The following is a 144,179-nucleotide window of genomic DNA, read 5'->3' on the forward strand; positions in this document are numbered from 1 at the left end:
TTGTCTTGCTGGTGTTCCCTTAACATCCGGACCCAGTGAATCAGACCGCCCACTGGCGTGAATGTTGCGCTGGCTGGATTTCCTAAGCTGAAGACCAACAAAATAACAGTTTTGAGAGCAGTTCTGCCTGGAAGATAGGCAAACTAGTCTATTTGTCATTCCACAGCTATGTATGTCATGGGTACCATTCATAATCCAACTTGGGATAAATTATTTTACAGCCCTCTAACCCTGTCTATAAATTAATTGATTTGAGATCAATTTGTTTTTTAAAATGATACAATTTTCATTTTCTTTAAAATCATTTGAATCAGCTTTTAATCCAATTTGATTATAAGGATAACCAAAAGCACAGAATAATTTTTTTAACCTGGTGTCTGTCTTTCAAGTCAAATTAACGAATATTTATTGAAAACTCACTGTGTATAAGGCACTGTGCTTTCATCAGAGTCACTACTTAAGACTCAGGATCACTGAGATAGGCCACATATAAGAAGGATGAAAACTGGGTAAAATATTAAAATCCTGATTTTCAAAGACATTGTCTATTGTCATCATCAACAAGATTGCTCTTCCTCTGAATTTTCATAAAACACTGCACATTTACCATTTATTATATGCTTTCTGAGATTGATATTCAATATATGGTACACTAGAAGAGCATCATAATAGCCTAGCATGGTGAATAAGATGCCAAACTTGGAATCAGAAAGACTTGGGTTCAAATTCTACCCCTGACACTTAAGAGTTACATGACTGAGCAAGTCACTCAAACTCTGTGAATTTGAGGCAGATGTACCAAGCCTATAGGCTATCTTAGGGGGAAATGATGTTTTGTCATCATTTGCAGATTCAATTTTTCCATGCTTTTCTTGTCCCACATTGACATGAATTCACAAGAATTGACTATACATGAATTCAAGGGCTTGTTTTTAATATAGTGAGGCAGAGCCCAGAAGGGAAAATGGATTATATATGAGAAGCAACATGAAATAGGTCTTAATCTTGCTTTATTGTCAAGGAAACAGCCATAGCTAAGACTGATGGGACATAGAACAGACCGCTTTATCCTTAGTTGAAATGATTCCCAATGACCTAAGGGTGATTTTGCTTAAGAGTAAATAATAGTACAAGTGGATGCTTGAATCCTTGTGCCTCTTTTTGCTTTCCTGTTAAGGTTCTTACATTAAGAGATGCAGGACTTGGGCCAGTCAGTGTGACTTGATAAAACATTCTATTTCTCTACATCATAGAATTATATCTCTAATTTTTACTTAGTAAGAGAGAAGAAATCTTTGCAGTTTTAGTTATTTGAACATATATAGAATTATTTTTAAAATTATGTTTTATTTTCCCTCAATTATATGTAAAAAAACAATTTTAACTTTTTTAAAAAAAATTTTGACTTCCAAATTCTCTTCCTGCCTCCTAGAGAAGGCAAGCAGTTTGATATAGGTTATACATATACAGTCATGCAAAACATCTTTCCAGAATTTTAAGAAACAATATGGGAATCCTGAAAAGTATACTGAATTTGAAATCAGGAAAGATCTGAGGGCTAAAATGTCCTGACTGTGACATTTACTGGAAAATTAAAAGAACAAAGGATAGTCTACCTCTCAGATCTGTGCAAAAGGAAGGAATTTGTGGCCAAAGAAGAACTAAAGTACATTATGGAATTCAAAATAGATAATTTTAATTATATTTTGAAAAGTTTATACAAACAAAACAAATGCAGAGAAGATTAGAAGGGAAGCAATAAACTGGGAGAAAAGTTTTATATCCAGGAGTTCTAATAAAGGGCTCATTTCTAAAATATATAGAGAATTGACTCAAATTTATAGGAATTAAAGTCATTCTCCAATTGATAGTCAAAGGATTTGAACAGATAATTTTCAGTCTATTTCTTTCTCAGAAAAAAATAGCAAATTTACAGCTAAAAGTAAGACTAGACCTTCATGTTTAGTGAAACACTCTATTAAATTCAGTATCTGCTCCAGGCTTCTCCATCCTAACATCTTCCATCTTCAGTAAGAGTTAGTCATCTAGATCTTTAATTCTTTATTTTCCATAATCTATCTCTGTTGTGTCTCAATGATGTGAGGCATAGTATTGCACTGGACCTCTTCCCACCTCACACGTCAGCACCTCCCCACCTCCCCACAAACCCAGAATAAATGAATTTGCCCCAGGTGCTGGAATTCCTCTTTACAGTTCTGGCATACTCATCCACAAGAATTTCTGGAGAAAAGAACCAGAAACTAGGGGATTTTCATGATACTTCCATTGCACCCACACTGTCTTTCTTTGGCACTTGTATTTTTGGCACTTGGTACAGTAAAGTTGCAAAGTAATAACAGTTTAATTAGGGTTAATTAACTGTTTTAGCCTTTGGCAATTGGTGCTAACCAATTCTTAAGTGTTCCCATAGTAGAGACCAAAATAATTGGTCTATCATTATCACCCTAAGATTATTCATCTCCCTGAGCCTAATATTGTTATAGTTTATGCTGGTTTTAAACAAATATTAAGTTCACATTTACTTCAAGAAATCATCATTTTCCATTAAGGGATTGGTCATAGAATGAAAAAAAGAGATGTATTTCCTTTGGAGTCAATATTACTTTAATCTCCTTTGGTTTGAGTCTCTCAGTCTCTTTGGCTGGCATTTTAAAAAATGAGTACTTAATAGTATTTTGAAAATTATATTATATTCTTAAATGATGATGTAGAGAACATAATCATTAAATTTTCCTGAGTCACCAACTTTGATTGGTAACTATTACTTTAGAAAATTAAATTAAGATACAAAATGACCCAACCAAATTGGAAAATTAGATAAGACATATACAAGATGAAATATAATGCATCATTGTTACTAATACAACATGATTCACTTAGAGGGGAAGAAAAACTTGCACTAATACGAGATAGATGCTTTTTATAAGCATCCTCACCCCACCCAAGACACATATGTCTTAAGAGTAGTGCTGTGGGTCAAAGGCAAGCAAACCCCTAAGTAACAGCAGATTCTCATAGCATACACATCAGAGGAACCACAAGGTAACTATTTTCTACTCACTGGTCAAGTTTCCACAAGAGAACTATATTCAAACACACAGTTGAAGCATGATAGAGAAAACCTAAACATAATCCAGAAGAGAAGAAAAAAAAAATGAATGGTTACAAAATCCAATAAACAAAAACTAAAGAACAGGGATTATTTACTGGAAAGGAATAAAACTAAAGTAGGATTTATTAACTCTCCTCAAGTATATGGTGCTCACCATTCATTTATTCATCAATTATTTATTAAGAGGTTATTATATGCAAGACATATTGTAGAAAGGCAGTTAGGTGGTCCAGAGAATAGAGCACACATAACCCTGTTTATCTCAGTTTCCTCATCTGCTAAATGAACTAGAGAAGGAAATGGCAAACCCTATCCATATTTTTGCCAAGAAAACCCCAAGTGGGGTCATGAAGAATCAGAAACATCTAAAATGACTAAACAACAACATATGTAGAAAATACCACGATAACGAATAGCTATCTGATTTCAGTCTCAGCTGGGCAGAAAAAGAATAAAATATGACGAAATCACTGGGAGGTACTTAGGTGATGAATTAACTGCCTAACCATATGGTTCAAGAGACACTGAAATTCATTACTGTTAGAAGTAGTAGAGAGTTAAGTGACTCTAAGAAGACTAGATTCATATTTTCTGGATTGGTTTGAATATTACACTGAATGGAAGGACTTTTGTTCTGATTTTGGGATTCTCTATTGACTATTAGTGGAAGCAACATCAGAAATGATCCATTCTCAAAGCAAAGACGGTCTTTCTCTAGAATGCAATCTCTACACTTAGTTGAACACAAACACTGTGCTCTTGACTTTGTGCTCCTGTTGATTGCATATACAGAATACACACCATTACTGGCCCTGCTCCTGACCAAAAGCATGGTAGGAATAGCATTGGAATGTGTAAAAGATTCTTATATCTGACTTACTCACCTGCCCTGGCAGGTTCCACAGTTTGCTTATATCAGATGCATTTCCATGTCTAAAAGCCATTTTGTAATATCGTTTGCTAATCCCTCTTGCTGTGGCAGGTCACTATCAAGGAAAGAGCATTGGTTTGGGAGTCAAAAGATATAAGTATGATCCTAACTGGGGATACCTGGGGCAGGTAGGTAGGGGTGACACAGTAGTCAGGAAGTTGTTAGTTCAAATCCAGCCTCAGATATTAAGTGACTCTAGGCAAACCCTTTAATCTCTCCTGGACTCAGTTTCCTCATCTGCAAAATAAGGATATTAATAACTCCCACCTCACAAGGTTGTTGTGAGAATCAAATGAAATAGTAATAAAGCATTTAGCACAGTGTCTGATACCTATATAAGCTATCACCATTCATTGTCATCATCATTATATTTATATTATTATACATAGTTTATATTATATATATGTAACAAATATATAATATAAACAAATATGTAATATATCATATGTTATATTAATAATTGATGTATCGATTATATTATATTTAATTTTTTTCTGATGTTGCCTTAGCTCTAGAAGTTCCACTGAAATTTGATGAGGAGGTTATTTGGTGCATGGCACCTCTGAGGAAAAATAAACTTGCTGGAATTATGAAGTCTTCCACCTGTTCTGCTGGCTGGCCACAAATGCAGCTAAGCACTGAGCTCTCTCTCACTCAAGACAAACACAACCCTTGCAGCACCTGTTCCACTTCATATTCTTGATTGCTAGAGTTTATCCCCTAACCACAGCGGGAGCTCCAGTGGAATTCATGAGTATTCCAGATGTGTGTCCCATTGTCAGCCAGCCTAGTAACACCAGTGTTTATTGATAGGTTCCCAGGAGTCAGATAGCTCTCAGTCTGCCAAGAAGGACATGCTGGCTGCATTGAAATCTAGGCAGGAAGCCCTGGAGGAAACCCTCCGCCAGCGACTGGAGGAGCTGAAGAAACTGTGTCTTCGAGAAGCGGTAGGCAACGGGAACCTTGCAGCCTTGGAAAAGTGATTTGTGCATGAACATGTATTCTGAAGCACATTCGGAGGGGAAAAGGGTGGGAGTGGTGGGAAGGATGTAAGCAAGAGTGAAAATCCTCCAGAGACACTCATATAGCCTTTATTGAAAAATTGCCGGAAGTTAATGAACCGCACTGAAACTCATGCTTGTTGCCTACTAAATCTTGACTAGTACCATACTCAAGAGTCCAGTGAATGGATGGCTTCTGCCAAGGGTTTGTGAATGCCTGATTATGATATTGTTATGATTTGTTTTGGTCTTAGAACAGGATAAATTTCAAAGTTGCCTTAATAAATCATTTCCTATTGAAAGGGTGGGTTGGGGGTGAAAGGGGGAAATCAGTGTTTTCACTTGATGCATAAATCCCCTTAGACTCCTAGGCTTTAGTTTTGTTAATTCTCTTTCTTTCTTTCTTTCTCTTTCTTTCTTTCTTTCTCTTTCTTTCTTTCTTTCTCTTTCTTTCTTTCTTTCTCTTTCTTTCTTTCTTCCTTTCTTTCTTTCTTTTCTTTCTTTTCTTTTTCTTTCTTTCTTTCTCTTCCTTCCTTCCTTTCTTTTCCTCCCTCTTTTCCTTTTCTCTTCCATCCCTCCCTTCTTTTCTTCCTTCCTTCCTTTCTTTGTCTTTCTTTGTCTTTCTTCTCCTTACTCTTTTTCATTCCTTCTTTACCCTTTCTTTCTTACCTTCCTTTCTTTCTTTTCTTCCATAGTTCTTCATTTCTTCCTTCCTTTCTTCTTTCTGTCCTTCCTTCTTTCCTTTTTTCTGGAAAGAACACCGGACTTGGATTCAGAAGACTTGGGTTGGAATCCCAGCTTTGCCACTTACTAGCTGTGTGACCTTGGGCTAGTCACTTAAGTTCCCCGAGCCCCAGCCTCCTAAAATGGCGGTGCTAACACTTGCACTACCTACCTCACAGGGTTGTTGTGAAGAAAGCATTTTGTAAATCCTAAAGCCCATACATGTGAAGTATTGTCTTTCTTCCTTCCTTCTTTCCTTTCTTTCTTTCCTTCTTTCAGTGAAGTTTGCCCACTGCTATTTTTTTTTTTAATTAACAAAGCAGTATTTATCCAAGTCAATTGTGCCCACTCATCATTTCACAGCTCATTGGGATTTGGAGCCTGCCAAAGTCCTTCACCAGCGCTTCTGCATGCCCACCTCTGCCTCATCTCCCATCCCTGAGCATTTCTGTAGATGCCATTCTGAAACACAAAGAATATGGGGAGGGGGAGAGGAAGGGTGTATGTGAATGTTCTGTGTGTGAGCATGTGTTTTAGGGGTGTGTAGTCTTCGGAGACCATCCCACATTACAAGCAATAAACAATCCAAACTAGGCAAGCACATATGGGATTTCAACTTTTGTTGAAAGAGACATGTTTCCCTGCCCCCCCAAATAATAATGTCTTACCCTAAGAAAAATGAGATGAGGGGCCATAGACTGAGATCATATTACATTTTTCCTTCACTTAATTATTGTCTGGATTGATTTAAACTGGAGTCTGCACAAAGCAGGACCATATTAACACAAATCCATTTCAAATCTTAGGAAAGCCTAGGATCCAGCCACAGACATATTGTGTGATATTGTAAATATCAGGAAACATTTTTATAAAATATGTGCTTAAAAAAGTATTTTTTTAAGCTCATAGGGTTTCTCTGTGTCTTTAATGAGTGGATTTTAAACCCTTGTTTTGTATTGGAAACTTTCTAACACAGCAGTGCCTTCCACCTTGGCAAAAATCAGGAACTCTTTTAGGATTGGTTCACTACTCATGTCGTGATGACAATACTGTGACTGCATATTTGTATAGCATTTCAGCATACAAAATACTTCCACTTATATCTCATGTAATATAAAGACACAGATCTTTGCTCTTTCTAAATACAAAGCAATGTGTTTGATTCAATAGAAGATACACATTTTAATTTTTTGTGAGTTTTTTAATGTATTTTTTCAAATCACAAGTAAAAACAATTTTTAACATTTGTTTTTTAAAAAAACATTTTGAGTTCCAGAATCTCTCCCATAATATTCTTTAAGAAGCCAAAGAAAAAGTGCAGTATGCTGTAATCAAGGTAGCCTGGGAAAACCATCCACGACAGTGACATCAAATCATTCTTTATTTATTCAGATTTAATTTGTGAACATTATAGACCTTGATTCTAAAAAATAGTTTTAAGCCAAATAGTAATTTACTTTTTAAAAATTTGTATTTTCTTTTGATACCATATGTGTTTTCAAGTCATAAAATAGTGACAGTTTTAATACTTATTTTTCTCTTTGGATGTTTTAAGCCAAAATGGAAAAAAAAAAGAAAAAAAAAAGAAAATCTACATCTAAATACATCTCAAGATATTATGTTATTCATAGGCAGGATCTCAAAGTAATAGTAAAATGTCCTGTGAAATAAACATATGATATATGTAACAGTGACTTTAAAAATATTGGAATTATTCCTTCCTTTAAAAAGGGGAAACAGAGAAGGGGCACACAGTGCTTTTTTTTTTGTAGAAAAAAGCTATTGTAATCAACAGCTCAGGGCAGCTAGGGTAGATAGAGTATCTGGCCTGGAGTTAGGAAGACTCATCTTCCTAAATTCAAATCTGACTTCAGACACATGCTAGCTGCATAACCTTGGACAAATCACTTTATTTCTCAGTGCTAAAAAACTCTCTGAACCTAGTAATAGCTCTGCATAGAGGAAGTTTCAGCTCTCCAGCTTTGAGTCATTTTTCATGTCATACTCTTTGTGACCCTATTTGGGGTTTTCTTTTCTTATCCCCTCTCCTTTTTTTTTTTTTTTTTTTTTTTTTTTGAGGCAACTGGGGTTTAAATGATTGGTGCAGGGGCACACAGCTGGTAAATGTCCACGGTTGGATTTGAATTCAGGTCCTCCTGACTCCAGTATTTGAGAATTTCTTAGAAAACATGTTGTAATAGTTTGCCATTTCCTTATCTAATTCATTTTACAGAAGCAAACCAGATGACTTTCCCAGAGTTACAAAGCTTCTAAGTGTGTGAGGTCACCTTTGAACTCAGATCTTTTTGACTAAAGACCCAGTTCTCTATCCACTGCTTCATTTATCTACCCCCATTCAAATTCTTAGTTATATGCATACTAATTTCTTTTAAACTCAGCTGATTTCTTTAGTGCTTTGACCAGCCTCCTAGGCACACCTAAGTTATCTATTAATTTACTGATTCAGAGATACATTCCAACATATAACTATTACTTATTATAAATGGACTTTTATGAAATTTTAAGCCTATAGGACTGGGAAAACAAGATCATTTTAGAGAACCTGAAGTCATCACCTATACAGATGCTTCATGCAGCAAATAATGTTATGTTGTAGATAGCACCTACTTAACAAAGTCTTTTAAAGCAGTTAAACTGTACTAGACATTGAATAAACTCAGATCAAGGCAGGAGAACTAAATTCTAGAATCTGTGACTCAAAGAATGATAGAAATTGAGAAGGTTGAGGTGGGAAGAAGTTAAAAGAAACTCTGATTTTGGGAGAAGTTACATTGCGCTCTACAAAGGCTTGGAAAATTCTGCCACTGTTATCAGATTTATGAATCTTGATACTCACCCATACTCAAATTTCCAGTTCAATCCATTAGGAATTTTTTTTTTCATGTGGGAACAGCTACATTTTGATTTCGTTATAGAAGTCATTGGAAAAATTATTAACCTTATGGAGATTTATTTTGGAACTTAAGGTTCTGAAATGCATCTTTCTTATAGGGCTATATATATATTCATATTTATATTTATATCTTAAAATACAACTGCCACATTAGGCATATCCATCAATTTTAATCATTCTAAGATTGTGTATTTAAAAGGGTGAGTGAACGTGTGCCTGTGTTTGCCTCAGAACATATGTATATGTGTGTATACATATATATCTATATGTAAGCATATAGATATATATGTCTTTAAAACCTGTACTTCTTACCTTTACTAATGTTTTTTCATGTATACAGGAACTTACAGGAAAATTGCCAAGAGAATATCCCTTGGATCCAGGGGAGGAACCACCCATTGTTCGGAGGAGAATAGGTACTGCCTTCAAACTGGATGAACAGAAAATATTGCCCAAAGGAGAGGTGAGCCCTTTACTTTTAGTTCTTGGATTCACTAAAATTATCTGTATTTCTTTTGAACTTTCCTACTTTAGGCCAGAATTTCTTGGCAAGTCTCTTATCTCTGTTTGCCTCATCTGTAAAATGACAAATTTTTCTCTGTGAAGAAAACCCCAAATAGGGTTACAGAAAGTCAGTCATGACTGAAATGACTCAACAACATTTCTTTTATACTATTTGCTGCTTTAGTAAGCATTTTAATTTCCTTTAAAATTATTTATTTAACATTATGGGTAAATGACAAGTAAATGAACACTTGAGGATAAACTAATAGCGTATATGATTTTTCTAAGGTCTCTCTGCCAGATCTGCTGCAGAAGAGACCCAGAAAAAGAAAGTGAAATAAAACCTAGTCCACCAATGATAGGCAATTAGGTGATACAATGAAGAGAGCAGCACACTTGAAGTCAGGAAGAGCTAAGTTCAAATAAGACCTAAGATTCTAGGCATGTTACTCAACTCCGTCTCAGTGTCCTCATTTGTTAAGTGAACTGGAGAAAGAAACAGTAAACTACTTCAGTATCTTTGTACAAAAACAGCCCAAACAGAGCCCCCATAAGTTAAATATAATTAAAATAACTGAACAACAATAAGCTAAAACCTGGAAAAATATGTTTGTTTTTAAATCTTTAAGGAAGTATTTTTTTTCTCTTAATAGTATTTTATTTTTTCAAAAACATGCAAAGATAATTTTCAACATTCACCTTTGCAAAATCTTATGTTCCAAATTTTTCTTCCTCTCTTCCCTCTCCTCCCTCTAAGCAGTCTGATATAGGTTAAACATGTGTAATTTTTTTAAACATATTTCCACATTTGTCATACTATGCCAAAAAAAAAAAAAAAAGGGAAAAAAGAAAATCAGATCAAAAGCGGGAAAAAAAAACAAAACCGCAAGCAAACAATAGCAAAAGGTGAAAATACTATGCTTTGATCCATATTTAGTCTCCATAAATCTCCCTCTGGATGCAGATGGCTCTCTCCAACACAAGTCTATCAAAATTGCTTTGAACCACTACATTTTTTAAAAGAGCCAGGTCCATCACAATTGATTATCACATAATCTTATTGCTATGTACAATGTTCTCTTGGTTCTGCTCATTTCACTTATCATTAGTTCATGTAAATCTTTTAAGGCTTTTCTGAAATCAGTCTGCTCATCATTTCTTATAAAATAATATTCCATTACCTTCATATACCATAACTTATTCAGCCAATCTCCAATGGATGGGCATCCACTCAATTTCCAGTTTCTTGCCACTACAAAAAGGGCTGCTACAAACATTTTTGAACATGTGGGCTAAGGAAATATTAAAAAAATAATTTTTCATCTCTTCCAAATTTGTATTGTGCCAAAGTTTATTTGTAGGCGATAAATATACAGCTGGCTATAAATTCAACTTTAGTGAGTCCATTATGAAATTGATTGCTGACTTCCATTTAGATTAGCACCTAATTTAGATTAGAAACACAATTTCCTGCAAAAAATGTGAAAAAGTCTCACACCTCCAAAATCACTAGCCAGGTAGGAATGATCAGGCCAGGTTGGGACTGCTAGAGGTTCTGCCCTGAAAGAATTTGATCTTGATTTTGAAGTTTGGGGGGTTGCCATCCTAGAGTACATCCTGAATCCTCACCTGATGGCAGTTCTTCAAACATCTGTGTAAGAAACTGGTTCTCAGCATTTCCTCTGCTTTACAGAAGATTTTTTTCCCTTCCTCCCCCAACCCCCTCCTCCAGATGGCAGGCAGTCTTATACATGTTAAATATATTACAATATTAAGAATAAATATTTAATAAGATGGTCGTGTGTCTTTTTGTTCAGATATCAATGATTCACTTCAAGGCACTTTTAATATGTCTTCAGCTCTTAAAATAGGAAAGAAGGTAGACCATGTCTAAGTGACCATAATGGTTGGGGAATTTAAATACACACACACACACACACACACACACACACACACACACATTTTACAAAGATCATTGAAGAGATTAACTTCAGTATTTAAACTAGAGTAATTATTTGTGAGGAAGGAGTCAGGAGAGGAGACTTGATTGCTGCTTTCAAATATTGAAGGATCATTATTAGGGGGAAAGGTGGTTTAAACTTGTATCATTTTGTTCCAGTGGTAAGAACTTGGATGAAATAGGTAGAAATTGCAGAAAGACAAATTCTGGATTTTTATATGGCAGGAAAAGGGAAGTATCATTAATAAGAATTGTCCTGACATGAAATAGTCTGTTTTATGAGGTTGAGAATTCTCCATGACAGAACATTTTTAAGTAGGTGACTTGTCTGGCTATTTTTCAATATATTGTAGAGAGAACGCTAGGTCAGATAATAGTTAAATTAGAGGACCTTACGACTCTGTGACTTCTAAATACTAGGATTTATACTGAGATTTCGTGGAAGACTTTGGTTTGGGGTTAACTAAGAAATATAGTTCATTGATTCTTTTTCCCTGAGGCAATTGGGGTTAAGTGACTTGCCCAGTGTCACACAGCCAGGAAGTGTTACGTGTCTGAGGCCACATTTGAACTCAGGTCTTCCTGACTTCAGGGCTGGGCTGGTCCTCTATCCACTGCACCATCTAGCTGCCCCATGCTCATACAAGTTTAAAGTGAAAAGGGACATTAAACATAGATTAAACCCTCATTTTAGTCTAACATATATAATTAATTAGCATCTGATTATTCATTGGCCACATTGACTGAGCAACAGAGTTCTTAAAAAGGAAGTTGTTCCTTAATAAGCCCCCTTTCCTCTCAGCATCTTGTCCCCATTCTATTTCTCATTTGTCAGCAAAGATGGCCTCTTCTTTTTTCCCTAGAACAATAGTTTTATTGATATTTGAGTCTCCTGGCCTTTATTCACTATCCATGCTGCCTCTCCTAATTCTTGTACTTCTCATAAATTAAAAAGAGCTTTTTTGTTTGTTAGTTTAATGCTGACTGGCATTCTTTAAAATTCTTACACTCTAGCACAGGAAGAATTTCCTCCCCCACCTCGCTCCCACACTACCTTTCCAGTCTGACTCCTTCAGATCTCTAAGTCAAATGTAGTTTTCCTCCTATTCCTTTCTACACACTGTCCACTGACCGTTCAGGGAGTTCAGCCTTGGTTTGTTTTGTTTTGTTTTGTTTTGTTACTCTAATAGGGAGTGTTGAGCCTTATGTTTTTCTTACTTTAATAGGGAGTGTTTGTTCTGGGTGCTCTCTCCCACAAATCCCTGGGTCAGTGTCCTGAACCATGGCTATCATAACAGCCCCGAAGCAGCTGTAAGGTGGAGTCAAAATTCACAGAGCAGTCATTGTCTCTGGTGACTTGTTTGTTTCGAGATATCAGAATGTGTCGGTTTTCATTTTCTTCTCCCCTGGATGGAGCAAATCTGGCAAGCGGCTGCATCCATTGGAGAGAGCTTTAACAACTAGCCGTCTCCGAAGAAGTTTAATTTCCCTCTTCCTTTCCTCTCCTGCTCTCTCACTTCCAGTTTCCCTCCTACTCCAGTTCAGTGCAGTTTAAAGTAAATAAAACCATTGACCTTGATGGAGGCCACAGGCGTCTGGCCAGGTGGATCATACCAGGAAGCAAGCATATTGGATTCAGCTGTCGAACATTGCTCGTTGCAGCAAATGCTAACATATATTTTCTGCACTGCTGCTGTTCACAGTTACTTCACACTATGGAGTCTTGGATAGAGCAGGGTCTCCTCAGAGTTGGGTTGACTGAGTCTTGGAGTTTTCCTGAGGAAGGGGAAGAAAGATGGGTGAAGGGATTCTGTTTGCTCTGTGTGAGCACACACGTATTTGTGAAGTGCCTATATAGCAATTTAAGGATTGCACGTGGGATTTAGCCCCCATTATTTCCTCTAGAGGATTCCACATGTGCCTGCACAAAAGGAAACAATGATGGCATAGAACAGCGATTTCCAGAAGAGCTTACAGTGGTAAGGTCACCAGACAATCTCTGTGAAATTAAAGTCTAGCCTTACCCTGTCTAGAAAAAGGTGAAAAAAATAAATAAATAAATAAAAAGCATAAATGTGATTGGAAAGTGTCCTAAATCTCTAATCCACCTACTTTCTCTGACCAAAAGTGGGGGTAGGAAGAATTTCACTAGGACCATGATAAAATCTGCTAGTTACCTTCAAACAAAAGAATTATTTCAATGAGGAGGCAGATGGAACCTTTTTTTTTATATATGTGCCCAATACAAAAATTGTTTTTGCTCAACTTTGAATATTTATTACAAGTTTTCTTTTTCTCATTGAAGAGGTGGAAGAGATAAAACAATGGTAATTGAAAAAAAAGATAAAATACATTTTTAAAGAAAAATAAGTAAAGGGTATGAAGCAGTATTTAGAATAAGAACTCAGAGATATACAAAAAGGAAAAAGAAATCAGAGTGAAAATTGTGTCTGCTCTCCCTCCAATAAAGCAGAATGGAAGCCCTAGGGTAAGATAGAATGGAGACAGTAAGGGCAATTGGAAGATCTAAAAACTTGAACTGCTCCTATTCCTTTGCATAATGAAATGGCTTTGGAATGCTGGGAGAAACTGGAGTTAGGGAAATCACATACAAAGATTGGGTTTTTTGTTTTGTTTTTGCCTTGGACAAGTTTAATAAGGCAGGAAAGATGAAGATTTAGTGATATTAAATCGAGTGCATAAATACTCTGAGCGTGATAAATACAAAACCTATTAACCAAAATATATTAGGAAGCATAGATTGAAGAAACTAGGAATATTTAGCCTGAAAATGAGGCCATTTAGAAGAATATGAGAGCAGCTAAGTAAGTAGCCAGAAGCTCTAGGTTCAAATCCCAAGGCTGTAACTTTGAAAGAAAAGCTGTGTTTTAGGATTTAGAATTTTATCCACTTACTTGCTCTACCTGCCTAGGCTTTCTAGTTCTGGACATATAAACTGGGATCCAGAAGAACTAAATGACTTCCCCAGTGCCATGCTCTCAGCTCAGGTTTCCCACCAAAAACACAGCATTGTTGATACTGTCCCTCACGCTCCAGGGGACCCTCCAGCAAAGCAGGCCATGTTGAGTTGGAATAAAGGCAAGAGTGAGAATATTCATGTGGACACTACAATCAATGGCTTTGATCTGGCTGTGAATGCTAGCATTTAAAAGCACACAACCTTCATCTGCAAATCTGAAAGTTGGATTGTTTCATCCTTGGACAGTAAAAGGCAGACACAGATAGAAATAAATGAGAGATTCAGGAGATAGGGCTTGTCTGAGGGTGGAACCAAGAAAGTAAGAGCTTGGGGAGAGAAACTCCTAAAGGATACGTGAGAGAGGGACTCTAAATGAGGGACAGAAAGTGTGTGTGACAAGCAGGGAGGGAGAGAAGTCTGACATGACTGACAGGGCGGCATGTGTAATGTGAGTCGTGTCTGGACAGCCCCTTTTAGTGAGCGGTTAATGAGAGTGACAGTGTACCTGAATCCCTTGTTGGCAAACTGACAGAAAGCATTTTAATTGTGCACGCTAGTAGGGCTCTATGAATAGAAAGGAAATCACAATGGAGTGGGCAGTTACCACTCAGGCTTTGTTGTTCTAGATCATAAGAGAGATGATTGCAAAATTTAAGAGTATTTTCATCTTCTTTCTAATGTTGTTTTTTTTTTTTTTTTTTTTTCAATTTGAGGCTGATCAGAGTTAAGTAATGTAGTCAGTCACACTGCTAGTGAGTAACTGAGATTGGATTTGAACTCAGATCCCCTTGGACTGATGCTTTCCACTAAATCACCTATTTAAATAATGCAGAGCATTATTGCATGTGCATAAGCCCATGTTTTCCCTTCCCACAGGAAGCTGAGTTGGAACGCCTGGAACGGGAGTTTGCCATTCAATCCCAGATTACAGAAGCTGCTCGCCGCCTGGCCAGTGACCCCAATGTCAGCAAGAAGCTGAAGAAACAAAGGAAAACCTCTTACCTTAATGCACTGAAAAAGCTGCAAGAAATTGAAAATGCAATCAATGACAACCGCATCAAGTCTGGGAAGAAACCCACTCAGAGGGCTTCACTGATAATAGATGGTCAGTACCCAGGCCCTCTTCATTGCCCGAGTTTCGGTCAGCCTGAACCGCAGAAACTAGGAACTCAAGCTCTGCTAGGGGTTCTTACCCACATGCCTGCGTGGCCTGAGGCTTTTAAATTAACCACTCGGTGCTTTCATTTATCCCCTAATAAAATGGAGTTATTAATGCTTGCAACCAGATCAGAGTAGCAAAGTACTCTCAGATCCACAGATGAAAGAAAACTATATAAATCAAATTATTATTTCTACTAACTAACCTGGGAGAAATTATAATGAAGAAGGCTTGCCGGTTTTCCCTATTTTATGATGTGAAGGCAGAGGCAAGCTGATGTAAAAAACCACATATTGATGTGAGGGATGAGGATATTTTCCATGTCCTTTAGTCTCCCATTTTTGAACAGAGGCCCAGGCACTTTGGGGGTCAATAGGTGGGCACCAGGGCAAACCATGACAACCGCCTCCCCTCGTTACCATGATCTTTACTTTTCTCACTGCCCTGGAGACAGGGGCCCACCCTGCCAATATTAGCTGTTGCCCCCATGAGTGTAGTACCCCTTCATCTCTCCAATGGCCTGATCTTCCTGCTGCCCTTTACTCCAGCCCTCCAAGGACTGGGTGGCCAGAATGTTGAGTACCGCCATGACAACAGTGCTGAGCAGCAACTTACAGTGTGACCCAAGGCCTAGGAATATTGAGGATGATTATGTTTATTTAGCTAAACAAAGCACAAAAAGCTCCCTGAGTTTAGGGAAAAGTCCCTCCTACTATTATTGTTTTTACCAAGTCAGGGAATTCTTCCAGAGACACTCTTGAGTGTTCTTTCATAGTTTATACATTTTTTAAATACTCACCCTTTAGAAGTGCCTTTCCCTAGTTTGCTCTATTAACAGTCTCCACCAGGCTTCTTTCCCTTATTGCCTTCCCCCCATTCTCTTTAAAGGAGGTACATGGAAACAAACACTACTTTGCTTATTTAATTCTTTTATTTGCGTATCTCTTTATGCCCCATTGAAAACATTTATGGCTCATGGGCCCAGTTCTGAGATGAAACATCCATCAGGGCCAACAGACCAGAAAGAGGAGAAATTCAGGGATGGAATGGAATGTCTCTGGTGATTTGCCCCAGTGGAAGCTCCCCCTTTATAGAGATTTCCAATGAAAAGCTAATCTGACATAACTTGAGTGGAGAGGCTGCTTTAAAGGAATCCATCTGTACTATCCTTTGGATTCTTCCCTCTTGTGCAAAAATGGGAGCCTTGTTTTCTCGAGAATGTTATTTCAAGTTTGCTGCCTCATTGAAGTCATGCTTATATCTCAAGGGCCCACTTGAGATGGAGAGGTAAATGGGGCCTTCCTTGAGTCCCACATGTATGATTTTACATTTCTAGAGATAAGGCCCTTGACTGGGAATCAGGAGATCTGGGACCATTTTCTAACTTGGTCACTGTCTAGCAGGACAGCTCGGAGCAAGCCTCCTTCTTTACCTTAGTTTCTCCAGCTGTAAAAGTGAGATCATTTTTACTATCTGCCCCTTCAGCATGTTTACTGGGTTAACTGAACACTATAAAATAAGCTTCTAGAAAAAGGACGCTGTATTAATCTGACTTGCATGTGCTCTGATAAAGACTTGGAAATTTTATTAGGAAGCCACTTAATGGCCAATAACAAAAGTAAAACATGATGATGAAGCTTTTCACCCAAATAGTAAATGTATAAATTATAAAATATATTATTTCAGTTCAGTCTGCATATATCCTTGTGCTGTGCTAGCAAAGGGGACTAAAAACTTTTTAAATCATTCCATGTCCCAATTTTTTCTTCTTTGAAGTAATGCTATCCTATTTTGCCACATCACAGCAGTAGGATTAAGAAGATTTGCAAGTAACTGGTTATGGAGATAATTTAAAAGACGTGATGAGCAGAATTTTAATTACTTCTAATATTTCTGTATTGGTTGGGTGTTGAGAGAATGCAGAATGAAATGATAGCGATACAATTTCTTGTAGGTGAAGAAATTTTTGATTCAGAACAACAACAAAAAATGTGCTCTAACTGCCGGTTTTTGTTTTGTTTCTTGCCAGATGGAAATATCGCCAGTGAAGACAGCTCCCTCTCTGATGCTCTTGTTCTTGAGGATGGTAGGTAGTTAATTTACAGCTTGAAAATTTGGAACTCATACCAGGTTTAGAATTGCCTTAGATTATTTTAGGTTGTGTTCTTTTGGGGACACAAGGATTTTTCCAATTCTGTGATTCCATTATTCCAGTTTATGAAAGCAAATTGTAATAACTATTATTATAAGAATTAACCATTTACATTAGTGAAAGGAAGCAGAGTTAATTGGAGAGCCAGCCATTGAAGGCTAAAAGATGTGGATTCAAGTCCTATTTTGTATATATATCAAAACTTTCTTAAGACCAGAAATTATGGTTGAATTGTCAAGTTAGTATATAGGAAAGGAGTTTCCACATCAGAAGTTCCCCACACCAGTGAAATCTGTGTTTAATCTAAAACAGTGTTTAAATCAAAACTAGTATTTACACCAAATCCTGATACTAGATTTTTTTCAAAAAACATTTTTCTCCCAATAATTTTGTGAGGTTCAGCAGCTATAGGAGAAAAGAAATCAGGTTATGTAGAGGTAAATGTAAAGTATTGTTCTGGAGTCCAAAAAACCAACTTCAAAGGTATAAAATGGCAGCAGTATGACTAGAGAGTAATTTAGCTAAAGAAGATCTGAATGGACTTAATGGACTTTGAAAGTCAGTAATGTGATGTAATGGCCAAAATGGAATATGATCGCAGATTGCATTCATTAAGAGGGTCAACGCTTCTAGAAATGAACAGTTTAGGCTTCATCTAAAATAATACATTTGGTTCTGGCTGCCACAGTTTAGAAAGGAGATTGCTAAACCAGACAGCTTTAGGAAGAGGACAACCAGAAGGGTAAAAGGCCTTGAGTGTGGACACAAAGCTAGTTCAAGGAACTTTGGAAGAGTAGATAGAGGCAGGAATTGCTATGTTCAAGTATGTGAAGGGCTGTCATGTGAAAAAAGTTACTATAAACTTTCTTGGCTTGAAAGTGCAAAACCAGGATTAGTATGTGGAATTGTAAGGAGACAAACTGGGCTTGTCAAGGAAGTTTTCCTAAGAAGTAGAGCTGTCCCCAAAACAGACCAGGCTGCCTCAAGACTTAGTGAATTCCCAGTCGTTGGAGCTCTTTTAGCAAAAGCTAGCTGATCATTGGTGATATGGGTAAGAATGGGAATTCCTTTCTGCCACAGGTTGGTTTAAATAGCGTTGTAACTTTAAAAAAAAAAATTCTGTAAGGATAAAAATGAAGACCAGTTAAAATAAATGTCCATTGGTTTCATAGTCCCTCCATTGAGCCAATCAGAGGAGGTTAGATGATGTGGTAGAAGAATCAACTCTTGGTCAGTATACGTCTAGATGCAATGAACTTAGACAAAGTCTCTTTAAGCCCTGGGTTTGGCCTTTGGAATTATGTTGAAATTGGATTCTGGAAAAATAACAATTAATAGAGTTTACATTTTAAAAACTACTAAAAAAACAGCTTTTAAAATAACCTGTTTAGATATATGTGTATGTATGTGTGGGTGGGTGTGTATTTTTTTAAAGCAAGCTACCCATAATATTCATGGTTTCATATATGGCCCTCTTTTTCTGTTTTACTTTGTGTATAGCAATTTTTGCTCATTTTGATGATCCTTAAATTTGGAATAATTTTTAAAATGAAAAACTAAAGTATGCCGAGAATTTTAAAATAAAAATTCTTTTTAAAAAAAATGGAATTGAATTCTAAGAATTACCAACATGGAGCCCTTCCTAAGAAGGTTCTTCTGGATCTTAATTCTAATTTTGCAGGTAGAGACATTAATTACATGAAAACATAATGAGTAGCAGTTGATTTTTTTCTTTTTTTGAGAAAACCTGAGGTTGGTAGTGTAAGTGGCTATTGAGATGGGAAAACCTAAAATGTTACATAAGATAATAATAATGATAATTACAGTAATAATAATTACTACTGATGTGGGCAATATTTGGCAGGTGATTTTACTAGTCATCTTCGTCTTGCTATTAGAAAACCAAATTATAATCGTTTTATTACTTATTTTACTACATGCAAGATGAGGAAAGGAGTATTGGGGAGAGCCGGCAGATTTGTGGATAGAGCATTGCCTTGAATATCTAAAATCCTAGTTATACCAATTGAAGGAATAATTCCTTTGGCCCCCATAAGTGTCAGTTTCTTTAGTTGTGCAAAAAATACGGTTTTAGAATTCTTTTATGGCACTGGTATCAGGGAACAGGATTAATACCTCTATTATATATTAAATCTAGAATTATAGGATCATAGACCTTGTGCTTGAAAGGACCGTATATGCTATCCTTTCATTTTATATATAAGGAAACTGAGCATAATAAGTCTAGGGACTTAGCCAATGTAACACTAGAAGTAAGGGAAAGGGCAAGGATTTGAATCTAGGGCCTTGAAATACAGAGTCTGCTCTTCCCACCACTGCATGCATGCTGCCTTCCAAGTTTTTCTCACTATAATCATCATTTATTTTATTAGTGACAGTGTCTCAAAGTCAATGGTTTGACTCACATTTAGCCTAATATCTGTAACAGCGATCTGTGTGGTATAATCTCTGTGTGTGTGTGGGTGGGTGTGTGTCTTTCTCTGCCCCTTCCCTCCACTGTAGTTCTTTTTAAAAGAATAGAGTACCTCCTCCATCTCATTCCTGTTTTAGGGTCATCCAGCCAGTATCAAAAAGAGTTTCCTCCAGTTAAGTAATACATTTCTCCAAGATAAAGTGGACCTCCAGTCCACAGAGCAAAGAAAACATTCCAAAATGATATTTTTCATGACCTTCATGAAACATGGATCTTCTATATCATTGGTTCTCATAGAAACTTACCCCACTGTTACAAATTTTTTAATCTCCCTTCAAGTCCCTTACTCTATTTCAACCATCTTAGTCACCCTTACCAAAAGCTAAGGGCCTGGAATACCATCTCAGAGAAGATTGAGATCATCAAACCCCACCTCATTCATCTGAGAATAGAGCTTTTTTATACCTATCTTCTCATCCTCTAATATAGTTTTTGAAGAAATCACATCTTATTTTCTTTCAGAAATTGATTCTTCTGTCTGTACTGTGTATTTTAGTTCTTATTTTTGAGGAACTTGTTTCATGTTTCTTCCTTCTTCCAATATGTTGTTTCCCTTCTCCATTATTTTTGTAATGCCTTCCAACATGTCTTTCTTCATCTTGAAAAAAATCATCCAGTCCTTTCAGTTATCTTTTCCCTTATCATGTTCATTTCTTCCTTCATACCTTTTCCTTTGCTATTCTCCTTGCCAATCCAAATTCTATATTTCTTTCAAAGTTAAGTTTAAGATTCAATTCTCAGCAAATTGGGGCCTACTGCCAAAAGCAGGGTTTGGGAGATTTCCATAGTTTTCTAAATGGAAAACAGAAATAGTATCTTCAAGATGTGATATGCAATGGGAATTACTAACTAAATTAAGATGTGGGGAATCTTACCAACTGTAGTTCTAAGCATCTTTATATTCATAAATTTTGTTAAATGAAGTAACTGGGCAGTCAGTTGAATTTCACAAATCAAATCAAGGAATGGCAGGATGAAGTAGGAGGAAACTTGATATTTGTCAAATGAAATTTGAAAATTAGCCTGAAAAACTACATAAATAATTCAATATTATTTTGTTCTCTTAAGATTTTTCCTGGTTTTTGTTTTTTGATAAATTTTTTCTCTTTTAAATTTGAGTATATTTTTAAATTTTTAAAAATAAACTTTTCACATTAAAAAAAAACTTCCAACTCTTCTTCCATCCTATGCTATAAATAATTTTTGGATAAAACATACATTTTCTTGGACTGAATTCTCTTAATCTAAAATTTCAACAGCACAGATGTCATTTACAAATCTTACATTTAGAGTATGCAGGATTTATTTCAGATTTGTGTTCTGAATACTTGTGAAATTTGAGATAAAATAGGGAGGGATAAAGACTAAATTCATTGTGGGTAGAGTTCCTGCTGCTCTGTGACTCCTAGTCTTATGTAGATGATCAGAACACTGGTGAAGTGATCTGCCCATGGCGATACAATCAGCATTTGTCAGGGGTAATACTTGAACCCAAGTCTTTGTGCTGCAAGGCCAGTGCTCCATCCACTAGGACACATTGCCTCTCAAAATGAACTCATTTATTACAATGCAAGGATGCTGACTCAAGTGAATAATCTGAGCAGATTAGAAATAGATCCTGTAATTCCTGGATGTCTCCATAGTACATAGCTTATTATTATTAAGAACATAGCCTACTATAGCCTACTAGTCCTGAATAATTGTACTTGAATGAATGTCTGCAATGTGACAAGAGTCTCAGGCATAAAATAATGGTTTATGGTGTTAACATTAGCTGGATCTGATTTGGAGATTCTCATCAAAAGCAATCCTCTTCCCATTTCATTAGCAGCAACAGCAGCAGTGAGTTGGGTCAGGGGGCAGAAGATGGGAAGGACAAAATTTGAGAACCTAGTACTAGCTTAGTGATCTGTGAGGGAATACAGTGTATACTGATGTTTTAATGGGATGACTCTTGATCCTTCTCTGTCTCTCTCTCACTTTTTGTAGAAGATTCTCAGGTTACCAGCACAATTTCCCCTTTACAGTCCCCTCACAAAGGGCTCCCCCCTCGACCGCCATCGCACAACCGACCCCCTCCTCCCCAGTCCCTGGAAGGACTCAGGCAGATGCACTATCACCGGAATGACTACGACAAGTCACCCATAAAGCCCAAAATGTGGAGCGAGTCTTCCCTGGATGAACCTTACGAAAAGGTGAAGAAGCGCTCCTCCCACAGTCATTCCAGGTAAGCCATGAGTATGAAGATCTAATTAATAAATTGATATATATATATTAGTTTATTCCTTTTTTTTTATTAATTGGTAAGATATAGTGATAAAGTCAACTCAAAAGTTATGTGTATGGATCTGTTATCCTACAGATAGGAGAAGAGAATCCACAAATAATAAATTACTTTCTTCTTCCTCTGTTGGAGACTTGCACCTTTCTACACCCTAAGCTAATAGCACCCTCTGCTGCAGAAGCATTGTTTTGCAACACGACCAAAGGCCTGAGCCAGTAAGTTGAAGGTAGTCAGGTATCCCACACAAAGGTATATTGATCTGAGCTGTTGTTTCATAATTTGTTTGTCCAAAGATGACTTTAGCAGTCTTGGATTTCGTGGGAATGAAGCAGGAAATCTTAAGTAGCAATTTTCTAAAATGACATGACCACAGTTCACCCACATGAATCCCATATTTATTCAGGACAGTAAACCACCATGCAACAGAATAGTCGTGCCCAACAGCTGTGATCTCAGCTGCAAATTACCAGTTTGCCATTCAGATGATGTTTTATAGCAGTTTTTTTTTTTTTTTAAGATAAAACAACTTTTTCATCCATCATTTTTCTCATTACTTTTAATCATTCCCTGTATGACTCCAGAAGTTTCTTGTCAGGTGCACATCTGTGTTTTGGAAAGTAGAAACTGAGGTAAGAGGCTAAGATTAGACAGGAATTAAGAGCTTTGGAAAGCCATGTTTCCTCCCATATCCTCATATATACCTCATCCTGATTACTCCAAGAGCATCACATTAGCAGCCAGACTCTTTGGCAAGATGTACTCAGAGGTGATGATGATAGGTGTGACCTTCTTTGCTTTGCAGTAGCCACAAGCGGTTCCCCAGCACAGGTAGCTGTGCAGAAGCTGGAGGAAGCAACTCTCTGCAAAACAGTCCCATCCGAGGTCTCCCTCACTGGAACTCCCAGTCCAGCATGCCTTCCACACCAGATCTACGAGTTCGAAGTCCTCACTATGTCCATTCCACTAGGTAACTCTTCTGATGTTCATTTTTTTTTTTTTGCAGGTTTCTTTATGGTTAAGAAAAAAAATATTTTTATAAGCCTTTATTATCTATCTCTCTTTCCCACTACCCTGCCTCTCTCATCAACAATTTTTAAAAGGCATCTTAATATAGTCTTTACAAAGAAATTCCCAATGTTAGGCATGTGTTGATCAGAATTCTAAAGTCTTTCAAAGTTATTTTTTTTTTTTTGTGATGACCACATTAGCACCCTGAATACCTTAGAATCAGCTGGAGTCAAGATAAGCAAAAGTCTTTATTCTTGGTCCTTAGTGGTAGAAGTCAAGGGGATGGACGCAGGATCTCTGCGACCTCACCTCTTCGTCTCCTGCCCAGAAGTGACCCTGGCTAGTCTCACTCCGCTCCCTAGTCCCTCCCACAATTCTCTGTATACACTAAATGATTGGGCCAGAACAAGATAGTGGAAAGGGCCATTTTCCAAGCATATTCTTATAGCGTATTGTCCAATCAGTAATTAGCCTTTAGTGCTCCATTGTTCCTACCTCAGTGCATTAACTCAAGAGTTTCAGCCCTTTACATTTTTTTCACTCTGCATCAGTTCATTGTCTTTCTGTTTTATCATTTCTTATGGTGAAATAGTATTTCTATACTATTCATATACATAATTTGTTTAGCCATTTCTCAGTACTTGGCAAGTCTTCGTTTTTAGGCTGAAGTTACTATGAAAAGAGATGCTATAAATATTTTTTGTAATGTATATTTGGCTCTTTTTCTTCCTGATCTCTTTGGCATATTGACCTGGTAATCATGCTTTTGCTGGACAATAATTACTTTTTGGAGCATAGTTCTAAATTGCTTTCCAGAATGGCTGTACCAATGCACAATCCCACTACAACAGAATTTTCTATTATAATAGAACCTTGGTTTACCTCATCTCCCTAATATTTGCCATTTTCTTCATTTCCCATCTTTGCCAACATGATAGATTTGATGTGGAAACTAGGAGGTACTTTATTTTGCAGTTCTCTTATTAGAAATTGGAACATTTTTACATTGATAGCTTCAATTTTTTCCTTTGAAGATTGCTAGTTCATATCCTTTAGCCGTTGTTATCTTTTAGGGAACATTTCTTACTATACATTTGGATCAGTTCCTTAATTTTTGATAGTTTTGATATGAAACTTTTATTAGAGAAATTCATATCACTTTGCAAAGTTATTGACATCATAGGCGGGGTGGCTACTGTTCTCAAATTATTCTGGCTAGCTGATTAAGCCTTGACTCAGTAACTGTCAGAGATCATTCTTATATCTGCTCCAGAATGCAAATGAGACCCCAAATGTGAGCATTTTTTAACCACAGTTCTCAGATGACACACTGCCCTGCTTTCTAGAAAGTGTCAGTCTAGAAAGAGCTTCCTTGGTCAAAATGGAAACATGGAATAGTACAGGTAAATAGAGGTACTAGTTCTTTAATTAGGATGACATTTTGCTGATGGGAAAGACTAATGGATGTCAGCTGTCAATCTCAGTTCTGTGAATGCCAGAAATTGTACAGACCCGTCTCCCTTCTGTGCTTTAAGATAATCATTCCTCAAACACTAAAATGAATGCTAAGAGATTTCTTGGTAAGATGGGAAACACCTGACAAGGACTAAAAGTTCTTAGCCCTGTGCAGTGACCTATTCTCTACTGCATCTTATATGCCTTGAAGACAATGTTCCTTTCCAAGTTGGAGCTAATTGTTATCTAAAAGGTAGGTAGGTATCTTAAGAGATTGGGAGATGAAGCAATTTCTGCATATGTTATCTTCCTTTTCCTCTAACTCTCTTAAAAAAAAAAAAAAAAGATTCCCATAAAGTTAATACAGGTTTAAAATGGACAGCAATGATACTAGTCTATAACCCGGCTTCTTAAACTGTGGTCTGTGACTCCATATGGGGTCTTGTAACTAAATGTGGGAGATCAGGAAATTATGATTTATTATCATTTAGTGTTTGATCTGTACCCATTTTATATGCCTTATATGCCCAGGGTCATGTAAAAATATTTCAGGCAAAAAGGAGTCACGGGTAGAAAAGTTTAAGAAGCCCTGTCTATAGCTACTTTGTTCACCTTGACTGGCTTCATAGAGAAAGGCAAAGTTAATTAACAACAAAAAAAGCTAACATTTATATAGCACTTATGTCTTAGGAACTGAGCTAAGCACTTTATAATTATTATTCCATTTGATCCTCACTTGTGAGATAGGCGCCGTTATCCCTATTTTACAGGCAAACAGGGGCACTATTACTAGCCCAGGGTCACGCAGCTGGTACATGTCTGAGGCCAGACTTTACCTCAGATCTTTCTGATAGCAGGCCGGGGACTCTGCCATTGCACCGCAAGCGGTTATGTTAAACTTCTAACCTGGGAGGCTTGTTTTAACTCAACAGGCCAAGCACAGGCAAGGAAAGCAGGGCCTCTGCTCTGGTTTTTTCCTCCTACTGGCCCAGCGATGGGTTTCAGGTAGGTCAGTCAACCTGTGAAGAATACGACTGCAGAATACTTGGTTTTCTCTCTTAGAAAACTGGGCAATGACACTAAAGGATAAATTACTATCCAAGCAACTGAAAGCACAAAATGCCCAATAGAGCATAACGGGACCCAAATTAATAATTTGAGGGAAGCCTAATCAGAATTTACTATTCAATAACAAATGCAATCTAAGAGGAGGCTAACAAAACATTGTCTAACACGTGCTTGGGAGAACTATTTTAAAGAGCATATGAGTTACTTTATGAGCAGTTGTTTTTGGAGAAAAAAGTGCTTCTACTTTAGAGATATCTTATTGGACTATTCTTCTCCGTAATCCTATTAATTTAATAGAACCCTAGAATATTGTGCCTGGGGGTTACCTCAGATGTCTTCATTTTTGAAGGAGAAGCCTGAGGCCAAAAGAAGAATGGCCTTCCCGGGGTCTCACAGTGAATAAGGGGGGGGGGGGGGAGTGGAGATTTGAGTCCTGATCTTCCTGCGAAATCGATGCCACACTGGAGGTTTACTTTATTTAAGTTGGCCCGCGCACACGTTTGAATTATCACTAAATTCAAATTATAAGCATACATATCAGTGAGTATTCAAAAGTTTAGACACAGAAGGAAAGGAATTAGGCACATTAGAGTTCAGTCAATAGTTAAGAGTCTAGTTTCCTGCTAATTTTTTGGGCATAAACTTCAAGGCTAAGAAGGAACTGATTATAAGCTGCCCGAGGGCAGACTCAGTCTTACATTTTTAAAATTACCTCCCTACCCAGAACTTAGCGGAGTTTAGTGAATTGGTTCAGTGCAGGGGATGCGAGGGAGTGGTGATGCACTAAGTATTTTTGGCAGCAGATTAATTTTTTCACGTTAATATTTAGAGATTGGTATTTTCTGATTTGGGGGGCACAGGGAGTACCCCTTCAAAAACTCACAAAAATACCGGTGAGGACTTTTTTCTTTTAGCATGAATTACAACAAACTAGCTAGTATGCTCCGTGCACCATCTCATTTCTGTGTCCCTCACAGAATCCAAGCCCTGCGTGAACCTTGAGGAACGAACCGATTCGTTCCTTCTGCTTTCCAAAAGAACGTAACGTTGTTAAACGGCTCTCGCCACTTTGCATTTTAAGATCTCTTTCTGACGTCCGGCCTACAAGCCGAGGCCCAGTTTTGTTCATTCGTGCAGCAACCCCAGGGAAACCAGGGCCCCGTGGGTTCGATGCCCCCTCCCCTCCCCCTCCCTTCCTCCCGCCCCCCTCCCCCCCCTTTGCCGCCCCTCCCCCCCACAGACACCCACGGTTACCATGCTTTTCCGCAGGTCGGTTGACATCAGCCCCACCAGACTGCACAGCTTAGCACTGCACTTTAGGCACCGGAGTTCCAGCTTGGAATCACAGGGCAAGCTCCTGGGGTCAGAGAACGACACCGGGAGCCCCGACTTCTACACCCCAAGGACTCGTAGCAGCAACGGCTCCGATCCCATGGACGACTGCTCCTCTTGTACCAGTCACTCGAGCTCCGAACACTACTACCCGGCCCAGATGAACCCCAACTACTCCACCCTCGCCGAAGACTCGCCGTCCAAGGCCAGGGAGCGGCAGCGGCAGCGGCACAAATCGGCCGGGAACCTGGTCTCCTCCAACTCGGGGAGCATGCCCAACCTGGCGGCCCGCAACGGCGCCGGCCACCACGGGGTCTACCTCCACAGCCAGAGCCAGCCTTCCTCGCAGTACCGCATCAAGGAGTACCCGCTCTACATCGAGGGCAGCTCCACCCCCGTGGTAGTGCGCAGCCTGGAGAACGACCAGGAGGGACACTACAGCGTCAAAGCACAATTTAAAACCTCCAACTCCTACACCGCCGGAGGCATGTTCAAAGAGAGCTGGCACGGGGACGAGGGCGACGCGGTGCGGCTGACGCCCTCGCGCTCGCAGATCATTCGGACTCCGTCCCTGGGCCGGGAGGGCCACCACGACAAGGGCTCGGGCCGGACGGTGGTGTCGGACGAGCTCCGGCTGTGGTACCAGCGCTCCACGGCCTCCCACAAGGAGCACAGCCGCCTGTCGCACACCAGCTCCACCTCCTCGGACAGCGGCTCCCAGTACAGTACTTCATCTCAGAGTACCTTCGTGGCTCACAGCAGGGTAACGAGAATGCCTCAGATGTGCAAAGCCACATCAGGTGAGGAAGCGGAGGGAAGGGCGGGAGGCCTTCTGGGGCGGGATTTAATGGCTCGGAAAAGCGAGCCGGGACTCGATTCTGTAACCCCAGTGTGGAAAATGGAAATTAACTCTGAGGATCACTTGTTAAGTTTTCCAATCCAAACTATTCCGAACTCTCCGGTTCTTCACCTTGTTTTATGTCATAGTTCTCCGGGATAGTCTGGCAAAGCCTAAGGACTCCTTTTCGCAAGAAAAGTAAATTTTATGCATAAAAAACAAACAAGAAATGGATCCTCTGGAGACCAAATCAGACAATATTTGTAAAGCGCTAACACAGGGTCTGGCAAATAGCTGGTGCTTAACAAATACCTATTTGGGGGACAGCTAGGGGGCGCAGTGCATAGAGCAGCCCTGAATTCAGGAGGACCCGAGTTCAAATTTGACCACAGACACTTAAACACTTCCTAGCTGAGTGACCCTGGGAAAGTCACTTAACTCCAATTGTCTCAGTAAAAAAGAAATATACATATACATACACACACAACACACACACACACACACACACACCAAATACCTATTCTCTTCCCTGCACAGGAAACGATTTATATTGGAATAGTTACCAAATTGTCAAAAACAAAATAAAACAAATATTCTAGATCCAAGGTTAAGAAACCTTCCCTAAACTCTCCCCATTTTTCCTCAATCCAGCTCCTGGCTTCTGAGCTTACCTAGAACATAACTAAAGAACAACATAAAAATGTGCTGGCATGTATTGATGCTGCCGTGGGGGGAAGGGGAGAAAGGGGGAAAGAACCACCCTGAGGTTTTCAACTAACTCCGCGTGAGCTGGAGAAGCCTAGAATTGAGTTTAATCTATCATTACACCCTTTTTCTCCTACAGTATCTTTTTGGATATGGAGTTAAAATCTGAGCTCAAATCTTGGCTCTGCTATGCAAGTCATTTAACCTTTCTGGGTCTCAGTTTCCTCATCTATAAGATGAAAGAGTGGAATTAGATGAATTCCTTCCAGCACAATGTCGTCTGATACTTTTATTCCTGTTCTAAAGAAGTATACTGCACAAATATACTCCTCATAAGAGCAAAAGAGTTCCAGGATGTGGAACTGAGTGGAAAATCCAGTTCTTGGAATTGAAGCTAGGTTTTGAAGGACAGAGGGTAGGGATGCATGAAATGAGACAAGAAACTGATCTCTTGAAGAGTGAGGAAAGTGTCATTGGGAATGGGGCAGAAAAAAGAAAATGTATTTGTCTGGTGGGCGGGGTGTGACTCTTTGGAGTTAGGAATGAGCAGTTTAGATTTAATGCAGTGCCAGATGGGACTTTAACCTTCACTTGAAATTCAAATGATATATTGAGATAGAGTACTCCATGCCCGCAGAAGGCTATTAAAGTGAGCCCTGAGGAGGAAGCAGCAGAGCCAGGAGTAATCATCTGAGCTGACTCATGAGTCTGTGCAGTGACTCAGTTAATGAACAGTTAGGACAGGGTTGGGTTCCCCTAGAGAGACAGAGAATAATCCCAAAGGCCTGGCAGACTGAACCACCCAAAGAGGCCATAGTCCTTAAACCTACTCTTGAAATTAATATTTAAAGCCTTTAAAGTGCAGCAGGTCACTTCCCATGGAGTGGCCCATTAGTGGTCTGGAATAAAGACAATTTCCCAGCTCACCACTTGAAAAAAGGGTCGGCTCTGGTGTTGGAATTCAAAGGATTAGAAATTCCAAATCAAAGCTAGAAACTGGAAAGGTTGATTCTGGAGTCACAAAATTAAGGATCTGGATGAAAAAGCAATTTCTTTAAATAATTGGCACTGATATGTCAGAATGTTGGGAAGAATACCATTTTACCAACTAGAGTGTCTCCAGGTTCCTAAAGTTCCATTTGTTGGCTTTTCATACTAGCCAACAATAATGATATAATGTAGTAGAATCTATACATTAGTTACAAAACTCTTTCTTCACAATAACTCTGAGGAAAATGTAATTATCTTTCCCATTTTACAGATAAAAAATTGAGGCTCAAAGAATTTAAATAACTTGCCAAGAGGTCAATTGGATTTTCTGCCTCCAAGACCAGTGTTCTATCACATTATTACACTGTTACATTGATAAGTAATTTACAACATTTTAATTAATTGCATTATGTAAAGCTTCAGATTTTCTGGGAGTATTACTTCTACACTCATTCTCCACTTGTTCCACATTTGAAACAGGCTTGATGATTGTTAGGTTCTTACTAAGTGCTAAGTTGGTACTTGACAATTCTCTAGTTCCGGCCTTTCCTGGGGAAGAGCTTGCATGCTTAGGAGGAGCAAGTTCATTGGTTGAAGTAATTCTTCCCAGAAGCCCTTGCATTATCCCACACCCATTCTCTGGGAGGATAAAGAGGGCAGCTCTGGAGGAAAAAGGAAGTCTCTGCTCTAGACCAGACTTGAGGCAGCTCCCTGCAGGAAGGAAATCACTTCTCTGGACGAGAGTTAACGGCAACTGTCTGGAGACAACGGTTCTTTACAGGAAGAAGAATCTGTCCGAGTTTGTCGCCAGAAGCTGCCGATCGCTCTCTGGGAGGAGATCTGCTGTGTCAACTCAAATCTCTCGGACAGAGCTGCCCTCTTTATCCTCCCAAAGAATGGGTGTAGGATAATGCAAGGGCTTCTGGGAAGAATTACTCCAACCAATGAACTTGCTCCTCCTAAGCATGCAAGCTCTTCCCCAGGAAAGGCTGGAACTAGAGAATTGTCAAGTACCAACTTAGCACTTGGTAAGAACCTAATATCTCATTATCTCATTAGCACTTAGTAAGAACCTAACAGATGATACTTGCCATTGGTCTCTTAAAGAGACCATAAGAGACAAAGAATGAAAACTTTTCAGTTCCCTTAGGTCCACTTAAGAGTATCCTGCCATTCAAAAAACATAATCCTTATGTAATGTCTCCCTCAGCAGAAAGGAGGTTTGTAAACATCGAAGATGAATGAATGCAATTGTTTATATTCTCTTTAGATAGTAAAAACCTGTCCAGTAACCTATCTTGGAAGAGCACCAGCTAAGACAATGTTTTTGTGGTTTTTAGATATAAATCAAGAAGCCCTATCTGAAAGACCACAGATCTTCATTTATTTATTTATTTTTGGCCTATCTTTGGGACAGCTAGAGATATCTTACAGGAGGCATGGAACATGAGCATAAATTCAGCAATGGTTTGAAAATCCCTTGTAAGTAGTCCTTTTATCTCAGGAATGCCCACAAGAAAGAGGGGCCCCCTTTAGCTAAAAAAAAAAACTAAGTGTGTTAGGGTCATATTTAACCAAAGGTAAGAAGAACCATTCTAAAATTTTTACTTGGGGGACCAAAATTTTCATCTGTACTCACAAACGTATGGTTTTTATAAGTTATACTCATCTAAATGAAACCAAATACAATTTTAAAAACACCCACACCTCTTGATATAGCCCCCTGCTGCAACTACAAGGATTTTCTTTGTTCTTTTCAAAGATCTTCTGTTTCTTCTACGTGATGACAGAGCAATATTTTAGCTTCCATATAAGTAAATTTTATGTAATATAGTAAAGGTGAATGTGAACTTTTCTATGCTATTCTCTCCATCCTGCCAGTCAGAAAATATAGGGTTCTTAATCTTTTTTTTACCATAGACCGTATCTCAGAAAAAAATTTTAAATATATACAAACACATAAGATTGCAAAGAAAACCCATTTTATTGAAATAATCATCAAAATATTTTTTAAAAATAAATTCACTGACTTCTGGCTAAGAACCTCTGGCAATAAAGTGATAGCAAGCCCTATCAAGCCAAATTCTTTATAAGATTTAGAACCATCTTTGCACCCACCAGAACGGACTTAGTTGTCAGTGTACTGAAGGGACCTTATTTTTAAGATGATTTTACTTATAAAATACTCACATATATAATATTTTTTTATTTAGAATTTTTTTCCACAGTATATATGCATGAGTAATTTTTTTAATAACATTATCCCTTGTATTCATTTTTCCAAATTATCCCCTCCCTCCCTCTACTCCCTTCCCTTGATGACAGGCAATCCCATATATTTTACATATGTTACAATATAACCCAGATACAATATATGTGTGTAAATACCATTTTCTTGTTGCACATTAAGTATTAGATTCCGAAGGTATAAGTAACCTGGGTAGATAGACAGTAGTGCTAACAATTTACATTCACTTCCCAGTGTTCCTTCTCTGGGTGTAGTTATTTCTGTCCATCATTGATCAACTGGAAGTGAGTTGGATCTGCTTTATGTTGAAGATATCCACTTCCATCAGAATACATCCTCATACAACATTGAAGTGTACAGAGATCTTCTGGTTCTATTCATTTCACTCAGCTTCAGTTGATCACATATATACTATTATAATGAGTTCCCAGGTCATAAGATATATATTTTTTAATTTTTAACAATTTTTAACAATTTTAACAATTACCACTTTTCTGAGGGGCTCAATGGGTCACAGGATTTCAAACTGTTACAGAGTTGGAAGGGCCTGTCGAGGTCATCTGGCCTGGATTGCTTGCTAATCCAAGAATTTCCTCTATTAACACCACGAATGGTCTTTCAGTCTATGTTTTAGTGCCTCCAGTAACAGAGATATCACTCTTCTTGGAGGCAACCCTTTCTAAGTTGAACAGCCAGTCAATTTGCCTCTCCCTGAATCAGAAGCACATCTGGATTCAGGACCTGTCTAGAAAGCCTGTAATATTCATTTTGGGTTGGATCTGTCTCCTTCAAGCCATGCTTGAATCAACCCATTTCTTACTTGCTGCCAAAGCAAAGCTAGGCTGGTTTAATTATATATGCTTGACAAAGGATGTGGGGCAAGGAGAGAAGTTACCCTTTCCGTCAAGCTCTGTTCTGGCTTTCCATACTGCTCATGGCTCCAATTGAGTTCATCATTGAGACTTAAATAGGCCAAATTTAAAATTCTATCACTTTTGCAGTGTGGCAAACAGCAATGAATAAGCCCAAATCTGTGAAGAGGACAAGGCCTGAAAGCCTCGGTTTCCTGAGGCCTCTCTTCACAGAAGTAATGCAGACTATTTTTAACCCCTACACTGGGTACAGAAGGGGCTGTTGTTGTGTTGTGTTATAAGGGGCTTCTCTGGGGATATGACAACAGGAGAATGTGGAAACTCCTCACTTGTAGCCCCTCTTGACTTGTAAGTCCTCCAGAGCAACAAGGCTAAAGAAAGGGACGGAAGCTGGATGAGCTCATGGTACCTCAACCTCAGTGGAGGTGGCCAGCAACATTCCACTGTTTAAATCCTTTAACTCTCCAGTACCTGGCTCTGACTCATTTTCTTTCCTCTCTTTTCTGTATCCCTGTGTAGCTGCCTTACCTCACAGCCAGAGAAGCTCAACACCTTCCAGTGAAATTGGAGCTACTCCCCCAAGCAGTCCACACCACATCTTAACCTGGCAATCTGGGTGAGTGCCTTTTGGGCTCCTTCTCCTGTGTTCAGTGTCTGTCCTGCAGAGGGGTAACCAAGAAGTGGTTAATAGCATCCTTTCAAAGTAGGGAGAGGTAACAAGACAATGGGTAGACTAATACTGAGGGGAGGGGTACTGGGCAAAAGGTATTCTGTAGCATTAAAAAAGAGAAGAGGATAATTTGTATGTTACACACAACACTTCTTGCTATGAATGGAAACACCATAAGGTACCATTACCTGCCACCACATTCGTATTGGTCATCTCCAAGCCCTCTCTTGTTTAGTCTCATGAATTCCCCTCAGTTCCTGTTCAGCAAATGTTTTTGTGCCAAACTTCTAAAGACCTATCCCAGCTTGGCTGCCCTGAGCACCTCATCTAACTTTTTGATGACATGATTGGATTTCTTTGGGTTTTTCCCACCTACTTCCCTCACACTGAAGAAAATGAAATTAGGACCCTGTGATAATGGCAGCCCCTTGAACAAATGTAAATTTAAGTATCTGATCTTTATCTAATAGCCACTGAAGGTTTAGGGCTGAACTATATCCCAAAGGGGGTGTGCACAGTTCTATCAATCCCTGTTGATAACAGGTTTAAAGAGCTCTGCTATCTTCTTACAGTTACAAAAAGGAAAAATGTCTAATAATCTTCAGTTATTCTTTTGTTGAATTAATAGAACCAATAAGATTCTCATGCATGTTTGTTGTTTATTATTTGGCCTGCTAAATTATACTTAAGTCCAATTATTATTAAGTCCATATTATTATATGTGCATTCAGTTATAAGGAAGTTTAGAAGTCTATAATTGTATATCCCCATCTTATCTACCTTTCAGAAACTGTATGAAGCCTCAGTTATTTAGGACTTGTTTATGGTTTTGTTTTAAAATATGCGATTTAAAAGACGTGTGTTTTCACATGTGCAGGGAACTCTGGGTAAGGAAATTTGCTTTAATAATATAGATTACAGAATAACAATTGTTCTTCTGTATAGTCTCAGAAAATTGCATGGAACTCTGAAAAGTAAAGTGATTTGACCACCCTCCGTGTATCAGAGACATCTTGAATTGGGTCTCCTGGATTTTGAGTTTGGCTCTCTGTTGACTATTTCAGAGCCCCTTTTCTAGCTCTGAGTAGTCCTTAATAAAGTTTCAGTTGAATTGAATTAAGAAAACCAAAGATTTGACCTGTCATATGACCATGGCCATTATGATGTCTTCATCAGGCTCTTAAAGGCTCTATCACAAACCATGAAGGCTGGCTGTATAAAGTACTGGACTCAGCAACTCCTCCTTTATGAGAAAGTTTAGGGTCCATACAGATTAACCAGAAATTCAGAGGATCAATTAGATATTGGTTCCATTAGATTAAAATGGGATAACTGCATATAATTTTATCAGACATTGATGCAAACTCATTTCAGCTATCCCTTAATTTCTAGGATTTTGATGTAAGGATTCATATTCTAAAACATTTCTCTGAACTACCTAGAAATGAAATCCAATACCAAAGATAAAAAGATACGTATGTGTATATAAATAGTGAATACATATGCATGTACACACACACATGATTATCCTGCTTGAGAAATTCTTGGGTATCCCTCATATTCCCTGAGACACTTCCACCTACATTTGGTTTTGAAGGATTCTCTAACTATTTCTAGCCATTGAGAAATCTAAGTGAATCCAGAAACAAAAGTTGAATACTTTAGTCCTAAAAACCAATTTTGTTAGTCTGATGCCTTATTTAGGGTGATAAGTAACCAGAAGTCATATAGCATGTTGTGATATGGTGATGATTTAGTTTAAAATAAGAGAACTGCAAATAAATACTGGAAGTCAGCTTGTTATACTAAAAAGGTGCTTATTTTAAATTAGGTGATAAGAAAATTTATATAAATCATTGATTGTATGTCACTAACATTCTGAAATGCAAATATGACCACCAATTATTCTTCCTACTGTATTAATGAACTCTTAACAATGTCTATGTCACTTCTTTTCTTTAACATTACTTCTTTGCTCTTCCTTTCTTTGCTTTCCTTTGTTCAGAGAAGCAACAGAAAACTCACCCACTATGGATGAGTCTGAGTCTCCAATTCACCAAAGTACTGATGAATAGAGGTATAGTAAGGGAATCTTTTGTTCTTACAATCCTTTTCTCTTGACAATTCCCTTTAGTTTATGCTCTCAGATATGATACAGATGTGTTTGTCTTTATCATACCGTAATAGCTAAAAGAAAACATTTGAATGGTATGGAAGCTATTATAACTGTGTACTGTTTCTAGATACATGTATAGTATAGGTGTTGATGTGCATCAGATATAATTATCCACCCAATTCTATAGTCTTCAGTTATTTTTTGCTATAACATAGGACAAAAGGATAGTTTGTGCTATTTTGACATAAGATATAGCTGCCCTCTGATTTAAAGGATGGTTTTTTTAATTTATCAAAAATTAATTTAATCAACAAAGCAATTAGAGCCCAGAATTCAGTGGGGGGAAGAGGGAATGGGTAAGGATGGGGTGGAGCAGAAAAAAATTCCCATATAAAAAGTCAAATAATGCAAAAGTCAAATTTATAACACAATAAGAATTATCAAAAGATACCATTCATTCATTAAAATTATTTACTTGACATTTTATATAGAATATTTTGTGCCATATGCCAAGATTTTATGATCTTATGCTCCCTATTCTGATGGGGCTTAAAAATCTAATAGGAAGCATGGCAGGTACAGAAATAACTGTACAAATTAAATTACTGATTAAGAAAACAACATATGTTAAGTACTATAAGAAGAGTTCAAAATACCATTTGAGTTCAGTAGAAATGAGAATCTCTTCTCACCAGAGCATTAGGAAAGATTTCACGGAGTAGCTGGTATTTGAGACTGTTTGTATTTCAACAGGCTAAGAGAGAAGATGGCTTTCTAGTCAAAGGGAAGCTGAAGTATCAAAGAGAAACTTATGATAAGATTAGAAATAGGGACCTGACCTATGATTTTTCACTGGAATAGGAAAAGGGAGGTAAGGTATCTTTCAGAGTAAGGAAACTCCCTCTACCAATGAAAGTCAAATCTTTCTCTACAATTTACACTCAAAATTTCTTAACCATTCAGTGTTCTAAGTCATTTGGTCATGCAGATAATATGTGCTGCAGGCTGGATTTTTTGGCTTCATAGATCTCTATGCCCTACACTGCATTGAATATTTTGTGTGCGTGATATGTGAGTCCCATCAAATAGTGTATTCTGACTGGTGCAGCAAGGGAATAGAAAAGGCTGGGAGCTCAGACTTTATTCGTGAAGCAGTGGGAACCACTGAGTAGATGAATAGAAGGATGACTTGTACATTTGGAAATTTAATCTGACACTAGTATAGAAAACAGACTGTAAATACATGAGATGGTATCAGAGTGAGGAAAAGAAATACTAGTGACTAGGCTATTAAAAAAACTTTAGAGTAAGAAAGTAAGGATTTGAACTAAGATGAAGATAGAAATGGAAAGGATTATGTGAGAAACATTTAGAAAGAGGAATAAACTGTTAATTTAGATAGAAATGGAAAGGATTATGTGAGAAACATTTAGAAAGAGGAATAAACTGTTAATTTAGTTTACTAATTAGCTGTAAAAAAAAGCAAAGAGGAGGGAAGAATTAAAAGCTTTAATTCTCTGATAATTCTTAACAGCAAGGAAGACATTAAAAAAGAAAAGCTACCTATAGCTTAGGGGAAAAGAGAAGTTTAGTTCTGGATATGCTAAATTTGAAGCACCAGTTTGACATCCAAATAAAATTGTTTAGTATCTAGTTGTGAGTTTGAAATTGGAGTTCAGGAACTAAAAAAAAATAAATTTGGAAGTTATTTTCCAAAAGGAAGTAATAGTTGAAGCCACTAGAGATTAAATGGAAGCACAGAAGGAAAGAGTATACAAAAAGGAGATGAGCACAATCCTCTTGAGACACAAAGTATGCAGTTAAAAAATGTTTCTCAATTATAGAACTCCTGGAACCTTGAGAAATACTTTAGGGGGTTAGAACAGAAAGAAAACTGAATAAAATAGGTAGTAGTCATGCACCAATTTTTTTGTAGTCAATGCACCACTTCTTTCTTTGTTCATTCCAAAAATAGCCCCTTAGTTTTGATTATAATCTAAATTTTAAGTATAAAATAAACACCTTTTAATACTTTTTCCCCAAAGTACAGTTCCAGAAATTTTTTTTTAACTATTTACTATAAAATGTTGGTACCCATTTAAAGTAGATTCCATATACAAAATTGGCAAATTTTTTTGATAGCAAGGATTCCCTATACTTAAATTCTTTTTTTTTTTTTTTTTAATAGCTTTTTATTTACAAGATATATGCATGGGCAATTTTTCAGCATTGACAATTGCAAAGCTTTTGTTCCAACTTTTTCCCTCCTTCTCCCCACCCCCTCCCCAGATGGCAGGTTGACCAATACATGTTAAAAATGTTAAAGTATAAATTAAATACATATATGTATACATGTCCATACAGTTATTTTGCTGTACAAAAAGAATCAGACTTTGAAATGGTGTACAATTAGCCTGTGAAGGAAATAAAAACTGCAGGCAGACAAAAATAGAGGGATTGGGAATTCTATGTAGTGGTTCATAGTCATCTCCCAGAGTTCTTTCGCTGGGTGTAGCTGGTTCAGTTCATTACTGCTCTATTGGAACTGATTTCATCTCATTGTTGAAAATGGCCACATCCATCAGAATTGATCATCATATAGTATTGTTGTTGAAGTATACGATGATCTCCTGGTCCTGCTCATTTCACTCAGCATCAGTTCATTATACTTAAATTCTTTAAAGAGAACCCTGTCTAAATCCTTTGTAAAGTGAATAATTATCCTAATTTAAAATTCTTATTATATGTTCAATGCACAAAGCACCACACATTTATACACCTCTATAGATTTGGTATCTTGGTCCACATGTACCATGTTTGTCCAAACAGTGTATTCATTCATGCAGAATATGATTCTAAGGACTCTGTCTTGCTTCCAGTATATCTCTATCCTAATGATTCTACCAACTTACAAGATGCATACATGGTTTAAGCCACAAGTCTTTGTAATACATGGCTTTAAATGTCATATATTATAGTAATGAGTAGAAAATACTCTTTGTTCACCTTCTGAGAAGGGATGGATGAATCAAATTGTTTTTGAAGCTCCATTTTTCACTATTTTCTCCAAAAATTTAATGAAAAGGAATTGAAAATTAAACTAATCACAATTGATACTCTCTGATATACTTCAGGTTGATATTTCAGGGTTTACTACCATTCATGGGGATTCTTGATTCCCAATCTAGTCAAAGAATAATTAATTGCTCATCCACAAGGAGGCAGTGTGATCTACAAAAGGGACTATATCTACAGCTACAGTAAATTAAATATAAGAATTGTTGGAGTCGAATTTAAACACAACACTGATAAAACTTAATGCAATTAAGCTTCATATTTTAGAGTGTGCTTTGCATTCTAATGAAGCCTTAGGGAAATTTTTTTTGACTTAATATTGTCAAGAATACTTTGAGTTTTCCTTAAACCAGAATCCACTATAAATGAAAATTACCAAAATTCTAATAAAAAATATATTGAATGTTTTCAAAGAACTGTATACAGCATAAGGAAAGCTAGGTAGGTATTAGATATACTCCCTGCCCTCAATGAGCTTAAAATTTAGTAGGAAATATGACAGCAATATAAAGTAATATTGTTCCAGATAAGACATTGTAAATAATAAATTACTGCAACACAAAGTTCAAAAAATATGCAGAGGAAGAAGTGATCCATTATCAATACTTCTCCTAAAACACTAAGAAACATATAGAACTTAGATTAGACATGAGGTAAAAAAGAAAATACATTTCTAACATTTAGGTTGTTAGAGGGTTTTTCTGTAGCCTAAAATTCCCCTACTAAGATTAAGATTCATCCTGCTCTTACCCAAAGTGAGGATATGTCAAAACCAAAATACCCAAGATGAAGTTAAAGGAAATCTTAAAAGTACCTAGCTTTCTTTTCCTTTAATAATGTTTCAGACACCCCAAACCCCAGTGAAAAGGTCATTTAAGCTAGAATAGAGAATGCTGGATGGGTATAACAGTGTCCATTGTTTACTCCCTAAAGATAACAACATCTACGACCAGTTTCATAATGAAAAGCCTTTATTGTATCTTGCTTCAGAAGCCACATTTAAGTAGTACTAGCTAACTCTTAAATATTTCAAGTAAGCCACATGACTTCCATTTGAATCCCTGGGTATTCTGACTAAAGCCTTTGAATTTTCCGACTTGCATGGATTTTTATGTAAAAGCCCAGACAGGAAACATTTACAAAACCCAGAGCTCCTTCACTCACCAGCTAGTTACCAGAGAGGTCAGGCAAATCAAATAGGAAAATATTACTTCTAGTTGTTCTTGGCCTTCAATGAATTCATGAAGACTGTTCATCACTAAGATGCTCTTTGGTCTCATTTCTCTTTGAACTTCCTTAATGATGGATGAGAGGGATATAATCCAAAGGGGTAGGCAAGGAAACATACTGATGAATTAATAGCCTCTTTAAGTTTATAATAAGTACTACTATTGATCATCACTAAAAATGTGATAGTCTACCACAAGGAAACAAAATTTAAAACCCCGACCTTTAGTCAGTGAAGGCATACAGATGTATGTGAGGAAAAGTTGTTCATCAGCAATTTTGAATTCACAGATTACATAAATCTAATACAAGAAATGAATACTAAGATTAAAAGCCAACACTTCACCTAATTAACAATCACCATATGCCAAAGTTGAAAGAAAGGGAAACAATAGGACCTATGTAACTCTCTGATCTAGTTCTATCCTGCAATTTATTTACTACAGGGGTTCAGGAAAAGAAAGGATTAGAGTAGAAGCTCTGTGAGCTCTTTATAGTTCTAAATCTGATGATTCTCAGGGTATGAGGGAGGAGGGAGTTCTAATTGTATTGACAGCCTGAGTGATCTCTTCCTATTCTGGAGTAGTTGAATCTCAGACCATCTTTATATCTAACAAAATGGAAAAAGAAGTGATTGCCTTATCTCATCTGCAAAAATCCAGGTTAGAAGTTAGAGATACTACCAATGGACTAACTAGGTTGTCTGGTAATGCTCTAGGGAAGCTGGTTCTTTCATACAGGAGTTGAATCCTTCCTCTAGAATAGTATGTAATAATTTAATTATCTTACTATCTTATTGGGGGCCTCCAACTGAAAAGTAAGGCTACAGTGACCTTTTAAAATGTCAATCTCCATAGACACAACCCAAAATCTACACACACATTTTCACCATATAACAAAATGTATACATTTTGAAGGCTTCTGCTTAACCAGAGTAAGAGTTGAAACCTTTTAATGATTCGTTGGAGAAAATCAATCTTAAGAATTCCTATAAATAAATATATAACCTATAACTTCTGCTTCTCTAAGATTTTATCTTAAAAATAATTATATTTATGACTTTTTTTGATAAGAAAGTTAAATTTTTAAAAAATTTAAATTATTCCATAGTATCTATCAGATAACCATCTATATGCCCATTAATGTGTCATAGCATCATGGATTTAGAGCTAGAAGTGGCGTGAAATGAGAAAACTGAGACCCAGAGGGTTTGAGTCACTTGAGTCACACAGCAAAAACCAAAATGACTTTAAGACAGTGCCCAAGTGCTCAATGTTATCTTCTGGTTCAAATATGCCTAGAGATCCCAAGGCCAATCACTAGAGATCTCTGTTTCTAATAGCTTTTCTTCTGGGCTTTTTTTTGCAGGAGTCATAATGACAGCTGTTTCCTGGATTCTCCCCTCTATCCAGAACTAGCTGATGTCCAGTGGTATGGACAGGACAAAGCCAAGCCCGGGACTCTGGTGTGAATGAGCTGGGCCGCAATCTCTCAATGCCATTCTGAGATCACCTCACTGCCTCTCATTTGCCTTACCCAGACGCACGGTCACCCTGCACCAGCTTCAGCTCTTAGCACTTTTTTCCTCCCCTCTCCTCATCCCCTCACCCTTAAAACCTGACTGAGGAGACATTTTGGAAGGTTCCGGTCCCACTGTGTGTCCTACGGCTCTCTAGCCCACAGAGAGCCAAATGCAAATCCTTAGAAGCATCCCTGATGGCTGCCTCCAGCCCTCCAGCCACGGATTCCCCCAGGTCAGGGACAATCAAGAGTTGGCATTGAGGTCCACGTCACAAAAGGATATTGGGGGGGGGGGGGACAAAGGGACAACCCTGGAGATAGAAATAAGGGCAGTGTGACTCTTCTGGGACCCAGAAAGAATGTGCCCAAATTGCCATCTCTAGGCCAACCAAGCACTTCCAGAAGAGGATGTCTGATGTGGGATTTTCAGAGTTTACACCCGAAGAATTGTTTGTTTTTTTAACATAAGAGTTTGGGGGGAATGAAAAAGGAAGCCTGCCACTTCAGAGCTGCATCAGAGGATCACAATCAGTTCTATGCTGCCAAAGATTAAAATAAAAATAACCAACAAAAAAGAAAGGCCACGAGATGGAGGGCATTATGCTTTCATAAGCTTTCACCTGCTCAGTCACTCCCAGAAATGAGAGTCCCTCCTCCTCGGCCCCCCCTTAACCTCTGTTTCCCCTTCAGCAAAAAGCCTAGAAGACCAAGCCAGTGTAATGGATGGTCTTGGAGAGCACCACTGCCCCAGAGTCCTAAGTAATCTGGACAGATGGAAAATTATGTGGGGAGGGGGGGAGCAGAGGAGGCTCAAGTACTGTTTATCCTGGCTGAACAAGCAGGGTACGAGACAGGTAGTCACTTTCTGTTCATGGTTGTGGTCAAGCAGTGTATCATGGAAACAACCCATAAAATCATATCCTCTTTTATGCAGGAGGCGTTTCATTTTTTTTGTGGGAAACCAAGGGTTAAAAGCACATTGTGATCCATCCAAGTGGTAAAGCTACATTAGCATTTCATTGTTGTAGGTCTTTCCATGTTCATTTAGCACTTGTGTAGCAAAGAGTTCAGATCTCAGCACCCAGTTACTTAATGTGTTGCTTATTTAAAGAATACAACTATGCTCTTAAGATGTGAGATTTCCAGTAGGCTGTCTACTAGCCAGCAGGCATGGCACAGTTTTTTTGAAAAAACCTCCCCATGGGACAATAACACCAAAAACATTACCACTGACCTTGACGCATAAATTTGTCTGTAGATGCCCAAAATGGGTGAAGGGAAAAAAAAAAGGGTGATTTAAAGGGGCTGCAAGTTTACATGTATTATGAGCAATGCTTTTTACCTGTCTAGAAAGCCATCAATCTTCAAAGGCCTCAAAAGTACTTTTATATTACTGAACAAGTGCACAATCTCCACTGAGTTATTTACGCCGGCACAAACAAGGTTTCCACAGAGGTGCTGGGCTGGGTTTATTGCCACAAGTGGGGTTGAGAAGGTGAGGGAGCAGGAGACATTTTTTCCACTTGTTCTGTGCAGATAATGAGTTTCTATTGGAAAGGCATTCAACAGCCAGGGGGGCGGGCCAGAGGGAGGGGGTATGGTATTGGGAGTATTTTGTGGAAAAGCAAAACTGAAGTTAGCTTTAGAATAAAACTTTAAAAAAAAAAAAAAAAAAGAAAAAGAAAAAATGGATAATCCTTTGTTTATATGTGTGTGTGTGTGATCCAAGAATAACAATAGACTCTACCAGACCAGGAGGATAAGAACCAAAATACTAAAACCAGAAAGTAAACAATTTATTGTGGAACATTTATTACAGCTCAGGCAGTAAGTCTAGTGGAGCAGTGGGGAGAAGTCAGAACCCAGGTCTGGGAGGAAAGATGAGAATCTGGGCAAATCATCAAATACCAGTGTAGTAAGTACTGTGTGTCATTTCCTTCTCATCTTGATGATGAGATCAGGAAAATCAGTTGGCAGAAAAGCATTCTTATTTATAGATTGTTTGGAGATATGCAGTTCAGTATAAATGCTGGTCAGTTTTTAATCTTACCAAATATTTTTATCTACCTGTTAAGTTTAATTACTTTTATGAACATTTTAATTTTTCTTCCTAGTCCTGATTTATTAAATATTACTAGACTTTTTAGATCTCCCCTCCCCCCTTTAAAATTAATGCAGGGCTAAAATCAAGCTGAACGATAATTTTGTAGGGAGCTGGTTGGGAATGAGGCTCTAAGGGACAGAAGACTCATAAGGAGACAAGGGGAATAAGGAGACAACTCCATATATAGTACTTTTATACAACTGTTAAGTCTAAATTGTAGACTCTAAAGTGAATATTGTCAAGAATCAAAAATTAAGACAGATTTTAATCCAGTTGTGTTGCCACAAAAGGGATACAAGGAAAAGAATTTTCCTAAAAACCTATTTGAGATTTTTTTTGGAGGAAAGAAGAGAAGAGAGACAAGGATGGGGATTACCAGACAAATTTCATTGCCAGTCTGGTATTAGAGACAGGAAATTAAGTAAAACAGGTTTTACTGTTTAGCTGCATTCAATTAATACAAATGTATATAAAATGTTAGTAATTTGAGATTAACATGCTAAACATCTTATGATGGGAAACATCACTATTGTATACAAGCACTTGCAGACTTCTTATATGACCATATTTGTTTTTAAAAAATAAAATGAAATATTAAGCCCCTGGTCTGATCTAAAGCCACTATTGCATTCTTTGGATACATGTATGAAATTTCCTGTTTAGCCAGAAAACTGGTGTTAACAAATACACCAGACTATTGTGAGGCAGGTTGATTTTTTAAAAAGTCTATTATATGCAGTTGAGTGTTGAAAATGTTAAAGAAAAAAAAATTCAATTTGTTTTCATTCAGTATTAGTTTAGTTCAAAACATAGCAAACTCCATCCAGGTGCTATAAGATGACCAGTTACTGCTTAGTTAACTAGGTGTAAAGTTTTACATATACATTAATGTCAATAGTTTTATTACAAGTTGTGTAAAATGGATTCTAGTTTAAAAAATGGGGGGGAAGATTAGATTGCTCCTGAAACTGATTGTAGAGCATGTAAAATGATTTTGCTGGATTCTGTTTGACTGTAATCAATTTAAAAAGATGTATGTTGTAGAAAAAGGTTGCAGAATCTAAAAAGAAAAATCTGCTTTTAATTTATTCTTTTTGTATTAAGAATTTGTATAGTACCTTTACATTTTGCAAAACAGTGTTGTCAACACTTATTAAAAGCATTTTCAAAGTGAAATGATCCACGGTGGCTTTTCAAGGTTTTGTATGTTTCTTCCCTTAATGCCAGATACTTTGACACATTTGCATAGTTCACTGCAATCTGACAACTGACAGTGGTCACCTCTGAACATTAGCCTAACATTCTAACATCCTTAGGCTCATTTTCAGCATCATATCTACAGATAAGATACTTTGGATTTCTCTTTGGGAGAGACACATGAGATATTGATGGAATTTGTGATTTCATTTGCATAGGGAAATCTCAAATAAGGATATTCCCCCGTTAATGGGAGTTGGCACTTTTTGTGCTTTAGAGGTCAGCTATTAGTCAGCTAATAAACATTTATTAAACATTTGCTATATAACTCTATTTGCTTAAAAAAAAAAAAAAATAGTGCCAGGCAGTATACTAAGCACTTGGGATATAAAGAAAGACAAAAATATTCCATTCTCCAATTGAGAAGCATACTTTCTATTAAAAGAGAAAACATGCAATTAATTATATATCTATATGAACTATATAATGTAAACTGAGCAATGTCATAGGGACAGGACTAACAGGTAAGAGATAAGGCTGGAGGAAATGCCCTCTGCAGAAGACCCTATGAGCTGAGTCTTGAAGGAAGCCAGAGAAACAGAGATGGAAAGAGTAGAATGGAGCATTCCAGGTATGAGGAGCCAATGTACAGTCTGGAAAGGGAGAGTCACATATAAAAAACAGAAAGAAGGCCGGTTATAACTGGACTATAGATTACTTAAAGGCTACCTATAGGATCAAATATAAAATATTCTGTTAGGCATGTAAAGGCCTTTACAAGTGGCCACTTCCTATCTTTTCAATCTTCAAAGTCTTTACTTCCCTTTAAGCAAGTCAAAGAACAAATCATGTCAAAAAAAAGTAAAGAGAACAACAATCATTTAACATAGCAAAATTTGTGAGATGCAGCCAAAGATGTACTTAAAGAGAAAATTGTTTTTATCTCTAAATAAGATTTATATCTCTAAATAAAATTGAAAAAGAATAGATCAATAAATTGTGCATGCAATTTTTTAAAGCTGGGAGAAAAAAACAAAACAAACCTATTTTAAATTCCCAGTAAAATACCCAAATGGAAATCCTGAAAATCAATGGTAAGGTAAATAAAAATTAAAAGCAAGAAAACCATTGAATTAATAAGTAAAACTAGGAGCTGATTGGGGGGAGGGTAAAAGTCAGGAAAAACAATTAAATAAAGTATTATTTGATTAAAAAAAAATTACCAATATGAATAATGAAAGAGGTGGATGTACCACCAATAAAGATGAAATTGAAACAATTATTAGGAGTTATTTTATGCAATTATATGCCTATAAAACTGAAGATGTAAGGGAAATGAATATTTACAAAAATATAAACTGCCCACATTATAAAACAGGAAACAATACTTAAATAATGTTATATTAGAAAAAAAAAAATTGAACAAGCCATCAATGAGTTCCCTATGGAAAAATTCCAGGACCTGCTGATTTTACAAGTGAAATCTGCCAAGCATTTAAGGAACAATTAATCACAAAACCATATAAACTATTTGAAAAAAAATGAAGGAATCCTATTGAATTCTTTTTATGACACAAACATGGTTTTCATCCCTAAATCAGGGAGAGCAAAAATAGAGAAAGAAAACTATAAGTGAAGTTCTCTAAGGAATATAGATTCAAAAAGTAGTGATATATTGCAAAGATCATGCCTTATGACCAGATGGAATTTATATCAAGAATGCAGAGCCGGTTCACTATTAGGAAAACTATAAGCATAATCCACCATATCAATAACAAAAAACAACAAAAATGACATGATTATGTCGATACATTCCAAAAAAGCCTCTGATATAATATAATACTTATTCCTATTAAAAAAAACCAAAACTCTAAAAAAAGCACAGGAATAAATGGAACCTATCTTAAAATAAGTAGTATTTATCTAAAATCATGAGCAAGCATCTTCTGTAATGGAGATAAATGAAAATACTTCCCAATAAGGTCAGGAATGAAGCAAGAATGTCTATGATCACTACTATTCAATATTGTATTAGGAATGCTATTTTCTCAGAATGAAGCAAGAATGTCTATGATCACTACTATTCAATATTGTATTAGGAATGCTATTTTCTCAGAATGAAGCAAGAATGTCTATGATCACTACTATTCAATATTGTATTAGGAATGCTATTTTCTCCTTTATAATCTCCCCGTAACTGAATTTCTTTATTTCTAGGAGATTTTGCTTTGTTTTACTGATTATTTTTACTTTTTACATTCTTATTTGAGTTCAAATTTCTTTCTTCAGCCTTTCTCCCTTCCTATTTAAAAGATAAGCAATATTTTATCAATTATATGTGTAGAGAAGAGAAAAGAAAAGAAAACAAAAAGAAATAAAAATTGGTTAAGAGGAAAAAACTATCTGACTTTACACACAATATGTTGGTATATTTAGAGAACTCTAGAAACCCTACTAAAAATTAGTTAAGACAATTGACATCTTTAGCAAAATTGAAAGATTATAAACAACATTTTTATGTTGCTTTAAGAAAAGCAGCAGGAAAATATAGACAGAGAAATTCAATTTAAAACAACTGCTGGCAACATAATTTCTACTACCAAGACAAATCCAAGGACAACATGAACACCTTCACAAAATACTTTTCACACAAATAGAACCAGATCTAAATAAACAATTGGCAAAATATTAAATTGCTCATAGATAGAGCCAATGTAACAAAAATGTCAATTCTACTTTATTTATTTATTCTGTACTAATCAACTACCAAAGAGTTGTTTTATGAAGATAAGAAAAATGATTTTTAAATTCATCTAAAAGAACAGAAGGTAAAGAATATCAAGGGAATTAATGAATAAAAAAAATGTGAAGGAAAGCCCTAGCAGTACTATATTTTAAACTGCCTTACAAACCAGGAATTATCAAATATCTGATATTGGCTAAAAAAGTAGAGTAGTAGAATTGATTGGGTACATAAAACACAGTAGTAAGTGATCACAGTAATCAAACCAAAAATCTAAGCTTTGGGGATAAAAACTTGCCATGTGACAAAAATTTCTGGGAAAACTGAAAAATAGTTTGGCAGAAACTCACATTATATACCAAATTAAGATCAAAATGGGTAAATGATTTAGATATAAAGGGTAATATAAGTAAATTGTTAGATATAGAAAACTATATCCATCAGATCTATAGATAAGGAAAGAGTTAAGAAACAAGAAATCAGATCTTGGGAAGAAATATGAATAATTTTAATTATATGAAGTTTTATACCCAAGATTATAAGAAAAGGAGGAAATCGGGGGAGAAATTTTAGAGCAAGTTTGTTTTTTTTTTTTGTTGTTTTGGGTTGTTTTTTTTTTTTTTTTTTTGGTAAAGGCTTTATTTCTCAAACATATAGAGAACTGGGTCAAATTTATTAAAATAAAAACCACTGCCCTATTGATAAATGGTTAAAGGATATGAATAGGAAGTTTTCAGAAGAAGAAATCAGAGTTATATGAAAAAAATTCTCTAAATCAATACTGATTGGAGAAATGTAAATTAAAAGAATTTATTTATTCTGGAACTACACCCAGTAATACCACTAATAGGTCTATATCTCTTTTTTTTTTTTTTTTTTGAGGCTGGGGTTAAGTGACTTGCCCAGGGTCACCCAGCTAGGAAGTGTTAAGTATCTGAGACCAGATTTGAACTTGGGTCCTCCTAAATTCAAGGCTGGTGCTCTAGCCACTGCGCCACCTAGCTACCCCTAGGTCTATATCTCAAAGAGATCAAAGAAAGGGAAAACTTACTTGTAGCATCTCTGTCCATGATGGCAAAGAATCAGACATTGAAGGATACACCATCAATTTGGAGAATAGCTGAACAAGTTGTGTTGTATGACTACAATGGGATACTACTGTGCTATAAGAAATGATGAGCGAGATGGTTTCAGAAAAATCTGGGGAAAATTATATGAATCCAGGCAAAGTAAAGTGAGCAGAACCAGAAGCACTATGAAAACAGTAATAATATTTTAATGATCAACTGTGAAAGATTTAGCTATTCTGAACAGGACAATGATCCAAGATAATTCCCAAGGATACACAATGAAAAAGACTATCCAACTCCAGAGAGAGAATTGATGAAATTTGAGTTCAGATTGTTGTTCTTTCTATGTTTGTTTATTGAGTTTGGTTTGGGGTTTTGGTGTTTTGTTTTGTTCCCACAACTAATGGACATATATTACATAAGACCTCACACATATAATTGATAAAATATTGCTTTTCTTTTAAATGGGGAGGGAGAAAGGCTAGAGAGAGAAAATCAAACTCAAATAAGAATGTAAAAAGTAAAAATAAATAAATAAAACAAAACAAAACAAAATCTCTTAGAAAGAGGGAAATTCAGATATGGGGAGATTATAAGGGAGAAAATAATGAGTTCAATTTTGGGCATGATGAGTTTCATGAGTTTATGAGGCAACCACTTCAAGATATACAAAAGACAAGTAGCATACAGATTATAATTAAGGTTATAGCTAAATGAAATCATCAAATAAAAAAGTATAGGAAAAAAGGAGGTCCAAAACAGAGCCTTAACAAAGTCCATGGATATTAGGTATAATTTGAGTAAAGATCAGATTTTCTTTTCTGAATTATCATACTGGCACATCTTCTTTAGTGATTACAGACCTCTATACTGTAGAGTAATATGAGCTAAAGCAAAAGCAGACATGGTGAGAAGATGCTTATCTGCATGGAAAAGGAGGAGAAAGATGTTTCTTGGAAGGGTATGGATGGTTTCTCTGGTCTGGAAGAAGCAATTAGCGCAGCTCACAGACCTAAATGGGAATAAGAGGGAGCTCTCAAAGAATGGTCTCAATTTTTTTAGAGAAATGAGAAAGTTCTCAATAGAGTAGATAGTGGGAGAATAACCATTTGAGATTTGAGAAAGGATGAAAAGGTTTGGAAAAGGAAAAAATGCTAAATGACATAGTGAGGCAAGTAGGGAGGTATGAAAAATTGTCTTGCTGCAGTAAGGGCCCAACTGAGATTATTATAGAAATTTGTAATTGTCAGCACAGTTTTTTGTTTTTTTGTGGTTGTTTTTTTTTTTTTTTTAATTTTTCTCTAACTTAGTTCAAGATTATGTGTGAATAGCAGTGAAGGAAGAAGATGAAAGTAATCCAATGCTAAATCTTGGTGGAGCAAGGTCAGTGAGAGGATAAAAGGGCAAGGATTTTGAGAGAAGAAGAGGATAGAACTAAACTGGTTCACCAAGACACAAAGATGAGAAAGGAAGGAAAATTTAGACAGTCCAGAGGTGATGATCAGGGAAAGAACTGAAAAGATTCAGGATTGGAGGTCTTAGTGAGCACATTCTCTTAGTGAGAATGGAGTCTGGGGTAAAGCAAAAGGAGAGATGGAATGACAATTGACTTATCAGAAAAGGGAATTTCATAGAATTTTCATGTACATGAAAATAATACATTTATGGGTGACAGCAAGATCAAGGGTCCCGACTACCTCTGTGTTTAAATGAGGTGGAGTGGAGAGATTATAGAAAATGAATAAACTGAGAAACTAGGAGATTAGTGTGTTTGAGGGAAGCTCTGTATGTATGTTGAATCACCTGGTATGAGGGCAGGCCTTGAGGAGGAGAAATAGGTAGTTAGCCAGGACCTGAACTCACTGAGTAAAGAATTGATCTGCAGATGAGAAAACCATATCTAACAGAATTGTTTGGGGGTAGATATGGATTGAGTGACTTCAAAAGAGAAGACGCTACTGAAGGTAGAAGGATTCCATTACTACAGAAAGGAGTATTAAGGAATAAGGGGTATTCCAACTACTCCATCTCAAGCATTGAGGAGTAAAAAAAGTGCAAGTGCGGGATAGAAAGGTGGTGGGGCTTGGGAGGGAGGGGGCTGTGTCACCAAGAGAGAACCCAGTTTTATTCCTTAAATAGGCAAGTAGGAGGAAAGAAGATTATTTTAGATTAAATCAAATTTGATACTTATGGAGCAGACATTCCAGACAGGTTAGTACAAAGCATTGGGACATTGAAGGGAATAAACCTATATTGAAAGTCACTTCTGAATCTCAGATTCCTCATCAAAAGAACTGGATTAAGTTATCTCTAAAACCATTTCTAGTTATGACTGTTTCTTCACCTCAAAATGTAGTCACCAACTACAACTAACTAAAAAGAGATTTCCAGATCTAAGTATCTTTGCCATGGGAATAAAGTAACACCATACTAAAATGCTTTGGTATGCTCCTATATGGAATTCAAAGGATGAACTAAAAAAAAAAACTGAGGTCCCTTCTTGCCACAGGACCTCTGGCCTTAAAAGAGAAGAAAAAGTGAATCATCCCTTTGAAATTTAAAAAAAAAATATATATATATATATCCCTAGGATAGTTAACTATACTTAGATTCAGGTATATACTTTTAGTCGGCCTAAGTTGTCACAACATTCTCCCTTTGGGAGGGAATCCAGAAACTTTAAAATATATGTGAAACACAAGGCAAATCAATACCTGCCTTTATGTAAAGCTAGATTATTCTTGTTTATCTGAGTCTTTCTGCATATGGAAGGCAATGCCTACAAATGTAGTTGTTTGATCCCCATATCTTATCAACAGGAATCTCATTATCTCCTCCAAAAGAATTTCCAGGAGATGGGGCATTTGAGGGCATATCTTTTTGTTTCTCTCATTTCCCAATGGAATTTCAAGAAGAAGCAAAATAAATCTTTACAAACTGCAGACTCTACTAATGCAAAATACTTTCTTTAATACAAATAGCTAATTTTAAAAAATAAACCTCTTAAATTAGATACCCCCAAAAGGACATTTCCATACCCACAGCAGTACACAAAAAGATGATTCTAGGTAGAATTAGGGATCTCCATTCATATGGCATGCTCTTTATAACAATATATAACAAATGCAATGGCAGCTAGGTATTACAGTGGATAGAGTGCCTGCCCTGGAATCAAGAAGACACATCTACATAAGTTCAAATCCAGCCTCAGATGTGTACTAGTTGTGCAATCTTGGACAAATCCCTTAACCACATTTGCTTCAGTTCCTCATATGTAAAATGACCTGGCAAAGGAAATGGCAAACCACTATAGTATTTTTGCCAAGAAAATTTCAAGTGAGTTCATAAAGAGTACAAGATAACTGAACAAAAGCAATAAATTCTATATACTACTTTCAAAACTGTCCTTGGTGTGTGTGTGTGTGTGTGTGTGTGTGTGTGTGTATATATATATATTCCCCCCCCCCCCCGAATTCATTTCTGTGAAGTAACAATGCTCAAAAAATCTATGTCATCACCTGTCAGTATGTGGGGAACATGATATATCACCATTGATCCTCTAGAAACACGATTACTAGCTAATGTTTTGATAAGTTAAGTGTTTTAGATTTTGTTTTGAAAAATGTTGCTACTCCTGTATAAATTGTTCTCCTGAGCTTATGTTGCCTGGACATCTCTAAAAACCTCTCTTTCATAATTTCTTATGGTTCAATAATATTCATTCATTTATATTCATATAACATGGTTTGTTCAGCTATTCCCAAATCGTCTAAGAGGCCATCTAAGGCAGTGGTGTCAAACTCAAATAAAAACAAGAGTTAATAAACTGTATATAAGGATTCCCACGGGCCATATATTGGTTTAGAAAACCACATGTTAATTATATTTTTATTCATTTTGTTAAATATTTTTCCAATTACATTTCATCTCATTCAGCAGCACAAGAGTATTGTGGTACATGAGTATGTATGATCTAAAACATCTAATTTGATTTAATTTTTTGCTTTTCTTTTTACTCTCCTTTCAATGTCCCTTTCAAGATCTGGAAGTTTGTTATCTTGATTTTCTTGTTAAATCTGATGTATTCTAATACTAAAACATCTGTATGTTCAACTTTAATTTGTCCATTTCCAATAAAAGCAAGATTAATCTGATACCCATTCTTCCTACTCTTTTCTTCATGTTTTATTCTCTTTTTTCACACATATTCAAATTATAACAAATAGCAAATTGCAACCTTTTTGTCTTTTCTAATACTAGTATATTCCCTTTACTTTCCCCTTTTTCTTTTCCCTTTTAAAATCCTCAGAACAGAAGCAATTCATATTTGAAGTCCCTATTTTTCTTATTTAAATTTTCTCAATACTCTCCAATCCTATTAAAGGTTGTAGAGATATTTGTTTCTTCTCCTCCTAGAATATCAGTACAATTTTACATCATCATCTTAAAGCTCTTTTCAATTGCTCAAATAAATGTACCTTTCTAGATTTCTCTGGGTTCATTTCTATATTTCAAAATTCCTATTTAGTTCAAATCTTTTCATTAGAAATTCACAAAAGTGCTCTATTGCATTAAAGCCACATCTTTTTCTCTGTGATTATGTTCAGTTTTGCTAGGTTTGTTATTTTTTACTATAAAGCTGTACGTTTTGCATTTTGGAATGTGATATTCTAAGATTTTTCTTTCATTTATTATAAAATGTGCTAGGTCTTGTGTGATTCTGACTGTGATTTTTTGTTAATTGAAGTGATTTTCCCTGGTTGTTTGAAGTAATTTTTCCTTTGATTTAAGAGCTCTAGATATTAGTTGACTATGATATTCCTAGGACTTTTCCCTTTGTAGTTCCTTTCAGAAAAGATTAGTGGGATTTTTTCGTTTTGTTTTGTCCCTTGGTTCACTTACATTTTCTTAAAATACAGAATCTAAGCTTTAAAAAAAGAAATCATGGTTTTCAGAAAGCCTACTGATTGTTAAAATAGCTATCTGCTTTCCAAGGCAGTTGGTTTTATTTTTTAATCAGATATAACTTTCTATTTTTATAACTATTTGATTTTGTTGCAACATTTCTTGAAGTATTATGGAGTCATTGCTTTCTGTTTATTTTATTCTAGTTTTCAGGAAGTCCATAAAAAGTGCAAAGTTGACCACTTTCCCCTCTGAGTTACTCTTTTTTTCTTTCAATTCCTTTATCTATGGCTTTTATTTCATTTTTAAACTCTTGCTTTAACTTCTTATAGTCATACACTTATGTAGTCTCTGTGAAATAGCTATTTTTTCTCCCTTGAGCCTCTCCTTTCAGTTGTTTTAGAGTTAGACTTTTGATCCTGGCCAATTTTCTTTAATTTATTCATTAATTCCTGAATTGGAGCTTTATGCCATGTCCAAACCCCACCTCTTATTGTGTTTTTGGGTGGAATGCTCAGATCCACTTGATGCCAATCCTGAGTCTTCTGAGTCCTTGTACTGAACTATACCTCCTAGATTAGACACCTCTGTCCCCAGATCCTTAGGATTCAGTTGGCAAGATCTTCATTTTTATCTCTGTTATCTCAAGACAGAACATTAGGATCCCCAAACTTCTGAGTTGTCCTGCTCTCAGAGTTGTAGTGCTGTCAGTTACTGGTTTCTGCTTGCGGGGTGGGGGTGCTCTCCAGGATCTCTAAGGTGCCCTCTCTGAGACTTTCTCAGGGGAGCCTTCTACTCTTGCTGCTTCCTTACACAGGGTTGCATATTACATATGCTCTTTCACTGCTGTGTCAGGGCTCTCTTTGGTTGAGGGGCCTGCTTTCCTATTGCTGAGGTTTTCTGAATTTCTATGCAGGTTTATGATAGAAGGGGTAACTTACAATAGTTTTTTACAGGGTTTTTTGAACATTATTTGGCACAATTTTAGCATGAAATTTTTTGATGACTAAGACAAAGATTATCTTTGTGTATTATAATAATAGGCATGATCCAAATATTATTATTAGTGAACCCACAACCATCAGCATTTCTATATATTTTGATAAAAAAATCATCATAAAAAATAAAAAAGATGATCATGTAAAAGTAATTATTGAATATATCTAGGAATCTAACCATCAAAACATAGGAATAAAGGGAATACAGAAAAGACAGAGCCAAATGGTGGATCCTCATGGATAAGCTGAATAAATACAAACAGCAGTACTAATTTATTCAGTGTCATACCAATCCAACAACCAAAAGATTATTTTATAGAGCTAGAAAAAAAATAATAAAATTCATCTGGAAAAACAAAAAGATTAAAAATCTTACAAGAAATAATGAAAGAAGTGGGAAATGATTTGGTAAAAATCATTAAAAAACAGACATGTCTATCAGTGGAACACAGATAAATAACAGAGTTATATGGACATAGTAGTCTAGAGTTGAAATTTTTAAAAATCCATATACTTATGTGAGGACTCATTCTTTGTCAAAAACTGCTGAAAAAACTGGAAAGTAATCCTGTAGAAATTAGGTATAGACCAATATCTCACATCATATGATAAGATGAATTAGAAATTGAAATAGGCATTAAGACAAAAAAAATGATATCACAAATTAGAGGAGCATGATACAAATTACCTTTCAGATCTTTGGTTGATTAAAGAGTTCATGTCCAAATACAGGCTACATCAGAGAAGGAGGAGTCAAGATGGTGGAATAATAAGAAGCACTGCACTGGGCTCTCCTCCACATACTCTTAAATTAACACTTCTAAAAAATGCACCCAGCAAAATCCTAATGGGGAAATACAGAAAAAGTCACAATGAACTATTTGTCGAACCCTGCTGAAGACAGAAACCTGTGACAGAGGGAGACTAATAGATACTGGGGATGGGGTTGGACAGGCCAAGAGCATCCCTTAGGACAGCACTTTAGTACCCAGAAAGATGTACACTGGGACCTGGAGAATTCCCATTCACATCAGGGCACTGAAATATAGAGAGCTGTAACTAGCCACTTTGTTGCCCACAACCCATTTTAATTTGTATTAATGTATATATGTGCACATATACATATTTAAAACTAGGACAATTTACTTTTGGATCCTGTACCATTTTCACTTAAGATTTCTTGAAATATAGCCTTTTATTTTACAGGAAAAGGTTTGTTTTTGGTTTTTTTTTTAAAGCCTATTGTGTTTCAAATGGAGCTACTAGACAATCACTCTGGTTTTCACAGGAACAATTAATAATTGCATCCAAACCAACGTTTTATAACTCTCACTGTTTAGGTTTTGATGGTTTAGAATGAGTGAAAAAGGCAAATGTTTCCTTATCTAGCCCTTAGTCATAGAATGGGCCTTACCTCAGACAAACTGAGACCTGTGAAAAACTTCCCACATGGCTCCAGAGGCAAGAGTGAGGCTGGTGACTCTTCATAGCCCTGCCTCACTTAAATCCAATTCACTCTTAAACCAGGACATCTTCCTGATGTCAAGGTCTTCTCTGAGAAAGTGAACCATCCTCAAGGTCATTCACTGCAGCATGGGCCACACTATCTTGTAGACTTTTGTCTTGCCTCTATTTCGACGCCTCTAGAAGAATGAGACTTTGTGTAACTCTGCTGTACTTAAATCCAATTCATGTACAAGTCAAGATATCACTCTTGTAGTGCCATTGATCCCCTTCAAGAAGAACAAAGGGGTCTGCATGAGGTCTTCATACAGAAAGCAGAGGACTTCTCAAGCAGGTGTTGAATTGTAAATCTGTCATTAAAGGGATTGGCCTTAGCATGAAAGGTCATTTTAGGGGACAGACTCAAGGGGTTGTGAAATGAGAAAAGAGGCAGGCAAATGGGATTTGTGGAAAGCTGCCCTTCACATGCTCTTCATTCAAATATTGGATTATGAATTCGGAGCTGGAAGGGTCCTTAGAAATCATTAAGTTCAATTTCATTTTACAGATGAAGAAACTGATAATCAGTTTAAGTGATTAAGTGATTAGTTTAAGATCCAGTATGTGAGCCAGGATCTAAATTCATGTCTTTCTGACTCCAAATTTAGTCCCCTGCTGGCTAAACTAGACTACTAGCAGCAATTCCTCTTCCAATTACTACTTCTCAGATTCCTCATTTTTTTCCTCCAAGACCAGAGATCAGCAACTAAAGCCCAAGAGTCAATCAGATAACTGTTTCGGTATAGTCCAGTATATCCAGTATAGTTTTTATACTGTTAGGTAAATTTAAAAGATTTTTAAAATTTTGATTTTTAAATAAATTTGATTTTAAAATTTAAAGAATCATTCTTAGCCATTCCTCAATAGACAAATCAGAAAGGAACAGGCAGTTTTCAGATACAGTAATCAAAGATATTGATAATAATATGAACAAATGCTCTAAAATCAATATTGATTAAAGAAATGCAAATGAAAACAATTCTGAGCTATCAATTCACACCTATCAAAATGGCTTACATGACAGAAAAAGAATATGATAAATGTTGGAGGGAATGTGGAAAAATTGAGACTCTAATACACTATTGGTGAAGTTTATACACTAATTCAACCATTCTGTAGAATAAGTTGGAACTACATTCAAAGGGAAATTAAATCATACACACCTTTTGACCAAACAATACTACTACTAGATTTGTATCTCAAAGAAATTAAAAAAAAAAAAAAAAAAAGAGTTGGAAATTGAGGGGATACTCATAAATTTGGGAATGATTGAACAAATTGTTGGATATGAATGTGATGGAATATTAAATGATGAGTATTGTTCTCAGAAAAACTTGGAAAGACTTAGTGATAATACAAAGTGAAATAAGAACCAGAATCTTGTACACAGCAATACTATAAGATGGACCAATTGTGAATGACTAAGCTATTCTCTGTAATACAATGGCCTAAAACAATTCTGATGATGAAATGATACTGTCCATCTCAGAGAAGAATTAAAGTTTGAATGTAGATTGAAAAATACTTTTTTTTATTTTTGTTAGGGGGATTGGAAAGTCTATGTTTTCTTTTACTTCAGGACTAAAAGGGAAATAAGTTTTGCATGATTGCCCACATTAAAAAAAAAAAAATCAATTTTAGCCCATGGGTCAGTCAAAAATAGTTAATGGCTATATGAGACCATAAGGCCACAGTTTGAAAACAATTGTTCATACCCCATATTGAATGTTACTTATGAAATTTTCCCTATCTCTCTCCACGTTACACTATTACCACTCCTTTTCATACACAATTGATAATGTTTTCTTCCCTCTCCAAATTACATAGTATCCAGTTATCTGTAAGTACAATATATATCCCCCCTTAGAAGAAATTAAGTTCCTCAGAGCAGGAGTTGGTTTTCTTTCTGCCTTTGTTATCAGCCCCTAATACATTGCCTAGCACACTGTAAGCACTTAATAAATTTCATTAATTGAACCAAAGCTTCACAAAATTATTTTATTCAAAAATATCTTGTAAGGTAGAGAGTTTGTAATATTTTCCCTATTTTTAGGTAAGAAAACTGAGATTTAGAAAATCTGACCAAGGTTACAGAGCAAATAATTATCAGCAAAAAAAGAACTGTGAACCCAGATGTTGAGTTCTAATCAAACACTCTTCAGTATACTGTTATAAAACATGAGGATTTGACTAGAACTCTAAAGCTGCTTCCAGTTCTAGACTAATTCTAAAGAACAAATGTTGCCCCTCCTCCTCCCCCCATCCCAACAGAATAAAATCCTATAAAACCTCAACCTCAGAGCAAAAAGACAATTCCTTTGGATCCCTACCTACTCTTTGGTTAAGTACTAGACAACTTGCCAACCATCAAGCTAGTGATTTTTCTGCTGTTGTAATCACAATGCACCATTTTTAACAGGAAGGTAGGAAACGCTAGATTATATTTTAAGAAAAATCTATCAGCACATCCATCACAATACTTTACCAATTCTTCTATATTTAAATAGATGCATAATATTACATCAAAATATTTCCTCCAAAAATGCAAATTACAATCCAAATGTGTTTTTTCCATCTCTTCACACACACACTCTTACTTATAAGCTTGGAAAGTATCAAAGTAAATGAGATAAAAATTTTTATTAAAACTGAATTTTAATGAAAATTTAAAATGCAATTTTTTTCTAGTCTTATCTCTCAAATTTGGGGTCATTCAACTATGTCATGACCATGATGCTAGTTTAAAAAAAAAAAAAAAAAAGCAGAGTCAGGGGGAAGAAGATCCAAGGGAAAAATGAATTTTAAAAGTTCTAAACCACTTGGTTTTTATTTAAACCTACTAGGAAAAAAATAAGCATTTAATAAATGCTTAATGAGTAATTATTATGTACCAATTTATTAGGCTCTTGAAGGAAAAAGACAAATCCCTCATCCACTAGAAGCTTCTAATTTATGGACCAGAAATAAACATATCTAATCAGATACAAAATTTATGATACAAAGAAATGGATAGGTAGCCAATAGTAATTGTGAGGATCAGAAAAGGCCTCATTTTAAAAGTGGGCTCTTAGACTAAGTTTTGAAAGAATCCTGTATTCTGAGAGGCTCAGGTGGAGAAGGGTAGTTTTCTAAATATGGGAGACTGTGCAAAGGGAAGATGGAAAATGGAATCTCATGTAATACAGAGTTTGGCTTGAATGTGGAAGCCAGGGAGAAAAATTCTGTGTAATAAGCCAGAAAAAGTAGTCTGGAGCTGGGTTAGGAAGGGCTATACAAGAAAAAAAGAGGAGTGTGTATTTATTACTACGAGCAAGAAGAAGGCCCTTTTTGAACAGGGGAGTACAGAAATGTCATTTTAGAAGAACACTGAGGATGGAAAGAGAGAGGAGGGAGATTTGATTCAAGAAGTCCAATAATTAGAACAGTCTAGATGAGAGATGATGAAGGTTTGATCTAGGATTCTAATAATGGAAGTGAAATAAAGATATGAAAGGTAGTGAGATGGGAGAGGAAGAGATTTAGAACTAACCAGACTTGGCAAATAACTCAATACAGAGGATGAAAATGTGCTACGGGCAAATGATCTCACAACTGATCCATAAAAAAACCTTAAGCACTCACTATATGCCAAAGCAGTGCTGGTTGATTGCTAGGCAAAGACCAAAGTGAGGCTCATCTTGCTCTTAAGGGGCTTTCACTGAGTGTGACTCCAAGACTGTAAGCCTGCTACCTGGACAGGCAGGAGATCTCTCCACAGAAGTGAAAAAGATGGGGCCATGTTTTGGACATGCTCAGTCTGTGATGCTTACGTGACTACAGTGGGAAATATCTTAATCGACAGCTGGTGATGTGAGATTGGAGCTCAGGAGAGAGACTGAGGCAATCATCTGTGTGAAGATATTAATTAAACCTCTGAAATCTGATGAGATCATTGAGAGAAAGATGAGAGTCCAGGGGTGAGCCTTGAAATCTTGGGGACAAGATGAAAACAAAAAAGAAAAGTTGACATGCATAACCCTCTCTCCCTCCCCTGACTCCACAAACACATAAGATCAATCTAAAAGATTATTTACCAGATCAATTTCTTCCTTTACTTGGCTTATAGTAATTATATTTATCTTAATGTCTATTGGTTCAAATGCAAAAATAATAAACATTAGCTACTGTTAGTTTTCCTGAGCTGCAAATATAGAAACCTATACAAATAAAAATAGGCATTAAAAAAATAAAAAACGTTCTTGATTCATATTGCCCTCTTCTCTGTTTTAAATCTCAAAAGGATCTTTGCTAAGGCAAGACAATCCTAAATGAACCATGGAACCATGTAATAGACCTTAGCCTTCTGAGACCCACTCTTGGCAAGTTAACAGGCTGGGGGACCACAAAGGGCAAGGAGTCAGGAGACCCAGCCATGTGTAGTTGATTTTGAGCTTCTTTGCAGGAAGTGCAATGAATGAATTTTAGATTAGCAACAACATTCAAGAAAAGACAACCTTCTCTGTTGTTACATATGGCTATGTGTATGTGCTAACTAAAGCATGCATACTTGAAGGCAGCTAAGAAAAATTAGACAATTGTTCTAAAACTGGTGCCTAAGGACAAAGAGAACAAACTAAACAAAAAGAAATGGAACAGTTAAGCAAACATTACAAGCAACAAAATGATTAGCTTAAGTACATCCTATAACGTGTCACAAAATCTTTGGTAAGAAAACAAACCAAAAGAAATCGGCAGCCTTCCAATAATCTGATATTTTAGTGAAATTTTAAAAACAAAACAAATTATAAAATGCACAATTGGTTTGGCTCACCCTACAGCTGTTATTGTTAAGTTAGCCATGCTTGTGTTCACCCTCATCACCCCACACCACCAAAATTTATTTTACTTTTCAAAAAAGATGTTAAAGGTACTATTAACCATTAAAATGCTAACTTGTGGTTGTAATCTAGCAAATCTTGTAACAGAGAGTTTGTGATGAAAAACAGTTGCCATAACAATGTTCCCATAAGAGACCCTCAAGAGACTAGTGCTGGCTCTCACACTCTAGACAGCTGGAAATTCTTATAGAAATATTCCGTGAGAAAGTATTTTTCAGTTTCAAGACTCCCAATATGGTGCCATTCCACAAATTTCTATGGGATAAAGTTATTCTGACATGAGATTCACTCAACTGGGACAACTATGTTGGGGGTGGTGCAGAAAGTGAGAAGGAAAGAGTCTCTCAGGTATAAGGTACTTAAAGATTATCCTACAGATCACAGCACCCCCGTTAATAGGCTTCTTTCACAGAACCAGCCCCCCTTTTTTTTTATTATCACCAAAAAGCTTGTGTAGGAGTAAAATTATGGTTATAAGAATCCAAGAACTCAAATCTACTCATTAAAGGCACTGAAGAACTATTCTAATCATTCTCAGGATGTTTACATTTAGTGTAAATTATCACTTTCTTCTACAATAAATAATAGTATGCTTAAATCATTCATTCAATTCAAAACCAAAGAGTTAAAAGTAGATCAGAAAGCCACTAGGAAGGAAAGGCTTACAAATAAAATTAAGTTGTGCTGTTATAAATTACATTTCCTCTTCTACCAACTCTTTCTAGTTCACAGTGCACAGCAAATCATCAAGATTTATTATTAATGACAGATGCCTTCCTCAGTTTGTTTTCTCAAGACTCTCTTCTACTTCCTGAAAAATCTAGACTGTCCTTTGTCACCAATATTCTTCTTCTTCTTCTTTTCTTTTTTTTTTTTTTTTTTTGGCTAAAACTTAGTTTTCTTAAATTTCCCCCAAAGACTGAGATCATTAACATTATTTCTAGACTGCCTCCTGTTTAGTATTTTCCATTTCAGTTCCAATACAGAAATATTGTGCCCCACCACTGAGCCTAATAGAGATACTTTTAGGAAGTCCTATAGATTACTTTTAAAACAGCATAACTTCTCCCTAATTTGAATAAAAAAGGACAACTAGTATATTTCTCTAAATAAAAAAAAAGAGAGAGAGAAAAAAAGTACATATCTGCCATTTATGACTAATACTTTCCTGTCCTTATGCATTGGCTCATCTAGGTCCTTATCTAGAATGTTCTCTTCCTTTACCTAAATTCCTATATCCTTGAAAGCTCAACTCAAATGATATATTCTTTAAGAAATCTCACTTTATTCCTCCTATTAAAAACTACCCTTTCCTGGGCAAATAATTACTTTGCTTTTCTCTTTGAATATAATATATTTTGTATCATGGGTACCTATTTTTGTGTTTTATCCCACTAAAACACTACACAAAGGCTAGGGACAGATCTTTTCTAAACTTGCTATCTTCCACCAATGTGATAAACAATTTTTTAATCTGTGTAAATGTACTAAATAACTGTTCATTGATTTATAAGTTAAAGTTACTGACAGTTCTCTTCAAGGGGTTAGAACAGGGGTCCTTAACCTATGGTGAGCGATTTTAAAAAACATATCTTTGGTAATTATATCACAATATAATTGGTTTCCTTTGTAATCTTATGTATTTTATTTTATACATTTAAAAACAATCTTTGAGAGGATTTGGGTTTCCTCTTCTACCACAAGATTTTTAAAGGAGTCCATTACACCAAAAAAGTTACGAACTCTGGGCCAGAAGTACTTGTATACCTGTATTCAAGGCTTCTCCAATTCCTGCTAAACCCTCTTTTTATCCTGACTTCAGAGCTAAGTGAATGCAGAGTCAATTACATCCAAGAGTCCTTCATACTATTACAACTAGTACGGAGCCAGCAAGTGGGTCATGTAAGTATCTTGATTATCACCACCTAGTTAAATAATGACATCCTATTCATATAATCCATCAAACTAACCAATTCTTCTCTTTCTTCTACATTCAATGAGATGTTAAATTCAATACAACAATTAGACAGCACTGCAACCTAGTGAGGATGGGACATCCTATGCACAGAAAGAAATTAGAGCAAGTACTTATCTGATGATATGGAACTAGGAAATACTGTCATCAAGTGAACACTCATGGTAGAAAAACACCATCTGCTTTGCCCTCTGTTACTTGGTAGAATATGACAGAAAGTCACAAGTATTTGACTAATTCACAGTTATGTAGCAAGATACTGGACAATCCTGGCCTACGAAGAATTTTTGAACTTCATCATTTTCTTGGCTATGATATTCCATTTCCCACATGAAACTTTTTCTATTCATAATCTTATAGGTAGATTAAGTAATCTAAGAAATTAAGTAATTTCTTTAGAAATTCACAGAGTAACACATGTCTTAATTTTTAAAGCATCCTTTTCCTGATCATTTCAGCTTCTCTTAAGATATTAGCCCCAGGAAAATCTCAGAAACAAAATCAGAAACCACAGAAAAACAAATGAGTCACACAATTAATAGTCAAATACCTACTGGAAGCCAGAAAAAAAAAATCAGACACATTTAAGAAATTCAAATGTAAACAACAGTTGCTGTATTTTTAGGGTAGCTATTGAAGAAGAAAAAAAGCTTTTCTCTATAAAACCAATATAATTATAATATAAACATTATAATATTTTACAGAAATAATAACAAGTCAACCTCAAATATTTCCTTTAATCCTTTACCAACAACTTTCACATATGATGGTAAAATGTTGCAAAGGAATTCCTTGATGATTGCTGTCTGTGTATGTAAAATATAGGGATATAAGGCTTGGTGCTTGAATTTGAGACTATTAAGAATCAAAAACATGATACAACAATCAAGAGTCTGCTGTCATATTTGATGAAAGAACCAGAGTCCTCTAAATAAGGAAATGAATTAGATAGAAAATGGATGCTTCCAAAACTTGATTCTTTTTCTCCCCTTCTTTCATGGTAGCAGTTCCTCCTAAAGGCCACAGGTCTTAAGTTTCTTATTGGTCTATAGCACCACAGAGTTGTCATAGTGCATTATACTCCACACATTTTGATGGGTCTGTTGAGAAGTGCTTCTGACAAATGGTCATTAATCTTTTCAAACCCTAAGAGAATAAAAAGAAAATGGTTAAAATAAAACTGCTTTTTAAAAAATTTACATACTCATATAATAACATGATATTGTGAAGAAAAATCATTTCTACAATTTAATCCTCTCTTCAAGCTCTACTTATTGCGTCATGAAATGATGTTGACTGGGCTATCAAAAGACTGTGCTAACAAAGCAAAACTCTGCAGTCCTACCACACAGGCTTCAAACAAGGGCCCAGCAATGGACTGATTAATATATTTTTTTAAATAACAGCAGCTTTTCATTTTTCAAAATACATGTAAAAATAGTTTTCAACATTCACTCTTGTAAAACCATGTGCTATATTTTTTCTCCCTCTCCTCCTCTAGATACTAAGCAATCTAATATAGGTAAAGTATGTGCAATTCTTCTACTTTTATCATGCTGCATTAGAAAAATCAGATCAAAAAGAGAAAAAAAAATGAGAAAGAAAAAAAACCAATTAAATAACAATAAAACAGGTGAAAATATTGTACTATGGATACACATTTAATCCTCTCTCTGGATGAAAATTGGATTGATTTTTGTGTATTGTCCAAAGACAACAAGCCTAGTTCCTTCTTAGAAATTTATCATGTAAGAATGAATTTTTTTCTGCCAAAGCAAATTTCTACTAAGTTATACATAGCAGGTTTGTAATGTGCTTTGAATGGTACTCATACAGATTCATGAAGAATTAAGATATTAATAAAATGTCCTATTTCAGGTATTCCTGATTTCATGTTACTAACACCTAAATGAGCTTCATAGCTTTGATTATGACAAAACACAGTATTTGCTGGTTACACCTGAAAATTTCACGGATTATAGATAGTGAATCGTGGTTGTTCGATAATTTTTTTGGTTATGACTCTATTTGGGGTTTTCTTGCCAAAGGTACTGGTGGGATTTGCCATTTTCTACTCCAGTTCATTTTACAGATGAGGAAATTGAGGCAAAAAAGGTTAAGTGGCTTGTTCAGAGTCACTTAGCTAATATGTTATCTGGAGCCAGATTTGAACTCAAGAAGATGTATCATCCTGACTCCAAGCCCAAAATTCTACCTCTTGCCCCACTTAGCTAGGTACTTACTGAATACAAACTAAATCCTAGGAGGAAGAATAGAAAGAACTTCTAAAAACGCATACATTCATCATACAGATTCCATTTAAAATAGACCCAAAACATCACCACTAAGGACAGGCATTTTTGTTCTTAATTATTTAAACTCTTATGCTTAGTGAAAAACATACCCACTATCAACTGGAGAATAGCTGAACAAGTTGTAGTATATGAAGTAATGAAATATTATTGCTCTATAAAAAATGGTAAGCTGATTTTAGAAAAGCCTGGAAAGATTTACATGAACTGATGCTGAGTAAAGCAAGCAGAATCAGGAAAACATCGTACACAACAACAGCAAGATTGTGCAATGATCAACTATTGTTGATCTTCTCAGGGGTTCAGTGATCCAAGGCAATCCCAATAAATTTTGGGTAGAAAATGCCATCCGCATCCAGAGAGAGAACTATGGAGATTGAATTGTAAATCAAATTGTGTTATATGTTCACTTTTTTTTTTCCCTTCTGGCTTTTTTTCTCTCTCATGGTTTTTCCCTTTTGTTCTGATTTTTCTCTCCAAATATGATTCATTTATTCATGAAATAAGTTTTAAAAAATGAATGTACATAAATAAAAAATGTACATAAATTTAAAAATTATTTTTAAAAAGTTGTTTTGACATTTAACTGGGAGACATTAAAATTTTAAAAAAAGAAAAAGAAAAAACCAGGCACACATCTACCCAAAGTAATTTACATTTTTCCCTATATCACAAGCAAACAGTTAAAAATAAGAAGCTTTTGTTACTGCTACATCAATCATTAAACTCCAACTAGGATCTAGCAGGTTCAGAAAATCTAACAAACAAAATTGTCTCATCATTGCCCTGTGATTTCTAAGCCAATTTAAAACATCTAGAAGTTTGGTTTAATTATCTTTCAATTGATCTTTAAAGTGATTTTTTCCCAACTAAAAAGAAAGATTATTTAAACATGAAACATGCGGTTTATCCCCATTTTCTCTTTTCCTTTTGTTGCTCAGGTACTTGCTTTAAGATAAATATCATTCTCTTCTCAAAGCCCAGCTTGCCCTGAAGTGAAACTCTAATCCCATGTTTGCAGAATTGTAATCTGTAGCCATGGAAATGAATGTGATAGTATTAATTTGGCATCTTATATCCCCTGAAGGATAGGTAAGAAGAAAGACATAGAGTTAAGAAATAGAACACTGGCAATGAAAAATAAATAGCTTTAGTCAGCAGCAAAACATGGCAAAAATAATTATGAGCAAATGAAAAGTAAATTGATGTAATTCTGGTGAATGTAATTTTCATCCCACTTTAACAGTAGATTTCTAAGCTAACTAAATAGGCAATGATTTAGAAATATATACTCATATTTAGCCTTAAATTATCCTTCTTCCTCAGAAATTATAAAACTTTGACAATTTATGGTATAAATAACTGCAAAACAAAACGTCATTATACCATTTTCAATATAGTTACTTAGTACAGAATAGATTTTCAAAGGCTCATAATTGAAGCACACAACAGACTTATTAACAACCAAATGTACGCCAATATCTTAAATTGGACCACTCTATACTCAGGACTTGATTGCCAAGTGATTTGAGAGCATCTCTTATCAGTAAAACAATGAGGTATGAGTTGACTAGGATATATTTCCTTTCAAACTTTTCATAAAAAAGCTAAATAATTAGAACTTTATAATAAATACAAAAATTGCTGCCATCACTCTAAAATACTAAACAATTTTAAAATTCTAAATCGCTATCATTCTCAAACAATTTTTTGCTTGCTGGAAGCAGTACCAAAAGAATGGCACTGCTTCTATTAACTATAATAACCTAAAATCTACAAGCATACCAAATAAGATTTCACTTATCATGAATGGTAGTAATTAAAAGTTACATATTATACTAGTTAATGGAAAATTAGGGTTCATCTTTCATCAAGTTATCTATGCCCTGAAAAATAATCTTAAATATGTTCTGAAAACTACTTACAGAAATTCAACTCCAATTTTCTTTTTGAATTGTAAAACAATAAGCTTTTACTGAAACCCGGCTACAACCCCAGTGGATTAATGTGCCTTACATTTCTTTTATCAAACTAACTTTAGAGAATGTAGCTTAAGGAAAATATATTTTCCTGGAATCTAGAAAATGAAAGAGCTTTCAGAATACAGTCCAAACCATAACAAATCCCCTGACACATAACTTATAAGTGCTCATTCAGCTTATCTGCCTAAAGTACTCTATAGAGAATTCACTACTTCCTAATGCAGACTTTTTCATGTGGAGTTAGCGCTATTATTTAAGAAATGAATCTTTATATTAATCTAAAATCTGTCTTCTTGCAATTTCCATCTCCTATTCTTATATCTACCTCCAGGATCAACTCAAATTAACCTAATCATGCTCGTCCATAGGACTCATGAAGCAAGATTTAAAGAGCAATATTTCTAGAGAGGTCTTAATTCATGTATGCCTTCTAATTTCCAATTCTTTCATATGGTCCTCATCACAAGGGGCCTAGCCCTCTCATGACCTGATCACTCTTCTCTTGACCTATTTCAATTTAACAATTATCCTCATAAAGCATATCCTTTCATAAATGAACAAAATGCTCCAAATATGGTTTGACCACAGCTATTCTCTCCCACATTCTGGTACCTGGCTTTAACTAAGGCCTATGATTATACTAACCTTTGGAGATGACCTGCCATATCAAATCAACTGACTCATTCTGAGCTTGCAATCCACAAATACCATGATATAGTTTTGTTTTTTTGTTTTTTGTTTTTTGTTTTTACAAATTATCATCTAGCCATGCTTGGCCCTATCTTGTATCTGGACAGTTTATATCTAAAAAACCAAAAATAAGTTTTTACATTTATCTTTATTCCAAATTTCTAACTAGTTGATATTTTTAAATATTTGCTGTCATTCAACAATTTTAATTTATTCCTCCTTCCAAGATTTGTGTCACCTTCCAATTTAATTATGCCTTTATCCACATCACTGATTTTTTTTTAAAAGTGAAAAGAATGGAACTAAGGACAGAGTCCTGGGGCACTCCACCAGAAACATTCTTCTGTGTCATAAGTTTTTAACCTTTTTTATGTTATTGCCCCTTTAGCAGTTTGTTGAAGGTCACGGGGCCTTTATCAGAATATTGTGTTTAACTTTATAAAATATATGGAATTGTTACAAAGGAAACTTTTAGTAGTAAAAAAAAAAAAAAAAAAGTAATTTTTTTTTTCTATCCCAAATTCAAAAACTTCCTGAAACATATCCACATATCCATAGACTCTCTGGTAGCACATAACTTCAGGTTAATAACCCCTAATCCTAGGTTGATACTAATATTTTCATCACTACTATTCCTCCATCCATTCAATGATATATACTGTTATCCAGTCCACATCTTAAATAGAATCCACAAGGACATTATAAAAGTATATAAAATCCATCAAGTATCTTGCTGAATTCTAAGTATACTTATGGCTATGGAATTCCTGAGAACTATCAGTACAGTTAGCCCGTCAAGAAGAAAAAGAAAAATAGGTGGTAACTGGTTCTTCAATGAAACCATTCTGGCTCTTGGTGATCATTTGCTTCCTTTTCAAAATGCTCACAAACCATTTCAGGAATCAGACTCACAAAAATAAAGTTGGAAGAATCTTCTTTTATCAAGTCATTTTTGCTTCTCTCTGATCCTGCAACACCTCTCCTCTTCTCCAAGGTTTCTAAGATAACTGCTTATCAATCACTCTAACAACTTTTTAAATTAATAAACTATTTCTTTTTAGAAATAAATGCATCCCAAAATAAATATAATATATTACTGAAAATGAAAAATCAGAACCACTTAATAATGTATCTTAACAATAAGAAAAAGTCTTTAGATAAATCACATTCTAATAAAAATTTAAAACAATCTCAATAATAATAGCAACTTTAGGTCATGATACAGTTTACAACACTTTGCAACAATCTTGTGAGATATTCTTATTTTACATATTGAAAAAAACTTATGTCTTGCCCATGTTGATAAAGCTAATATTAATGTTAGCTTTCTACTTAGTTGTGATGTCTCTAAGACTAATAGATTGAGATGTAACTACTGATTCTCCCTCCACATTTCTACCTTAAGAAAATGAACCTACGATGTGACATTCCCATATAAGTAATTTAATACAATACAGGGTTATCTTCTGGGACACAAAAATAATTAAACTTACACTATACTTGCTGAGTACTTAAAAAAATTTTTTGACACTAAAACTCAAACATTCACATTTTTAATCCCAACATTAATTAGCCTAACATCATCCACACAATCAATCAATCAGCAAGTATTTATTAAGTCAGTGATTTGTGCCAAGCACTGCGGTAGGTGTGACAGAAGAGCCATGGATGCTCTATATATTAGATTCAGAAAGTCTTTTAGCAAAATATATCACTAAAATCAAATTCTTCTGAGTAAAATCCATACTAGCATTAATTGACAAAATAACCATTCATGTAACTGCTTAGGATATAAAAATCTCCTGGGGAGCCAGCAGATGCAGGTATTTCCACACAGCTGCTAGTGAACAGGTCCCACTACAAAAATTATATGCTTAAAAAACACTCTGCACATGTGGAAAGCATACTGGAAAATTTTATTCCATAAGATGAAAACTGATAGCTTGGAACAGACTAAAACAGTTCCCACAGTTTCTAGAATAAAACAAGAAGGTGTGTTAAGTTTTTTGTTTTTGTAATTGATTTTTACAGTTAAACATACTTTCATTTCCAGAATTAATCATTCAAGATAGCAGAATAAGAACAGGATGTCACCTCAATGCTTCCAAATTTCCCTCCAAATAACTTTATAATAATGCCTAAAATTGAATTCTTAAGTAGCAAAAGCAACAAAAAATAAAGTGAAACAATTTGCCAGACCAAGACAACTTAGAAGGTCAGCAAGATTGGTCTGTCTCACCAGAGTAATGGTTGGTCTGGAGTGTCACAGGGTAAGCAGCAGGCTTTTAAGGCAACTGCAGCAGCAACAATTATTTCAGGAACTCTAGTCCAAAGATAGAAAAGTGGTTTAGCAACTGATCCAAAAGAGATTACAGGGGACTCTTTGCTGGTGCTGGGTTCAAGACCTGTTGTATTACTTAGTTTATGCAAAAACCAATAAAACATAATAATCCATTGGTTAATTTGATTAAAGAAAAAAGACAACCAAATTATCTGTATCAAAAATAAAATTTAAGTAATTATTAGTAGCTATTTTCCCCAATCATATGCCAGTAAATTGTATAACTTAAGTAAAATGAATATATATTTACAAAAACAAAATTATCCAGGTTAACAAACAAGAGAATCAAACATTTAAATAACTGCATTATAAAATAAAGTATCAATGAGCTCCCTAAGAAAAGTCTCAAGAACATGGTAAATTCACAAGTGAATTCTACCAAACAAGTAAGGAACAATTAATCTCAATACTACATATACTATTTAGAAAAAAAAGGGGGTGGGGGAAGAGGGCATCCTACCAATTTCTTTTCATGACACAAATATGGTGCTGATACCTAACAAGGAAGAAGAGAAACAGAGCGAGAAAAAAATTACAGGTGAATTTCCTTAATGAACATTTATGAACAAAAATTAAATAAAATACTAGCAAGGAGATTATAGCAATTTATCATAAAGACCAATAGGAATTTATGCCAGGAATGCAAGACTGGTAACAGTATTAGGTAAACTATGTAAACTATCAACATAGTTTAATCATATGAGTAACAAAAAAAAAAAAAAAAAAAAAAAGCAAAAAACAAATAATTATATCTATGCCGATACAAAAAAAGCTTCTGACAAAATAGAGTACTCATTCTTATTAAAGACACTACAAATCATAGGAATAAATGAAGTCTTTCAAAAAGTCTTTTTTAAAAGTGCTAAGTAATCTATCTAAAACCAAGAGCAAATATTATCTATAATTGAGATAAATGAGCTTTCCCAATAAGACCAGGGTGAAATGAGGATGCCCATACCATTATTAGTTAATACTGAACTAGAAATGCTATAGCAGTAAGAGAAGCAAACAAAATTGAATTCAAATAGGCAATGAGGAAACAAAATTATCACTCTTTGCAGACATATGATAGTATTACTAACACTAAAATAACTGATTATAATAATTAACAATTTCAGCAAGGTGCAGGACATAAAATAAACCTATATGAATCAACAGCATATACTATGGAACAGATAGAAAAATTCAATTTAAAATAACTGAATACAACATAAAATACTCGGGAGACTACCTGGCAAGACAAATACAGAAAGTATATATAAACACAATTACTTTTCACTTAAGTTTTTTTATACAGATCCAAACAATGGGAGAATTATTAATTGTTCATGAGCAGGCCAAGCCAATATAATAAAAATGACAATTCTACCTAAATTTACTTATTGCCATACCAAACAAATAATAACAAAATTCATCTACAAAGTCAAGAATATCAAGGGAATCATTGAAAAACAACTGTGAAAGATAATGACCTAGCAGTATCAAATTTCAACTATATTACAAAACAATAATCATAAAAAACAATCTAGTATTGGCTAAGAAATAGAGTGGTGGAGCAATATGATAGATTAGATATACAAAACCCAAACATTCAAGCTTTGGGGACAAGGATTCAATGTTTGACAAAAATTGCTGAGAAAACTGGAAAACAATTTGGCATAAATTAAGTCAGAAAAATTTATTTTCGCATCACTTTAAGTATTTGCATATTCACAAAATTTGAAGTCAATTTTAATCTCTCTCCTTTTTCCTGCTTGCCTTCTCTCTGGGTCTAATGAACAGTCTAACAAGCTAAATTTGGGTCAAAAGAGAAAAAAAGAAAAAAAAAATCCCAAATAATTGAAAAAACGTGAACCTAATTGATAGTTTCTGAATACACAAAAGTTGAATATAAGGCATGTAAAGTATTTTTTCAACAGAATTCTGAAAAATAAAGGAAATCTAGGAAGTAAGTTAAAGGAAAGTGTTTTGTTTAGCAAAATAAACAAAGTGTCTGGAACTACCATTGAAAAATTTTATTTGAAACTACAAAATTCTAACTAGAATCATTGTAAATACAGTTCTAAGCTTATGAATAATTAATAATTATCTATATCTTATTTATATGCTCTAAATGTTTGTAAAATAAATCTGTCTTATTTAATTTTTTTTGAGAAAAGGAAGAAGTAGAATATCTTTTGCAGTTAAGTTGTATAGAGGCTTGAAAAGACTTCTCTATTGTGGTCCAATAGTCCTATTAGATATTTTACACTACAATTCATAAAGCAGAAAGTTTTTTATTCTCATTTCTTAATCAAATGCTAATGCTTCAAATATATGCCATTCAAGATTATTTTCTAATGTAGTGCAGGACCAGTACATAATTCTGCCTTACATATTAAGCATTTAAATTGGTCCTTTAAGGCTACTATAGCTAATAAGTTGTGAACATTTTATATATGGAAATTAATTTCAATATAAATAACTTCAATGTATATTTAATATGCTCTTGGATGTTTAAAGGTAGTAATAAAACATTAGGATGAATGACTTGATAAAATTAATCAATTATTATTAGGAATAGATTTATGGTTATACAAAATAATGTATATAAACAAAATAAAGTGACATTTGAAAAGATTAGAAAAATCACAGTATCCTAGAGTTAGAAAGGTACTCAGAGGTCATCTAATTTTAATTTGTATCTAAGCAAAAATCTTCTCTAAAATAAAGCCAACTGTAGTTCCCTACCCTTTATTTAAAGACCACCAGAAAGACAGGAATCCACTCCCATGAGGGGTCATCCATTCCACATCTGGACAGCTCTGATTATTAGAAAGATTTCTTAAACATCACATCTGCAACCTCTATCTCCTACTCCTATGTTGACCTTCTGTATCCAAGATAAAAGCACAACATTGAGCAAGAAGTTTTAGCATTTAAATTACATTAAACTTAATGAAACATCTGCAAAATTCTACCTGAAATTTTATCTTGCTCTGAGTTGCAATTATAATTTTAAGTAAAATATTTTTGTAGACACTGTTCCCTTGCTCTAAATATGTGCCTTTCCAAAGATAGGTTTAAATTCTTTAAGTCCTATGATTCATGCTCAGAGAGTTAAGAATTATCCTTACTTTGAAATACAGAGAAGATCAAGGCATAAAATATGGCAAGCAAACTAACATTCAGCATCTAAATTGAATTCTAAACAGAAGAATAATTCATAAAGCTGTCAACTGTTCTTCCCCATTTTAGGCATCACCTAGCCTACATTTAGTCATTAGCAATAATGTACAGTAAAGCATCATTAAATTCAAACCTAATTTGGAATTTGAAAAGAAGCTGTAATTTATTTTTTTCAATGAGAAAGTTCTGTTAAGTAAATTAAAAGCATAAATAAGATTACAGAGGAATATGCTCACATTTAAGGAAACAAATCTTTTCAAACAGCTGTGTAATCATGACAATAATTCTGAATTTAAAGTCAGATGACTTGGACTCAACCCAGCTCCATTATTGTAAGGTCTCAGGCAAGTTTCACTTTATTATTCTGGACCTCAGTTTCTCCATCTTTATTAAGACTATATAGTTTCCAAAAGACTTTTATAAATCCTGTACTGTAAAATCAACTTTAAGACTCCCCTTTTTGCAATTAAACAAATATGGCATGCTTATCAACCTCCCTAAAAAAGAATTCATGGACACTGAGGTCAAGAATAAAACAGTTCTTTTCTGGATCTGAAGAATATTGGAAATTGTTTTGCTTAACTACACGTTTTTGTTACAAAGGATTGGCTTTTATTTTTTCTCTTTTTTTCCAATGAAAGGAGTAGTGCAAAAGAAACTAGATTTTTTTCTATGTTCTGCAGTTAAGAATGGACAAAGTAAAGCAGGAGTCAAGAAAATTTGAATTTCTATCTGAATTCATTCACTTACTAGTTGTGTGACCCTGGGGGAAGTGATTTAATTTCTGAATTGCTGTGTTTCCTCATCTGTAAAATGGGGATGATGATAATAGAAGCACCTACCTCCCCAAATTGTTGTAAAGATAAAATGTTACATTTGTAAAGTGTTTCTGCAAAGCTTGAAGTGCTAATTAGATGCTAATTGAAAAATTAAATTTAAATTTTAAAATAAAAAACCTATAACTATATATTGCTTACTAATAATTCCTATATTTTTAGGATCTCTATTATATACTATTTTAGTCCTATTTTAAATTATAACAATTTGAATACAATTACATTTTTTGTCAAATATTCTAATTTAGACTACTAATTTAGTCTGGTCTCCCCTCTATTTGATTTGAATTAACAAGGTTCTACTCATTAATGTGTATTTTTACATTTAACAAACATATTATACATGCACACATACATATACATTTTACACACACACATACACACGAATGAAATAAAATGCATTTATTAAGAGTTACTATTTGTGAAACACTATGTCATACATTAAACATACAAATAGAAAAGGAACAAAATCCTTGCTTTCAAGAAATTCACATTCTCAACAGGGAAATGGCACAATATATATTCCAATACTCAATAATTCAAACTTAGTAGACAGCATACCTAAACAAACTAAAATAATTTCAATGTTAATGTAACTAAAATATAGCACGTGAAATTTTAAACAATTGATAGAAAATGAGTTCCTAATTCCTGTTTGCCATTAATTCAACTGCAATATATTAATTATCACAATTTGCCACTTGTTATATAAACATTTTTTTGAAAAAAGATTTTTTTAAAGAGTATCTCAACATTAAAACAAAGCTTTTGCAATTTCTTCCTCACAAATTGCTTACCTGAATATATTTTCTTTGTGTTTCATCATTAAGAACGTGTGCAACATGCTTGGAAAAAATTTTTTCACGACCAGTTCTGGCATGGATACCAACCATAGTTACTCCAATAGGCCAAGGAGCATTTCCAATGGCCATCTGAAGATAAGCATCATTGGCCTACAAAAGAGTTGAGTTTTTAATGAGAAAAAAAAAAGCAAAATAATTTTGTATAGGTATTAATTTTTCAAAAATTTAATGATACTTTAAATGTAATTACTTAATTTTTTTATCCCATTCTGTGTGTATAAATAAAATATTGTTGATCATATTATTTATGCTTTAGTTTCTGGTTTATAATGATTACAGAATTTGCTCAAGGCCACATCAATGGCAAAAATGTTAATTGGACCAGTATTTATGTATATAAGAGGAATACTTCTTTGTACTGTTTGTTTTTTTTTTTTATGAATTTTAATGTCCTTTTAAAATCTGGAATGAAAGAGGCAATTTAATGCATTGCTAGACATTCTAATATAGGTCTCTTCAAGAACTATCTCATTTACAAGTGGTTATAAGGGATACAGCATCTCATTAGTTTTTCCTAATCTACTTGAAGATGTAGATGTTCCCTGCATGGAATTCCCAATGAAAGCTGTGGGTGTTCTATGCATAGGATTAAGTCCTTAACAGGTGAGTAAAAACAGAATTCTGCAAGTAAAATTTCTAAATACTGAATAAACTTCATTTTGGTCTCTCAAAAGCCCTAAACTTCAAAAATCCTAAAACCAATTCTGTATCTAAACTGAAGAAAATGATCAATTAATATGATTTCCCCTTTGGGGCAAGGGGTAAGTATGAGGATATCAGAGGTAGGGAGGTTTTCCTAAACCAGTTCTAGCCATTTATGGGGGGAAAACACAAACCAGAAAGCAAAAAATCTGACCTCAACAGTTACAGAAAAAGTTTATCTGATTAAACCTCAAGAAAGTTTTAATCATAACATGTGAAAGGCAGTATAGCATGAAAGACAAGAGGCAGGCTTGGGACCAAGAAGAACTGGGTTAAAATGACCCTAGGAAAGCCCTAGACACTTGGTTGTAAAGGAACTGCCAATTCCTATTACCAGAGGAAGGTTCTTCATGATTCTATATCAATAAGGTCCAATCAGTCAGAAACATCCAATTCAAAATTTTTAAAGGCTCCAAATCTGCTAGATTTTAAATGCATGAAAGACTGATAACTACACACACACATTATGTGTCCATGTTAAATATATAAAATTATACACAACAAAAGTTCAGATTTTTTTATACAAGCTTGCTTCTTGCTTTTGTTTCTTAGTGATTATTAACTTCACAAGAAAAAAAGGGTTTTTTTCTTTTAATTTATCAAATATATATAAAATCAGTTGCTACACACAGAGTAAAACTCAGAGCTCATTTACAAAAAATGATGGTGCCAGAAAAAAAAAATTAAAATTGCTCTAGGCAGACAGGACTTTTAATGAGGTTTTTTAAAAAGGGGGCAGCTAGGTGGCGCAGTGGATAGAGCACCAGCCCTGAAATCAGGAGGACTGAGTTCAAATCTGATTTCACACACTTAACACTTCCTATCTGTGTGACCCTGGGCAAGTCACTTAACCCCAATTGCCTCAGCAAAATAAATAAATAAAAAGATGTTTTCTTCTTAAATTACTCAGCATTTTATCACAAGTACTCATATGTATAATTTCAACAATGGAGGTCAACTGATGGAAATTTCAACACTTATGTTTCAGTAGACGACTAAACAAGCTAGTTTAAATGTTTAAATTAAGTTCTCTTTGTTTTATGAAGTAAATATAAAGTTAGCCAAATAATCAGATACCAGATTCTGGTTATTTAATATAGGCCGAAGACTACAAGATGGAAGATAACATATTGTTTAACAGGTAATTAAAAATAATATGCCTTAAAAAAAACTATAAACAGTTTAAGTTAGTAATGCACTGCAGTTTTGGAGGAAAGGTTAGTAGGTAGTGGGTAGTCTTACATATACAGAATTGAGAAAGTAAGTGTTCTGGTCTGTGGGACTTACAGAATGGAAACTGTGGTCCTAGAATGCTCATATAGAATCTGGAAATTATTTCACATAGAAACAATGTTATAAATAATGCTTAGGTACTATAGTATAATTATGCTAATGATCCAGATATTAAATAGATTTGTGTACTGCTCTGGAAATAATTAACATTATAGCATTGCTGTTTTGTGAAAAATGTTCCCAATTTCAAATTACTAACTTAAGGCCAAACTTTTGAAATGTAACTTGTTTACTGTATGCTTGTATACAGTTCATACTCAAAAATCCTCAGAAAAGCTGTTTACATTTTTTTTTTCAAAGGTAGAGCACCATAGCTAAGATTTCAAAATTATAGTTTATAACAAGTTTTATCAATTAATTTCCCCCATCTTTATATCATATATAAATCCAATTCAACAAACACTTATTAAAAACCTATTGCATGAAAGGCACTGCAGTGCAGTGCACTGAACTCTGAGGAAACAAAAACCAAACAAAATAGCTCCTATCCCTGAAAATCTTTCCTTTTTATGAGGGTAAAGGTATGGGACATGCACATTTAAATTTTAAAAAGAAAAAAAAAAAAAAAAAAAAAAGGAACAGTTTAAGCACAAAAAAATTGCTAACAGTTGAGATATACCTCTAGCATCCAAGCTGAGAACTGAAGGAGTGTGGCATGCAGGATGGCTTGTGCAAGTGCACACTAGTGGGAAATGATATCCCAAGTCTGAGAAATGGTCAATGGGACAGCTAAGCCAAAAGATCATTATTCAGCAAAGTTGGAGAGCCGAGTTTTAAATGTGACTGGCTGATTTTCATATCCATGTCAATATCTCATAAAGATTCCCAGAGTCATAAGTGATATGATGCTGCTAATCAATTTCTATCCCCAGCATGTAGTATCTATCTTTCATACCTTTACGTATTCTCTCTGTAACATGAATTTAATAATGTCTGTTATTGATTCTTTAATATCAGCAGGAAGAGTCTGAAAAGAAAAAAATGAAATAATTAATTTGGGATGCCATTCAGTGCCCTAAGAAAAAACATTTATTCTGAAAAGAAAATCTGGGTTCTAGCAAACATCGGCAAACAGAAACACTGTTAATAGATGTCTCACCCTTTTTCGCAGTTTCCTGAAAAGCGGTCTCAAATATGATTCTGTCTGCTTTTGAGTGGCACTGTTCAGTTTGCCCTGCACACTACGTTTTACATAATCTTCTCTGGCATTGAGTTCTTTAGCCCAAACTCCAAGGAGAAACTGTAAAGAAAATGGGTAGATTTATACCACATTGCCACCTACTGGTCAAAGATATGAAACACACAAGGTGCAAGAAATTGAGAGCACCGATTTTCATTAACTGCATTTTATTAATATTTTTGTCACACACTCTACTACCTGTAATGCTACTATAATGACATGTGCTTTGGTGACCTGTGAGGTTATCTGTGTGGGCACCTCTCCATTGATGATGACTGCCAACCTCCTATGATTTAAGAGGAGCTCTGTGGAAAAAGATAATGCTCTAAAGCTGGGATCCTGCATCTCTGACACTAGCAAGGAAGGACATCTGAGGTCCCTCAACAAGCACTAATTAAGAGTCTCTGATGAACCAGGCATCGTGCTCAATGCTGGGGGCACAAAGAAAAGCAAACACTAGTCCTACCTTTAAGGAGCTAGAGGAAACAACATGCAAATAGCTACTCCTTACGTACAAGTAAGCTGTGTGTGGGAATAACCAGAAGAAATCCTGAAAGGAATGTTTTAGCTTTGAAACAGAATGAGATAGCTAAAATCTTAGCATCTTCCAGGAGCCTAAGATCTAAAGGAAGCTAGAGGAATGGAGGAAGGAGGTAGAGGTGAGCCCAATGTCACTGGACCATAGAGTAAGTAGAAGGGATTAAGTTAGAAGAAACCTGGAATGGTGGGAAGGAACCAAATTATATGAAGGACTGAATAAACTCAAACAGCATTATAGGTGGAGAATGGGAGACATGACCATAACAGGTAGCTTCCTTTGAAAGTCGAGTGGAGAATGGAGGTGTTAAGGAGAAACCTGGGTATGAGGTGAGGGGGTGAATAACAAAAATAATCCTTTGAGTTTTGCATAACAAGTGAGACTCAAATGAGATAGTACAGATAAACTACTGTTTATTAACTGTTATTTAGAAGACAGAATTCAAAGAGAGGTGATGGCAAAAAATATTCATTTTCATGATATCACCACTCTGGTGATAACATAGTCTAAATTTAACCAAGTGAGTTCTCAAATAATAAACATCCAATTTCTTCCTAGGTGAGTACTCAAACCCTGGCAGAAGAGTTCACTGTCACTTCCATGCTACAACATGAAAAAATTTTGCTGAATGATCATCAAAAGCATTATTTTTCAAACACATTATTCTTTTTTCCCTTATATATTTTATATTACTGAGCAAATTTATTAACTTCTTAAAGTTATATTTCCTTACTCCTTAAATTTTTTTTATTTTTCTACAATACTTCAATTAAGAATGTTATGGATTTACAAAATGTTTTACATGGTATCAAGATCATGACTGATGCTTGTAATATTTAATGCTTATGAAAACATGCACATTTGAGCAGTAGATGATTATGGAATAAAGGTGTAACCATATATCAACTATAGAAGAAAAAGGGCAAAAGGAGAAAAAAAATCAGAGATCATACAATTATAACCTTTCTTCTCCATTCCTTTTCCCAACATTTTCAACTAACCCTTCTCAGCAACTCAGCACCAACAATAGCAGAAAAATCCCATGTTAGTGATACAACAAGAACAAGAACTAATGTGACCAAATCCTTATAGTATCACTGCCAAAAATGTCACCAACTCCTAGAGTAAATTCTATTAGGTTAGAGCAAAAGTTGAACAAATGAAAGACATTGATTTTTGGGAAATATTTACACATATCTATCTTTAGTTGCATTTAAAATAATGCTAAGATATTTCATTTAAATCTTAACACAAGAGAGCATCCAGAATGCTTCCAAATTCCTTGGGGATACTAAGGATAAAAATACAAGGCCTGAAAGTTTATTAATATGTGTATGTATTTGGTATGAAAATATACATTTATATATATGTGTGTGTGTGTGTGTGTGTGTGTGTGTGTGTGTGTGTGTGTGTATGTATATGCTTACACACACAATACTCCCATTATCTTTGCCAAGAAAACCACATACATTCTGTTCACAGAGTCACAAAGACAAGTGAAGGACTGAACAACAAACTACATGCTTACTTAAGTGAATTCTCAGTCAAAATTCTTTCTCCTATATTCTTTCCAATAAGAGGAAAAAGAGAATCCCTCTACAAAAAGAAAATATTAAAAACTTAGGGGGGAAAAATAGCTATGTATACTGTTGTGTGAAAATAGCATTCTACATCCTTGTTTCTTGCTCATACTCTTGCTATTTTATTTAATATGTAGTTACATTAATGTACCCATCTTTGAATAAAAACTCATGAAAGTAAGCAGTATGGGTTTTCCTTAAGTAAGCTTTCTATTCAAGTATTTCTTCACATGATGCACTTAGGAACAATCTCACAGTGTGACCAGGGAACAAGTCATTTAATCTCTTTCAACATTAATTTCCTCATCTTTGAAGGGAAACAATCATAGTATCTACCTAACAAGGTTGATTCAAAAACAATTAATCACTTTGTGAACCTGAAATTAATATATAAAAGTCAGGTATTCTTTTTGTAGACAATGATTTTCTTTCCAAATCTTAAAAAACCCGATTATCCAAAAACACAAGGAGAGTTTTCAGCTCACCAAAGTATTATCAAGTCTGGAAGCACAAAAGGGATATTACCTTAAGAAATTTGGTGATGATGTCCATGTCTTTATGATCATCCCCCTTTCCTAAGGATTCTCCCAATGCCTAAAGAAAATAAAAAGGGCCCCTAATTTTTAGTTGAGAAAAGGCAATGTGCAGAGTTTACATATATATATATATATATATATATATATATATATATATATATATAGCCTAAAACATGAAGTTTGTTTTACATTCATGTCTCTTAAATATCATTTCAGTTTTCAAATCTGATGGAATTTCAAAGTAAATAGAAAAAAACTTTTCTACTAAAAATTTAAAAAATATGAAGCTGGCTTTTGGACACACCATTTCAAATTTTGATACGATATATAGTTTCACAAGAAAAATGCTTGCTGAAAAAAATCATTTCAACACTTCAACAACTAGACCTCCTTGGTAACACAATAGTTAATAAAGATTAACAAGAACTCTTTAAATTTTACTCTTCTGGTACATCAAAATAACTGTGTTCTATTCACAAGACACACGTTTTATGACTAAATAAATAATGGCACACACTACAGATTACCTCTAATTCTTCAATGGTGGTGTTTTCTTCATGGACTTTCAGGTCATTCTGTGTGTCCTCCTCTCCTGGTTCTTGACCACCAACAATTTCATTAAGGTATTGTTGATCAATCTTATCCAAAGCTGCCTTCAAGTCGTTCCTCAAACCCTAGGAATAGTACAAAAATGTCATTAACACTAAATTTGACAGAGGAAGTTTCACCTTTTATTTTTAATTATATCAGGTCAGATTTTAATTAGGTTAAATCATGCTAGAGAATACAAATTCTGTGTATTTTTTAAAAAACAAATATAAAGAAACAGGATTCAAAAGTCTGAATAAACTGAAAGTGATTAAAATGAGAATCAAATTTGTTAAAAACAATTATTTTCTTCAGGATTAATTTTTCTACACATATCTGGACTTAAAGGAATAGCAATATAGAAGCATATTTTTTGGTAGGAGTTTATGTCAACTTTATAAGAGGATGAGAGCTAAAATCTAAACAATCATCCATCTTCAAGATCATCTTCATGATTCATGCTAGTAATTTTTTAAAGAATAGAGAACCAAAATCATTACTGATTGAGATTTCTCATACATTTTCTACTTTAAAGTTTATATATCTTATGTCTTATGTTTTAATACCAGTCATTTTTCAGGCCATTATCTTGACCTATAGATGCCAGGACACAGAATTAACTGTGAAGTATAAACATGTCCAAACTAAGTCAGCTGAAACAGCAAGTGGAAACCCTTGGGGCTAGCTGGATTATCAGGTAACTTCTGCCTCAACCACAGGAACTTTCATCTCCCAGACAGTGTGGGAAGTGGGAGTATTAGTCCAAAAAAATGTGGGGAACCCTGGCTGATAAGGAACATCAGGCCCAGCTATGGAGTTGAGACACTGAACTGGATAAAAAGGAACCAGCAGAGCCAGTGAGTACAGAAGCAATGGGTCAGGATCACTTGTAGAAGAAAAGAGCTTTTGGTTTGGGGTTCTAAGGTTAGATGGGATAGTTAAAGGAAGACTTGAAGCCAGAGAGATCAAAGGTGATTACACTATTCTTTTTTTTTTTTTTTTTTTTTTTTTTTTTTAATGGACAGGCAAAAGAGAAAGAACCCAAGTTTGGAAAGTTATTGTGGGAAGAGGGAAAATGGAGGGAGAGGAGAAAGGTTCGTTTTCAGAGAAAGATGCTGAAGTACAAAAAAAAAACCAAAAAAGCCTTCCTAAACCCAGAATTATATTAAATAGTTACCTGCCCAGAAAGAACTCAATTATAGAATAATAATATAGAATTATAGAAGAACTCAAAAAAGGCTTTAAAAATCAAATCAGAGATTGAGGGAAAATTTTTAAAAAATTTTAAAAACAAGAACAACCCAAGAAAAACGATATTATGAAAAGAAAGCCAAACAATTAGAAAAGGAGATTCAGAATTGAAAGAAGAAAATTATTCTTTGAAAATTAAAATTGGGCAAAGGGAAGACAGTGAAGGTACAAGAGACCAAGAAATAATAAAACAAAATATAAAGAATGAAAAAAATAGAAGAGAATGTGAAATATCTTAATGGAAAAACATCAATCAGATATAGAGAACAGATCAACAAAATACAAGAATAGTTAATTGGATTACCTGAAAGGTATGAGCAAAAGAAGAATCCTGACACAATAATATAAGAAATAATCAAAGAAAATTTGTTCTGAAGTGATAGAACAAGAAGGGAGAAAATAAAAATAGAAAAATTGTACCGATCAGCACTTCCAAATGATCCTACAAGGAATACATACAGAAATAACATTGCTAAATTTCAAAACCCACAGATCAAAGAGAAAATTTTAACCAAAAAAAATTTAAAAATCAAATCAAATATAAAAAAAATTAAATAGGTAAGAATTGCAAAAGGGGGGAAAGGAAGTTAGATGACACAGTAGATAGATTGCCCGCCCTGAAGTGAAAAGGATCTGAGGTTCTAATCCAGACTCAGATCTAGCTGTGTGACCCTGGGCAAGTCACTTAATATCAATTGCCTCAAAATTTAAAAAAATTAAAAAAAAAAAAAGAATTGAAAAGGATTTATCAATGGGCTACAATAAAAGGCCACAGATCCTGAAATACTATATATTAAATCAAAAGCACTAGAATTATGGCCAAAAATATCATATCTAGCAAAATTAAAATAATACTGAATTTTTAAAAACAGACATTCAACAAACTATCAGATTTCTAGTACTTTTTCCTCAAACCTGAACTCAACAGAAAATTTAACATATAAGAACCAATATCAAAGACTAATTTCAAAGGATTCAATAAGGACAGATTGTTTGTTTTATATGTGGAAAAATAAGCCATATATCTAAAAATGATTTTAGTAATTGGGTAATACAAAAGAAAGATTGGGGTAGATTTGACATAATCTTTAAAAGCACAACTATTTTGAAAAAGGTAAAAATAATAATAATGCCATACACATGAGCTGCAATAGCAAGAATCAACACTGAGGAAAGCCTGGGAAGGAAATATAAGGGAAAGATGGGGGTACTGGCAGGAAGTTAAGTGACAGCAAGTTAACAAATAGAAGTAAAGTAGAAGAGTTAGGTGGTACAGGAAATAAAGAGATATATACAAACATAATAACAATGACCAGGAGTAGAATTTATTAGAAAAAAAGCAGGGATAGTAATTATTGATCTTAGACAAAGTCAAACTTAAAAAAGATTCAATCAAAAGAGAAATCTACATTATGTCAACTATAATAATACTGTTTTAGATGTAAGTGTATATGCATTATGTAGTTATGTGTCTGTGTGTTATCTCATTATGATGCTTTAGAGCTGCCTATGAAGCAGAACCAAGGCCAGGGAAATAAGCTGATTACAGTCCCCCACCCCTATGCCAATCCAGGTTAAGTGACTTATCCAAGGTCACACAGCCACTGTCAAGTGTCTTGAGATTGCATTTGAACTCAGGTCCTTGTGACGCCAGAGCCAGTACTCTATTTACTTCACCACCTAGCTACCCCTTCATTATATTCTAAGAGCCATTGCCACATCCCATGGCCAAAAGTGAATTTGCCAGTAATGACCCAGCAATATGTCCAACATATACGTGAAAATGTAGTTTTATACACTCTGTGCATTGTTGTGCTCTATTCACAGAACCCATTATTTACATATGGAACACTAGCATTTATTTGGTTCTCATCTGTCAACTTACCTTGTTAACTTCTGGTGTGAGAATCTCAATCTTTCTTAAACGCTGAAATGCATCATAATCAGTTTCTCCAAACAATCTAACAGGTTCTCCTCTTTCTCTCAAACGCCTGATGACCTAAAAAAAAAAAGACAAACAAGAAAAACTCCACTTAGTACTGGTTGCTTTGCCTTATTTCAACTCCATGGAACAAGATGTTCCTGCCATATAAAAGCTCCTTCCTTCCAGAGTCACCATCATGCTGCTTCTCATGCCTAGACTAACTCTACTTAATTCTGCCTCTTCTTCCCTCAGACTGGAGGGCACAGTACCAAACTCCTACTCTACAAAGAGCAGAAACTAGACTCAGCTCATTCCATTTTTCCCCTGTCATCCTGCCTGGTTTCAACTCCATTAAACAAGCTAAGAAGCCCCAACTGGGCATCCTCTCCCTTATCTCTCTGCTTTCCTGCCTCCTCTGGTGTTCTGTTTCAGAGATTATAAGCTCCTTATGGGCAAGGAGTGTATTCCTTTTATTAGTTATATCCCTCTAGTTTAGCATAGTGCTTCGCTAATAGTAAGTGTTTAATAAATGTTTATTGGATTACTGGTCTTTATTTTTTATTAAAAAGTCATTCTGTCTCAAAAACTTATATAAAATATTTTTAAACATATCCTATACAATGAAAAAGGATGCAAAAATGATTCAAATAAGAGAAATTCTTAAATATAAATCAATTTTAAGAAGCCCAAAGAGGTATGAAACATGTCAGGAATGATACAAGGGTTATAACTGTGGTTAGGTTTCTCTAGTATTTAATTCAGAACAATTACTATCTACTTATTTCTGACTTAAATATTCTTTTTAAATACTATTCCTGAACATATTCTAGTCTCTTATATTGGTAAATTCTATAAGGTGAAAGAATTTGACTGTTCTCTTGTTAATAAAATTATACTGCTCAAATATTTTTAATGAAACATGCTGTAGAACCATAAATTTTACTATAGTCTATAAAGAAAAATATCCATTTATTCCATGTCTTCAATAACCATATCTTGCAAGAAAAAAAACTTTTTAAAAAAAATATGAAAAGCAAAGGCTCTGTGACTTTGCAAAAGATTCTCAGCCCTCACATCTAACAACAGATATATATATATTTATTTCATTTATTTATTTATTATTAATTTTATAATTATAACATGTTTTACAACATTATTCCTAGTACTCCCTTCTGTTCAGAATTTTCCCCTACTTCCCTCCACCCCCTCCCTTAGATGGCAGGCATTCCCATACATATTAAACATCTTCTAGTATATCCTAGGAACAATATATATGTGCAGAACAGAACTTTGTTGTTGTTGTTGTTGTTGTTGTTGTTGTTGTTGTTGTTGCAAAGGAAGAATTGGATTCAGAAAGTAAAAAATAACTTGGGGAGAAAAACAAAAAAATGCTAACAGTTTACACTCATTTCCCAGTGTTCCTTTTCTGGGTATAGCTGATTCTGTCATCATTGATCAACTGGAATTGGATTAGCTCATCTCTATGTTGAAGATATCCACTTCCATCAGAATACATCCTCATACAGTATCATTGCTGAAGTGTATAATGATCTCCTAGTTCTGCTCGTTTCACTCAGCATCAGTTGATGTTAAGTCTCTCTAAGCCTCTCTGTATTCCTCCTGTTGGTCATTTCTTACAGAACAGTAATATTCCATAACATTCATATACCATAATTTACCCAACCATTCTCCAATTGATAGCCATCTGTTCATTTTCCAGTTTCTAGCCACTACAAAAAGGGCTGCCACAAACATTTTGGCACAGGTCCCTTTCCCTTCTTTAGTATTTCCTTGGGATATAAGCCCAGTAGTAGCACTATCCAGCAACAGATATTAACCAGTCTCTGAGTTGCTGGGGAATTTTCCCTAGATCGCAATTTCTAAACCTAAGACAGACTACCTGACTTTCAAGCCAAATGCTCTGTCCATTATAATGGTCTCCTTTATAATGTCTTTTTTTTTTTTTTAATTCTATTTTATTTATTTATTTATTTTGCTATTATAACTTTTTATTTATAAGACATATGCATGGGTAATTTTACAGCACTGACAATTGCCAAACCTTTTGTTCCAATTTTTCCCCTCCTTCCCCCCACCTCCCTCCCCCAGATGGCAGGTTGACCAATACATGTTATATATGTTAAAGTATAAATTAAATATAATATATGTATAGATGTCCGAACAGTTATTTTGCTGTACAAAAAGAATTGGACTTTGAAATAGTGTACAATTAACCTGTGAAAGAAATCAAAAATGCAGGCGGACAAAAATAGGGGTATTGGGAATTCTATGTAGTGGTTCATAGTCATCTCCCAGAGTTCTTTCACTTAGCATAACTGGTTCAGTTCATTACTGCTCTATTAGAACTGCTTTGGCTCATCTCATTGTTGAAGAGGGCCAAGTCCATCAGAATTGATCATCATATAGTATTGTTGTTGGAGTATATAATGGTCTCCTGGTCCTGCTCATTTTACTCAGCATCAGTTCATATAAGTCTCTCTAGGCCTATCTGAAATCATCCTGTTGGTCATTTCTTACAGAACAATAATATTTAATGTCTTTTTAAAGTTAAGTTATGAAGTTAAGTTATTTTCCATTTTAATGCTACATTAATACTACCAGTAGAAGCAACATGACATAATATGTAAGTACTCTTATCTTGGAGACACATCCTAGCAGTGTAACTTACACTTTATGAGCTTCAAGTAGTTCTCAACTATTATAAATATTTATATTATACATTATATATTATATTAAATCACAAATATGTAAACATAAAATAAATATTTATAAATGTCATTTATAAATGTTTATTATAAATAATTATATAAATATAAAAATTATAAATTGCAATTTGACTCAGTAGAATGAGTTCTTATTTTTAAAAAATAAGCAATCTTTGATAAACTGATCAAAAAAAACTTCGACATCATATTAGTGGAACTAATAACCATTATAAGGAATCATCAATTCGCCACTTTTTAAAAACCAAACTTTTTTTTTTTAATCAATTGGGTATATGACTAGAGAAAAATTTATGAAAACAAATGAAATGACAAAAAATGTAATAAGCAGAACTAAAAAATAGATAACAATGTAAGAGAGAAAAAAAACAATGTAAATAAACTGAATGCTATGAAATTATAATGATAAAGCTTGATTTTAAAGAGGAAATATGAGAAGGCACCTTCTGCCCTCTCCCACCCCAAGAGTCTTTCTGGGAGTTAGAAGTAGAGGGTGGGGGAGTGGTAAGTAATGAGTGAAAAACACTCCCATTTTGCTTAGTTTTGTTGAACTGATTTTTTTCCTTCTTTATTTTTATAAGCGATAGCTCTCTGGGAGAATCTAAAGGAAGAAAATATTTGTAAAGGATGTTAAAAAAAAATCAATAAAAATGTATTTTCAGAAAGAAATTGGGAAATTCCAGGGATGGAACCAAGAAAACTGAATGAAGCCAGGAAGCTACTTGAATTGCCACAATTTCTCTCAAAAAGTACATGAAGCCAAACCTATGAACAAGAGTCTGGAATGATAGAACCTACCAAAAAAAAACCAAACAAACAAACAAACAAACCAAAAAAAAAAACCAATTTTCAGGTTCAAGATAGGTTGGAAGGACTTCAAGAAAAATCAGTCTCATTGGGGTGAAAGGGACACTCAAGCTAACTAAGATATTGTCTGGGAAAGCTAGTGGAAGAGTGTTAATCACAGCAAATCAGCAACTGAGACTTTCAGTCTTGACTCAATAAAACAGTAATGGGACAGACCGGGGAGGGGGAGGAAGACGACCCACAATGCATGGGGCAGTCTCTAATCCCCTCACATATGACAAATTGTTAGTCCAGAGAAACCAAGACACAACAGTGCCATGAGCAAGACATCAAACACCAGGGGCTAACTGTGCTCAAATCCTAGGCTCAAAGCTACAAAAGAAGCTTGGGACAACACCCTCTGTGCTCCAGAAGCATAGCTCAAGTTTAAAAGTCATGAAATAGGAAAAACAGGAGAAAGAAAATGAAGAGGGATAGGGTGAAAAGAGAAAAAATATATAGGAGAGAAAAATAGAATGAAGGGAAATACATAAGTGGTATCATAACTCTGAATGTGAATGGGATGAACTCTCCCCCCAAAATAGAAGCAGATAGTATATTGGATTAAAAATCAGAAGCATAATATATTCTGCTCCAGCCTTTACCCTTATTCTGTGTGTGTGTCTATGTTTCAAATATGTTTCTTGTAAATAACATATGGTTTATTATGCTTCAGCTGAAGTTAAAAAAAAAAAAAAAAAAAAAAAAGCAAGGGTAGCAATTCTGATCCCAGACAAAGCAAAAGCTTTTAAAAATCAATCTAATTAAAAGAGATAAGGAAAGAAAACTACTAGGGAGGTTATTGGAATCTTAGAAAACTTAGATATGATAGACATCTGGAGAAAACTGAATGGGGATAGAAAGGAATACAGCTTTTTCTCAATGGTATTTGCACCTAAACAAAAACTGACCACATATTAGGGCATAAAAACTTCACAATCAAAAAGCAAAAATAGTAAATGCATCAGTTTCAGATCACAATGCAATAAAAATTACATTCAATAAAGGGCTAGAGAAAGAATAAAAACTAAATAATCTAATCCTAAAGAATGAGTGGGGTCAAACAACAAATCACAGAAACAATTAATAGTTTCATCCAAGAGAATGGAAATAATGAGACAACATACCAAAACTTATTGGATACTGTCAAAGCAGTTCTGAGGAGAAATTTTCTATCTCTGAATACTTATATGAATAAAATACAGAAAAAAGAGATCAATGAACTGGAAATGCAAGTTAAAAAGCTAGAAAAAGAGCAAATTAAAAACCAAATTAGAAATTCTGAAAAAACAAAAGATTAATAAAATTAAAAGAAAATTATAGAATAAGAGTTGACTTTATGAAAAAAAAAACAACATAAACTTTTAGTTAATCTGATTAGAAAAAATAAAATTGTCAGTATCAAAAATGAAAATGGTGAACTTACCACCAATGAAGAAGAAATTAAAGCAATAATTAGGAACTATTTTGCCCAATTGTATGCCAACAAATCTGACCACCTATTGAACAACAATTGAAGTATAGGAAGATTTACAGAACTATCAATTGCCAGATTAACAGAAAAGGAAATAAAATACTTAAATAACCCCATTTTAGGGAAAAAAAAAATTGAACTAGCCATCAATGAACTAATTGCATAAGAAAACATCTCCACAGCCAAATGGATTTACAAGTGAATTCTACCAAACATTTAAAGAATAATTAATTCCAATACTACATAAACTATTTGGAAAAATAGGCAAAGAAGGAGTTTTGGCAAATTCCTTTTATGACATAAATATGATGCTGATTTCTAAACCAGGAAGAGCCAAAACACAGAAAGAAAATTACAAACCAATTTCCCTAATAGCTATTGATGCAAAATTTTAAAATAAAGTATTAGCAGAGAGATTACAACATTATCAGCAAGATAACACACTATGACCAACTGGGATTCATATCAGGAATGCAGGGCTGGTTCTACATCAGCAAAACTATTGGCATAATTGACAATATCTATAACAAAATTAACAGTAATTATATGATAATTTCAATAGATAACACAACATCCATTCCTATTAAAAACACTAGAGAGCATAAAGCTAAATGGGAGTTTTCCTAAAAATTTAAAAAAAAAAAAAAAAAACATCTATCTAAAAATTGTCAGCAAGCATTATACATAATAGGGAGAAGGTAGAGGTATTCCCAATAACATCAGGGGTGAAACAAGGATGTCCATTATCACCATTATTATTCAATATTTTACTAGATATATGGTTCTAGCAATTAAAAAAATAAATAGGAGAAATTGGAGTAAGGAGGAAATAAAACTATCACTCTTTGCAAATGATATGAACTACTTGAAACAATTATAATTAACTTTAGCAAAGCTGCAGGATAGAAAATAAACCTATACAAATCATCTGTTTCTATGTTACCAATAAAGCCCAGCAGCAAGAGACAGAAAGAGAAATTCCATTTACGATAACTGCAGACTAAAAAAATATATATGTGAGTGACTATCTGCCAACACAAACCCAGGAACTCTATGAACACAACTACAAAGCACATTTCACACAATCAGATCTAAACAATTGGGAAAAATATCAATGGCTCATGACAATTCTATCTAACTTATTCTACTTAGTCAATGCCATATCAACCAAACTGTCAAAACATTACTTTAGAGAACTATTTAAAAAAAAATTCAGCTGGAAGAACAAAAGATCAAGAATATCAAGGAAATCAATGGAAAAAAAAATACAAAGGGTAGTGGCCTGGCAGTACCAGACCTAGACTCCACTATAAAGTAGCAGTCATCAAAACCATCTGGTACTGGCAAAGAAATAAAGTGATGGATCAGTAGAATAGGTTATGTTCACAAGACACAATTGTCAGTTTTAGTAATCTAGTGTTTGATAAACTCAAAAGCCTCCAGTTTCTGGGATAAGAACTCACAATCTGACAAAAACTGCTAGAACACTGGAAAATAATGTCAGAAACTTGACATAGACCTACATCTCACACCCCATAACCAAAATAAAGTCAAAATGAGCATGTGATTTAGGTGTAAAGAGTAATTACTATAAGCAAATTAGAAGAGCAAGGACTAGTTTACTATCAAATTTTTGGAGAAGGGAGGCCTTTATGGCCAAAAAAGAAATAGAGAATATTGTGAAATCCAAAACAGATAATTTTAATTACATAAACTGAAAAGTTTTTACACAAACAAAACCAATGCAATCAAGATTAGAAGAGAAGCAGAAAGATGGGAAACAATTTTTACAACCAGTATTTCTGATAAAGAAATCATTTCTAAAATATATTAAGAATTGAATCAAATTTATAAGACTACATGCCATTCACCAATTGATAAATGGTCAAGGATATGAGCAAAAAAATTTTGGATGAAAAAATTATAGCAATCTATAGTCATATAAAAAAGCTCTAAGTCACTACTGATTAGAGAAATGTAAATTAAAACAATTCTGAAGTACCACTTCACACTTATCAGATTGGCTAAGCTAACAGGAATTTCAAGGGAAGTAACGAAAAAAAAATTAAGTGAAGGTTGTCTAGCTGTACCTGATCTAGAACTGTATTATAAAGCAACAGTCACCAAAAACATTTGGTATTGGCTAAGAAATAGACTAGTTGATCAGTGACATAGGTTAGGTTCACAGGGCAAGATAGTGAACAAAAATAGCAATCTAGTGTTTGACAAACCCAAAGATCCCAACTTTTGGGATAAGAATTCATTATTTGACAAAAACTGCTGGGAAAATTGGAATTTAGTATGCCAGAAACTAGCCATAGACCCACATTTAACACCACATACTAAGATTAGATCAAAATGGGTCCAAGATTTAGGCATAAAGAACGAAATCATAAATAAATTGGAGGAACAGGGGATGGTTTACCTCTCAGACTTGTGGAGGAGGAAGGAGTTTGTGTCCAAGGGAGAACTAGAGACCATTATTGATCACAAAATAGAAAATTTTGATTACACCAAATTAAAAAGTTTCTGCACAAACAAAACTAATGCAAACAAGATTAGAAGGGAAGTAACAAATTGGGAAAACATTTTTACAGTTAGAGGTTCTGATAAAGGCCTCATCTCCAAAATATACAGAGAATTGACTTTAATTTATAAGGAATCAAGCCATTCTCCAATTGATAAATGGTCAAAGGATATGAACAGACAATTTTCAGATGATGAAATTAAAACTATTTCCACTCATATGAAAGAGTGTTCCAAATCACTATTGATCAGAGAAATGCAAATTAAGACAACTCTGAGATATCATTACACACCTGTCAGATTGGCTAAGATGACAGGAACAAATAACGATGAATGTTGGAGGGGGGCTATGGGAAAACTGGGATACTGATGCATTGTTGGTGGAGTTGTGAAAGAATCCAACCATTTTGGAGAGCAATCTGGAATTATGCCCAAAAAGTTATCAAAATGTGCATACCCTTTGACCCAGCCATACTACTACTGGGCTTATATCATAAGGAAATACTAAAGAAGGGAAAGGGACCTGTATGTGCCAAAATGTTTGTGGCAGCCCTTTTCATAGTGGCTAGAAGCTGGAAGATGAATGGATGTCCATCAATTGGAGAATGGTTGGGTAAATTATGGTATATGAATGTTATGGAATATTATTGTTCTGTAAGAAATTACCAACAGGAGGAATACAGAGAGGCTTGGAGAGACTTACATCAACTGATGCTAAGTGAAACGAGCAGAACCAGAAGATCATTATACACTTCAACAATGATACTGTATGAGGATGTATTCTGATGGAAGTGGATATCTTCAACATAGAGAAGAGCTAATCCAATTCCAATTGATTAATGGACAGAATCAGCTACATCCAGAAAAGGAACACTGGGAAATGAGTGTAAACTGTTATTTTTACCTTCTGAATCCAATTCTTCCTGTGCAACAAGAAATTCGGTTCTACACACATATATTGTATCTAGAATATATTGTAATATATTTAACATGTATAAGACTGCCTGCCATCTTGGGGAGGGGGTTGGGGGAGGAAGAGGGAAAAAATCTGAACAGAAGTAAGTGCAAGGGATAATGTTATAAAAAATTACCCATGCATATGTACTGTCAAAAAAAAAAGTTAAATTATAAAATAAAATAAAAATTTAATTTAAAAAAAAAAGAATTTCTGATAAAAGGAACTATGAAATAAAAACACAAGAGCCCAGAGAAATACAAAAAGGTAAATTTACTTGAGCAACTGGAAATGGTTACATGGTGATATAGTACTAATGGACAAAAAATTACAAGTGTCTCTTTAGAACCTTAATATCTTCAAAAGACATTGAGAGAATTAATAATTATATATATATATATATATATATATATATATATATATATATATATATATATATATATATATATATATATATATATATATATGTGTGTGTGTGTGTGTGTGTGTGTGTGTGTGTATATGTCAAAGAATCAAAGATCCTGAGGATTGATTGGTTTTGTTTTGAGGATTTTTAAAAGAGAGAGAGTAAACAGAATATATTAGGATACAAAAGAGGAAAGGGTGGAACTTGATTCTCCTCAGAATAGTATGGGAAGAACATAAAACATGGAGGAGTTAGCGAAGGGGTTAGCTATTTGATGAACTTTACTCTTAAATGGAATGAAGAAAAGAGAGTTGAATGGATCACATACTCTCAAACAAAAATTCACACACACACACACACACACACACACACACACACACACAGTGTTGAGTAAAAATACATTAAATTCAACAAAGAAACAAGAAAGGATGGGGTGAAGGAGATAGGAGGATAATACCAGATAGGAAATAACAAACTTTCGTATATTAAAGGGGAAATCAAACTTTCGTATATTAAAGGGGAAATCAAAAGAAAGAAAAAAAAAAAAAAAAAAGAATTAGAATTTAAGGAGGAACCTTAGCATATCTGTTAGACCACTGGGAAATAGTTAAGTAAATTGTGCTATATGATTGTAATAGATGGAATAATTGTGCTATAACAAATGGAGAAAAGGCAGTAACAAAGAAGCCTGGGTAGTACAAACTGATGCAGATTGAAGGGAGGAGGAGAAAAATTAACACTATTTTTACTAACACTAATTTTCTACAACACTGATGCACTATCAGTGAAGCTGTGAATTACTTTACTCCTTCTGTAAAGCAATTTAGAAGTATTTCCCCAAAATAAACTATGCATATCTTTTGACCCATTAATACCACTATCCCACAGATACTCAATAAAAAGGAAAAACAAAATGTATAAAAATACTCATAACCATGGCAATAAGCTAGAAATTAAAGAATTGCCTATCAATTGGGCAATCACTAAGCAAACTATGAATGTAATCAAATGATTTTATTATAAGAAATGATGAAAGATATTTTCAGAAAAACTTCAGATCATTATCAGAACCAAGAGAACAATTTATTAAAAAAAAAAACAACAGTATTATAAAAAGACAAACAATTCTGAAAGACATAAAACATCAACACAATGATCAGCCACCATTCCTATGGACTCATAATGAAACAAGCTATCAATTCCATAATAGAGAAGTGAGGGCCTAAATGTTTAAAAAAAATTTTTTGACATGGCCAATATCAGAATGTTTTATTTGACTATGTACATCTGTTATGAGGGTTTTCTTTTTCTTTCAACTGAAGGAAGAAAGATAAAGGCTTGATAACTAAAAAAATGAAGTTTAATTTAAAATAAAAATATAACTATAATTCTCCAGATTCTTTTCAGTCCTAGTATGTTGCAAGTATTTTATTTTCATACAACAAAAAATAGCAAAGTTAGACAAGGATGTACTAGTACAGAATACTAATTATAGTAGATGAATCCCTGATAACTTATTCAGAATTTCTTTGGTTAATTAGAACATAAATGTTATATATTATAATGTAATACATCACACCAAAACCCCAAACTCACTGGTGCTCCCAGCTTCAGTTAGTAGCCACTCTCAGGTCACCCTATACCAAATCCTTGAGTTGCATTTTCTAAGTTTAGTTCTTTAGCTCACTTTACATTCTTTCTAATATCTAGGACAGCCTGATTTGTGGATTTCCAAATATTAAATGTAACAATGATTAGACCTTAATGATATATCTACATGGGGAGAGAACTTTAGAGTAACTTGATTTGTATGCCAAACTGACATTTCAATTTTCTAAAAAACACATAAAAATAAAATGATTAAATTTCTATAAATATGATGGTTCATCAAATAAAAAGAAATGAAACTATTCAACAATAAACAACAACAATAAAAGATTCCATAGATTTAATAAAGTAACAGTACTAAGGTCAGAGTGTAGGGGATAATATTGTGAAGGAGGCAGCTGAAACTCAGTTCTAATAAGTGTGAGAAAAAAGACCAATACAGATGTGCATGCGTGTGTGTGCATGTATATGTGTGTGTGTGTTGTAAAAATGTTATTATTTGAATATAATTCTGTGTTTGGACTCTTCAAGAATCTACACACAAAGTGGAAAGTTATAATCAATTTAGAATGAGACTAAAATTATGACTATTCATTTTTTATATGAAAGAATGGTGAAACAATGGTGTCAAGGAAAACCAATTACATTATTAATTTTAAAAACTTAAAGATCTGTGATTTTGATAATCATACCTCCCATCTTCTTTACTTAGATCTAGCCTACTTAATGACTTAGTGAGCCTTCACGAATTGTCAGAGTGGCTGTAAAATTTAAAATCCTTGAAAATCAATCTAGTGATTTGTGTCTCACTGCTTTTCTTAGTTGTGTTTTTCTACTTGACAGAAAATCTATATGAAATCAAATCCCTGTGACCTGCTACACAAAGCTGAAAATAAATACATGCATAGAACATAAATATTAAAAAATATGGACATTTTATTATCAATTAAAACTCAATCTTACCTCTTGCCTTGAAAGAGTCATGGGTAATTTTTCCTCTGCCAGTTCTAGTTCTAATACTGGATTAGATGAAGTTAATGGTTTCTGATCCTCTTCTTTTTGCTGTACCTAAGCAAAAGAAATTCAGATTACCTAATATCCTATAGAATATTTATTATTAGTTTATCAATTCAGTTGTTCATTAAATTGAATATAAATAGCAATGAAAACATAGGGTTGGTTTGTGTTTTTCCAATTTTCTTCTAAAAAAAGGAATCAAGAAATGAGCATGCTTCCAAGTGCTTCGTTGTAAAAATATCAAATTTATCAACTTAAGTGATTTTACAAAGACTACACACACATAGAAAGCATTCATGATACAGAAGAGTAACACATAACAGTCGCTCAAATTAAAAAATAAAAAAAAAAAAAGCTAAAAATTTGGACTTTGTGAAGAAGTTACTTTTTAAAAAAAATAATAAAATTCAGCAAGATTCTAGTCAAATATTCTAAAGAATAAAGGAATTGCTCTTGCAAGGTGATCAACTGCCTTATTTCTCTTGCTATATATGTGCAATTCAACAATTAGAGAAAGAAACCATCATCACCTCTAACAAATTTTTACCTTATTCTGGCCACATGCTAACAAATAAGCAAAGTCAAAAGCTATAAAACAATCAACAGCCAGGGAAGTCACAAAATCCAACATTTTTTTAATACCTAAAATTTTTTTTTTTATTTTTAACTGTACCAAAAACACAGAGACCACAGAAGGCATAAATGGAGAAATGCCCAAAAGTTGTAGATCTGTTTCAACTAAAATTCCATCAGTTATGAATTCTAAAGAATGCTAACAATGGTTATTAAAAACACTTATTCATGCCACAAGAGTAGATGTTCTCCCTCTAAATTTTCAGGGAAAATTCCTTCCAGATTAGAATTTCTTTTCCAAAGTATAGCTTTGGAAAAATATGCTTAAAAGAATGGATATAGACTCTTCTCACAAATGAAGAAAAGTTTAGGTCAAGCCAAATGGAGTTAACATTTTATTTTGGAGAAAATAGGGGGCCAATAAAGATTTCCAATTAGTCTGTGATTGAAAATTATTTTAGGGAGGCTAGATGGCACAGTGGATAGAGCACCAGCCCTGAAGTCAGGAGGACCTGAGTTCAAATTTGGTCTCAGACACTTAATACTTCTTAGCTGTGTGATCCTGAGCAAGTCACTTAACCCTAATTGGCTCAGGAAGAAAAAAAAAAATTAACAGCTGTGTGGAAAATGGACTGACGATAGAAAAGACTGAAGGTAGAGATACAAACTGGGAAACTATTGCAATAATCCATGTAAAATGGCAATGAATGATTGCACTAAAATAGTGGCTATGTACAAAAGATATTGTCAAGAAAGAATCAACAAGACAAGATAACTAATTACATGTACAAAGTAAAGGAAGAAAGACTCAAGGACATCTCAAAGCATAAACTCAAATTATTGGAAGAACAAATGTAATTGAAGTTCAAAGAGCAAGCTTTGGGGAAATGAATATAGTTATTCCTTCCATATCTCGGGGGAAAGAGGAAAGATAATTATTAAACATATACCTCCCCCCACTCTCCTATTCCTAACCTCCCACCCTCAACCTTAATCTCAATCTTGAGCTCCTTTCCTCCTCCCCAGCAATCTGGAAAATATGCATAAAATTTCTTGGTCCTCTCTTTATACCATACAAATGTCTCTGTCTGCCTGTCTGTCTGTCTCTCTCTCTCTCCCCCCTTTTCTCTCCCCCCTCTCTCTCCCCCCTCTCCCTCTCTCTCTCTCTCCCCTCCCTCTCTCCCTCTCCCTCTCCTCCCCTTTCTCTTTCTTCCCCCCCCCCTCTCTCTCATAGGGTATTTACAGTATTTTTTGTAATCTGGGTTAAGTATTTGGTCATAGGCTCTATGTTATCTGTTGGTCTTCCTATGTCATCTGCATCTTCCACAAAACTCAAAAATAAATTCCCATTTAATGTCTTATGCCAACCCTTGATGTATCAAATCCACACTGGAGAAAGTTACATATGTAAGGGATAAATGTATATCCATTTTAGGATTAGATCTGAAACACCAATGAGATATAGAGGTAGAAGTTTCTTCTAGGAAGTTGTCAATGTGAAACTGCTGTTCAAAGGAGAGTCTATACACACACACACACACACACACACACACACACACACACACACACACACACACACACACTTGAGAGATTACCTGCATAGGAATAATGACCAAGTCCAGAGGGAAGGTGATGAGATGACAAAAAGAGAAAGTAAAGAAAGAAGAAAGATCAGAATGAAGCTTTTAAGACATACACACAATTAAGAAACAGAAGATCTATACTATGAGCCAACAAAAGAGACTGAAAATGAGCAGTAAGACCAGTAATCAAGTAATAAAGCCAGGAAAAAAACATGAAAAATGAGGGAGAATAGTCTATCTACAAGGAAGTAGCTGATATTATTAAAAGCTGAAAAAAGGTCAGAAAGGATGATGAAGAAAAAGTTAATGGTTTTCAACACAGAAGTGATAGACCATAGCTTCAGAGAAAAGTACATATTAAACATAGCCAATGTATCTGTTCTGTCTGACTACACTTATTTGTTACATGCAAATGATGTATGTGGCAGAAAGATGGAGAATGAGGGAACAATGTCAGTAGGAATTAATAATATTTTAATAAGAAAAGGCCACAAGACTTAGCAATTAAAAGATTATAAGTAATTCTGGAAAAAGCAATTTCAGTTGAGTGGTAAAGGGGAGATAAGGAAATGGAGACAATAAGTCCAGAGAGCTTTCTAGAAATGTGGTCATGAAAGGTAAAAGAGGTAAGATTATGGCTTTAGCAAATAACAAAGTTAAGTTGTTTTTTTTGTTTTTTTGTTAAAATAAAGATAAAGGAGATCCAGGCAGGTCTATAGACAAAAAAGAACAGGGGAAAGTATATAAGGATCAAATAAAAAGAGAACAGACATAATTCATGTGACCAACTCCTGGAAGAGACAAAAGTAAATGGAATCAACAGCACAAGCTAAAAAACTTAATTTGGCAGAAAACTAGGCATGTCTGTCAAAGACTAGCACAAAAGAGCCAAGAATGAAATATAATGTGGAAGGATTTGGAGATATGCAATATTAAGAAAAGAGGGAGCTCATCATAACAGAGGGCTTCCATTTACTCTGTAAATTAAGAAGTGAGGTCTTTTGCTAAAAGTGATCACCAAAGGGTAGAAATAACCACTGTTTTGAGGAAAGCAATGGAGACCAAAAAAAAAAGGATTTCCTTTTAGAAGTGAAGATCCAGTTGACATAAGAACTCAGTAGTGGACCCTTAGGGCACAACTGTACAACTTCTTTAAGTGTTGTTCAATAGTATATAATGGGAGAAGAGATAGAAAATGGTAGGAATAACCAAATTTGGGTTTGGGAATATTTATAAACAAACAAGACAAAGGAGAGGATTCAGGGGAGAAAACAAAATCAGCAACAGGATAGAAACTAGGAAGTGAGCAAAGGAAGGTGAGGATGGGGGTAATGGGCTGGGAGAGAAGGAAGGGGTACACAAACAGGTCAAGGTGAGAATGAGGAATAAGGCAGAGAGTAAGGGGGAATGAAAAGAGGCAAGGATCAGAGTCTGGATCAGGGAATCAGGATGAGAAGATGAGCTTGACCATTCCTATTTGTATCTGAGGTGAAGTAAAGATATGGATCAGATTGTGTTAGTTAATAAAGTGACATACTATAAAACTAGCAGAGTGGTTTGTAGAGAGCCCTGAATTTGAATCAGAGAATTTGGGTTTAAATCCTGGCCCTATTAATTACTATTAGAGCTCAGACAAGTTATTCCCCCTCTGAAGGCCTCAGTCTACTCATGTAAAGTAAGGGGTAAACTTTCAAAATAGAAGACGAAAATCTTTCCAGCTCTAAATCTAGAATTCTATCTATCAGTAAGAAATATTTTTATTTAATATTTATAGGAGAAGTAACCCAACTATGCAAGGAATATGTTTCTACTATGGGAAAAACCAAAAGCTTTTAGAAAATCAGGCCTGTGTTTCCTAGTTAGGAGTAGAGAGAGATAGTCTCCAGATCCAAAAAAGTATTCACAAACTGAATCTTAATTTTTAAAAGGAAATCTTAATTTTTAAAATTCTAAAATGACAGTTAATAGCTCTGGGGGAAAACATCTGAGACATTCTATCAACTGAGCTAAAAGTTACAATTATCTTGCCTCAGTACTCTCTCTTCACAAGCAAATAAAATATGCACCACTAAAATTAAAAAAGCATCCATTATTTAAAAAATATTATTCTCTACCTTATTAAGCTAAAAAGGAGCACAGGGATTTGAGAGGGCATCTGGAAAAATGGACTAAACATAGTTAATGGTTTCTTGGATCCAGCCTAATCAAAGAAATTGTGAGTAGTAATAAAAAAGTAAGTCAACATTTGCTACTTAATCTTCCACTAAGAACAAAGGAAATCAACACATATACCCCGAAAAAGGGGGAAAAAATCAGAATGCAAAGTGTTTGCTATTTCAAGCTATCAGAAATATAACTACTTTCTATTTAAATATCAATCCTCTCACCAAACATAAAAAATTGAAGCACATAAAAGTTATGTGCATAAATAATGAAATCCTTCAAAATGGTGGTATAAGACCTTGCTTTTCAGAAGTCTTTTTCTGTGTATTATATGCATAATAGTAACTATACTTTAATAATTAAAATAAAAACCCTGCAGGAGATTTCTTGAAATTCTTCCAAAAAATCCTTTAACTTTAGTTAAAAAAAAATTGTCAAGGCTATGCTTTGTATAGCCTCTTCCTAACCCCATAAAAGTTAATCCTATCAGCAAGAAAACTTCAAAGAAAACTTCTTTCATATAATTAAAAGATATAAACAACGCCTTCCCAATGACTCATTTATTTCAAAAGGTCAGAGTTTAAGATTAGTGCTTAAAATGTGCTGTCTTATTAAACAAAGGCAAATAAATGCTATGTGGCACCATTTTTCATGTACTGGATCTTCAGGGTCACATAAAGTTATTAATACTATAAAACAGAACAAATGATATGTCTATCCACTTTTTAATTTTTTTATAATATATTATGTTTTGCTTTTAATTAATTTGAGGAATAGTGGTAACGGTTGTGGCTGAGGGATTAACATATGTTAATGTCAGATCTAGTACTTATGTCCACAGGAAAAAAAAGGGCAAAATCTTTAAAAAAAAAAAAAAAAAAAAAAAAAAAAAAAAAAATTCAAGCTTTGATCTCAAGCCATTCCATGCTATTCACAAAAAGCCAAACCATAACACAAATTCCAAAGCCAAATATCATGCATGTTCTTCCTGCATTTAAAAATGCTTTAAAAAAAAAAAAAAAAAAAAAAAAAAACATACACCAAAAACTCATACCTCTCCAGTTGGCTTCTCATTTACAGGCTAATGTATAACAATGACAAATTGAACAGAGAACAACAATTTATTGTCATTTTAACAATATCCAAACACATTTTAAAATTCAAAAATATACAATGCTTAACTCTAAGATTACAAAAGTTGAATAATAGCTCTAATATGTACTAGTAGAGAGAAATTCTTCATTGGGAGACCCTTCATAAAGAAACCAAAAGTCTGGACAAAAAAAAAAAAAAAAAAAGAAAAAGAAAAATTCATACCTTGTAGCCACATCTTTCAAAGTACGCCTCCTCTTCTTTTTTTGCAAGTTCACTACGTTTGAAATATCTTTTGCTTTCCTATTAGAAAAAAGTAAACAGGTTAATATAACTCTTAGACAACATTTCCTGTCCCACTGTCAATAAATATTGATCCGAGAAGTCTAAAAAAACTGTCCCCAGTGCTTCAATTCCACCAGTATCTAGCAAGTAATTTTCATTAATTTTCAAAGTAATGATGTGTGAAAATACAATGCTATTTTAGAGTGTTTTTGGGAAACAAAAGCAAAAGAATGAAATACATAAATTTCATCTTCTTTGAATTAATTTTATGCTGTTTTATTTTAAAGATAATTTTTGCAAAAATGACTGATGATTCATCAAACATAATAGGATACTTAAATTACTATTCCCTGCTAACTCACATAGCCACAGATAACATATGGCGTGTATATTGTACATGTTAAAATCCTATTACAATAAGCTCCAAGGGACAGTCCAAATTCTTTTTTTCCATTTGGAATCCCGCTGATTTCTTAAAATAGGTATGGCATATAGACTGTGTCTAGGGATATTTTGGTTGTTGTTATTGCTACAAATTGCTAGAATGATATTGTAATAGAATTTGATGTTATGAAATATTCCTCAAATCTGATATAGCTGAAAAGAGATGAACAAAAAGCAATTCTTTTTATACTGCTTACAAACTTACTCTTTTCTTTTTTTTCTACAGAAACTATATATGGTACCTATTTCTATCTGTAGTTCTTTTTATCTTTTAGAGATCATTAACTCCTACTGCCCTAATTTAAAAATTAGCCAACTGAGGTCTAGAGATGCTAAATGATATAACAGAGCCAGAGATCAAACCTATCAAGGTCTTGTAGCTCCAAATCTAGCCACTCATTCAACTGACCACCTCACTACACCTCAAGATTTTTATATAGAACTTAGGCAGGTGATGACAAAAAAGAACAGACACTGTAGGTGATGCCTATTTGTAAAATATTTTTGAAGGGAATCTATTCAATTTTTTTATACAAAGTTTAAATTATACATTAGCAAACACTGATGCACATCATCCACTTAATATTTAGCTGAGAGTCACTACTCTTAAAACTGGATGATCTCCTAAGGCAGATATCATTGATGATGATTTCCTTTGAAATCATATTTATTTTATTGTATGCCTTTAAAAAGCAAAATTCTGAGAGGATCCATAATTTTCATAAAAGTGCCAAAGGGGTCTGAAATGATAAAAATGTTGGAGAACTATGGGGGCACGCTTCAGTTTCCTTATCTTCAAAATGGGAAGAGTTGTAAGGTTGAAAAGTATTTTTACAAATACAAAAGGCTTTTACAAATGTGGTCATATTATCAGTATTTATTGGTAATGTTAAAAATCACAAATTACAGAATCCCTAAGCAGAAAAAGATAATTTATTATAATTCCTTAACTTTATAGATAAGGAATTTAAAGCTCAAAAATAAAGCTTGCAACTAATTACTAGGAAATGAAGGACTAGACGCTAGTTCTATAGAATCCCAAAGACGTTTTATACTATGCTGCCTCATGTTTATATAGGATTTCCTATTTTTTTTAAAGCACTTTATATTTCACCAAAACCAAAACCAAAACACTACCAAAACTGTGAAGTAGATAATAGCTAGTACCAATTCTCCCATATTACAATGAAATGATTGAAATGTATAGCAGTTAAGTGACCTGTCCATAGTTACACAGCCAATTAAAAAGCAATACCAACAGAAGAGCAACCAGGTGTTGGCTCATAGTCCAGTGCTCTTTACATTACTGCACAAAGAAGTAGTCCAATAGCATGCGAAATTATACTTCAAGATGATTTTTATTATTTCTCTTAATTATCTGCTTATAATTATTCTATTAAATAAAAAGAAATGTGATACTAATTAATCAACATATTTCTTAACAATTATTATCATTCATTATGTGATACAGGATAATTTAATTCTTGAGGACTAACTATTCCAATGAAAATAATTCCATCTTACCATCCAGTATACATGTGGCCTTTAGGTACATTAATGAAACTGCTTAGAAAGTCCTACTGATCTGTGCCAACCTTAAATACTGAACCATACTAAAATTTGTCTTAGAAAACTCTAGTCTGGTTAGTAATAAAATGCTCTATTGGGAGAGTACATTACAGGATCGGCTTTGACAAATATGCTAGGCAAGATTCATTTTTTCCCTTCTTTAAATTTGTCAGCCAATAAGTTTACAGCATACTAATATGAAAAAACTAAAGACTTTTCAGCTCTAATTAATGTCAATGAAAATCTATGGTTCCACATGTGGTTCTCTTTGTGAGATTCAGCTTTGTTCAGACTGCATGTCTGGCAACCAAAAACAAACAGCAGATCTTAAAGGATTATCTCAATATCTTTTGATAACATTTGTATTATATTCAAGTTAAAGCATTTGCTCAAAGTGCCAGAAATATAGCATCAGCTTTTCAGACAGAAGATGTTAGCTTCTCTAAAACTTGATACATTATTTCAAAGCACCTAACTTCATATATTGTAGGAAAAAAGAACAAAACCCAAGCTCAAAGTTTAAAAGAAAGTTAAGAGGACAGGATTAAAAACCTAGATACAAAGACAATGTTTCTTTGTCTTTTAAGCTACTGAGTCTTATCATCTAAAATGACAAGTTTCAGTCTTAAGTGAACCTTAAGCAAATCTTAACAAGTATTAACTGAAAAAAACTGAACAGATTGCCCCCTACCCAATGCTATAAAACTTCAAGACATATAATTGTTAAATATAGCAATTCAATTAAGAAATACGTAGTGGCTAGAAACTAGAAGATGAATAGATGCCCATCAATTGGAGAATGGTTGGGTAAATTATGGTATATGAAGGTTATGGAATATTATTTCTCTATAAGAAATGACCAGCAGGATGAATTCAGAAAGGTTTGGAGAGACTTACATCAACTGATGCTGAGTGAAATGAGCAGAACCAGAAGATCACTATACACTTCAACAACAACACTGTATGAAGATATATTCTGATGGAAGTGGATATCTTCAACATAAAGAAAATCCAACTCACTTCCATTTGATCAATGATGGACAGAAACAACTACACCCAGAGAAGGAACACTGGGAAGTAAATGTAAACTGTTAGAACTACTGTCTACCCAGGGTACTTATACCTTTGGAATCTAATACTTAATGTGCAACAAGAAAATGGTATCTACACACATATATTGTATCTAGGTTATATTGTAACACATGTAAAATATATGGGATTGCCTGTCATCAAGGGGAGGGAGTAGAGGGAGGGAGGGGATAATTTGGAAAAATGAATACAAGGGATAATGTTATTTAAAAAAAAATTACTCATGCATATATAATGTCAAAAAATTATAAATAAAATTAAAAAAAAAAAGAACAAACCTCTACCTTTAAAAATGAGCAAAAAAAAAAAAAAAAAAAAAAAGCAAAAAAGATTGACTATAAATAGCTATTATGGAGACAGGGAAGAACAGACCCCAAACCCTGAGAACTAAAGGCAAAAAGGCTCCAGATAAAGCCTCAAAGAAGGATATGAAATTGTGTCCAACTCAAAAGACTTTCTTGTAAGAATTCAAAAAGGATCTTAAAAGAGTTAGAAGAAAAATAGATAATTTTGATTATATTAAAAAAAATTGTACAAAACAAAACCAATGCAGACAAGATTAAAAGGGAAGTAGAAAATTGGGGAAAATTTACATCCAAGGACTCTGATAAAGGCCTCATTTCTAGAATATATAGAGAACTGACTCAAGTTTATAAGAATATAAGTCATTCTCCAATTGATAAAGGGTCAAAGAATATGAACAAATTTCAAATGAAGAAATTAAAACCATTTCTAGTCACATGGAAAAAATACTTTGAGTCACTATTGATCAGAGAAATGCAAATTAAGACAACTTTGAGGTATAATTACATACTTCTCAGATTGACTAAGACAACAGGAAAAGATAATGATAAATGTTGGAAAAGATGTAGGAAAACTAGCATACTAAGACATAATAGGAAGAATTGTGAACTGATTCAACCACTCTGGAGAACAATTTGGAACTATGTCCAAAGGACTATCAAACTGTACATACCCTTTGATCCAGGAGTGTCTCTACTGGGTCTGAAACCTCAAGAGATCATAAAAAAGGGAAAGAAAACTATGTGTAAAAATGTTTGTGGCAGTCCTTTTGGTAGTAGGAAGGAAGTAGAAACTGAGTAGATGCTCATCAGTTGGGGAATGGCTTAATAAGTTATGAGGTATATAAATGTTATGGAATATTACTGTTCTTTAAGAAATGATCAGCAGCAAGATTATATGATGATCAATTCTGATGGACATGGCTTTTTTCAACAATAAGGTAATTCAGTCTAATTCCAGAAATAAGACTGTGGGGATTGAATGTGGATCACAACATAGTATATTTTCATTTTTTGTTATTGTTTGCTTGCATTTTGTTTTCTTTCTCTTTTTTTATCTGATTTTTATTGTGTAGCATGATAATTATGGAAATATGTATAGAAGAATTGCACATGTTTAACATATATTGGATTACTTGCCACTTAGGGGAGGGGGTGGGAGGAAAGAAGAGAAAAAAAATTTGGAACACAAAATTTTGCAAGGGTGAATGTTGAAAATTATCTATGCATATGTTTTTAAAATAAAAAGCTTTAACAATAAAAATATAGCATAATGAACATTTGAAATATACCACTACTATCTTAGAATGGGAGAAAAAAAATGTGCAGCTGCTTGAGGACAGACTCTTTTATAGTTTCCTCAGTACGTACTTAGCACAGTGTTTACAAAGAATATAAACTTAATAAATGCTTTTTCATTTATCATTCATTTATATCATTCAATTATATTCACAACCGTACATTCTAGGCAAACTAGATGTTTCCTATATGAAATTCCATCTTCCATTTCCATGCCTCCTCACCTCTATCTTCAGAATCCCTCACTTTTTTCAGAGCTCACCTCAAACCATCTCAATTCTCCCAACTGCTAATGCCTTTCCCAGAAATCATTTTATTTTTTTTTAAATTTAGCTTTCTATGAATATGTTGTTTCTCCAAATAGCCTATAAGCACCTTAAAAGCAGGGACTACTTATCTATAGCCAACACCTAGCAATGGCAGCTACATAACAAGTGTTTTTAAATGCTTGAAAAATGAGTAAGATATGACTAACAAAAAGTTGCAGACAAATCACTTTGTAGAAAGGATGGCATTTGATCCAATTATGCTATAACATCCAAAGAGTATTAAAAGCTATAACTAGTTCAATTAATTGACAATTTTTTAAAAGTCATTGTATCAACATTTCTGGGACAAACTATTTTCCTTATCAATGATAACCACATTTTCATTCTAACATTCTAGTTTCCAATGTGTTACACAAAGAAGTAAAAATAACATTAGAAAAAAAAAGAAGAAGAAAAAAAGCAGCTACACTCAGCAAAAGAACTCTGGGAGATGAATATGAACAGTGGTTCATAGTCATAGAATTCCCAATCCCTCTATTTTTGTCCACCTGCATTTTGGATTTCCTTCACAGGCTAATTGTACACTATTTCAAAGTCCAATTCTTTTTCCACAGCAAAACGACTGTTTGGACATGTGTAATGTGCTGTTGTCTCCAGAAGCTGCCAATCGCTCTCTGGGAGGAGATCTGCTGTGTCAACTCAAATCTCTCAGACAGATTCTTCTTCCTGTAGAGAACCGTTGTTTCCAGACAGTTGCTGTTAACTCTCGTCCAGAGAAGTGATTTCCTTCCTGCAGAGAGCTGCCTCAGTCTGGTCTAGAGCAGAGACTGACTTTTTCCTCCAGAGCTGCCCTCTTTATCCTCCCAGAGAATGGGCATGGGATAATGCAAGGGCTTCTGGGAAGAATTACTTCAACCAATGAACCTGCTCCTCCTAAGCATGCAAGCTCTTCCCCAGGAATTCACAAGTCAAACTCCCAGGAAAGGCCGGAATTAGAAAATTGTTAAGTACCGACTTAGCACTTAGTAAAAACCTAATATCTCATTATCTAATTAGCACTTAGTAAAAACCTAATAGACATGTATACATATATTGTATTTAACTTATGCTTTAACATAATTAACATGTATTGGTCAACCTGCCATCTGGGAGGGGAAAATTAGAACAAAAGGTTTGGCAATTGTCAATGTTGTAAAATTGCCCATGCATATATCTGGTAAATAAAAACTATTAAAACAATTAAAAAAAGAAAGAAAGAAAGAAAGAAAATGAAGAGCTAGACCAGAACAAGTACCCATAGAGTATGGTAAACAATTCTGAGGGCTTTGAGGTATCAACTCTGAATCAATCTAATAAAGATTCCAAATGACTAGAAAAATCACAGTTGGTAATACTACTTTAAGGGCTATTAATACATATGTTTAAACTATACTGGATTGCTTGATAACCAAGGAGAATGAAGTGAGGTGAGAGAGGGAGAAAAACTGAAACACAATGTTTTTCAGAGATGAATGTTAAAAACTATATTTACATGTAATTTAGATTAGAAAAATAAAAAGTTATAAAAACAAAAATTAAAAAAAAATGAAGTTATTTCTTCACACCCTTAAAAAAGGCAATTTAGAGAATAAATAGATAGCAACCTACTTTTCCATTTCTAAATATCTTTTTAAGACTGAACCACAAACATATGAAGAAAGGGATTAAACATCCACATAGCACCTAGTATATACCAGATACCATACTAAGTACTTTACAAATATATCATTTGATGCTCAATAAACTTTCTAGGTAGCTGCTATTATTATCCCCATTTTACAATTGAGAAAACTGAAACAAACAAAGATTAAATGACTTGCCCAACATAACTCGGGTCTATCCAACTTCTGATCCAGTGCTTTATCCTTTCTTTATCCTTTCTTTATCCTGTGCTACCGAGCTGCCTCAATGAAAGATAACTTTGATAATACGATAACATTTTTATTCTTGATTTTTAAAAAATATGAGAAAGGATATAGTAGATTTTAACAAATGATATATCCACAGTCATAAAACTCACTGAAAAGTACAGATAATGCAACTAAGTTTATTGCTTGTAAACTATTAAAAAAAGTAAGGATTCAATTTGGTGGGACAAAATGTCATCTTATACATTTTCTAATATTTTGTCCATGCATATGAGAACAAATATGATTTTTGGCGTTAAACAACAAAGACAACTTTATTTGCTAATCTATTAATTGATATCAGTGGACATTATCATAGTCATAGAAGATGTCCAATGAAAGGGTCCAAATGGAAGAGGCCTAAACTCCTCCAGATGTTATTTAGAGATGACCATGTACTGACTGTATAAAACCCCAAGAAATATAGTGGCCAAGTTCAAGAACCATCAGACGAAGGAAAAAATATTGGAAGCTGCTAGAAAAAAGCAATTCAGATATGGAGGAGCCACAATAAGGATAACTCAGGATCTAGCAGCGTCCACATTAAAAGAACGAAGGGCCTGGAACATGATATTCCAAAAGGATAAGGAACTTGGTATGCAGCCAAGAATAACTTACCCAGCAAAAATGAGCATCGTTTTCCAGGGAAGAAGATGGACACTTAACAAAATAAATGAATTGCATCTATTCTTGATGAAAAAACCAGATCTACACAAAATGCTTGATCTTCAAATACGGAACTAAAGAGATTTCTAAAAAGGTAAAAAGAAATCTTGAGAACTATATTTCTACCGTAAAGATATATATAATAAAGAACACATGTATAATTTGTCCTAGAAATTAGAGGTGGAAAGGAAATTATATCATAAAAAAGGGTAAAGTGGTGGTACTACATCTCATAAAGAGGCAAAGGTAACCTATTATATCTGAGAGAAAGAAAAGAGGGAGATGAACATAGTGTGTATCAATAGACATATTCAATTTATGGTAAAACTTCTTCCACTTCATTGAAAAGTGAGAGGGAAAGAGTAAGCTAAGGGGAAAGGAATACAGAAATTGTGAGGAAAAGGGGTAAAATAAGGGGAGGAACTTTAAGGTAGGGCTGTGAAAAGCAAGTGGTGTTCTCAAGTTTAATACTAGGTAGGGGGGTAAGAGGGAAGGAAAGGAGAAAAGCATAAGCAGGGGTTAACAGGATGGCAAGCAATATAGAATTAGTCATTCTAACCATAAATGTGAATGGGGTAAACTTCCTCATAAAGAGGAAGCAGTTAGTAGACTGGATTAAAAGTCAGAATCCTACTATATGTTGTTTACAGGAAACACACCTGAAACAGGGTGATACATTCAAACTAAAAGTAAAAGGGGGGAGCAGAATCTACTATGCTTCAGGTAAAGCCAAAAAAGCAGGGGTAGCCATCCTCATCTCTGATCAAGCAAAAGCAAAAATTGATTTAATTAAAAGAGATAAGGAAGGGCATTATATCCTGCTAAAGGGTAGCATCAATAATGAAGCAGTATCAATATTAAACATATATGCACCAAGTGGTGCAGCATCTAAATTCTTAAAAGAGAAATTAAGAGAGCTGCAAGAAGAAATAGACAGCAAAACTATAATAGTGGGAGATCTCAACCTTGCACTCTCAGAATTAGATAAATCAAACCACAAAATAAATAAGAAAGAAGTCAAAGAGGTAAATAGAATACTAGAAAAGTTTGATATGATAGATCTTTGGCGAAAGCTAAATGGAGACAGAAAGGAGTATAATTTCTTCTCAGCAGTTCATGGAACCTATACAAAAACTGATCATGTACTAGGGCATAAAAACCTCAAAATCAAATGCAGTAAGGCAGAAATAGTAAATGCATCCTTTTCAGACCACAATGCAATTAAAATTACATTTAATAAAAAGCCAGGGGGAAATAGACCAAAAAATAATTGGAAACTAAATAATCTTATACTAAAGAATGATTGGGTAAAACAGCAAATCATAGACATAATTAATAACTTCACCCAAGAAAATGACAATAATGAGACATCATACCAAAATGTGTGGGATACAGCCAAAGCAGTAATAAGGGGAAGTTTTATATCTCTAGAGGCCTACTTGCATAAAATAGAGAGAGGGTCAACGAATTGGGCTTACAACTAAAATTGCTAGAAAAGGAACAAATTAAAAACCCCTAGACAAACACGAAACTTGAAATTCAAGATTAATAAAATTGAAAGTAAAAAAAAAAGTTAATAAAACTAAGAGTTGATTCTATGAAAAAACCAACAAAATAGACAAACCCTTAGTAAACCTGATTTAAAAAAGGAAAGAGAAAAAGCAAATTGTTAGTCTTGAAAATGAAAAAGGAGAACTCACCACTAATGAAGAGGAAATTAGAACAATAGTTAGGAGCTACTTTGCTCAACTTTATGCCAATAAATTCGGTAACTTAAATGAAATGGAAGAATACCTTCAAAAATATAGCTTGCCCAGATTAACAGAGGAAGAAGTAAGTAGTCTAAATAGTCCCATCTCAGAAAAAGAAATAGAAAACGCTATTAACCAACTCCCTAAGAAAAAATCCCCAGGACCAGATAGATTTACATGTGAATTCTACCAAACATTTAAAGAACTACTAGCCCCAATGTTATATAAACTATTTGAAAAAATAGGGGATGAAGGAGTCCTGCCAAACTCCTTCTATGACACAGACATGGTACTGATACCTAAACCAGGTAGATTGAAAACTGAGAAAGAAAACTATAGACCAATTTCCTTAATGAATATTGATGCTAAAATTGTAAATAAGATATTAACAAAAAAACTTTAGAAAATCATCCCCAGGATAATACATTATGATCAAGTAAGATTTATACCAGGAATGCAGGGCTGGTTTAATATTAGGAAAACTATTAGTATAATTGACCATATTAATAATCAAATTAATAAAAACCATATGATCATCTCAATAGATACAGAAAAAGCATTTGATAAAATCCAACATCCGTTCCTACTAAAAACACTTGAGAGTATGGGAATAAATGGACTATTCCTTAAAATAATAACGAGCATATATTTAAAACCATCAGTAAACATCATATGTAATGACGATAAACTGGAACTTTTCCCTGTAAGATCAGGAGTGAAACAAGGTTGCCCACTATCATCATTATTATTCAATATAGTACTAGAAATGCTAGACTTGGCAATAAGAGCAGAGAAAGAGATTCAAGGAATTAGAGTAGGAAATGAGGAAATGTTTGCAGATGACATGATGGTATACTTAGACAACCCCAAAGACTCTGCTAAAAAGCTATTAGAAATAATTCAGAACTTTAGCAAAGTTGCAGGATACAAAATAAATCCACATAAATCCTCAGCATTGTTATACATTACCAACATATTCCAACAGCAAGAGATACAAAGAGAAATTCCAGTCAAAATAACGGTCGATAGTATAAAATATTTGGGAATATATCTACCAAAGGAAAGTCAGGAACTATATGAGCAAAATTACAAAACACTTGCCACAAAAATAAAGTCAGATTTAAATAACTGGAAAGACATTCAGTGCTCTTGGATAGGCCGAGCAAATATAATTAAGATGACAATACTCCCTAAACTAATCTATTTATTTAGTGCTATACCAATCAGACTCCCAAGAAACTATTTTAATGACCTAGAAAAAATAACAACAGAATTCATATGGAACAACAAAAGGTCGACAATTTCAAGGGAAGTAATGAAAAAAAAAAATTAAATGAAGGTGGTCTAGCTGTACCTGATCTAGAACTATATTATAAAGCAACAGTCACCAAAACCATTTGGTATTGGCTAAGAAATAGACTAGTTGATCAGTGGAATAGGTTAGGTTCACAGGGCAAGATAGTGAACAAAAATAGCAATCTAGTGTTTGACAAATCCAAAGATCCCAACTTTTGGGATAAGAATTCATTATTTGACAAAAACTGCTGGGAAAATTGGAATTTAGTATGCCAGAAACTAGGCCATGGACCCACATACTAAGGTAAGATCAAAATAGGTCCAAGATTTAGGCATAAAGAACGAAATCATAAATAAATTTGAGGAACATAGGATAGTTTACCTCTCAGACTTGTGGAGGAGGAAGGAATTTGTGTCCAAAGGAGAACTAGAGACCATTATTGATCACAAAATAGAAAATTTTGATTACACCAAATTAAAAAGTTTCTGCACAAACAAAACTAATGCAAACAAGATTAGAAGGGAAGTAACAAATTGGGAAAACATTTTTACAGTTAAAGGTTCTGATAAAGGCCTCATCTCCAAAATGTACAGAGAACTGACTTTAATAAGAAATCAAGCCATTCTCCAATTGATAAATGGTCAAAGGATATGAACAGACAATTTTCAGATGATGAAATTAAAACTATTTCCACTCATATGAAAGAGTGTTCCAAATCACTATTGATCAGAGAAATGCAAATTAAGACAACTCTGAGATATCATTACACACCTGTCAGATTGGCTAAGATGACAGGAACAAATAACGATGAATGTTGGAGGGGGGCTGTGGGAAAACTGGGATACTGATGCATTGTTGGTGGAGTTGTGAAAGAATCCAACCATTCTGGAGAGCAATCTGGAATTATGCCCAAAAAGTTATCAAAATGTGCATACCCTTTGACCCAGCAGTGCTACTACTGGGCTTACATCCCAAGGAAATACTACAGAAGGGAAAGGGACCTATATGTGCCAAAATGTTTGTGGCAGCCCTTTTCGTAGTGTCCAGAAACTGGAAATTGAATGGATGTCCATCAATTGGAGAATGGTTGTTAATTATGGTATATGAATGTTATGGATATGAATGTTATGGAATATTATTGTTCTGTAAGAAATGACCAACAGGAGGAATATAGAGAGGCTTGGAGAGACTTACATCAACTGATGCTGAATGAAACGAACAGAACTAGGAGATCATTATACACTTCAACAATGATACTGTATGAGGATGTATTCTGATGGAAGTGGATATCTTCAACATAGAGAAGAGCTAATCCAATTCCAATTGATCAATGATGGATAGAATCATCTACATCCAGAAAAGGAACACTGGGAAATGAGTGTAAACTGTGACCTTTTTTTTTTGTTTTTTTTGTTTTTCTTCCCAGATTATTTTTACCTTCTGAATACAATTCTTCCTTTGCAACAACAACTACAAAGTTCAGTTCTGCACATATATATTGTACCTAGGATATACTAGAAGATATTTAATATGTATGGGAATGCCTGCCATCTAGGGGAGAGGGTGGAGGGAAGGAGGGGAAAAATTCGGAACAGAAAGGAGTACAAGGGATAATGTAAAAAAAAAAAAAAAATCACCTATGCATATGTACTGTCAAAAAAATGTTATAATTATAAAAATTAATAAAAATAAATAAATAGAAAAAAATATTTGACAAGGATAAAAGATCTTATGTTTTAGAATCAGAATGCCTCTCCCCATGTCTGGGGGTGCCTCCCCCGATTATGTCATCTCATCTCAGGAAGCTCACCCCACTCTGTCAAGAGTCCCATTCCAGCTCTCCGCACCTTGACTCCACCACCGCCTCAGTCTACCCCCTGAGTCTGAGCCACATGTGTATATAGATCATTGAGAACTCTCATTATTTACTGGATTCTTGGAGATGATAGTTTCATTCAGCCCTGGGACCAAAGCATGGATCCATCTGGTCCCAGAATCTCTCCATTTTATTAAATACTCTCTAATCTCTATCTTGCTCAGTTTCTCCAGCATTATTACATTAAGAGTAAAAGAAAGGCTAAGAGAACCAGATATATCTAATAATTCTGTTGGCTGGAATGTCTATATAGTTAGTTATAACATTTAATACTTACACTATTAGCACTGCAGATCAAAAGTGTACATTAATCCCAGAGTTTGTCCTTTCTTACATTTTTCTTCCCCCTTTTGTCCTTCCACACACCAGGTATCACTATCCTATGCCTGGTAGTTGTAAAGTTCTATAAGGAAGTAGTAATACAAACTCAAAAAGAAAAACAGTCCCTGTCCTTGAGGTATTTACATTTATTTTACTGGAGGTATGCAATGTATACATGGAAGGATAATTACAAGATAATTTGAGGAAGAAATGAACATTAAGAACTAGCTCTTCAAACAAGAAGTAATATCAGAGTGGAATCTTGAAAGATACTAAGGACTCTAAAAGATTAAGATTCATAAAATTATAGCGCAATACAAGGATAGAATTTGACAAAACACAGTAAAGGAAAAAAGGCAGAAAGATGAAATGTCACATGTAATAATGTTCGGGCTACAAAAAGTTATCAAACTGTGCATACCCTTTGATCCAGCATTGCTGCTATTGGGCTTATATCCCAAAGAAATACTAAAGAGAGGAAAGGGACCTGTATGTGCCAAAATGTTTGTGGCAGCTCTTTTCGTAGTGGCCAGAAACTGGAAGATGAATGGATGTCCATCAGTTGGAGAATGGTTGGGTAAATTATGGTATATGAAGGTTACGGAATATTATTGCTCTGTAAGAAATGACCAGCAGGAGGAATACAGAGAGGCTTGGAGAGACTTAAATCAACTGATGCTGTATGAAATGAATAGAACCAGAAGATCGCTGTGCACTTCAATGTTGTATGAAGAGGTATTCTGATGGAAGTGGAAATCTTCAACATAAAGAAGATCCAACTCACTTCCAGTTGATCAATGATGGACAGAAACAACTACACCCAGAGAAGGAACACTGGGAAGTGAATGTAAATTGTTAGCACTACTGTCTATCTACCCAGGTTACTTATACCTTGGGAATCTAATACTTAATGTGCAACAAGAAAATGGGATTTACACACATACATTGTATCTAGGTTATATTGTAACACATGTAAAATGTATGGGATTGCCTGTCATCAAGGGGAAGGAGTAGAGGGAAGGAGGGGATAATTTGGAAAAATGAATACAAGGGATAATGTTATTAAAAAAAAATTACTCATGCATATATACTGTGAAAAAATTATAAATAATAAAAAATAATAATTAAAAAATAATAATAATAATGTTCAGGCTAGCTTTCTGGAAATCCCCCAGGAAGGGCCTTGGTCTCAGCAGGATAGATATCAGGAGAATGGACAAGAATGGAGTCCAAAGTCTTTATTGTCTCTCATAATCTGACCCAGTCTCCATCAGCAGTCTGTTTGCGGTCTGACTTCCTAACTAAACATTGTCTCATCAATTCTTCTGTATTAACATCTTGTTTCAAGTATACTTCCAATGTATACTCGAGTATATTCTGAGTTATAGAGTATATTGAGTTATGCAGAGTATACTCTCCAGAGTTCTGGCTCTCTACAGTCATGTTTAGTGCAATGTAGTGTAATTGAGTTTGGCTAAAAGTTGGAAAATGTTCTCTAAGATCAAGAGTTATAGAGACCTTAAGTGATCAGTAATCATTATTACTGTAATTACAGATCTAATCTGTACCTCTATAGGAACAGTCTCAGTGTTTACAGCAGAAAGAAGCATACATGAAATAAGTCAAGAGCTAAATATGAAGGGTTCTAATTGATAAAGTGGTCTGTATTTTATTCAAATTATCAATAGGAAACCACTGGAACTTTTGAATGGGGGAGTGACATGGTTAGAGCCTGGATTTAAAAAGATTCTTTTGGAATCTTGTGTGGAAGATGGACTGGGGAGAGAGGGCCAATGAGAATATTATTACAATAGTCAGGTAAAAGGTGATAAAAGTCGGAACTAGAAAAGTGGCCACATGAGTAAAGAGAAGTAAGGGATAGTTGTGAAAGCTGTTGTGGAGGTAAATGACAACATTTGGGAATTTGTTGATCAGATCAACAAGAAAGAGTATGAAGGCAGAGAAGAGGGAACAGGCAGGTTGGGGGTGAAAACTGAATGGAAGCATCACGAAAGGATTAGGTAGGAAAGAATTCAGGCAGAAAGGAAGGTCAACAGTGCCAAAAACATCAAGCTAGTTAAGAAAAGATAATATATCAAAAGGTCAAGGGCTAGAAAACTGGTAATAGATCAGCAAGTCACATAAGCTGTATAAGGAACACCTGGTCCAATTCTCTCCTTTAAAAGATGAAAAACTGAAACCCAGAGAAGTAATTTGCTGTGAATCACACATATTAAGTATCAAAAGCTAAATTTGTATCTAGAATCACATTCTTTCAATATATTAAGGATGAAAGCTTAGAAGAGGCCAGCATATTTAACAATAAAGAGGTTTTCGGTAAACTTTGAAAAAGTTTAGAGACATACTTAATAAAAGTCCATCAAATTAATCTACCCTATAGTTAAATACTTATACATAAACACATATCATCACATTGTAAAGGGTGAAAACGAGCATCACTGGCTGAGATACCTGGATTTCATTAGACTCAGAACTAAGTGGAAAGTGAAGAAATGAAGGTGACAAACACAGGTGCTTTTTTTTTTCTTGTCTAGGAGTCGAGAAAAGAGGTCGTGAACCAGGACTACAAGCATTCAATTCCAGAAGTCATTGTACAAGTGGAAAGGGCCCTGGCCTTGGTGCTACTTACTGGTGAAGATAACTACAGAACTTTAAAGTTTGGAAAGCACTTTATTACTGTTATCTCCGTTGATCTTCAGGACGGCTCAGTGAGGCAGACAATAATGCTGTGGAGATGGCTTTCCTATTTGTAAAAAAGTGAATCCTTCAACTCCAAAACCCACGCATCTCCTCTTACTGTCTCAAAGCTTTCATGTTGTGTTAATTCTGCTCTAAAAAGGCAATAAGTGCGAAGAAGTGCACCTGAGACCAAAGCTGCAGGGCAGGGAGGGGGGAACGTAAGTGCTGTCTCAGACATTCGCCACTTGTACGAACCCAGGCCCACGGCAGGCGCTAGAGAAGTGCTATTTATGACGAGGATCGCTGGGTCTCAGTTTCCCCACTTGTAACACGAAGGCCTCGGCACTGGCACGCGCATTCCAGCTCGGCGTCTAGGAGGGACGCGAGAGTTCCACGCTTACCGCCGATGCAAGAAATTCAAGGGAAGAGCCACGGGGCGGGGGAGGCCCCCAGAGCTCTCCCCGGACCATCCCGCTTCCCTATTTCCCCTCGGCCCCATCCCAACGCGTCTCACCCCCAACAGCTGCTTGTCCTCCAAGAGCTGCCGCTTCCGGGAGATCTCCGACTTGAGGATATCCATCTCCCAGCCGCAGGCTTGACTCGGCCGTACCAGAGGTCTCCCCTCCAGAGAGACTCCGCGACGCCGCAAAGGACCCCTAACTACCCAAATCAATACCGAGCTAAGAAATACTGTCAACAACCGCCACTTCCGGCGGAAGTTAATGGACAAGAGGGGCGTGGCTAGAGTAAAGACAGTACTAACCCCGCGGACAGACGTGACCTCCTCTTGCAGCGCCTCCTGGTGGCGCCAAGCGGCATCATGCAGAGCCGAAATAGGATAGAGCAGAAATAGCATAAAAGCTGGAAGGTGCCTCAGGGGCTATCCTTTCCAACCACAATCTGAGGATTCAATGATGAGCCCAAAGTCACTAAGCACAAAGTGTGCTAGCCAAAATTCTACTGACTCTCCAGGAAAAAGAGCCAATGTTAAGCTTACTCTGAGACATAAACATGTTCTCCATCACTTTGCTGTCTAATCTAACCACAGATCTAACCAGAGAGCCACAAACCTCGCTCTGCTCCGCGGGCTCCCTTCGGGGACCCAAGGCGGGGCTCCGTCCAATCCTGTGATGCTTCTCACTTCAGGGATTCCCAATGTGGAAGTTCTCCCCATTGATAGAGACCGGCCGTTCCTCTGTAACTTAAATAGAGCCTTAAAAACTGGATACCCTTAGAGCTGCCTGGAAGCGTGGTCACATGGCCTGCCCAGGGAGAAACAAGGCTTGGGATTTCAAAAGCGTCCTTCTCTCATCTAAGCTAATTTTTTTTTTTTTTTTTTTTAAGGATAAATTATTTCTTCATGACTTGCCCTGTTCAGAATAAAACTTCCACGATATACATTCTAGAATGCAGTGCTCCTCAAACGTTTTAAATAGGGGCCAGTTCGCTGTCCCAGTCTGAGGGAGGGCCGGACTACAGTAAAAACACAGCTCACACGGCCTCCGCCCCTCCGCCGTTTGCCATAACCCCGGGGGCCGCATAAACGTCCTCAGCGGGCGCAGTTTGAGAACCCCTGTGTCTAGATTCTCTTATATAATAGTATATGCTATAAAACTGGTATTAAATGCAGAATTGGAGTGCCGCCTGAACCAGATTAAAATGTGATTGGGAAATAGTTAACAAGGTAAATAAAAATACCCTGAAACATAGATAATGGTAATAGGTGGTTTTCTAACTCACTACGGCCCCCAGGGATGGGAGATCAGCGGTCTGCGCTTCTGAGTCGGATAACGCTGCTGAGAAGCACAGCGAGAGCTGAGAGGCTGCCCCTTTTGTCTGGGTGGGACAGTACCCGTATATAGAGGATGCTTAACAGATTCTTGTCGATTGACTCGTTGGTACATATCCTATAATATTTGTACATATCATGCAATACTATATTTTTCTGGGTACAACCTCACCCACATCAAATGACAAATATTGTAGGGAATATGAAAAATAGGTTCACTAATGGGGAGAAAGGCACCATTGAAGAAGAAGTTGGAACTATACATTGTCCTTTGACTCAGCAATACTACATCCCAATGAAATCAAAGAAAAAGGAAAAAGGCCTACACGTACAAAAATATTTATTGTGGTAATAAAGAACTGGGGAATGGCTGACAAGTTTTTGTATATGATTGTGATGGAATATTATTGTGCTGTAAGAAGTGAGGAGGAGATCGATTTCAGAAAACCTGGGAGGACTCGTGTGAACTCATGCAAATTAAAATGAGCAAAACTAGGAGAATATTGTATACAGTAACAGCAAGGTTGTCATCGGGATCAATCACGAAAAATTTAGCTACTCTGATCAATACAGGGACCCAACACCATGACAACGGACCTACGATGAAAAACGCTATCCACTTTCAGAGTAATAATAATGAAGTTTGAGCACTGATTGAAGCATGCTTTTTTCACAGTATTTTTCTTGTGGCTTTTTTTTTTTTTTTTGAAGGGAGCTTGTTTTTGTTTACTTGTTTGCAACATGGCTAATATGGAAATATTTAGTGTCAAAAATATATAATAATACATCATTCCAGAATCTTTCTTCCAGCCCCTTGAAGACATTACTTTGATGTTGTCTATTATGCCAAAATGAGTTATCCCCAGCAAGTAAGAAAAAGACATATAACACTTCTAGCTCAGAGTAGGAATGAATAGAAAGGAAATAAGGGATGTTCTAATTACCAATTTATTATGAGGATGTCATTTTAGGAAATAAATTAGCCTCTATCCTTCCGAACTTGATCACTGACATCATCTAATACTGACATATTAGCATTTTTTTTCACAAATTATTGCTGATGTTCATTTTGATCATGTAAAATAATAAGTCCCTTGTGCTATTCAATCATCATTTTGCACTTGATACTAAAGATCTCGCTTTGTATGTGAAGACAGTGGAGCCAAAAGTGACTTCATAGAAGAACTGAATTACTTTTATAGTTCTAAGCCAAACAAGTTAGTTAAATAGTGGTCTTATTTTCTCTATCACCTATCTGAAACAGAGGGAAGAAAAAGTATTTTTCTTTATTTTTTTTATTTTTTATGTTTATTGTTTTATTTATACAATATAACATAACAACATAAAATGATATAGCATAACATAGATAATTAATATCACTTAAGAGAAAAGTTTAGATTAATTATATCAATAAATCATACCTATTATATGAAAATATCTCTCCATAGCTTCAGAACCTAACTGTACTCTTTTTTTAAAATTAATTTTATAATTATAACATTTTTTTGACAGTACATATGCATAGGTAATTTTTTACAACATTATCCCTTGTACTCCTTTTTGTTCTGAATTTTTCCCCTCCTTCCCTCCATCCCCTCCCCTAGATGGAAGGAATTCCCATACATATTAAATATCTTATAGTATATCCTAAGTACAATATACGTGTGCAGAAGCGAATTTTGTTGTTATTGTTGTTGCAAAGGAAGAATTGCATTCGGAAGGTAAAAATAATCTGGGGAAAAAAACAAAAAAAGCTCACAGTTTACACTCATGTCCCAGTGTTCCTTTTCTGGGTGTAGATGATTATGTCCATCATTGATCAATTGGAATTGGATTAGCTCTTCTCTAGGTTGAAGATATCCACTTCCATCAGAATACATCTTCATACATTATCATTGTTGAAGTGTATAATGATCCCCTAGTTCTGCTCATTGCACTCAGCATCAGTTGATGTAAGTCTCTCCAAGCCTCTCTGTATTCCTCCTGTTGGTCATTTCTTACAGAACAATAATATTCCATAACATTCATATACCATAATTTACCCAACCATTCTCTAATTGATGGGCATCCATTCAACTTCCAGTTTCTAGCCACTGCAAAAAGGGCTGCCACAAACATTTTGGCACATACAGGTCCCTTTCTCTTCTTTAGTATTTCCTTGGATATAAGCCCAGTAGTAGCACTGCTGGGTCAAAGGGTATGCACAGTTTGATAACTTTTTGGGCATAATTCCAGATTGCTCTCCAGAATGGTTGGATTCTTTCACAACTCCACCAACAATGCATCAGTGTCCCAGTTGGAAAAAGTATTTCTAATGTAAAAACACTTTAATTGATGTTTGAGTTTATTAGCAGAATAGAGATAAACTATTCTACATCTCATAGAATGATGAGATCGTCAAATAAATCAGATAAGTAAGTTACAAACAGAATCACAGAACCTCAGAATTCAAAAAGACCTCAAAACCTTCAAGTCCAACCTGTACTTAAATAAGAATCGCCTCGTATAAAATTTTTAAAAATTGTCTAGTCTTAGACCTAAAGACCTCTAGTAAGGAGGAAGTCTACCATTCTCCTCAGCATTCTATGGGTAATCTTGAGGGGGTGTTGTATCTGTTATCTGGGTCCCCATTGATGTACTTCCCATTATCAGTCAGCATTAGTTATAATTTTAGAATTGTTATGGTTTTAGGAAAGAGATTTATTGATAAGGTATAGCAAGAACAGTGGTTACAAAAATAAGTTTTTATATCGCCAGAGACACATAATCTCATGGGGTCCTTTGGGATAATGGGTTTAAATTTAAAGTACAATAAAATTAAAAAGTGTGTAAAGAACACCTCCTGACTTCTTGACTTAGTAGTTCCTTTCTCCCTTTGTTGGGACTTCATGAAGTTTCTTTTGGAGGGAGTTCTGTGCTGGGTTCTAAGCAACAAGGTGTTTTTATAATTCTTAACTGAAATTCCTCTCCTTCACAAGGAGACTGAGACAAACAGAATTTGTTCAGAGGATTTGAATTTAATAATTCCTGACTCTAGGATTAGAATCACTGAGTCAATTAGACACCCAGTCCTTCTCCATTCTCCCATTACATTTATATTGAACTGCAATCTGTCTTTTTGCAACTTCCAGCCATGTAGAATAAATCTTTTTTATATATTTTAGTTTTTCCCCTAGTTATATGTTGGTTTACATTCAGTCTCCATAATTCTCTCTCTGAATGCAGATGGCATTTTCTATCCAAAATTTATTGGGGTTGTTTTAGATGGAACCGCTGAGAAGAACCAAGTCTATCATAGTTGATCTTTGCATAATTCTACTATTGCTGTGTACAATGTTTTCTTGGTTCTGCTTGTTTTATTCAGCATCAGTTCATGTAAATCTTTCCAGGCCTTTCTAAAATCAGTTTATCATTTTAATGGAATTTTTTCCATTACTTTAATATACCATAACTTTTTCAGCCATTCTCCAATTGATGGAGATTTTCCAATTTTTTACCACCACAAAAAGAGCTGCTACAAACATTTTTGCAATATGGGTCCTTTTCCCTCTTTTATGATTTCTTTGGGATACAGATCCAGCAGTGAGACTCTTGGATCAAATAGTATGCACAGTTTTATAACCCTTTGAGCATAGTTTCATATTGCTAATGGAAAACAAATTTAAACCCTCTTTCACACAATAGCCCTTCATATTTTTGAAGAAAGCTTTTGTGTCCCCCCCTTGTCTTTTCTTCTCCTCACTAAACAAATTCAATTCCTTCAAATAGTTCCTCCATGGGAAATAAGAAGAACTTCATATGACATGGATCATAGATTTATAGAGGAAAGAAACCTGAGAGATTGAGTTTAACCTCATTTTATAAATCAGTAAACTGGGGCTCAGAGGGGTTATAGCTAGTAAGTGCCTGAGACTAGATTCAAACCCATCTCTTCTTAACTCCAAAATCTGTACTTTATCCACTAAACCACACTGACTTCATATGCTTGGGTGGTGAATTTGTTCTGCTTGACTATGATATTTATTATAAGACCTTTTTTTTTTCAAAAGAGAAAAATGGAAGTGAAAAAATAGATTTGTAAGTTAATAAAAAAAAGTAAATTTAATTCAAAAACACAATTTTATGTGGTTTCAACAAGTTTTAAATATCAGATGAAATAACATTTTTCACTTCCTGTACTGTCCTGCTAATACATATCAGGTTCTTTGCAAAGATGACATGGTTTAACTGGGAAGCGAATGTAAATTGTTAGCACTACTGTCTATCTACCCAGGTTACTTATACCTTTGGAAGCTAATAATTAATGTGCAACAAGAAAATGGTATTTACACACATATATTGTATCTAGGTTATATTGTAACACATGTAAAATGTATGGGATTACCTGCCATCGGGGGGGAGGGAGTGGAGGGAGGGAGGGGATAATTTGGAAAAATGAATAAAAAAATAGAAAAAAAGATGACATGGCTTAGTAAATACAGAGGGCTTCATATGGCCCTTAACATTCTTTCTATATGTATATAATATATATGTATCTGTATATATACATGAATGCATGCAAATGTGTGGTTTTATAAACCAAAATACAGCCCACAAGCATTCTTATGTACAGTTTAGTGGCCTGAATTTCTATTCTAGTTTTATACTACTTATGTAACAGAAACAGTCATACACTAAGTGGTAGGACATATGTTCTAGGATTTTTTTTTCTCTATTAACCAGCTTTGTGACCTTGGTGAAAACATTCAACACTCTAGGATTTATTTTCCATGCCTCTAAGATCCTCTCTAGCTCCAAAATTTTATGTTAAGATATTGACCTATGGCCAGTAGAGGTTGTTTTTTCTGAATTTTTTTGATGGATCACAGTTATATCAGACCTATTTGGTGGGGGCAGGGAGGGAGAAAAGAAAAGAAGGGAAAGAAGGAAAAATTTGACTCCAAAACAATTCTACCAATTCCTTTGTTTGGACTGATCTGCTCATGTTTTAAACTCTGTAAAAAAAATTATTAGTCTTTCTTTCTTTTGTCTTTTGTATCTGTATACTACTTATCATAAGATACCGTATCTTAATAGTATACATTATATAATAGGTACACAATAAATGCCTGTTCATTAATTGATTGCTTAGGATATCCGGCTTCTGTCTTAGCATAAAATCTTGCATCCCCTCAAATCTGTGGGTAAAATCATGATTGGACTATTACCTGGAAAGAACTGATTTCTTAGAAGTAATGTTCACAGTTTCATTTCTGAGAGTTAAACACAAAGACTCAGGAGTGGGAACTGAAGTGGATATGTACAGATCTTTTTATAGCTTTCTTGTTTTAGGGAATATATCCATGTAGTTTGTTTATCTAATAAATCTTATTATTGTTAGTATGAGTTTTCTATATTTCTTAAAGTCCTAAGCCTAACACAATCTTCTACCCTATGGTTCTTTATTTTTGAAGAGGATCAATGACATCAGGAAGGTGATGTCTTGATTTGCCAGTGAACTGGATTTAAGTGAGGCAGAGTTATGAAAAGTCATCAGCCTCACTTCCTCCTAAAAGTCCAATGACAAGACAACAAAAAGACAACTAAAATGACTTGAGATCCAGTGGATGACCAGTCTTTGATGTCTGACCAAGCTCTAGGCATTCCATAACACCTACATCAGCAGCATTCATGGCTATTGAAATAGATTGTTCAGAGGCGGCATAGGGCACAGAGCACTGGCTTTGAAGTCAGAAGGATCTGAGGTCAAATCTGACCTCACATATTTAATATTTCCTAGCTGGATGACCCTGGGGAAGCCATTTAACCCCAATTGCCTGATCACGTGTATTCTATTATTATAATATGTATTTTTTGGTAAAAAACAAAGAAAACCAAAAAAAAGTTGATTTTTAAAAAATTAAATGAAATAAAGTTATTTGCCTCTTCTGTTGAGGGGAGTCTTCACATGCTTGGAGTCAACATCTCCCTAACTTACCAATTGGTTCCAGGCTTCTCAGTTACAATCAACTTGGTTTAGCCCATCTGCCAAGATGGTTTTACCAGAGCGAGAACATGCTACAGTTCTTAGCAAGAAATACCAAAAAAAGGGGTGATTCCCATATCCCTTAAAGCATACTCTCTCTTACCTATCACCAGTGCGGGCTCTACTATAAGCCATAGGTTATAGTGGTGGGTCACATTTATAGGGACACATGTGGCCAGGAAGCCCACATGTCTAGAGAGATTTGTACTTAGGGTGCCTAAACATCAGTGGCATCCTCTATGCATAAAGCCAACCTGCTTTCTCTTTTAATCTGGGCTTTTCTGCACCCCCATCATTTGTGCTGGGCTGATTATCACTGGGCATCTTCTCTGAGATGCATCTCTTGTTGCTTGCTTTAATCTTGGGGCATACTGTACTGATTTTAATTATATATGTTGCTATAGAGATTACTGCCTTTTGCTCTCTTCTGCCATCTTGTGTTCTTTAGCTACTATTTTTTTTCTCTCCAAGAAAATGGGTCTTTGGCTTTTTCCTCTTCAGAATTTCAAGGAGTCATCTTGAGCTTTTATGGGATGTAATATCCAAGCAGCTAGCTAAAGAAAACTTTAGCATCTCCACATTTCTGTTTTGAACTAACTCTTTCCCATGTCTTTTAAAATGTTTGTCAAAATTATGGTAAAAACATATTCAATATTCAAATTTGTCATCTTAGCAATTTAGCTGTTCCTTCCAATAACTGCAAGACACAACTCATTTTTGTTTGGCTATGAGTCTTGTTTGTGTCCTCACATTTATTTATCATAGAAGGTCCATTCAATAAGCTGTGAACTTCCCTCCCTTGCTAAGACACCATGAGAACAGTGGAACACAAGATATCACATATTATCTGTTTATCTGATCACAGAATCAACCAATCTTTTTTTGCTTAATATATTTCTCTGATGATACTTTTAAGTCTAGTTGTTCTTTCAAGTATCATAATATGTCTAATATGTATTATAATATATAATGTTAACATATAATTATAATATTGTAAAGTGTATTATATGTATAATATGTATTATTATAATATATTAGCATAGAAATACATCATATATGTTTTGTATATTGTATGCATATACATGGTACATATGTTATATGTATGCATATTGTAACATATATTATTATAATATTAGATGTACACTTAGCACAGTATCTGGCATTTTTGCTATTCAGTCATTCAGCCACATTTGACTCTAATAATTCTATGGCCCAGGCTTAGCAAAGATACTAGAGTGGTTTGTCATTTCATTCACTAAGTGAATTAATTGACTTGCTCAGCTAGCAGTATCTAGGGCTGCATTGACTCCACGCCCAACACTCTATCCACTGAGCTGCCTATTATCTGAAACATAGTAGGTGTTTAATAAATATTGATTGACTGATAGGATAGGATATTATAAAGGAAGCTCGTGACACATTGTATATAAGAGTCTTGGGATCAGAAGACCTAAGTTGAAATTTAACTTTAGATATTTACTAGCTATATGATCCTGAACAAGTCAACTTCTTTTTCCTTCAATTCCCAGTTATAAAAAGTATTTAAATCATAACCTGTTCAAACCATTTATGGACAATAATATGGATAATATGGCCACAGAAATAGATAATAATAGCATCTACCTCCCAGAGTTAGTGTGAGTTTAAGAAAAGATTGGTAAAGATCTTAGTATAGTTCTTGGCAGTATAAATGCTTAACTCCATTATATTATGTGGCATGACTTTATAAAACATAATATTTCTTTATTTGTCATAATCTATAGCTTGCTCAGTCTCTCTATGTGACTCACCATTGCCCTCTTTGTGATTGTCAACAAGTAAAAATTGTTTTGACTGATAAGGTTCTAGACTCTGGGTTGCAAGTTAACTAAGACTAGTAAACCCTGAAACTAGATATTAACCCTGTTCCTCCTCTTGTTGAAATGGCATGTTTATCATTAAGCTCCCTACTTCCCTACTTCTTCCTCACTCTTTATTATATAATTTTAAAATACCCTCATTTTTATTGATTCTGTGGACAACAAATTGATCTACTGGCATCATACTGCCTCCTACATAAGTCTGAACTCTGAGGGGCACTAGGCTAATCCTTCCCTCCATTGTGGGCATGGAAACTACACATGAAGATTGACCTTAAAAGCTTCTTCTTGTTTTCCCCCTTGTTCTCTTACCCTTATTCGTAGCAATAAACTTCATTAAAAGCTACCTCTGTGTGGTCTGTCCCTTGTCATTTGAAATTCTCTGAACTACTATTTTTATGGTAGAACACAGTCTCCTATGAATCTAAATCATATAGCAACATTGATTAGTATTAATACTAAAAAGAAGAGCCTTTGTTTCTGGGAAATTTTTAGGGATATTAAAGAGATTTTGCAATTTTCTAAAGGCAATTGAGCTCATTCATCTTCTCTTGCTCAAATTTGGGGCCAATTCATTGCTAATTTTTTCTTTCTGTCATGTGTAGGTATGTGTGTGTGTATATATATATATACATACATACACATATATAGACATGTATGTATATGGAGTTCTATAAATTATCAATTTAACTTCATGTCATAATTTGGGTAATAAATATTTTTCATCCACTTGATTTTTCCCATGTATATGATTAGACCAATCTCTTTTGAATGATAACAAATCTCTTCCAAAATGTTCTACAATTTTTAGGACTTAATGCCACCAGTATAATATTATTTCTAAACAGTAATACCTGGAAGACCTCACTGTCCATATAAAATCTCTCTTCAACTTGGACTCTTATGTTCTATCTCTTCTGTCATATTGGCAAATGAACATCTTTGTCAAACATCAAATTGTCACTTAATTAACTAAATAGATGAATGATAGCTGGGTAGTATACTAGATAGAGTGCCAGGCCTGAAGTCAGAAAGACTTCTTCTTGAGTTCAAATTTGGCCTTATATACCTACTAACTGTGTGACCGTCAGCAAGTCACTTAACTCTGTTCTAGTGTTTCCTCTGTTAAATTACGGAGAGAAGGAAATGGCAAATCACTCCAGTATCTTTATCAAGAAAACCCCAATGGGATCATAAAGAGTAGGATACTACTGAAATGACTGAACTACAACAACATTCTGATAGCAGATAGTCATAAACAAATTACTAATGCAGGAGTCATTCTAGAGTCAATAGTTCAGAGCACAGATTAAAATTAGTACAAAGAAAGAAAAATTTAAAAGGAAGAAAAAAGATAAGGTATGCAATTGAAATAATTAAATCATAACCTGTTCAAACCATTTATGGACAATAATATGGATATTGTATGGAGGAAGGGCCACAGAAATAGATAATAATTTCAGGCAGTTGTTAGCTGGTATGAATAATTTATTATAACAAGGAGAAGAAATGAAGTTTAAAGTACCTTATTTAGCATATGCTTAACACCAGCTGAACAAATCAACCAATCAATCAAATCAAGTATTTATTTACTTCCTGTTTTGTTTTAGGTACTGTGTTAAGTGAAGAGAGATGGCAACCAAAATCAACACCAGTTTACAATATACACTTAAAAAAAAATCTCATGGAAAAGAATGACAGAAAATTATGAACAAGAAGACTTTCACAACCAATATTCCACAGTGAGATCATATCTTTATTGTCATATAACTTACTAAAAGGTGTGCAGAATACAAAATCCCACTGTGCATGCTTTTTTGTTATTAAAAAATTGTACAATTTGATAGAATTTCAAGCATTTCTTCCAATAAAGTGACTCCCATCCATATATCAACATCATTCAAGATTCCTTTTTAAAAAATAGTAATAACCTTGTTTAATGACATTCTGATGATAAATGAGACAAGAAAGTTATCAGAAACTTTAAAAAAATTTTCTTATAATATCCTTTAACCATTTTTCTAAATCCTAACCTCGATTTACCTCTTCTTCAGTTTATTCTACAAATCCTTGCAATGAGTTAGTCCATGTCCTAGATGGACACTACTGAAGGATGATAACCTAGGTCCAGAATTGAAAGACAAAGAGACAAAGCTTGAAACTAGATTTCGGAAATTAAGTATTTCTTTTAAGGACCCCTGACTTTCTTCCTGAAACAAAGTTTTTTTCTTTTTAAACATTCCTATTTTCCCCCTGGGGTTACTACAAGGCTCTGGATCGTGGGATATAAAAGTAACCAAAAGATGAAAGTCAAAGGCAATTTAAATATACATAGTAAACCTGAATAAAAATAAATAAATCTGTATCTATGTAGATAAAATTTTAGAAAAGTATAGTGATTTCATCAGTGTGGTAAATTGCTTTCCATCAACATAAGTGGACAACTTTGTAACTTCTAGTCTTTGAGAAATTCCTGAAGACACTGAAAGGCAATTGTCTTGCAGTCACAGAGCAACTGTGTCTAAAGCAAGAGTTCAAGGCTGACTAGGCTAGCCCTCTATGTCATCCTTCAATGTATTGCCAACAAATTATTTTGTGGGAAAAGGGTATCAAGGAGATTAACAGTGAGATACATTCTTAAGAGGAATATGCCTTAGGAGCCAGTATGGTGCAGCAGAATATTCACAGTGTCTATAAATAGAGGTCCAAATGTTGTGGACCAAGATTGTCTTTGGTCAATCCTCACACCTACTATCATGAGACAAATTTTGTGGAGCAGACCTGGCTTTGTCCCAGGTGGATTGACCCAACTATGGCCCTTGGCAAGGAGAATATATATATATATATATATATATGGAGTTTTTCAAATTGTGGAGACCTTCTAATGCTCTAGGGAGTTATCTGTGCCAATTACTTTTATCTCATCAAGAATGGATTTTATCTGCTTGTTGTCTGACTGACTGATTTTGCTTTCATCTGTAGATTACTGAATATGTTTTTATTAAAGATACTATTCATTTGAATCCACAGACTCTGAGTTATCGATTGCACCAGATATGGAACTATGACCAGCACACTGGACCTCAATTTCCTCATCTATAAAATGAGGAGCTTGGATCTGTTAGCCTCTGATGTCTATTCATGTTCAGATCAGGGGGCAATATTCAACCTGGTCTATATAAGGCCCTTGAAATCATTAGGTCTGACCCTGCCAAGGCAACCAGAGGCAATGATGACCTGAAAGCTCATTACAACAACTTCCCATTGCTTGAGTTCTATAAGTTGATGATTTTCTTTGGCCTATGAATAATGTTATAAATATCCAAATGGCTGTTGGCAAAAAAAAAAAAAAAAAAAAAAAAAAAGGTTTCCCACTCCTGTCTAAATCAGTGATCTTCATATACCACTATGATTATGTAACTCATCTACTAAAAGTTTTTCCACTGCTCTCCCTTGCCCACTCCATAAAATATAAACTGATCTTGGCCTTTGAAGCACTCCCCACACAGTCTGGTTTCAACCTATTTGTCTACCCTTTTCTCATGCTGCTTCCTGCTCATATTTTCTATACTTCAACCATGGTACACTACTTTCCATTCACTGATTCCATTTGTCCTTTATTATCTCTTTGCCTTTTTTCATTTTGTCCTTTGTGCCTGAAATAGATGTCCTTACTCCAACATTTTCATCAGTTTACATACTTTCATTTCTTCATAGCCCAAAATAGATTCTATCTTTTCTAAGATGCTCCCTTTGCTCTTACCCTGTTCATGTAGCACTCCTTTGCTAGGAAAAAATAAAACCCTCTCTTTTTTTCTCTTGCCACTTTGGTTAATATTATTCTTTGCATTTAGATCGTAGTTGTTCAGTCATTCTGGTATGTCAAACTCTTCATGACCCTACCTTTCCAACCTGAGAAAATCACCTTCTGATCTCAAATCTTTTAGACTTTTCATGCTGTCAAAGCGGTTTTCTTGGCAAAGATATTAGAATAGTTTGTCATCTTCTTCTCCAGGAGATCATCTTTTGGCAGAGCTGTCTAGTATGATCTATCAACAACTTTCATTGAGATTCACAAGCTTTTCCTCCATAACAAGGCAGTAATCCAACAGGGGATAAACAAGGATAAGTTAAGTGACATGGTCACACAGCTATTAAGAGTCAAAAGTCGGATTTGAATTCAAGCCTTTTTTATTTCAAATCTAGCACTTTATCCTCTATCCCATATAGCTGCTTCAAGTTATTGCACTAAGATTACTCCACCTTGAATCACTTGTAATTATTTATGTCCTTGTTCTTCCCCTCATTTTATTGTGAATTCCTTAAAAAAAAAAAAAGGGTATGTATTATATGAATTTTTGTATCTCTAGAATTTAGCACATAGTAGCCATGTTTTTAACTCAATCAGAAGAAAGATGGGAGAAATTAGTTACCCTAAATAAATATGGTATCTCTAAAAAAGACTTGCAGGTATCTGTATCAAAAGAGACAACTCCCATGAGAAGAAACTCTGAGTACAAAGAGTATTCCATTTTCAAAATGGCATTAAATGGTTTCCTCCTAATGGAGCCCCTGGGGAAATAGGGAGTGAGATTCCTCTGTTTTGATGCTCTCTTATTACAGTCATATGTTTTCTTAGGGATAATTGTAACCCTCAACAGATGTGGGGTTAAACCAGACCCTTTGGGCACCTAAAGGGAATAACCAAGTACCCTAAAAATCACCAGCTTACACTACATAGTATAAGAGGACAGTGTAAAAGAGAGGATATTTGCTGGGCAACAGAGTCATAACTGAAGACATAGGAAACACCAGGACAATAATCTGTGTAGTACAGACTCCATCCTGAGATGATTGTTCTGGGAAGATTATAACACTGGAAATGTGATGTTCGAAATGTGGGATTTAGGAGCACCAGAATCTACTGAAAAGCATAAAATATCCTTTAATTCTTCTTTCCTTAGTAAAACTTCCTTGAAATGTACTAAGCTCATACCCACTGACTGAGGTACAGAACAAACTCATAAATCATTGTAATTGTATGTTATAGTGTAGTAAATTAGGAGTATGAGAAAATCAGAGAAATATGGGAAATTTCATATGGAGTGACACACAGAGGAGTAGAAAGAATCAGAGAGTTATACATACAATGACTGCAGTCATGTAAATGAAAAGAATACTAAAATAAAGCTGAACTCTTATAGTGGTTTCCAATTCTTTTTATCATTATCAGTGAAAAAAAATGTTTAACACACCTCAACAAAATGTTGTTGCTTGTCCTTTGTCCTCAGAGAACCATGACATCAAGGAAGTGATGCCATAACATGCAAGTGAATCAGATTTAAGTGAAGAAGGGCTATGTAAGATCATCTGCCTCACTTTCCTCTCCAGAACCATCTGGGTCCAGTGGCCAGATATTAAAAAATCACAATGATTGGAGATGGACCTGGATGAAATGGAAGCCCTTGATTTTTTTAAGCTAAGGTCTCCAACAGGTTTCTCAGTCTGACTGCACCCATTCAGTGATTAATGCTAGGTAGCAATGAGGCAAAGAATTTCCTCTTTCATTTAATCCCAAAAAAGGTCTAGATAAATAAAAAAACCAAATGAATGAATCTGGTAGGGGAAGCCCTCAGGGTTTGTGACCAAAGTAGAAATGATTGCTATTTACATAGTTATTTATAAATTATATTTATTTATATTTTATAAATAATAGTGTGTACTATTTATAAATTATATATATGCCTTTATACTAATTACATATATTATAAAACTTACACAAAAATAAAAATTTAAAGGATGAGATAAAAAAATAATATTTAATCCTTGAGTAAATAGCATGCCAATAAAGTTTATTGACTAAAGGAATAATATGGTCAGACTTACTCTTTGGGAAAATTGCTTTGGGAGTTGTGTGGAAGGCTGGAGAGAGAAGAGGCATGAGGCAAAGAGACTATAGTTATCCCTTCCTCATCATGACTTTCCCCATTATAGTTTTGCTATATCATGAGTTGTCATAAGAAATTTAATGGGAATTTGGGGGGAATGCTATGGAAGCCAAAGAAGAAAGGCTAGCAGTTTATACAGAAAAAGCTTTAAAACTCAGAAATGTATAAAATATATGTCAGTATCATATATCAACATATTTTATCTTCTGGTACCATAGTAAATCAAACTTCTTTTCTAGTATGAAGGGAAGGCCAAAATATTTTATGTGAATTTTCCAGAATGGAGGGGATAGAGAAAAGAGAAGGTGCTGCACCCCTAATCCTCTCTCCAACTGTGATTAGTAGTCTGTTTTAGAATTCCAGAAGAAAGGTGACAAGGTTCTGAACTGGGAAGATAGCTGCATGAATAGAGAGAAAAGGGGACAGAGGCAGGTGCTATGGTGGAAGGAATGACAAATTTTGGCAACTGACTAGAAACATTGGATAAGGGAAAGTGAGAAGTCAGATATGGCCCTGAGGTTCCAAACTTGATTATGATATCCTGAATAGGAATCTGACATTTGAGAAGAGGGATGGGTTTTAGCAGAGTTTAATAAAGAGATGTGCAGATAGCAATTTATCCTGTTTGACTGTCTTATCCTAAAAGAAAAAAGGGTGCTCTTACTGCTTTCTCTATGCTCCTCCCAAGGGCACTTGCCAATCATGACTTGATCTGGGAGACAAAAAGTGAGTACATTATTGTAGTAAGGAAAGAAATTTTTTGCATTGGTACCTGCACAGTTGCTACTATAGGTGTGCAGCTAGCATGGCTTCTGGTGGTAAATTATGACTTTCTTGAGGGGCCATGATCTGGTTCAGAAGAGGAGAGGTTGGGTGCTTGTACAATAAAGGGAGAGAATTAAAGTTGGGGAATTTGGGGGATAGGGGTGGATTTGGTTATGAAAAGTCCATTGATTGTCTATCAAAGGAAGGTTGGGATACAATTTATCCTCCCACCTTTTATTTGCAGATAACATTTCTCTTAGGGCTATCACAAGGCATGCTTTCAATTTTGAAGACTATTACTCTAAAAAACAAAAATAAGAATTTTGTTCTTAGAGAACATATGATGAAATGGATCTACTTAAGAAGAAAGGTGGAGGGCTATATAAAGGCAGAATGTTATATGCACTATCAAACCCATGCACTGAATTAATTGTTTTTGCTTAACTAATTTTCTTTGTTATAAAGGAGGGTTCAGTCCTGTCATATACATTGCTAAATAAAGAAATAATGCTGGCATGAGAACAAAGGGCAGAAATAAAATATTGAAGGGTGCCTGGAGATGATGTCCAATATGTTTGCAAGTGTGCAAAATAAGCATAGGGTTGTAGAGTTAAAGGGATTTTCTTGAATTCAGAATAGGGTAGGAAGATCAAGCCCAAAGAAGGGTGACATCCCTCAAAATTAACCTGGGACTTTCAGATTTCAGGATTTTCTAATAAGAGCAGTCACAAGCATTAATTTTTTATATAGCTAGGGTTGTTTTTGGTAATCTTTAGGTTTTTAAGGTTTTAAATGGCTTATTTTTAAATGCCTTTGAAATGTTCTATCAAGGGATGTTTAATTTTGCCTTACTGTTATAGTACAATACACAAATGATAATTTTATTAGTTCTCAACATTCCTCAGAGAAGAGACTGGAGGGGTTGACACAGAAATCTTAAGGACTGACAAGGATACAGTAGAGGAGGAAGTTCACAGAGTATATTACAGCAGCTGTGTGGTCTGATAGAGAAGATCAGGGTAACTCAGAGAAGCTGTTAAGAGGATCCAAATAAGCAGATTAGTAATATACTATAACACATGTAGACTACTTGAAAATTTCCAACTCACTGATTTTTAATGCATATGTAAACATATGCATCAAAATCATACACTATATTACTGGTCCTAAGTTTAGAGAGAAATATGAAGTGATAAAATGTATCCTGAAGATGCAGAGGAAGAGTGATTGTTTTTGAAGGATAGGAGACTAAAAATGACTAGCAGTGTTCTGAAATAGAGTAGCATAGCTTGCTAATGTTTAGGTTGGAAAATACACTTTTCAAACATTTGCTTCAGGCACTTGCTTCATCTTTTTTATGCAAATATAATGAAACATCTTTATAAAATTGTTCTAGCCACAGTTATTTAAAAAGAAATTATACATGGCCTATTCTTAAATAAGTGTAATGAAAAGGGAATAACAAAATGAGCAATGCAATAAAATATACAAGTTGTTATAATTTATCAAATTTAACAAATAGTTATTTAGTACCTATTATGTGGTCAGCATAAATACTAAAAAAAAGCATTAAGACAGGAATAAAAAATTTCTTTTTTATTTTTTTAACATTTTTTTATTTAAAGTTTTGTGTTCCAAATTCTATCCCTCATCCTTCCTTTCCCTGTCTTGCCCCTGAGTCAATGAGCAATCAGATATAGGTGATACATGTACAAATATGTCAAATATTTTCATACTAATCATTTTGTACAAGAAAACTTGAATTAAAGAAAAAAAAAGAAAGTGAAAATAGCATGCTTCAGTCTGTATTTAATATCATTTTTTCTCTGAAGGTGGATATTTCTCATCATTAGTCCAATATTTTAGATCATTGTATTTCTGAGAATAATTAAATTCTTCACAGTTTTGTTGTTACTGTGTACGACATTCTTCTAGTTCTGTTCACTTCACTATATATCAGTTCGTATGAGTCTTTCAAGGTTTTTCTAAAATCCTGCTTGTTATTTCTTACAGTACAATAATCTTCCATTACAATCATTTATCACAGCTTGTGTGTGATAAATTCTCCATTTGATGTGATCCCTTGGATTTCCAGTTCTTAGCTACCACAAAAAGAGCTGCTATAAATAAAACTTGATGCACTTAAAATCTAGTCAAGGAAGCCAAGACATACAGAATAAATAGGAGGTAATCTATAATCAAGTGTTAGATTGTATAAATGATAAATTATGTCTAAGTATTTAGAGTTTCTTTGCTATGCCTAAATTATGACAAACTAATAGACTTTTTAATATTTGCCTTTAACTCTATTTTATGTTCACCTCTTTATCCATTTCTTTATCTTTTATATCAAACTTACTTTCAATGTCCAGATGGGCAGTATTGTGCTGATTTAATCAATCAATCAGAGAGCATTTATTGAAAAGCCTACGAAGCACTAGATATTGTGCCAGGTGATTGAGATACAGAAGTGAACCAGTTCCTGCTCTCAAGAAATTTACAGACTATCTAGGTAAAGAACATGTACCCATCAAAATAAATACAGTGTGACTGGGACAGGAAAGTACTAGCAACTCAAGGGAAAATTTCAGGTTTAAGACACTTGAGCTTGATTTCAGCCTTGAAGGAAATGAGGGATTCTAAGAGGTGGAAATAAGAAAGATGTTCATTTCAGGAATAGGGAATAGTGAAAACAAAGTTACAGAAACAGATGGCTATATCTGAGGAATAGTTAGAAAGCTAATTTGAGTTGACCAATGCTCCAGAACAGTGGAAAAGGAAGTTGACTGTGGACAAGAGACCCAGTGCCACTCCATACTACCCAGGTGGCACAATGACTAAAATTCTGCAGTAGGAACTAGGCAGAGGTAAGGATTTGGTGATTTAGAATTACCTCTCCTAATTAATGCTTTTGGGATTTGAAAGAGAATTCACTCATGACTTGTTTATACACTCTAAGAACTGAATGTATATCTCCTATTTTCTAGTCTAGTATCCTTTTCCTTTTGGCATCTTAATTTATTGCTATAGACTTTTTTCTGCTCCTCGTCAATGTTTTGGCTCTCTCTCCCTAGGCTATCAATCTTGAAGCACATTCAAGCTCTGTCCTCTATCTTGCCTGCCTACTCATCAAAGACTGACCACTGAACTGCTTCCAGGACCAATGGTTGTGACACCTGAAACAAAAAAAGTATAACAAGCAAAACTCATGACCTCCACATTACATTTTGCTCTTTCAGACTTATAGATAGACATGGAGCCATAAACAGAGCAAAAGACTCTAGGGGCTTTAAAAGGGTGATTTAATTTTGTACGAATTTCTGCTTTGAAAGATTGCAACTGAAGTTTTGGAAACAGTACAATTGTAAAAGGAAGAACTACAGAGGTAGCCATAGAATTCTTTCTCTCTCCAGTTACTGAGAGGGTCTCTGTTAATTTCTGCATAATTACATTTGATAGATGGTACTGTTCTTGATCAGTAGCAAAAAATCACCTCTGTGACATCTGAAATTTTGTGCTTAAGAACAGGTCCAGCACTGTTAGATAGCACTGGTAGTCAGGACTACTGTTTTACATTCTTTGCAACATACAAGCACAGACAGAAAAGTCAATAACTGTTTGATATTCCAGAAAGCAACCTCACACTGGTGAGTCTAATTCTACAGATTGCTTTTTTTGTAGTAAGCAGCAAAGTGACTCAGGAATGGTTGCTAAATTGCTGTGACCTTTTGTGGAATGAAAATATGGTAACAGTTGAACATTTTCAATAAGACTTGAGGTTTTTGCCTTGGTTTTGGAACAGGAATTTCATAGATTTCACATACTTTGTCTTAGTGGGAGGTGAACAATAGTCTCAATAATTCAGTCATGTTAGCTTTGCAAACTCTGATTTAACATTTCTACTTTTTGAGTTTACATAGAAAGAGGGTTTGAATGTCAGTTTATTATGTTGAAATGATGTCTAAAGAAATAAAAAGGTAATAAAGAGAGAAAGGGGAAGAAAGAGGTAGAATGAGAAAAGAGAAGTAGACTAGGGAAAATTTTTTCACATAAAAGAGGCATGCAAGGAAGAACTTTTATAGTGGAGAGGGAAATGGGGGTTGGTGGTAGGCAATGCTTGAACCTCAATTTCATCAATATTAGTTTAAAGAGGGAAGAATACATATTTATATATGTGTTTATATATTATGTGTGTGTATGTACATATACATATACACATGCAAATATATGTGTGTCTTCATTTGTCCTTAATTATATATAGAAATATAACTTATCCAATAGGAAAATAGGAGAGAAAAGGAATAAGTAAAAGGAGGAGGGAATGATAAAAGAGAGGGAAGATTAAGGGAGGCAAGGAAAGAAGCAAACTTTTTAGAAAGGACAAGATAAAAAAAGAGAAAAGAAAAAGAAAAAGAAGAAAGTGCGATAGAAGAAAATACTTTGTTAATAATCATAAACTGTTAATGTAAATAGGATGAGCTTGTTCATAACACATAAAAAGCATTAGAAGCCAGAAAACAATATGTTTTATATAAAAGATATATTTGAAACAGAAAGACACTTGCAGAGTTAAAATAAAGGATTAGATCAGAATCTAATATGCTTCAGCGGAACTTAAAAAAAAATTCAAGCATAGTAATCATGATCTCAGAAAAAAAAAACTAAAAATAGATCTAATTAAAAGGGATAATCAAGGAAACTACATTTTGCTTAAAAAAAAAAAAAGGTACCACAGACAATGAAGTAATATCAAAACACTTCACAGCAGATTTTTCTGATAAAAGCCTTATCTCTCAAATATATACTAAGATACTGGATCAGATTTATAAAAATAAGAATCATTCCCCAATTGATAAATGATCAAAGGACTTAAAAAGGAAATTTTCAAGAAAAAGAAATCAAAGCTATCTATAGTCATATGAAAAAATGCAAAGAAGAGAAAAGGCAACTTAAAACAATTTAAGTGCCAAGTCACACCCATCAGACATGACAAGTGCTGGAGGAGATAAGGGGAAAATACATTAATGAGTTATTGATGGAATAGTTAACTTGTCCAACCATTTTGGAGAGAAATTTAAAACTAGGCCCAAAGGGCTATAAAACTGTACATGTTCTTTGACCCAGCAATACAACTATTAGGTCTGTATTCTAAAGTAATTAATGAAAAGGGGAAAGGATTTATATGGACAAAAATATTTATAGAAACTCTTTTTTATGTGACCAAGAATTAGAAACCAAAGTAATCCTCATCAATTTGGGAAGGAATAAACAAGTTGTAGCATATCATTGTAACAAAATATTATTGTGCTATGGGAATTGATGGGTTAGTTTCAGAAAAAAAGCAGAACAAAAACCATGGTAATACCTATAGGAACTGATGCAAAATGAAGGAAGAGAGGCAACTAGGTGGCACAGTAGATAGAGCACCAGTCCTAAAGTCAGGAGGATCTGAATTCAAATCTGACCTTAACACTTCCTGACTGTGATCCTGGACAAGTCACTTAACTCCAATTGCCTCAGCAAAAAAAGAAGAAGAAGAGGAAGAGGAAGAGGAGGAAGAGGAGGAGAAGGAGGAAAAGGAGGAGAAGGAGAAGGAGAAAGTAAGAACTGGTAGACCATTATGCAGAGCAATAGCATGCTGTAGTGATGACGTGAAAGATTTGATTACTCTGATCAATGATCAATGAGAACTTTCTCTGGTGTCAGGAATACTGAAATTCAAATCTGACCTCAGATACTTAGTAGTTGTGTGATCCTGGGTAAATAACTACCCTGTTTGCTTCAGTTTTCTTATCTGTAAAATGAGCTGGAAAGGAAATGACAAATTACTCTAGTTCTTTGCTAAGAAAACCCCAAATGAGATTAGAAAGAGTTGTACATGATTAAAATTAAAAAACAACTTAATGAAAAAATAGTGTCTACTTCCAGAGAGAGAAGTGATGAATTCTGAGTACAAATTAAAGTATGTTTCGCTTTAATTATCTTGGGTTTTTTTTTTTTTTTTTTTACATTTGGAAACATGGAAATATGAATTTTTTTCACAAATATAATTGATATTACATTACTTGCTTTCTCAGTGTGTCAGGTAAGGGTGGGTTTAGGAAGAGAATTTGAAACTCAAAATTTAAAAAGAAAAGAATGCTAATAAATAAAAAATAATTTTCTAAAGTTGCTCTTTTTTCTTTTTTTCCCTTTTCTCTCTTTTATTTCTTGTTTTGTTTTGTTTTAAAACAAGACTGGAGGGTCAGGTAGGAATTCCTTTCTTAGAAATTCATCATTTGGCAGATGAAACTTCCCAGATATCTTGGGATTTACTTAGATTAGACTTCTTTCTTAAGGATCATGTCTAAAATCCAAATCATCCTGGTTCTCATTGGTTAGGCAAAAAGAGTTACAACTGGTCATCATTTGAGGTCTGATTGACTCAAGTGAATGCAAATAGCAATTGTTTCTGATTTGGCCAGAAGCCCAGAGGATCTTTTCCTCCCAGATTGATTTTTTTTTTTTTTTTTTTTTTACTAGGTAAAACAGGTCATTCTTTGCTCCATTTCTTACGTAGCATTAATCACTGACAGGGCATTATGTCGGTCAGACTGAGAGCTTTTATAGACCTTAGCTTAAAAAACGCCGAAGTTTCTTACTAAAGCAAGGACCATCTCTGCTTATCCTGATCTATATCTTACCACTGGACCCAGATGAATCTGGAGGAAAAAGTGAGACTGGTGATTTTGTACAGCCCTCTCTCACTAAATCCAATTTGCTTGCATTTCATGGCATCATCTCCCCGAAGTCCTGGTTGTTTTCAAGAACAAAGGACAAACAATGATTCCATGCTAAGACTGACATTGAAACATTGAGCTATACCTTTCCATGGCTAAAAACTAGCATTTTCTTGAAGCATTGGAAAATTCCTAAGCATCAGTAATGACACTAAATTAAAAAAGATCCTTGATGATGGATGATTATTTTACCAATACATTGTACCACTGCATATCGTGGTATATTTTATATCTACATGCATTTATATCTACAACATCTACAGAAGCATCACTTGTTGATTCATTTTGTGTTTTACAAATATTTTTGTCCCTTCCCCTCAGTAGGAGCTTATTGATTTATACAAGTATGGTGGCTTTCTTGGTTCTTTTCTCACCTCTAGTCTGAGGGACTCTTGGCATGTCTGGGAATCCTCTAAAGCCCAGCTTCTTAAACTGTGGTTTGGGGCAGCTAGATGGCACAGTGAATAGAGTACTGGCCCTAGACTCAGAAGGACCTGAATTCAAATCTGACCTCAGACACTTAACACTTATTAGCTATGTGACTCTGGCCGTATTACCTGGCCAAATTACCAATTATCTGGCCAAAAAGAAAAAAAAAAAAAAAAAAAAAAAAAAAAAAAGATTATTTCTTAAACTGTGGTTCTTGACTGTATGTAGGGTTCCCTAACTGAATATAGGGGTCATGAAATTATGATTTAATAGTAAGTGTTTGATTTATATGCCTATTTTCTGTATTTATATACTGGGGCCATGTAAAAATTTCTTGGGCAAAAAGGGGTCATGAATGTAAAAAGCTTAAGAAATCTTGATGTAGATCATAACTTAAAAATCTCATTGATCATGGCATCATGGAACTGAGTGAAATGGGAAACTGAGGACAGAATAACAATTGCGATTAATTCAAAACTCAGCACCAAGGATCTGTTAATCATTACGGGGGAAGAAAAGCAAAAGACTTGTTCTTCTAGCAGAAATACCTGGGATAAGCCCCTTGACCTTTACTTAACTGCTTAGAGAAGAACCTGACTAATTATTTAATGGCCTGGAGTCATTCAAGAAGTCTCTAGCTTTCTCTATTTGTTGATTGAGGAAGCCAGAGGTAAACTAAGTCTCCTTGGTTATTCCAGAAACCTTTTAACCCTTCTGGTTTTATGGATTACTTACTTCTAAATAAATCTCCTTATTGTGAGGAATTATGTGGTTTCTCAGAAAATCATTAACAAAGGTAGATTGAAATCGAAATTTTAGTTTATGAAGTCTGATGGGTTGGGGAAAATGAAATTCTTTTTATTTTATTTTACTATATAGCTTTTTATTTACAAGATAAATGCATGGGTAATTTTAGAGCACTGACAATTGCCAAGCCTTTTGTTCCAGTTTTTCCCCTCCTTCCCCCCCACCCTACTCCTCCAGATGGCAGTTGGCCAATACATGTTACATATGTTAAAGTATAAATTAAATACAATATATGTATATATGTCCAAACAGTTATTTTGCTATACAAAAAGAATTGAACTTTGAAATAGTGTACAATTAGCCTGTGAAGGAAATCCAAAATGCAGGCAGACAAATGATCTCCTGGTCCTACTCTGTTCACTCAGCATCAGTTTGATGCGGGCGTAGCCCCCTTTAAGATTCCTTGTCTGATCTACCTTTGGGATTGATCTTTGATTTACAAGATCTGGTCAAAACCCCAAGAGGAGAGATCAGTATCTGAGCCAGTTTGGGCTTGTACCCAACCCCCAACTATCTGCTGAGGTTTCCCCAAAACAGTTTCTTCCTTATCTGAAAAGCCCGCCAAAAATCTGGCCTTCCAGGAATCAACCTTAGTTCCGCCCATATGCTTCTTCAAGCAGATAAAAACAGCAAAGGTAGAATCATTTTTTGTCAGAGAGTTGAAAGATGCCAGAAAAGATGCTTTGCATCAGAGACTCTTTGTCCTGCCGCTTTCGGCGTATATCTTCCTCTGTCTAATGCCTTTTACTAACCAAACTTTAACCTTGCTTCCAAACCCTGAAATAAACCTTGCAATAAATCTCTTTTTTACTCATCTAGGTTTTTGGGCCTGTAAATTCATTTACAGGGGATTTTCGCCGCCACTAGACCTGATTTAATTTTGTATCCTTGCACCGAATCCTAAGGGGTTGCAGGGGAGCTCCATGTGACTCCCTGTAACCCCACTCCTGCCACTATTCCTCAGTTAATCCTATTGAGGTATATACCTCACCAAGTTCATGTAAGTCTCTCCAGGCCTTTCTGAAATCATCCTGCTGGTCATTTCTTACAGAACAATAATATTCCATAACATTCATATATCACAATTTATTCAGCCAATCTCCAATTGATGGGCATCCACTAAGTTTCCAGTTTCTGGCCACTACAAAGAGGGCTGCCACAAAAATTCCTGCACATACAGATCCCTTTCCCTTCTTTAAGATCTCTTTGGGATATAAGCCCAGTAGTAACACTGCTGGATCAAAGGATATGCACAGTTTGATAGCCTTTTAGGCATAGTTCCAAATTGTTTTTCAGAATGGTTGGATCAGTTCACAACTCCACCAATAATGTATTAGTGTCTGTTTTCCCATATCACCTCCAACATTCATCATTATTTTTTCCTCTCAATTTAACCAATCTGAAAATTGTGTAATGGTACTTCAGAGTTGTCTTACTTTACATTTCTCTAATCAATAGTGATATAGAACATTTTTTTGTATGACTATAAATGGCTTTAATTTCTTTTTTTTCCTGAGGCAATTGGGGTTAAGTGACTTGCCCAGGGTCACACAGCCAGGAAGTTTCTGAGACCAGATTTGAACTCAGGTCTTCCTGACTTCAGAGCTGATGTTCTATACACTGGGCCACCTAGCTGCCCCTTGGTTTTAATTTCTTTGTCTGAAAATTATTTGTTCATATTCTTTGACCATTTATCAATTGGAGAAAAGCCATAACTTTTATAATCAAGCTGTGATCCCAGCTTGAATTCATATTTAATAGCTTAAGTGTCGTATTTCAATTTTCTACTGTTACTATTGTCCTAAATTTAACAAGATACCTCCTCCCCCCACATTGTCATAAGAAAAAATATTGCTACTATGCTATTAGAAAGAATGAGGGGAATGGTTTCAGAAAAAAAACTAGGAAGCTACATAAACTGCTACCAAGTGAAGTGAGAAAAATGAGAATATTGTATATAGTAACAGCAATATTGTACAATTCTCAATTGAATTACTTAGCTGTTCTCAGTAATACAATGATCCAAGACAGTTCCAAAGGACCCATGATGAAAAATGCTATCTATTTCTAGAGGGAGAACTAATAAACTCTGAGTACTAATTGAAGTATACTCTTTTCACTTTCTTTATATTTCTTTTAATTTATTTTTGCAATATGGCTAATATGAAAATATGTTTTACATTACTTTGTGTGTCTAATTGATATATTGCTTGCCTTCTTAGTGGATGGAGAGGGAAAGAGAATTTGGAATTCAATTTTTTTAATGAATGCTAAAAATCAATCAATTGATTAGAAAGAATATGTATTGTTGAAAATCAACCAAAAGAAAAAACAGACCTAGGAAAGGATAAACAGGTTTTTAATGTAACAATATTTTATTACTACAAAAATGACTCTGGCCTAAATTCATATAATTGTTGCAGCATGGAAATTATAGAAGGTAAAAAATCATGAAGCCTAA

At 34.8% G+C, this 144,179-nt stretch overlaps 2 protein-coding genes and 1 long non-coding RNA gene across 13 annotated transcripts in view; 1 reads left to right on the forward strand and 2 right to left on the reverse strand.

The window, feature by feature from the left end:
* The window catches only part of FRMD4A (FERM domain containing 4A), a 733,796-nt gene extending 691,502 nt beyond the window's left edge, over nucleotides 1-42,294 (forward strand). For 6 of the 8 annotated variants that reach the window (XM_074268578.1, XM_074268579.1, XM_074268581.1 and 3 more), the window contains 9 exons: nucleotides 4,878-5,011; nucleotides 9,043-9,165; nucleotides 15,023-15,251; nucleotides 17,335-17,391; nucleotides 21,941-22,178; nucleotides 23,038-23,202; nucleotides 27,036-27,898; nucleotides 33,271-33,367; nucleotides 41,208-42,294. In XM_074268578.1, the coding sequence (XP_074124679.1) occupies nucleotides 4,878-5,011; nucleotides 9,043-9,165; nucleotides 15,023-15,251; nucleotides 17,335-17,391; nucleotides 21,941-22,178; nucleotides 23,038-23,202; nucleotides 27,036-27,898; nucleotides 33,271-33,367; nucleotides 41,208-41,310 (2,009 nt within the window). In that variant the 3' untranslated portion in view covers nucleotides 41,311-42,294. Of the gene's footprint in view, nucleotides 1-4,877; nucleotides 5,012-9,042; nucleotides 9,166-15,022; nucleotides 15,252-17,334; nucleotides 17,392-21,940; nucleotides 22,179-23,037; nucleotides 23,203-27,035; nucleotides 27,899-33,270; nucleotides 33,368-35,426; nucleotides 35,499-41,207 lie in introns of all 8 variants that reach the window. The other 2 variants (XM_074268577.1, XM_074268574.1) reach the window with 1 other exon arrangement.
* On the reverse strand, nucleotides 22,777-26,821 carry LOC141543415 (uncharacterized). Its single transcript, XR_012482442.1, has 3 exons — nucleotides 26,650-26,821; nucleotides 26,093-26,277; nucleotides 22,777-23,242 (listed from the first exon to the last, which is right to left on the reverse strand). It is a non-coding gene; the product is annotated as an uncharacterized LOC141543415 (long non-coding RNA).
* Nucleotides 42,295-63,324: 21,030 nt separating the features above from the next.
* PRPF18 (pre-mRNA processing factor 18) lies at nucleotides 63,325-118,532 on the reverse strand. Of its 4 annotated transcripts, none has more exons than XM_074268582.1 (11): nucleotides 117,832-118,188; nucleotides 101,729-101,806; nucleotides 101,466-101,492; nucleotides 96,039-96,143; nucleotides 84,478-84,591; nucleotides 81,281-81,427; nucleotides 80,743-80,811; nucleotides 78,019-78,159; nucleotides 77,815-77,886; nucleotides 74,859-75,014; nucleotides 63,325-63,878 (listed from the first exon to the last, which is right to left on the reverse strand). In XM_074268582.1, the coding sequence occupies exons 1-11, from the start codon at nucleotides 118,171-118,173 to the stop codon at nucleotides 63,798-63,800; spliced, it is 1,332 nt and encodes a 443-aa protein (XP_074124683.1). In that variant the 5' UTR covers nucleotides 118,174-118,188; the 3' UTR covers nucleotides 63,325-63,797. The 4 variants fall into 4 exon arrangements, with proteins under 4 accessions (XP_074124683.1, XP_074124686.1, XP_074124684.1 ...); XM_074268584.1 differs by lacking the exon at nucleotides 63,325-63,878 and adding an exon at nucleotides 72,151-72,929; XM_074268585.1 differs by lacking the exons at nucleotides 101,466-101,492; nucleotides 117,832-118,188 and adding an exon at nucleotides 118,388-118,532.
* Between the last annotated feature and the right edge of the window lie 25,647 nt (nucleotides 118,533-144,179).

This window comes from Sminthopsis crassicaudata, chromosome 5 (genome assembly GCF_048593235.1).
Source record: "Sminthopsis crassicaudata isolate SCR6 chromosome 5, ASM4859323v1, whole genome shotgun sequence".
In the NCBI taxonomy this organism is placed as follows: domain Eukaryota; kingdom Metazoa; phylum Chordata; class Mammalia; order Dasyuromorphia; family Dasyuridae; genus Sminthopsis; species Sminthopsis crassicaudata.

Excerpts from the sequence above, each read along its gene's own strand:
- PRPF18 (XM_074268582.1), bottom strand. The coding sequence starts at position 118,173 with ATGCTATTTCTGCTCTATCCTATTTCGGCTCTGCATGATGCCGCTTGG. Across the intron at positions 78,160-80,742 it reads TCATCACCAAATTTCTTAAG|TTTCTCCTTGGAGTTTGGGC; the intron begins GTAATATCCCTT and ends TTTTCTTTACAG. Across the intron at positions 75,015-77,814 it reads TACAGAGAGAATACGTAAAG|GCCAATGATGCTTATCTTCA; the intron begins GTATGAAAGATA and ends ACTCTTTTGTAG.